Genomic DNA, 113634 nt, shown 5'->3' on the forward strand with positions numbered 1-113634 from the left:
CGGGCAAATCTGGTGCAGACCATGAGGAGGAGATGCACTGCAGTTTAGTGCAGCTGGTGGCCACACCAGAAACTGACTGTTACTTTTGATTTTGTCCCCCTATTATTCCACACAATGGACACATTATTCCATTTATGTTAGTCACACATCTGTGGAACTTGTTCAGTTTATGTCTCAATTGTTGAGTCTTGTTATACAAATATTTACACATGTTAAGTTTTCTGAAAATAAACACAGTGAGAGGACGTTGTGAAACCGTGTGTTTGATAACATTCCATTTATTCCATTCCAGCCATTACTATGGGCCCGTCCTCCCCAATTAAGGTGCCACCGGCCGCCTGCGATTCCGATGAGACCGTTGGTGCTCTGGGTCTCACTGAGACCTTGCTTCTGCACAGTGAGCTGGTGACAGTCGATGTGACGGAACTCAGACCAAAACAGGTCAAACAGGCCAAAGAAAAGGCCAAAGACGGACGGACGGACGGACGGACGGACGGACGGACGGACGGACGGACGGACGGACGGACGGACGGACGGACGGACGGACGGACGGACGGACGGACGGACGGACGGACGGACGGACGGACGGACGGACGACGGACGGACGGACGGACGGACGGACGGACGGACGGGACGGACGGACGGACGGACGGACGGACGGACGGACGGACGGACGGACAGACAGACAGACAGACAGACAGACAGACAGACAGACAGACAGACAGACAGACAGACAGACAGACAGACAGACAGACAGACAGACAGACAGACAGACAGACAGACAGACAGACAGACAGACAGACAGACAGACAGACAGACAGACAGACAGACAGACAGAGACAGAGAGAGACAGAGAGAAGGAGGATAGAAGAGAGAAGGCTGTCGCATGCCAAAGACAGAAAATAATGCTGAGTACAGTGGTTTGAACTAACCTTGAAAGTGCTGAATAAATCCACTCAGCCAAGACAGCAGAGATGTTGCAGACCTGGGAAAAGATACAGCTCTGTGGATCATAGGTGCCACATTAACTGGAAGACAAATTCAAAATGCACTTCTCTACAGATACTGAGAAAGCATTAGGAGCACACTGTACATTACACTGCAGTGGGAAAACTGAGGAAATAGAAGTTGCATCTGTTAGGGAAAATATTGCACCAGTTTAACTGGTCTGTGGTGGTGCCGATCCAAGATGCTGATTGAATAAGATAACTTAATTCACCAATTGTCCACAACGTCCAACCAAAATGTAACTTCGTTTTTGGGTGGAGTTTTCCTTAAAGTTTTGAACAAGGGTTAGGGGACGGGTTAACTAAAATGCATCAGTTGTCCCCTACTCAACTCAAACATGCAACTTTTGGATTGCTAGATGGTCATGGCTTACACACCCCACCCGACTGACCAACTAACCAAACTCCCTCCTTTTGTTTCTGTCTTAGTAGGTATCATATGTCTTGGAGGTGCTAAGAAAAACAAGTATGTTTCATATGGCTCTGAGGCCAGGCTGACTTACATGGCCTGATGGTGCTACCATGTGGTAGAATGGACTAACTACAGTGTAGTGCCTCTCTCACCCTCACCCTACAGATTCCTGTAACAGTGAAAGCAATACAATGAGACAACCTACCGAGAGAGAAAACATAGCAGCCACCACTGCTGTAGTCAAAAGATGAACAAAGATCCAAAAAAATCACTCTCTATTTCCCAGAAACTCAACTGAAACCAAACAAAAAGAGGTTTAGCTAAGGAGATGCCGCATCAAAGACCGTAGTATTTTATTAAAGAAAAAGAGTAGCATTTTATTCAACAATAGGTTTCAAATATGTACACTTAAGTGGAGCTTCATCAGTCAGAGCTGAATGTTCAAATGTTATGTAATTATTACATTACTGTTCTGTTGGCTGTACTATTGTACATTACGATCCCACCACTGTTGATGCTCTGGGTCTTGCTGAGGCCTTGGTTCAGCACCGTGAGCTGGTGATGGTCGATGTGACGGAACTCGGATGCAAAGAGGCCAAATAGGACAAAGAAGCACATGACCAGAGCCCACTCAGAAATGGACGCCATTGAGCGGTAGCCAGTATCAAAGAGTAGACCTATGGCCACTGAGGAGGAAAGGGGAGTCAAGGAGCACAACCAAACAGGTGACAATGTCTAAAATATAGCGGTTTGTAGGGAGGACATACAGTTTTATGATATTATTTTTAAGCGCAATGTTTTCACTGTAAATTCAGGTAAAGAAGCATGATTTAGGATTCTTTTTTTATCATTTACAATTAGCTGTGTTGACCCTGGATCCCCATTCAGCTGTGTTGATCTTGGATCCCCATTCAGCTGTGTTGACTCTGGATCCCCATTCAGCTGTGTTGACCCTGGATCCCCATTAAGCTGTGTTGACCCTGGATCCCCATTCAGCTGTGTTGATCTTGGATCCCCATTCAGCTGTGTTGATCTTGGATCCCCATTCAGCTGTGTTGACCCTGGATCCCCATTCAGCTGTGTTGATCTTGGATCCCCATTCAGCTGTGTTGACCCTGGATCCCCATTCAGCTGTGTTGACCCTGGATCCCCATTCAGCTGTGTTGATCTTGGATCCCCATTCAGCTGTGTTGATCTTGGATCCCCATTCAGCTGTGTTGATCTTGGATCCCCATTCAGCTGTGTTGACCCTGGATCCCCATTCAGCTGTGTTGACCCTGGATCCCCATTCAGCTGTGTTGACCCTGGATCCCCATTCAGCTGTGTTGACCCTGGATCCCCATTCAGCTGTGTTGATCTTGGATCCCCATTCAGCTGTGTTGATCTTGGATCCCCATTCAGCTGTGTTGATCTTGGATCCCCATTCAGCTGTGTTGACCCTGGATCCCCATTCAGCTGTGTTGACCCTGGATCCCCATTCAGCTGTGTTGATCTTGGATCGTCGAGCACTCCCCTTGTGCTCTCCCTCTCTCTGATTTATCTCAGCTGATAGATCTGATGTTAAAGGATACTGGTGATGACCAAGATGGTGCAGATGCTACAGAGGGCAGCTCTGAGAGGCCCCATCCAGCGACGGTCTTTAGAGGGCTGGACTTTATAGGTGAGCCACACCTGCAACCAGAAGTAGGCCAGGCCCACAAAGAAGGCCAGAAAAGCCCCGAACACATGGATGCCAAACAACACAGATTGCTGAAAGAGACAGATGGAGAGAGGAATGGTGGTGAGAGGGAAAGAGCCAGGCAGGATATTGTCAACCATATTTCAGGGTATATCAATTTGGCATCTTTTTAAGGGAACATGCTAGGATTGGGACGATATTGGGATTCGTATGACGATAATACTGTAGTTATAGTATCCTATTGTAATCGTAAGGCGATACCCGAAAGCTGCCGAGGATGGAGATGCCCAGAGATGAGATGAAGCCCAGTACGATACTGGCGATGTTCACCTTGCTGTTCTGACCATAGTCCCTGACCTGCTGAAACCGGATCACCACAACCCACAGGACTGACAGAGAGAGGGAGAGGGAGAGGAAGAGAGAGAGAGAGAGAGAGAGAGAGAGAGAAAAGAGAGAGATGGGGGTGTAGAGGAGGGTAGAGTGGGGAGGATAGAAGGGAGAATAAGGTTGAGGTTACATACGAAAGACAAGACAGAATAATAAAGTGGTATGAACCAACGTGTAAGTGCTGAATAAATGCACTTACTCAAGACAGCACAGATGTTGCAGACCTGGGAAAATATACAGCTCTGTGGATCATAGGTGCCACATTCACTGGAAGACAAATTCACATTTGAATTATTTACACATTTGGAAATGACTTGGTAATGAAATATTGACTTTTAAACAAATAGCCACCAGTGTGTCAGTGGTATTGTGGCATTGTGGGCTCAGTCACATTTCCCAGCATGTTTTGTTAGTGGTTATACCCGTTTAACTGGTCTGTGGTGGAGCCTCTATTGACATAGTCTAGATACACAGTGGAATTCAGGGTAAACCTTTTACTGTGTTGTAAAGACCAGCGTCACTCTTACCTGATGTAGGGGAATCTCGCTGTGATATTAACAGTCTCATTTGATACAGCGATACCGAACCTGGGAAGAACAAGAACTGTCGTTAGCATATCAATACTTCAGTGGTTTTCTGTTTGTTATTTGCACTGAGAGTACGTTTATTATCATCAACACAATCTCATTGTACCGTAGCATAAGACCACACTGTTATTATGTATAGACAAGTAGCTGGAGAGAGCAAACCAGTCTGTTAGATACTCACACCACCCATATTCCCACAGTGCCAAACACCGCCAAGCAGATTGGAAGGAGTGCCCAGAGCCACATTATTGTTTACTTACTTCCCCTGGGAAATATGAAACGAGACAACTGAGACAGCCAGATACACTTTAGCCTAATTTCAATAAAAAAAAGGGACAAAGGCCCTCAACTGAGGAACTCAGGAATCCATAAAAATATCTTACCCCAGGACATTTCACATGGTGACTATCCCAGAAAAAGATTTCTGCAATGATCTTTGAGGATCCCCTTCCTCGGAGCCTTCGACGGGAAACTGTCAGAGGCACCTATAACCTGGTAACGGAGACACCCAAGAATAGTCCAACAAAACTAAGGTTAATTATTGTATGTTGAAGTGAGCATAGGCTTGATGGTGCCACCATGTGGTAGAATTGACTTCCGCATCCCCCTCACACAGAAATTCCTGTAGCAGGGAAACCAATACCATGTGACAACCAGCAGAGGAACGAAACATAGCATCCACCACTGCTGCTGTCAAAACATTGAGGACATAGACATAGAAACAAAGAGATAGGCTCTAGGTGAATAGATGCTGTAGACGACTTACCCAGAAGCAAATCTTGACCTGTATTTTCTGCAATAACTCTCAGGGTTGACTGAGACATCATGTAGCATGCTGTCTTTCTAATGCAATGTGAAACAGTCAGTCTTCACCTTCAGCTCGATAGCCTGGTTAAACGGACTGACAAAACAAGAGCCTGAAGAAACTGCAGCATTCTCCTTGGCGGGCAGCCAATCTGTCTGTGCCGATGCAACGGCGGAGGACCGGGTGTGTTCAGGAGGGTGCAACGTTAAAAAACATTCAGCTATAAATGCGTTACGTAGAACAGCTATCCTTATATGTCACATAGAATTAGGTGTCATGCCACGTCTATAAATTATATTTCTATCTGCAACGTTCTTAATGCTTTTACCTCTCTGAATACTCCTCTGGTTGTTTGTGTGAGAGGGTAATTCTGAAGAAAATGAAGGGCAGCACAGCTGATGACAGCCACCACCTGCACACAGCACTCACCGAGAGCAAATCAGGAACGGGTGAGTTTCCCAAAGGTATTCTTTATGTTTTTGGGAAACTCACACCCAAGGCTGCGTGTCCTAAAGGCTTGGACACACAGTGCTATATGCCTATTTAATCAGAAACACTAATACCACTGAAAACAGATTTGGTACAATATCTATCAACAATATGGACCTTTGATGCAAAAAAAATATTGATTGTTTCAAATGTTTGTAAAGAAATTAATCTGCTGTTTTACACTGCAACATAAAAATAAAAAACGTTTTTTAAATGACGTGTGTTTGCACTGGGAGAACAAATGTCATGATATTATTTTTTATTTTTTTACATGACAGACACTGATGGAATGCTCGATATTCTCTGTACAGTAAGTTTAAAGTGACATTTTATTAAACATTAGTCAAATAAAATCACTTACAGTTCTGTAAACACTCATCAGACACTTATGTAAACCCTCATGACTTAAAAAAAAAAGCATCAGTTCCTGTATCACATCATATTGAAGTTGATTTCAATTTCCATGGCAATAATCAGTTCATTCATCTTCCTCTAGATAAATACTCTAGATATGTTTCCATGTCTTGATGTGCCATTGAAATAATATCTGTTGGTAGAAAAATAAAACCAAAGGGGAGAAAATCTTAGATCCGCTTGACTGAATAACAGTACAAGACAATTAGAATTGTGAAACATTTTTTTTATATAACTTTATGCATTTTTTCAATACTTTCATAACATAATTTTCAATAAGTAAATAAATAACAGTAATATAAAAGTTGTTTGTGCGTGTACAACAAAATGCTGGGTTGTTCGACCCAACTACTGGGTTGCAGCCATTGGGCCACTTAGTTGGGTTGTTTTCTTTTTTTAAAACTGCTGGGTTATTGATGCTGGGTTATTGAGATATGACCCAGAGGGTCAGCTCAGAAGACTGGAGTCATGGCTTTGTAGGGGCGTGGCTTTCAGATAGTTATTTTTGGCCACCCGTGAGAGTAAATGTAATTCTGGTTCATGTGTTCTGTTGTATTGTTATCACATGTTAAGGTTAAACACAGACACTTTTGTAGCTTTAATTATGCTTACACAAGTATGTGAGTTCCGCAAGAGCTTATGCTAAAATATGGGATATCTCAATGTTGGGATATGTATATAATAATGTTATAAATGTTATATTCAAATATGTAATGTGCAAAGAAATTGAAATTAGCAGTAGGGGGCGCTCTTTTAATTTCTGGATAAAAAACGTTCCCGTTTTAAACAAGATATTTTGTCACGAAAAGATGCTCGACTATGCATGTAATTGACGGCTTTGGAAAGAAAAAACTCTGACGTTTCCAAAACTGCAAAGATATTATCTGTGAGTGCCCCAGAACTAATGCTACAGGCGAAACCAAGATGAAATTTCATACAGGAAATGGTCCAGATTTTGAATACCCTGTGTTCCAATGTCTCCTTATATGGCTGTGAATGCGCCAGGAATGAGTCTGCACTTTCTGTCGTTTCCCCAAGGTGTCTGCAGCATTGTGACGTATTTGTAGGCATATCATTGGAAGATGTAATGACTTAATTTTCTGTTTTTTTCTTACCCAAACGTGATGAACAAAACTGGAGCGATTTGTCCTACACAAATAATATTTTTGGAAAAACTGAACATTTGCTATCTAACTGAGAGTCTCCTCATTGAAAACATCTGAAGTTCTTCAAAGGTAAATGATTTTATTTGAATGCTTTTCTTGTTTTTGTGAAAATGTTGCATGCTGAAAGCTAGGCTTAATGCTATGCTAGGCTATCAATACTCTTACACAAATGCTTGTTTAGCTTTGGTTCAAAAGCATATTTTGAAAATATGAGATGACAGTGTTGTTTAACAAAAGGCTAAGCTTGAGAGCTAATATATTTATTTAATTTCATTTGCGATTTTCATGAATAGTTAACGTTGCGTTATGCTAATGAGCTTGCGGCGATAATTACACTCCTGGATACAGGTTTTTTTCGTAGCCAAACGTGATGAACAAAACAGAGCGATTTGTCCTACACAAATAATATTTTTGGAAAAACTGAACATTTGCTATCTAACTGAGAGTCTCCTCATTGAAAACATCTGAAGTTCTTCAAAGGTAAATGATTTTATTTGAATGCTTTTCTTGTTTTTGTGAAAATGTTGCATGCTGAATGCTAGGCTTAATGCTATGCTAGGCTATCAATACTCTTACACAAATGCTTGTTTAGCTTTGGTTCAAAAGCATATTTTGAAAATCTGAGATGACAGTGTTGTTAACAAAAGGCTAAGCTTGAGAGCAAATATATTTATTTCATTTCATTTGCGATTTTCATGAATAGTTAACGTTGCGTTATGGTAATGAGCTTGAGGCTATAAATAGGATCCCGCATACGGGATTGCTCGTCGCAACATTAACATGATTAACAGGAATGACCTTTACTCTTACAGGTGGCCAAAAATCATTATTTGAAAGCCACGCCCTCAATAGGCCATGCCTCATGAAAATAACCTATGGATTACATTTTTTTTATAACAGCTGCTGGGTCAACCCAACTGATGGTAAAAAAACAACTAATGATGGTTCAATTAACCCATGTTTGGGTATTCACATAACCCAACTAGCAGGGTCAAAATAACCCAGCGTGTATGTGTGTGTGTTTGTTTTTAGATGCTAAGCAATGAACAGTGTATCAATGCATAGTCATTGTCACGGTCTCATTGGCTTTACTATGAAACATAATTCATTCTGACCACTCCGTTGGTGCTCTGTGTCTTCAGACCTTGTTTCTGCACGGTGAGCTGGTGGAAGTCGATGTGACGGAACTCCGACCCAAAGAGGCCAAAAAGGATAAAGAAGGACATGACCAAGGCCCACTCACAAACGGCCGCTCCAGATTTGTAGCTGGTATTATGAAGTATAGCCACTGGGGAGGGAAAAGCCAGGCAAGGAGCAACAACACAAGCAGATAACCTGTCAATGTCGAAACTATACAGTTTGTATACCGTCTCATTCCCAGCTAAGTATAGTGTACCACTGTACTGCCAGTCTGGTCAGGGAATATATACTACAGTCCATTGTTTATGTGTCATATTTTCACTGCTATTCAAGTTGCTATATTTTAGCATAAACACTGTTAAGCATGCATCAACAGTGAGTAATAGATGTGTTTTATCTTCCTACATGAAGAGACATTCTCTGAGAATGGCGAGCGCCCCCAGCGGTATGGTCTGTAAGGATACTGGTGATGACCAGGACGCTGCAGAAGGTAGCTCGAAGAGGTCCAACTCAGTGGCGGTCTTCAAAGGGGTGGGCTTTTATAGCAGAGCCACACCTGCAGCCAGAAGTAGGCCAGGCCCCCGAAGAAGGCCAAAAACGCTCCCAACAAGTGGATCCCTATCAGTACAGATTGCTGAAGGAGAGGGATGAAGAGGGGGAGGGAAGGGAGAGAAGATGGAACGAAGGAGATATAGCCAGCAAATGTCATGGTATAACAATATGTCAACTTGCTATGTGTACATGCGAGGGGCGGAGGGTATTTAAGCAATAAGGCCCGAGGAGGTGTGGTATATGGCCAATATACCACGGCTAAAGGCTGTTCTTAAGCACGACATAGCCTTTAGCCATGGTATATTGGCCATATACCACAAACCACCGAGGTGCCTTATTGCTATTATAAACGGGTTACCAACGCAATTAGAGCAGTAAAAATGTATGTTTTGTCGTACCTGTGGTACACGGTCTGATATACCATGGCTGTCAGCCAATTAGCATTCAGGGCTCGAACCACCCGGTTTATAATAGGACTTGTATCACAATAATACAAAGATATTATAATAGTATTGCGATAACTGCCCTTTATCACAATAGTTTACACTGAAGCAAGATTCCAAACGATACCTGGATGTTTCCGATGATGGAGATGCCCACACAGGAGATGAAGCCCAGTACGATACTGGCAATGTTCACCTTGCTGTTCTGACCATAGTCCCTGAAACCGGATCACCACAACCCACAGGGCTGACACACAGAGAGAGAAGGGGTTATTTTTGTTGTGTGTTGTGTTGTGTTGTGTGTGTGTATATATATATATATATATATATATATATATATATATATATATATATATATATATATTCACTTACCCAGGACAGCACAGACATTGCAGATCTGAGCAAAGATGCAGCTCTGAGGATTATAGGTGCCACATTCACTACGAAACAAAAATATTCACATTTGAATTCTCTACGATTATAAACAAATAATATCAGACGTAGGAACCTCAGAATGTGTATTCGTTGATTTCACAACACACACCTTATTGTTTCCCTCTCATACTTTAAGTAAAAAATATATCTTAGTTTTTGCTTCAAATTATCCTAAAGTATCTAAAAGAAAAATGAGTGTGTAACTCAATGAAGTTGCTTATAGGTGATTTGGACATGAAGCGCAAAGAAGCTAATATTGACTTGCAGACCGGTAAACACAACCAAAGCATGGATTTCTGTCATTTTTTAAATGTAACCTTTTTTATTAACTAGGCGAGTCAGTTAAGAACAAATTCTTAATTACCCCGGACGACGCTCGGCCAATTGTGCGCCGCCCAATGGGACTCCCAATCACGGCCGGATGTGATACAGCCTGGATTCGAACCAGGGACTGCAGTGACGCCTCTTGCACTGAGCTGCGCCACTTTGGAGTCATACCTTGTCCATAGACTGCTTACAGGGTAAGGAAACCAATGTCATTTTGTAATTTGGGTGAACTTTAATACACCATGCTAGCTATCGGCATGCCTCCCCGGGTCCTCTCCAAATAGTACCGCTGCACGTCCTGACCAGTTGCATCTGGGCCTGGGACTGTGTATGTCTGTGAGTGAGTGCATGTGTGCTAGTGTGTGGAGAATCAGAGCAGGGGGGTCAGTCCAGTTCAAGTGTTCAGCAGTCTCATGCTCCGATACCATCTTCCGTTCTGATACCAACGGGCTCAGAGACCGTTTCTATCCACAAGCCATCATACTGCTGAACACTTGAACTGACCACCTGCTCTGATTCTCCACACCTTAGCACACGTGCACTCACGCACACACCCACTCATACATTCATTATACACACACACACACACCCACACACATAAATTAATTCATTACACACACACATCACAACTGCTGCTACCAGACTCATATTATACTGCTCAATTTATACACGTGCACCCCTCTCCAATACACGTGTAAATATTGGACAATAAATTGTGCTTTCCTGTATTATACTTACACTGAGTGTACAAATCCTTAAGAACACCTGCTCTTTCCACGACATAAACTGACCAGGTGAAACCTATGAACCCTTATTGATGTCACCTGTTAAATCCCCTTCAATCAGTGTAGATGAAAGGGAGGAGACAGGTTAAAGATGGATTTGTAAGCCTTGAGACATGGATTGTGTATGTGTGCCAATGGGCAAGACAAAAAAATTGAAGTGCCTTTGAACGGGGTATGGTAGTAGTTACCAGGCTCACCAATTTGAGTGTGTAAAGAACTACAATGCTGCTGGGTTTCTCACGCTCAACAGTTTCCTGTGTATCAATAATGGTCCCCCAAATCACATCCAGCCAACTTGACATTGTAAAGTCCATGCCCTGACGAATTGAGGCTGTTCTGTGTATGCTAAAATGTTTGTTTTATTTTATGCCATTTGCGTTATGTTCGTATTCTTATATCTTATTTCTTATTGTTGTTGCATTGTCGAGAAGGAACCTACAAGCATGTTTTTAATTGGACGATGTATACCGTGCGACAAATACAATTTGAATAATGTTATAACTTTAATATTAAAGTGATATAGTGTTGATTCCTCAATGATTCACTTTTCATTTTGATCCATGCCATTGAGAATATTTATAGAGTACTGTGAGACATTGACTTGATTGCAAGACCAGTGTGACTCCTACCTGATGTAGGGGAATCTGTCTGTGATGATAACAGTCTCATTCGATACAGCGATACCAAACCTGGCCAGAACAAGTATTAGTATTTTAGTATTTTAATACCTCCCATTACAACATACAGTGCCTTCTACAAGTATTCAGACCCTTTTACTTTTTCCACATTTTGTTAAGTTACAGCCTTATTCTAAAATATATTAAATTGTTTGTTTCCATCATCAATCAACACACAATACCCCAGAATGACAAAGCAAAACTAGGATTTTAGATATTTTTGCTAATTTATCAAAAATAAAAAATACAAATTCATTTAAGTATTCAGACCCTTTACTCAGTACTTTTTTTGAAGCACCTTTGGCAACGATTACAGCCTCAAGTCTTCTTGGGTATGACACTACAAGCTTGTCCCAGACTTGTCCCAAAGCCATTCCTGTGTTGTCTTGGCTGTGTGCTTAGAGTTGTTGTCCTGTTGGAAGGTGAACCTTCGCCCCCAGTCTGAGGTCCTGAGCACTCTGGAGCAGGTTTTCATCAAGGATCTCTCTGTACTTTGCTCTGTTCATCTTTCGCTCGATCCTGACTAGTCTCCCAGTCCCTGCCGCTGAAAAACATCCAAACAGCATGATGCTGCCACCACCATGCTTTACAGTAGGGATGGTGCCAGGTTTCCTCCAGAAGTGACATTTGTCATTCAGGCCAATGAGTTCAATCTTGGTTTCATCAGACCAGAGAATCTTATTTCTCATAGTCTGAAAGTCTAGGTGCCTTTTGGCAAACTCCAAGTGGGCTGTCATGTGCCTTTTACTGAGGAGTGGCTTCCATCTGGCCACTCTACCATAAAGGCCTTTTTTGGCATTTTTTGAAAGTACATTTTTGAAAGGGGTTTGCTCTGCAAGACATTACGGTAACAGTCTGACCAACAATGTCCTGATTCACAACTATTTGCACTAGCTCCTCCCAGTAACATACTGTACAAGCTGTGGGCTTCCTCTGCACACCTCGCTCTCTCTCACACACACACACAACCACATTACCATAAATTATTGTACATCCACATAGTGAAACCAAAAATCTATCAGAAAGACTTGATATACTCTTCTTTCTCTCTAGACTGAAAGCTGTAACAGGGCATCTACTGTTGAGCATTAGATAAGTTAAATACAAAGTAATAAATGTGTAATAATGGTTCCACTGCACCAATATCATCAGCTTCCTATGATGACGCTCTTGGTAATAAAGATTGGTGGGACAAAGGACCTTTGACCCGATCCATTTGAAGTGGAAGCTGGGTCCTTTAGTCTCAATAGGTTTATGGTGCCTCAAATAGCTAACACGCTATTTAATTAAACACCATGTTGATGTTTTACTTGGTGAATAATACATTCATTTAGGAAAATGTAGTGTTGGAACAGTATGGAATTCAGGCCCTGAAATTTCAGATTTCACACAGTTGAAGTCAGAAGTTTACATACACTTAGGTTGGAGCCATGAACTCGTATTTCAACCATTCCACACATTTCTCATTAGGACATCTACTTTGTGCATGACACAAGTCATTTTTCCAACAATTGTTAGACAGATTATTTCACTGTATCACAATTCCAGTGGGTCAGAGGTTTACATACTAAGTTGACTGTGCCTTTAAACAGCTTGGAAAATTCCAGAAATAGAGGCTAATTGACATCATTTGTGTCAACTGGAGGTGTACCTGTGGATGTATTTCAAGGCCTACCTTCAAACTCAGTGCCTTTTTGCTTGACATCATGGGAAAATCAAAATAAATCAGCCAAGAAAACAATTGTAGACCTCCACAAGTCTGGTTCATCCTTGGGAGCAATTTCCAAATGCCTGAAGGTACCACATTCATCTGTACAAACAATAGTACGCAAGTATGAACACCATGGGACCATGCAGCCGTCATACGCTCAGGAAGGAGACACGTTCTGTCTCCTAGAGATGAATGTACTTTGGTGTGGAAAGTAATCCCAGAACAGCAGCAAAGGACCTTGCAAAGATGCTGGATGAAACAGTGTGACGGCCCTGAATTTTTCTGAACCGTCTCAGTGCAGCTCCTTCCAATAGGGCGCTTTCCCTTTAATTCCCAATTAAATAGCCAGCATCAGCTGCGCAAAAGTGGGTTTGTGAGAGAGACGTGACTGAGGATGTGTTCAACCCTCAGTTCCCGAAGCTTCTCTATTCTGTTGTTTTGTTGCCGTTAAACGTGTGTTTTGTTGCCTAATAGAATTTACCCAGGATCGGATCCACTCTTTGCGTCCCTGGACTACACCTCTCCGTTCTTCGTTGCATTTCTCCAAGGGAGATCTATTGGCGGATTGGACTGTCTGACTGACCGACTGACTACCACCTTTTTGTATAAGGTATTTCATTTGTTTTGATGTGATGTATACTGTGATTTATGTAGTTAGTTGTAGTTGAGGACTTATTAAGAGTTGATACGCTTTAAAGTTCTGTGGTAAACTTATTGTTCTATTGATGGTATGATTAATACTGGGTTTACGCTACACGGAATGAACGGACAAACATTGCGTGACAGAAGTCACTTGAGTTCCCTGAACTCTACCGAGCAGGACTCTTTTTAGGCCCGAGGTACAGGACATTTCTGGAGGAACCAGAACTCATTGTGTTATATTATTATATGTGTGTGTAATCATTGATGTTGTTAATACAACCCACGCAAAAGAGTATAGTTGTTTTTGAAGTTCTTTCCAATGTTTTAAGGGTTTATGAAAAGTTTATTTCCATCCTGACTTTTACATAAGTCCTTTGTATTGGTGTAGACTTGACGGACCAGATGGGACTCATTCCCACCCAAACTAAAAGGAGAAACCAATGTTTTCTCTGGTAGGCACAACCTACCTGGCACCCCTATAAATAATAACCTCAAGTCAAAACCGTTACAACAGGTACAAAAGTATCTATTTCCACAGTAAAACGAGCCCTATATCGACATAACCTGAAAGGCCGCTCAGCAAAGAAGCCACTGCTCCAAAACCCCCATAAAAAAGCCTAACTACAGTTTGCAACTGCACATGGGGACAAAGATCGTACTTTCTGGAGAATTGTCCTCTGGTCTGATGAAATAAAAATAGAACTGTTTGGCCATAATATCCATCGTTATGTTTGGAGGAAAAAAAACACCATCCCAACCGTGAAGCACGGGGGTGGCAGCATCATGTTGTGGGGGTACTTTGCTGCAGGAGGGACTTGTGCACTTCACAAAATAGATGGCATCATGAGGAGAATAATGTGGATATATTGGAGCAACATCTCCAGACATCAGTCAGGAAATTAAAGCTTGGTCGCAAATGGTCTTACAAATGGACAATGACCCAAAGCATACTTCCAAAATTGTGGCAAAAGGACAAGAAATTCAAGGTATTGGAGTGGCCATCACAAAGCCCCGACCTCAATCCAAAGGACATTTTGTGGGCATAACTGAAAAAGCTTGTGCGAGCAAGGAGGCCTACAAACCTGACTCAGTTACACCAGCTCTGTCAGGAGGAATGGGCCACAATTCACCCAATTTATTGTGGGAAGCTTGTGAAAGGCTACCTGAAGCGTTTTACCCAAGTTAAACAATTTAAAGGCAATGCTACCAAATACAAATTGAGTGTATGTACACTTCTGAGCTCCTGGGAATGTGATGAAAGAAATAAAAGCTGAAATAAATCATTCTCTCTGCTGTTATTCTGACATTTCACATTCTTAAAATAAAGTGGTGATCCTAACTGACCTAAGACAGGGAATTTTTACTAGGATTAAATGTCAGTAATTGTGAAAAACTGAGTTGAATGTATTTGGCTAAGGTGTAAACTTCCGACTTCAACTGTATGTATACGTTGTAACCCTGCTAGTTAAGCATTACATCATTACAAACTCACCGAATTTTGATTTCAGTCTTTTATTGTCTTACAATACAGCATGCAATTAGTCAGTCATGAGGTTTATTTTGATGTGTAAGAGTATGTGTTTTAGTGAAAAGGCCACACAAAATAATATAACAATTTCAGAATTGGTTAAAACTAAGTTAGTGTTAAATTAGTTGTTTTTTAGGTCAGTGTCCCCTGTTTTAGAGCTCCAGCTCAAATTTGACGTCAATCTCGGCCTTGTAAGGTTCCAGCAGAGGACGTACCTCCTCAGAGAGAAACCTCACCACCTGAGAGGGAGACAGAATGATGAGTTAGGATGCGTCAACTATAAGCGCATGGAGAAAATCTGTATACTCTACTAAATACCAAAGAGCACACTGGTGATGCTCAGATTGAATGGATATTTTGCCACCATGAAATCTGTACCAAGTGTGCTGGAGATTATTTTCTGTTTAACTAAAGGTTAAACTAAAGATTTTACAATACTCTTGAGGCCAAGTTGTGAAAAACAAAGATAACGGGTAGTGGGGTGTTCTGTATAGTACCTGTTGGGGGGCGCGGCCGATGAAGGTCTTGGGGTCCAGGATGTTGTCAAGATGGCCCAGGATAGGGGCGAAGTAGGGGTCAGCCTGGACCCTGGCCAAGAGGTCATTGTCCCCCCCCTCCTGTTTCACCACGTTTGCAGCCTGCTGGGACAACACACGGATCTTCTCATGGCAGTCCTGGAGCAAGAACACAGGCAAGAGAAACTGTTACTGTGTGATTACACAAACATATAAATTCGCAACATGCAACCATTTCAAAGGTTTTGACTGGGAATATAGATAAGCATCTGTTGGTTACGGATACCTTTAAAAAAAAAGGTTGACTCATACAGCAGACATGTCCTTCGCTAGAAGGGTGTGTACCTGTCTGTTGCCTCCAGCCTTCACCATAGCCATGATGATGTTCTCTGTAGCCATGAAGGGAAGCTCATGACGGATGTGTCTCTCTATCACCTGAGAGCGCGAGAGAGGATGAGAGAAAGCGAGGGGGAAAGATGAAAATGATGATGAGAAAGGGATAGATTACATTAGGAGTGGAACGGTTCACCAAACCCAGGGTTCGGTACGTATTGCGGTTTTGGGGTCACGGTTCAGTTTCAGTAGAGCAGGACATTTTTAAAAAGGCAACAGTTACTGTAGTTAATTTTAGTTTTGGCAAAATATGTCAAACTAACCCAGGAACAGATCATGAGCCATATAATGTCGGGCCCAATAAAAATGTTTTTGTTTTTCCAGGTTTCTGATTTCCCCGTTTTCCACTGTCAAAAACACACAAAAAACAATGCACCAAGACATTTTAGGTCTGGCAAAAAAACAAATACATTTCATTTTTGGGTGAAGATAACCTTTCATTTAGGTGCACAAAGTATTGAGATAAACTTTTGTTATTGACCAAATACTTATTTTCCACCATAATTTGCAAATAAATTCATTAAAAATCCTACAATGTGATTTTCTGGATTTTTCCCCCTCATTTTGTCTGTCATAGTTGAACTGTACCTATGATGAAAATTACAGGCCTCTCTCATCTTTTTAAAAGTGGGAGAACTTGCACAATTGGTGGCTGACTAAATACTTTTTTGCCCCACTGTATATTTTTTAAATGAAATATTAAATGAATATAAGTATTCAAACACTTTACTCAGTACTTTGTTGAAGCACCTTTGGCAGCGATTAAAGCCTCAAGCCTTCTTGGGTATGATGCAACAAGCTTGGCATACCTGTATTTGGGGAGTTTCTCCTATTCTTTTCTGTGGATCATCTCAAGCTCTGTCAGGTTGGATGGGGAGAGTCTCTCCAGAGATGATCGATCAGGTTTAAGTTCAGGCTCTGGCTGGGCTCCTCAAGGACATTCAGAGACTCCCAAAGCCACTCCTGTGTTTTCTTGGCTGTGTGCTTAGGGTCGTTGCCCTGTTGGAATGTGAATCTTCGCCCCAGTCTGAGCTCCGGAGCAGGCTTTCATCAAGGATCGCACTGTACTTTGCGCCGTTACTTTTGCTCGATCCTGACTAGTCTTCCAGTCTCTGCCGCTGAAAAACATCCCAACAGCATGATGCTGCCACCACCATGGTTCACCGTAGGGATGGTTCCAGGTTTCCTCCAAAAGTGACATTTGTCATTCTGGCCAAAGAGTTCAATCTTGGTTTCATCAGACCAGAGAATCGTATTTCTCACGGTCTGATAGTCTTTAGGTACCTTTTGGCAAACTCCAAGCGGGCTGTCATGTGCCTTTTAATGAGGAGTGGCTTCCGTCTGGCCACTGTACCATAAAGGCCTGATTGGTGGAGTGCTGCAGAGATGGTTGTCCTTTCCAAATCATGTCCAATCAATTGAATTTACCACAGATGGACCCCAATCAAGTTGTAGCAACATCAAGGATGATGAATGGAAATATGATGCACCAGAGTTCAATTACGAGTCTCATAGCAAAGGGTCTGAATACTTGTGTAAATAAGGTGTTTTATTTTGTAACATGTTTTCGCTTTGTCATTATGGAGTATTGTGTGTAGATTTTTATTTATTCTAAAATGGATTTAGGCTGTAACGTAACAAAATGTGGAAAAAGTCAAAGGGTCTGAATACTTTCCTTTGTAGTTAACATTTCATTGAGAAGGTTTTTGGGAAAGACTTTCCATCTACCAGAAGACAGCTGTCCTTAGCATCATCGTGTACAGCTATACACAGACAGGGGCATCCGCTCCATTGCCTCTTCAGAAAGTTGAAGGAATACACTAATGACTTGTGCATTTTCTTCATGTCTTATCTTGGGCAAATGAATGCTCTAATAAGTTCAATACATTTTTGCTTCTACGAGGAAGCCAAAATGTTCCCTAACTGGAGATGTAAACAATGGAGGATCATCCCATTCTGAGATAGATATATACACACACACACAGTTGAAGTCGGAAGTTTACATACACCTTAGCCAAATACATATAAAATCAGTTTCACAATTGCTGACATTTAATCCTAGTAAAAATTCCCTGTCTGAGGGCAGTTAGGATCACCACTTTATTGTAAGAATGTGAAGTCAGAAAAATAGTATAGAACTATTTACTTCAGCTTTTATTTCTTTCATCACATTCCCAGTGGGTCAGAAGTTTACATGTTACCAAATACCAATGAAGTGTATTGCCTTTAAACTGTTTAACTTGGGTCAAAGATTCCAGGTAGCCTTCCACAAGCATCCCACAATAAATTGGGTGAATTTTGGCCCATTCCTCCTGACAGAGCTGGTGTACCCAGGTTTGTAGGCCTCCTGGCTCACACACGCTTTTTCACTTCTGCCCACAAATTTTCTATAGGATTGAGGTCAGGGCTTTGTAATGGTCACTCCAATACCTTGACTTTCTTGTCCTTAAGCCATTTTGCCACAACTTTGGAAGTATGCTTGTGGTCATTGTCCATTTGGAAGACCCACAACATGATGCTGCCACCCCTGTGCTTCACGGTTGGGATGGTGTTCATTGGCTTTGCAAGCCTCCCCCTTTTTCCTCCAAACATAACGATGGTCATTTTCGCCAAAGAGTTCTATTTTTGTTTTTTTTCATCAGACCAGAGGACATTCCTCCAAAAAGTACAATCTTTGTCCCCATGTGCAGTTGCAAACCATAGTCTGGCTTTTTTATGGCGGTTATGGAGCAGTGGCTTCTTCCTTGCTGAGCGGCCTTTCAGGTTATGTCGATATAGGACTCGTTTTACTGTGGATATAGATACTTTTGTACCTGTTCCTCCAGCATCTTCACAAGGTCCTTTGCTGTTGTTCTGGGACTGATTTGCACTTTTTGCACCAAAGTACATTCATCTCTAGGAGACAGAACACATCTCCTTCCTGAGTGGTATGACAGCTGCCTGGTCCCATGGTATTTATACTTGCGTCATATTGTTTGTACAGATGAACGTGGTACCTTCAGGCATTTGGAAATGGTTCCAAAGGATGAACCAGACTGATTTTCCCATGATGTCAAGCAAAAGAGGCACAGAGTTTGATGGTAGGCCTTGAAATACAGCCACAGGTACACCTCCAATTGACTCATATGTCAGAAGCTTCTAAAGCCATGGCATTATTTTCTGGAATTTTCCAAGCTGTTTAAAGGCACAGTCAACTTAGTGCATGTAAACTTCTGACTTCAACTGTGTGTGTGTGTGTGTGTGTGCGTGCTATATTCACTCAAAGTGCTGACCAAACAGAGGTCCCCGTACCGAATGGTTCGGATACGAATGTGTACCGTTACACCCCTACATAACATCAAATCACATTTTATTGGTCACAAACACGGTTAGCAAATGTTAATGTAAGTGTAGCGAAAATCTTGTGCTTATAGTTCCGACAGTGCAGCAATATCTATCAGTTCCCCAATCTAATACACAATCTAAGTAAAAGCATGGAATAAGAATATACAAATATATGGATGAGCAATGACAGAGCGGCAGATAGTATAAAATACAGTATATACATATGAGATGAGTAATGCAATATATGTAAACATTATTAAAGTGGCATTATTAAAGTGACTAGTGATCAATTTATTAAAGTAGCCCATGTCTGTATGTAGGCAGCAGCCTCTGTGTTAGTGATGGCTGTTTAACAGTCTGATGACCTGCAAGAGAGTGTGAGTTAAATGTTGTTCCTCTGTGTGCAGATATGCAGTTGTGTACTCATGAAATGACAAGGTTTAAAACACTGGTGATAATACCTTGAGGACAATGGTAAAAAACATCCCGGTTTATTGGGTTTTTATCCTCAATTTCAGTCTGGAGAAGCTTACTACATCTAATTATCTAAAAAAAAACTAAATGACTCTACCTTGGGGTAGACCACCAGACCTTCAGTGATGTTCTGCAGGGTGCTGAGGATGATGTCAGCAGTAAGGAAAGACTCAGGGAGAGAGATTCTCCTGTTGGCACTGTCATCTAGTGTTCTTTCCAGCCACTGGACAGAGGCGGTCTGGAGGGGATCAGCAAGCAGCGCTATCAGGTGGCGGGCCAGACTACAGCAACGCTCACAACGCATTGGGTTCCTCTTGTAGGCCATGGCACTGGAGCCTGGTGGGGGAGAGGGGGAGAGACTTGTCAGTGGGACCCAGACAAGTAACAATGGGTTGGCATTTAGAAAACAACTTAAAATAGCTGTTTACTCTGAGTCATCAGGATGATTTACTGTTTGGTGCCTTAATCAAAGTGAAATCTAGGGCCGAAACTCAATTGTATATTATTATTGTATATTATCCTCACATCCTTCCTCCACAGCTCCTTGTCAAAGCACATTGGAGCAGAAGATCAGAGGTAAAGGATCTTCTGATCTTTTGCTCCAATCCGCTTTGAGAAAGATGCAAGGAGAGAGGAATCGAGTCACCCTAGTTATGGGATTAGATTCCCCTATACCTGGGTAGGAAGTTGATCAATTTCCTTCTTATAACTCACCGATCTGCTCCTTCTCAAAAGGCTCCTCTATCTCTTTAAGGTTGGCCAGCAGGCGGATGTCAGTGCAGATCTGAGGAGGAGAGTATAATTTATTACCTGTGGTTCATTCAACTACTGTTAAAGACCACCAGGAGGCATTGTTTCGCCGTATATAAGACTTGTGACTTAGGGCTGTAAGGATGACAAACTGATTTCCACTAAAGTAAAATCTCATCTCGACCTTGTGGATGGTGGCTCCCATGCTGGCCAGGTGAGAGAGGGAGTCAATGTCCACCTTACGACTGTACGTCTGTCCGGTCACCATGTAGGCCCTGGGAGGAAAAATGAACAGGATTAGAGAACATAAACCGAAAAATAAAAAAAGTTGAGGGATCTGTTTGTACTAGGCTCAAATTACAAAACTTGTGGTAGATAGGAAACTCAAGACTGTTGACAAAAGTATAAATTAAACTCACTTTTTGAAGCCTGCCATCTCTGTGACCATTCTGTCCAGATCCTCCACCTTATCATGGTCCCCCTGGAAGAGCTGCAGGAAGCTGGCCTGGGTGCCTGTAGTACCCTTCACCCCCCGGAAACGCAGGTCTTCGCGAGCACGCTGAAGGTTCCGCATGTCCATGGCCAGGTCCTGGAGCCACAGACATGCTCTCTTACCCACTGTGGTCAACTGGGCCGGCCTGGTAGAGAGCGAGAGAGAGGTGGAGGAGAAAAAAAAAACAGAAAGGTGAGAAGAAAAGTTCAAATAAAATGTGGGGGGGGGGAAGGAAAGATTCAAATAAAAACAGAAAGATGAAGACAGAAATAAGCCAGAGATTAAAGTGCACTGAATATATCGCTTTAATCCTAGAGGAATATAAGAATATTTTGAAGATACACAACTTAGAAGATGAGAGGACAGGAGAACTAAAAAGTAAATAGAGTACCAATGGTCAATAGGGAATTGTCAATGGAAATAATTGGTCTTTAGTTCAACAGCTGTTCAGAATCTTTGGAATGTCAGAGAGGTATGACGGCTGCGTGGTCCCATGGTGTTTACACTTGCATACTATTTTTTGTGCAGATGAACGTGGTACCTTCAGGCGTTTGGAGGTTGCTCCCAAGGATGAACCAGACTTGTGGAGGTCTACCATTTTTTTTCTGAGGCCTTAGAAGATTTATTTTGATTTTCCCATGATGTCAAGCAAGGAGGCACTGAGTTTGAAGGTAGGCCTTGAAATACATCCACGGGTACACCTCCAATTGACTCAAATGATTTCAAGTGGCCTATCAGAAGCTTCTAAAGCCATGACATAATTTTATGGAATTTTCCAAGCTGTTAAAAAGGCACAGTCAACTTAGCGCATGTAAACTTCTGACCCACTGGAATAGTGATAGTGAATTATAAGTGAAATAATCTGTCTGTAAACAACAGTTGGAAAAATGACTTGTGTCATGCACAACGTGATGTCCTAACCGACTTGCCAAAACTATAGTTTGTTAACAAGAAATTTGTGGATTGGTTGAAAAATGAGTTAATGACTCCAACCTAAGTGTATGTAAACTTCCGACTTCACCTGTATCCACAATGGCACATATAGTCCATGAGCCAGGGGGGAGATTGGTCGGGCTCACTTGGGCTGACGATGTCTCAGTGATTACCTTGAAAGTCTATAGTCACTAGAGTTAGAAATGTGTCAGTATGCAACAAGTTATATGCTCACATATACCCTTTAATTATTTATCACTGGAAAGCTTAGATTCACAGATACCAATCAGTCAAAACATTTTTGATTTTCAGGTCAACATAACCTTGACCTTTGACTTCTAGGGTACATATCATAATTACCTGTATAAATTGCTTTAAAAGGAAACCCTGATACATGTGTATCTTTGTTTGACAAGTGGTTCTGAAAGGGTACTCCCAACAGTTAATAGGATAACATTGTATAGAATGTTAATCAGCTCACATCCATGACTCTTCACTTGTACATATCCATTTTACATGTTTGAAGAGAAAACATTGCAGTTATTGATCGTGACATCTTCAGAAATAAGCAATTCAGACAGATTTTTAGGCACATTCTTACAGTTCTGTGAATGATCTTTATATCTGCACAGCTGGCTCATTTGGTTGTGTACTCTACATGACTATGAGCATGTTATGATATTATGGGGCACGCTACAGTTACATTCATACAGGTATGATCGTGTGAAGTTGATACAATAAGATCCTATCGAGTTGCTTGGCGGCCATATAGGAAAAAGGTTTCTGTGGAGTTAATACGCGAATCCTGTGATGGCCCTGTATCTACAAATATTTTTTAAAAGGCCTGTTCTAGCAGTGTGTGTGTGAAAGGTGGTGCCTCCATCAAAGTTTCAATCCAAAAACATATCTGCCCCACTACATGGAATTCTGTGGCTAAGCTTCCAACATTCTAATGTCAATAGCACAATATGGGCTATTTAAAAAAAAAAACAATAGTTGTAGCTGGTGCTTTCAAAAGATGGTTATATTATATATAAGTTTAAAAAAGTAACTTCAACTTCCTTTCAGAACCACTTGTCAAACAAAGATTAAAATGCATCAGGGTTTCCCTTTAAGTGATTTACACAGATATACCCTAGGGGTCAAAGGTCAAAGTTCTGTTGACCTGAACATTCCAAAAATATGTCTGATGGATAGCTGTGAAGCTAAGCTTTCCAATGATATAGGATTAAAGGCTATACGTGAACAATACATTGTTCAAACCTGACATTGTTTGTCATCGGGTAAAATCCCTATGGGGAAAATAAATGGGATGGAGGGATGAAATAAAGAGTGATAACACACAGAACGCTACCATTGCTGCACTGCTATCACACATTTTCCAACTCTAGAGACACAAACCTTGAAGAAAAATCACTGGGACATCGTCGGCCCAAGTGAGCCCGACAGCCCAACTTTGAGGGTCATGCTCATGGACTAATAAAGACGTTCGAACCTCCTGGGGTGTTCATACTTACTGGTAATGTGTGAAACCCAGGGTGGGGAGACCAGCGTATTTTTCAGCAAAGTTTGACAGTCTGTCGATCACTCTGGCCAACTATAGAGACAGAATACTGTTTTTAGTTTACGGAAGTGATGAGGATATATAGGATCATACTTGTTTGACGTTCGCAGACATTTTCAACAAAGTTGCACATAACTTTACACTATACTATCAGTATCTAGTGCTGCCCTGGCGGTAGTAGTATTAATCCTTCCTGGTCTAAAACAATTAATTTACCTTCGGCAGGAGAATGTCAAAACCGTCACGAAGCAGGATCAAATCCTGGGGGGAAAAAAAGCAGGTATATCAGTCAATATGAATAAAAATCTCAGTCGTATATATACACACCCATGAGAAACAAACATGACCACTAAGCACACTCATCCTAAAATAACGTGGTTGTCGGGCTTCTCTTACCGTGTTGTCTCCCACGTAACAGGAAGTGGCGCCCAGGTGGATGATGGGAGCAGCGGTGGGGCAGCAGTGGGCGAAAGTGTGGACGTGGGCCATGACATCGTGCCTCAGCTTGCTCTCCTCCTCCGCCGCCATGGCAAAGTCGATGTCCTCAGCGTGGCTTTCCATCTCGGTCACCTGGGCGTCGGTGACGAGCAGGCCAAGAGCCTGGAGAAGGGAGGATAAGAAGAGGAGAGAGAGTTAGAAGGAGCAGACAAAGATTCTGGAGGTCAGCGGGGGAGGGGGCAAGAGAAGCAGAGACAGTTAGAGATGGTACTCTAGGGGTGTAGGGAAAGCACTGCAGCCTGTCATTGTAGCTGATACACTGGATGCATATCCCAGAGTAAGCGCTAGCTACTTTATCAAGTGTTCCCTGGATTTTATTCAGCCGAAACATCGTTGCAACATTGCAGCTCGTAGTAGTTGCACATTGTAGGCTCCTATGTAATAAAAAGTAAGCCAAGTGGGTCAATGGGACGTGAGGTGGAACGGTTCAGAAAGTGGGTCAACATTTTCCAATCACTTTCAAACAGATAGCTAGATAGCTTGTTGTTTTGCTCCATATCTCACAGAGTACTTTGGAAAACTATTCAAGCACAATCACGGTAGGTCTATTTAAAACCATTGACAAATAGAATGTGGTGTTTGAGTAGAAGATCAGGAGGTTGGCCCTGTGTGTATGAGAATAGCGAGTGACATTACTGGGCAGCGTCTCAACTCCCTCCCCCCTCCCCTTAACCGTAAGTAACAATGTTTTTTACTTGGCTCTGGATAGGTAGGCAGTGCAGTTTCCACCATATTGTATACAATTTACATATCTGCAAACATAGAAGGGCCAAGGAGAAGGGAGTGAAGAGAGTAAAGAGGTTAACGCTCAGGGGGTGTCTTATTACCCTGACATTTTGGCCTGGCTATTTTAGACAACCCCACCCCAACAGAAAAACACTGTAGCCCAACTTGCTACTTGACATCTGACAAAACAAAGTTTTGTATGGGAACACTATGTACATTCCTTTTCATAAGGACACAAGTTTAAAGTAGCTACTAACGAGTGTGAGAAGAGAGATTTCCAACACCCCCATGGCCCTGTGCATGCGTGTGTGTCAGCTGAGCTGCTAAAAGGCTCCATAAGCAGAGATGACCAGTATTTAGGGAAAGGGGAATACCTAGTCAGTTGTCCAACTGAAATGTGTCTTCCATATTTAACTCAACCCCTCTGAATCAGAGGTGCAGGGGGGCTGCCTTAAATCAACATTCATGGCGCTCGGGGAACAGTGGGTTAACTGCCTTGCTCAGGGGCAGAACAACAGATTTTTACCTTGTCAGCTTGGGGATTCAATACTGGCCCAATGCTCTAACCACCAGGCTACCTGCCTAATTTATGTTATGTATTAAAAACACATGTTTTAATTACTTCAGAGTATTTTGAATTACACTGGGCTGAACTAAACTCCAAATGTACTTTATTTTCAAAAATAAAAATATTTTACTATAAAATGTTGTATAGTGGTTCTCATTTTGTGGCTCTCTTTTTCTTTACTTTTACTATTTTCTACACTGTAGAATAAGAGTGAAGACATCAAAACGATGCAATAACACATACAGAATTATATAGTAACCAAAAACACTTGACCAGGGCAGAAATTTTACAAACCGACTGGTTGGAAAGGTGGCATCCTATGAAGTTGAAAGTCCATGAAGTCTACAGTATGGGCCAGTCTACTGCTAATGTTTGTCTATGGAGATTGCCGCCCTGTGTGCTCGATTTTATACACCTGTCAGAAACGTGTGTGGCTGAAATAGCGAATCCACTAATCGGAAGGAGTATCCACATACTTTTGGCCATGTAGTGTTTATTTGCACACATATTTTGTCGTTTATTTTGATACAAAATATAACGATCAATGTATCTGTATTTTGTCATTTCTGGCTATCCCTGCCTATATCCTTACCTTTTTGTAGTCCATTTCCCCTCCACTAACAGAACAGATGAGCTGATAGTAACGTTAATTACACACACAGCGCGCCTGTAAATTAGAAGGGTTGTGGAAGTCATTTTTGTCTTTAAGCTAATCAACAACAAAAAAATTGCTCACATCCAGGCCGGGATTGAGAGTCCTATAGGGTGGAGCACAATTGGCCTCCGGGTTTGGCCGTCATGGTAAATAAGAATTTTTATTTAATTGACTTGCCAAGTAAAAAAAGGTTAGATTTAAAAAATTGCCTAGTGTTTTTCTCTTAAAGGTTTTTGCTTTGCAACACTTATTTAGGTTTCAAAGTCTGCACTTTTACTCATCATGTTGACTAGCTAGACATATATCCAGTTTCCAAATAGTTTAGCCCAACAGCAGTGGAATATTGGATTTTGCAGTGTGGTCACGAGGCTGAAAAATATATGGAACCCAGACATTAAGTTAGAGGCTAGATTCATTGAAGGGGATAACGTTAAATCTGAAGGACTACTACAGGGTTGATTGAAAGTTGGTAAAGTAAGTTACACTAGTCCAGTGTTAACCAATCCTGGTCCTCGAGTACCCCCAACAGTACACAACTATGCAATGACGATCACAAGACACTGCATCCTACTAGAAAAACTAGCTTGTTTAGCTGCTGCCTACTATGGTTCGCATCTTCTCTCTTGGAAAGGCAAACATTCTGAACCTGTTCATTTACTGTAAGGTCCCCATATTTAGAGCAGGGAACTTGAAGTCTCTCAAGGTCGCAACTTTTACAATAGACTTGCAAAATATATTTGCAAAACAATAACTAGCTAACGTTAGTTACTGAAATACAGACGAGGGCATGCATAACAGGTACATGTTCATCCCATGATGGCTAGCTAAGTTACTATAAAATACCTAACACCTTTTCCGCTTTGGCCAGGTAGATCCACAGTTTTCTCCACGTTGTGAATTTCTTCCTGTCACTGAAGTTGTAGGCCATTTCCTTGCTGGCATATCGAGACACCAGCGGCGAACGATACTTACTAAATTCGTCCATAACTAAAACTCGCTTATCACCAGCATGCGTGCAGTGCTACCAACTAATTTTCAGGCGAAATTGCTAGAGGCAGGTCAATTTGTTGCTAAAAGTTGCTCAATTACGTTGTGATGTCATTACGTAATAACGTAAAACTGTGTCATTACGTAGAATACGCAACAAAGTTACTGAAATTGACTGGCCATCTCTGAAAAAAATATGATTGACATTTGTTAGTAAATATTTCTTTGTTTATTATCATATATTTTTATTTGTAAAAGTAATATAAACACAACACATTTTATATGATCACATTTTTATTTTGAAACACAACACATTGAATTATTAAACAATTACATTTTATTTATTTATTTTTTAACTACTAAGCCTACACATTCTGAACAATTATAGTTTTAAGCAGTGTATTGGTAGTTAGTTAACATGCTACCTAACTGCTCAACAATTATAGGTACAGGCTAATAACAAGGTATATATGCTATCTTATTGAACAAGCAACTTAACTCAAATAAGGATGTATGCGCTAGGCGTCTCTCTCCAGCTCTCTCCAGGTTGTTGTGCTGCTTGGCTGGCTAGCTGCTCAATGGTTTCCTCCAGATATTGCCACTGTTTTCACACACACTGCAGTACACACTGCCACCATCAGCTGTGTGTCTCCGCCAGTTCCAGAAAGTCCACTCCTTGCATACGTACTGTAAATATGATGAATCATAGGTTGGCAAGGAAATCCTCTTCATCTTCATTGCCACGGAGCTGGAACCAGCAGTAGAGGATGGAGTGGCCTTAGAGCTGTATGCTGCTATGGTGCCAAACTGCTGCAGAACTTCACTTGGTAGTTTATGCTGGTAACAGGTATCACCAGCCAGCTTCAGTCCATACCGCACCAGGAGTATGGAGTTGACAGTGTGCTATTCTATACATTCTATTTCTTATAACTTTGACTTGACCACACTCATTTGGCTGAACAGCCGTTCAACCTCCGCGTTTGAGTGTGGCAAGGAGAGGGCAGCGAGTGCAGCTTTGCACAGTTCTTCAAATGAATTTGACCCGGAAGAGTCCGTGTAGTTATTGACTTCTCTCCAAAACTCGACTGTATTTTCAGTTGAGTCCCACCTAAACAGATGGAATTTCTCCATTGGGGAACCAATGTATCAATTGTTTGGGGCTGGTATCCCAGTAGCTCAGCTACTTTAATCATTTCAGTGGTGCCTTTATTGAGCTTTAGCGTTTCCTTAACACTGAACAAGGCCATGTTTCGCAAGGTTTCAAGGTTGTCTGGGAGCCTTGCTGGGAGCTCCTTGCTTAAAGCAACAATGTAGTTGATGCACTGTCTCCGAATGACCTTTTTGTCCTCTGGCGCAAGACTGAGTTGGTACACCGTGCTCTCGAAAAGGTACCGAAGGTATGGTGATGGACTGAGATGTCCATCAATGGCATCCTTCAGGACATCAATTTTTACCATAGGGTTGACTACTCTGCTGCAAATTGATGTTAAGAGGTGTACCAGATTGTCCAAAAGCTTGACAGGATCTGTTTGCTCTCCCTCAAATGACTTCACTGCAACTTGTACGTCAGACAGGATTGATTTCAAGAATGTCAGGTAGACATAGTTGGTCTTGTCCATGTACATGGCGTGTAGCACATCCACCATGTAGCAACGCTCTCTGGCCTTGGTTTCAGTTCTTCCCACTGGCTCAATATACGAGTTACCGCAGGCTCAATCGATAGCCAACGTGTGGCACACACTTTGGTGATCTGCAGGGGTTTCTGGCCACAATTAATGGTGGCATACACTGCTTTGTACTGCTTTGTACGCCTCGTGCCGTTTTGGGGTAATCAAAAACCAGTTTAAGATTGAGTATTCAACACTCCTAGGGATGGTTTCTTGGGATGCTTCACAGCCAATTGTAAAGACTGGCATACACAGCGAGTGAGTACCAAATTGGGCAATGCACATTCTTCCTTTAAAGGTTATACTTCTCAAGAAACTCAACTACCGCCTTTGCTATTGATCTGGCATCACCCCCAATTCAACCAGCCCGAGAAATATGGACACAACGGTTCTTTTTTTAGCACTGAAATACCGAATCACCACACCCAGGTTTTTCGAGACACTGACATCAGTGGACTCATCCAAAAGGAGACTGAACTTCTCATCCCCCACATCTGATGTTACCCTTCTGAGAAAATAAGGAGCCAGTACTCCGCTAATCATTCCTGTGCACTTGGTGCGGCGCATTTGGAAGTTTGTTGCTGCCGCAGAATCTGAAAAGGCAGCTTTGCAAGCCATACCTAAAGGGTTACATGCTAGCAGCAAACAATGCTCTGCAGTGGCCATTGCCATAGTAGCTTCTGCGCTTTTGCAGTTATCCACTTTTTTAACCAACTGTGGTAATGTAGCCTGAGTTGTGGGGTTGTACAGTTTTGATTTATTTATATGCTTTGCTGTAGCACAATGTTTTTTGATGTCATACACAGTATGCCTTACAATCATCCCCAATTGCTGGCATCAACCACCCTTTAAATTCAGGTACAGACTCACATTATTTTCTGTACTTGCCTACGGAGCTGTGAGGGGAACGGCACCTCAGTACCTCCAGGCTCTGATCAGGCCCTACACCCAAACAAGGGCACTGCGTTCATCCACCTCTGGCCTGCTCGCCTCCCTACCACTGAGGAAGTACAGTTCCCGCTCAGCCCAGTCAAAACTGTTCGCTGCTCTGGCCCCCCAATGGTGGAACAAACTCCCTCACGACGCCAGGACAGCGGAGTCAATCACCACCTTCCGGAGACACCTGAAACCCCACCACTTTAAGGAATACCTAGGATAGGATAAAGTAATCCTTCTCACCCCCCCCCCTTAAAAGATTTAGATGCACTATTGTAAAGTGGCTGGATGTCATAAGGTGAACGCACCAATTTGTAAGTCGCTCTGGATAAGAGCGTCTGCTAAATGACTTAAATGTAATGTAAATGTACTTCTGGCAATACCATTTTGATTGAGACATGTTGATTGATGTTGTAAGTTCTGTTCACGATCAAACATTTGTCACCAACTATATTCATTGGGTTTGTCTCATCAAACGCATACTACTGCTGCTGCAGTCAGCCAACAATGATTTGCAATTTGCTGAAATTGCTGCTGGCCTGCTGCTGCCTGTGCACGAGCTGAGCGCCTGCTGCTGACATCACTGTAAGGGTTGTCGTCGGGGGAAGAAGGAGAGGACCAAAGCACAGCGTGGTTGGTGTTCATCTTTTTAATAAGAAACTGAACACTTAAAAAATACAACGTGACAACCGAAACAGTTCTATCTGCTGCAGACACACAAAGACTGAAAATAACCACCCACAAAACACAAAGGAAAACAGGCTGCCTAAATATGGTTCCCGCCTGTCCGGCGCTGCCAGAGCTTCCGCCCCTCAGTCCAGAGGTGCCAGAGCCCCTCAGTCCAGAGGCGCCAGAGCCCCTCTGTCCAGTGCTGCCAGAGCCTCTCAGTCCAGAGGCGCCAGCACCGCCTGATCTGCCCGTCTGCCCAGCGCCATCTGAGCCACCCGCCAGTCAGGAGCCGCCAGAGCCGCCCGCCAGTCAGGAGCCACCAGAGCCGTCCGCCAGTCAGGAGCCGCCAGAGCTGCCCGCCAGTCAGGAGCCGTCAGAGCCGCCCGCCAGTCAGGAGCCGCCAGAGCCGCCCGCCAGCCAGAAGCCGCCAACCAGAGCCGCCCGCCAGCCAGGAGCCGCCAGAAACGTCAGCCAGCCAGGAGCTGCCAGAGCCATCAACTAGCCTGAGCTGCCTCTCAGTCCTGAGCTACCCCTCAGTCCTGAGCTACCCCTCAGTCCTGAGCTACCCCTCATTCCTGAGCTACCCCTCAGTCCTGAGTTACCCCTCAGTCCTGAGCTACCTATCAGTCCTGCACTACCCCTCAGTCCTGAGCTGCCCCTTAAGTCCAGAGGTGTCCCTCAGTCCGGTGGGCCTGTTTAGGGTTCCCAGGTCAGGGTCGGCGGCAAGGGTCACCGTTCCTAGGAGACCACAGAGGCGGACTAAGACTATGGTGGAGTGGGGTCCACGTCCAGCGCCAGAGCCGCCACCGCGGACAGATGCCCACCCAGACCCTCCCCTATAGGTTCAGGTTTTGCGGCCGGAGTCCGCACCTTGGGATGGGGGTACTGTCACGTTCTGACCCTAGTATTTGTGTTATTCGTTTGTTTGAATTGGTCATGACGTGAGTTGGGTGGGCATTCTATGTTTTGGGTTTCTAGATTGCTTTTCTGTGTTCGGCCTAGTATGGTTCTCAATCAGAGGCAGGTGTCGTTAGTTGTCTCTGATTGAGAATCATATTTAGGTAGCCTGGGTTTCACTGTTGTTTTTGTGGGTGATTGTTTCCATGTCTGTGTTCGGTTATTCACGTTACGTTTATTGTTTTTGCATGGAGCGTTCAGTTTATGTGTTTAAATAAACAACCATGGACACTTACCATGCCGCATATTGGTCCTCCGATCCTTCTCGCCTCTCCTCTTCAGACGAAGAGGAGGTAAACCATTACAGGAGGGGAGACTGGGAGGGCAGGCTGTCTTCCGGCGCCGGTACCCCTTGCAAGTCTTTGGATGTAATATCCTTAAGTCCCAAAAACTTTTCTGCCGCAACCACAATAAAGTCCAGTTTCATAGTCTTCTTTAAGACTTGAGCTGTACAGTTTATGACTGTGGCAATGAACGCCACAAAATCCATATTTTTAACACACAGGGTATCTTTTGCCTGGCAGCAAACATTTACTACAGGCTGCGGCGCATCCACTACCATATCTTCACTAGCATCACTTGTTTTCTCAAATATTTTAATCGCCTCCGCGTAGGACATTCGATTGGTTGCCATAACTTTTGCCACTTCAATCTCCCTCACCCTCACAGAGAACTCCAGGAACTCGGGGTCACAATCCCACCCCTACTGAAACCGCCGTCCTTCAGCACACCGTCCTTCAGTATACTCCATCCATCTGCATACACATGAAACATGGCCAAATCCTTTACAGTTCTTACACTGCAGTGGTTTGGGGATGAAAGCTCTCACAGCTTATCTTACATAATAACTCATCTTCACATGCATAGATAGGTGCTCTTCATAAAAAAAAAAACAACAGGACAGACTTTCTTATTTTTCTGTATTCACCTAGGAGGTCAGATGCCGGGCACTTCATTGCATGTGGAAATTCACATGTGAAATCATGTGTTTTTTTAACGTAAGGGGATGATCCATTTTATGAATTAACTTCATTGTGATATTTGTTTTGTTATAAAGTATGCTTTTTTTTTACCAAATTTACTTGCATCACTCTTGCTTTTTAAATAAACATGTATGTCCACCAGAAGGAAGATTATAAGATATTTTGGATTTTACATTGTAAAGTATTTTGGTATGACAATATACACTGAGTGTACAAAACATTAAGGACACCTGCTCTTTCCATGACATAGACTGACCAAGTCACTTGTGAAATCCACTTCAATCAGTGTATATGAAGGGGAGGAGACAGGTTAAAGAAGGATTTTTAATCCTTGAGACAATTGAGACATGAATTGTGTATGTGTGCCATTCAGAGGGTGAATGTGCAAGACAAACAATTTAAGTGCCTTTGAACCGATGGGTTCTATGTCGAGACTCATGAAATTGCCTTTGTAACCGATATGAAATGGCTAGCTAGTTAGCGGTGTGCGCTAGTAGTGTTTAAAATCGGTGATGTCACTTGCTCTGAGACCTTGAAGTAGTTTCCCTGCAAGAATCTGGGCTTTTGTGGAGCAATAGGGAACAATGCTTCAAGGCTGACCGTTGTCAATGTATACAGAGGGCCCCTGGTTAAAGCCCAGGTTGTGGTGAGGAGAGTGACTGAAGCAACACTGCTACACCTCCCAAGGAGGGACGAGATAATGACGAGATACCTAAGTTTCCACCCTAACAATAGGACTCGTTGTCCACAGAGCGGAAAGGCGGGCTGACAAGCTCCCGTCCATTCCTCTATTTGTATTGGTGGATACATCTCATTATTGTAATACTTTTTGGAATATTGGATGTTGACATCAACCGCCTGTATTCACTGGAGAGAGATGCGAGGCTACTAGCCTCATGTCATGAATGTGCATAGCCGATATATAGTGTTTTCTTTCAAAGTTGCCATGATGTCACATGTCCTACTTAATATCAGTACACTCGTAACAACCTAAGCATGATGAAACTTCTATTCGATTAAAATGACTACCCTCTCTGGCCTCACCTCCTCTACCCAGTATGGCCAGCAACTCCATTGTGTATATGGATAAATCATCCATTTCTCTTTTTGTCACTGCTACCTTAAACTCAGGAACACTGAGAGCTGCACCTGGCCTCCCTGTTTTAGGGTCTGTGGCATAAGAATCAGAATTAGTTAGGTAACATAAACTCAGCAAAAAAAGAAGTGTCCTCTCACTGTCAACTGCGTTCATTTTCAGCAAACTTAACAGGTATAAATATTTGTATGAACATAACAAGATTCAACAACTGAGACATAAACTGAACAAGTTCCACAGACATGTTATCAACAGAAAGGCAATAATGTGTCCCTGAACAAAGGGGGGGTCAAAAGTAACAGTCAGTATCTGGTGTGGCCACCAGCTGCATTAAGTACTGCAGTGCAACTCCTCCTCATGGACTGCACCAGATTTGCCATTACTTGCTGTGAGATGTTACCCCACACTTCCACCAAGGCACCTGCAAGTTCCCGGACATTTCTGGGGGGGAATGGCCCTAGCCCTCACTCTCTGATCCAACAGGTCCCAGACGTGCTCAAATGGATTGAGATCCGGGCTCTTCGCTGGCCATGGCAGAACACTGACATTCCTGTCTTGCAGGAAATCACGCACAGAACGAGCAATATTGCTGGTGGCAATGTCATGCTGGAGGGTCATGTCAGGATGAGCCTGCAGGAAGGGTACCACATGAGGGAGGTGGATGTCTTCCCTGTAACACACAGCATTGAGATTGCCCTTGAAGATTTACCAAATATGTCATGGTGCAGCTGCTGTCCAAAAATGTCACATGGAGAAGAACTGGTTTTTTTGCGACACTTCAGGGCGATGTATGGTATAAGATGAGACTCACCAGAGATACCTCAGTGGACTCACACATAAAGGATGATAAAGGCCTCTAGTGGCCAAAAGCCTGTTTTAGCATGGGCAGCACATAGAGAATGACAAAGAAAGCATCCCTATATCATTCTAATTATGGTATCTGTGAGCGCATGGGCAACGCCATTGAGGCAATCTCCATTTTGAAGTAGTCCGTTTTCTTCATCTACTACTTATATGAGTATGCAAACAAACTGAAAGGGTACATACTGCCACCTGTTTCATGTTGCTTGAACAGGTATGAAGCTATAGGGTTTCCTGCAGGATGTTTTCTCAATAATACTTGTACATTATTATCATTCATCAAAATCTCTATAGTATTCCTATAGTGAGCTTTATTTATTTTTTCTATATTTTTTGGTATTTCTTCAAGCTGCTTACCATTCATGTCTTATCATTCATGTTCTTTTTTCAGTGAAGAACATTTTTGTTCATTGTCATACTTGTTGGTTCAGCTTGTTTTCCCTTTTCTGCTTATTATTTTTTATTTGATTTAACTAGGCAAGTCAGTTAAGAATAAAATCTTATTTACATTGATGGCCTAGGACCAGTGGGTTAACTGCCTTGTTCAGGGGTAGAACGACAGAATTTGACCTTGTCAACTTGGGGATTTGATCTAGCAACCTTTTGGTTACTGGCCCAACGCTCTAACCACTAGGCTACTTGCCACCTCAAAGCACCTACTTTTAAAATCAATGTTATTTAAATATTTCCATTGCCCATGTCACAAATAAAATGGTAGGTCCAACATGTCTCAACTCCAATTGAATGTATTGAAGAGCAACTCCACACTTTACTTTACACTTCACTGTATGACTCATATTTTACTCATATAGTGTGGCTAATGGTAGGTAGCTGATGGTGTAGAATTATTCCATTTAGATTACTTAAAAAACAGGGATTTGATCTAGCAACCTTTTGGTTACTGGCCCAACGCTCTAACCACTAGGCTACTTGCCACCTCAAAGCACCTACTTTTAAAATCAATGTTATTTAAATATTTCCATTGCCCGTGTCACAAATAAAATGGTAGATCCAACATGTCTCAACTCCAATTGAATGTATTGAAGAGCAACTCCACACTTTACTTTACACTTCACTGTATGACTCATATTTTACTCATATAGTGTGGCTAATGGTAGGTAGCTGATGGTGTAGAATTATTCCATTTAGATTACTTAAAAAACAGGGATTTGATCTAGCAACCTTTTGGTTACTGGCCCAACGCTCTAACCACTAGGCTACTTGCCACCTCAAAGCACCTACTTTTAAAATCAATGTTATTTAAATATTTCCATTGCCCGTGTCACAAATAAAATGGTAGATCCAACATGTCTCAACTCCAATTGAATGTATTGAAGAGCAACTCCACACTTTACTTTACACTTCACTGTATGACTCATATTTTACTCATATAGTGTGGCTAATGGTAGGTAGCTGATGGTGGTAGAATTATTCCATTTAGATTACTTAAAAAACGGCCTTTGTGTGACTATTCAAGCAGTCTACATCAGAGTCAACATGTCAGAGCACATTCTTAAATAGGAAGTAGCAAACATATACATGGAGATATTGTTCATGAATAGCACCAAAATACAATCATGCTACAGCACCCTCAGCACCCCTACTTCCACAGCTATGCATAGAGGGGTCATAGTGTGTAGCTACAAACAAGACTTCCCGTGATGTAGCCCAAACCATTGGGGCGCTTACAGACATTTTCGCGAGAAGACCAATTTTTCGGATGTCTTCTGACTCCAGGTCTTTAGATCTGCCACCTCCAACCGCAGATGTGGAAGTCCGACATCGGCCAATGTGGTGGATTGAGACATAGCCCAAAAACATATCTGTAGCTTAGACAGATTGCTATGGGGATTTTTCTGTTAGGCTAATTCCATTGCCGGACATCGACTCTACATCTATTTACAAATCTCAGATAGGTAGGCCCTATACTATTTGCACAATTCAAAATATTACCATGTTATTGCATCCTTTATACCATGCCATAGATCTGAATCATGGAAATGTACCATGGATTTAGCTTTGAAGTATGATGGTACTGTCATGCACCTAAATAATATCAAGATATTGCATCATTTATACCATGGTATAGATGTGGATCATGGAAATACCATGGTTTTAACCTGCACTCTACCATGAGTCACATTCTACCATGGTAACGCCTAATTATGATAAAAGGTACAATCTTTATTAATTGTGCATTACCCTGGTACAATAGCAATATAATGCACTAAATAAATAAACCCACCAAGGTCAAAAGAGGTTGGTTGGTGGGTATTATGATGCATTTATATACCATTATGGACAAGTTTCTGATAAAGTCAGAGGCATTAGGCTACTATTGTTGTTCCTGGTTTCTCTAACGTCAAAGAAAAAGGGGAATAGTTGATGTGAAAAAGGGGTAATACTCTCTGTACCGTTTTTTGCTTATGTTTTGGTTCCCTGTGTTGCCAACCAGAAATGTGGGAGAATGTGAGATATAGCTATGGTACTCTTATCTTTGGCATTTTGTAATGATGATTTTTTTTTTTTTGTATTTATTGTTTTTTAAAGTCAAGGGGTGTTGTGTTTATTTCGGCCTGCAGAGGGAGCCCTCAGCTCAATCTAGTGGTTGCTTCATGTGCTCTCGCTCTACAGTGGCTCTCGCGCTAGGATGCCTAGATGCATTTTTACTCCTCGTAAAGCTGTTGCAAAGCTTATTTGCTGTGCTTTGTGTGGTTCCGTTTGTAAGACTGGCACAAGATGCTCACACGCTAAACTGAAATGATTCATAAGAGTCACGACTCTTTGGTTTGAATTATAAGTAGCCAAAATGTACAAAACCACACATTTCTGGTCTGCATTTCAAATATTGTATTTTCTTGTTAATACCGTATTTCAATATGTCATCATCTCTTTCCCTCATCCCTCATATTCTCCCTCTCTCACACATGTTCCTCCAATGTCTGTATTATAAATAGTGTTCAGCATTGGGGGAATAATTCCCACAGCTGTAACCAGGGCAAATTCTCTCCAACTCTGCTCCCCACTTTGTCTCTGTCTGCAGCAGTATGCCGTGCTCGGCGTGGGAGAAGCTCCCTTGTCTGCTTCCCCTCAATATGACCAGTCATTTCCCCGAAGCTGCATGGTGTTAACTTCCTGTCTACACAATATTCGCTCTTGAGAAGATAAATAAAAAAAGGGGGGGGGAATTAGTTCCAGGGAAGAGGGGGCAAGACAGAAAGACCTACAGAGAGAAAGGGAGAAAGAAAATGGTAGAATGAGGGGAAGAGAGAGAAGGAGTGACAAAGAGAGAAAGGGGAAACAGAGAGCGAGAGAGAGGGGGGGTAGGATAGAGTGAAATGTTCTGCGATTGAAGGAGAGTGAGCATGAGAGGGAGAGAGACTAGAAGACTAAACCTTTTTGACTGCCAGTATTTTGTGGACCGGTCAGGATACACCATTGAACAGATTACCGGTGTCCCCTGAAGGAGCAGGAGGCAAAAATCATGGAGGTGGAGGGGTGAGTAAGAAAACAAGAGGCTAGAGACAAAATGGCTACAGTCTCCACTGGTTCTGAATTTGGTACCGGTAGGTGAGTTTACTTCTGGAGCTCTGCTCCTCTATGTTTCGCTACAGATAATTATCTGCACTCTTCCATGGACAATCCCAACGGCAGCTACTGTCAGTTATAGCTCTCTCTTCTCTGGCCATCTGACAGCATAGACATTAAAACAGGACAATATATATCACTCATTACCTTCCTGCCTTGGAGAGCTCAAATGGAGAGTCCAAACATCTGCCAGTCGTTGTCGTCTCCGACAGTTGAACCCATCTGTCATCTCCCGGAGCGTAGGCTTCTGCTGCTGGGGGGACCAGGAGCTGGGAAGAGCACCACAGGGAATGCCATCCTAGGTGAGGAGATCTTCCAGACTGGGACAGAGACTATCCACAGCACCGTTGGCCACGGGGGGGTTTGCAGGAGGCGTATCACTGTGGTTGACACCCCAGGCTGGATTATACCCCATGACTCAGCGGATGATAACACAGGGGCCCCGCCAGAGCGGGCTAGCAAGGAGGGACCCTGTGTCGGTGCCACCCTCTGTCCCCCAGGGCCCCACGCGCTCCTGCTGGTGGTCCCCGTGTCACAGCCCTTCACAGAGGGCCACAGGAAGGCAGCAGAGAAGCAGCTGGGTCATCTAGGAGGAGGGGCCTGGAGGTCCACCATGGTGCTCTTCACTGGGGTCGACAAGCTACCGGAGGGGACGTTCGTAGAGGAGTTCATTGCAGCTGGGGAGCCCCTTCAGTGGCTGGTGGAGAGGTGTGGTAACAGATACCATGGCCTGGATAGTTACACACAGCAGAGTGGGGATGACAACATGGTGAACACACAAGTTCAGGAGCTGCTGGAGAAGGTAGAGGAGCAGGTTAAGGAAAACCATGGCTGGTATTTTGCAGTAAACGAACTGATTCTGCTAGAGGAGGAGCAGGCAAGGAAGGCGGTGGAAGAGAGGCGGGTGAGAGAGGAGCGGGAGGAAAGGGAGAGGCAGAGACTGCGGATGGTCGGAGGGCCTCCCAGAGGTGACCAGCTCTTATTGCTTCATTGTTAGAAGAGAGAGTTTTAAAAGGGTTCTTCGGCTGTCTCCACGGGAGAACCATTTGAAGAACCCCTTTAGATTCCATGTAGAACCCTCGGTGGAAAGGGTTCTACATGGAACCCCAAAAAGGTTCTACCTGGAACCTAAAAGGGTTCTTCAAAGGGTTTTTAACAACGGTTCATGTAATAACACCGGTTAACTTTGCTACAGGGTTCTCCAATGGGGACACCTGAAAAGCCTTTTTAGATATAACCTTCTTTTCTAAGAGTTTTGCATACTTGGCATAATAGTTCCTAAACGTTCACAAAGGTTTTAATAAATAGCATACACGTTATAAAGCTTTCTATCTCTCCCTGTCTCTTCCAGAACTGAGGGTCCTCTTGTTGGGATGGAAAGGAGTGGGAAAAAGTTCTGTAGGGAACACCATCCTGGGCCGGCGGGACTTTGAGTCTGGAACAGAGACGGAGCAGAGCCTTAGGAGGCAGGCTGAGGTGGCCGGACGCAGGGTCACTATCGTTGACACCCCTGGCTGGGACTGGTTCTCCGTCAGACGTACCCCGAAACACGTGAGACAGGAGTCGAAGCGAGGTGCCACCCTCCTCCGGCCTGGCCCCCACACCCTTCTCCTGGTGCTGCCAATCATCTCCACCCTCACTTCACGCAAGAGGCGGACCCTGGAGGCCCACCTGGAGGGCCTGTTTGGTGATAGGGCGTGTCTCCACACCATGGTGCTGTTCAGCTGCGGGGATTGGCTAGGCCGAACGCCCGTCGAGGAGCACATTCAGAAGGGAGGGCGGGAGCTCCACAGGTTGTTGGAATACTGTGGGAACTATTATCACGTGGTGGACAGCAAGATGCCGGGGAAGGACACAAGGAACATCTCAGATCTGCTGGACAAAATAGAGGAAATGATCAGAGAGAATGGTGATGAGGCCTTCTTGCCAATACAGAGTGAGTAGACAGTAGATGATACTGAACCCCTCTCTTCTTTCCCTGCTGTCATTAATTCACTTCTGGATGAAGTTCATATATGTTATTATGATTGTTTTTGTCAAGCATTATTTGTTATACAGTAAAGTTTTAAGGCCCCTTGACTTTTTTCACATTTTGATACGTTACAGCCTTATTCTGAAATGTATTAAATTGTTTTTGTTCCTTCTTTATTCTAAAATGGATTAAATAGGTTTTTTCCCTCATCAATCTACACACAATATACCATGACAAATCAAAAGCAGTTTTTTTTGTTTTTTTTTGCAAATGTATAAAAAAAAATGAAATATCAAATTTACAAAGGTATTCAGACCCTTTACCCAGTGCTTTGTTGAAGCACTTTTGGCAGAGATTACAGCCTCAAGACATCTTGGGTTTGACGCTACAAGCTTGGCATACCTGTATTTGGGGAGTTTCTACCATTCTTCTCTGCAGATGCTCTCAAGCTCTGTCGGGTTAGATGGGGAGCTTTCAGGTCTCTCCAGAGATGTTCGATTGGGTTCAAGTCCGGGCTCTGGCTGAGCCACTCAAGGAAACTCAGAGACTTGTCCCTGAGCCATTCCTGCGTTGTCTTGGCTGTGTGCTTAGGGTCAATGTCCTTTTGGAAGGTGAACCATCGGCCCAGTCTTAAGTCCTGAGAACTCTGGAGCAGGTTGTCATCAAGTATCTCTCTGTACTATTCTCCGTTCATCTTTCCCTTGATCCTGACTCGCCTCTTGGTCCCTGCTGCTGAAAAACATCCCCACAGCATGATGCTTCCACCATCATGCTTCACCGTAGGGATGTTGCCAGGTTTCTTCCAGACGTGACGCTTGGCATTCAGGTCAAAGTGTTCAATCTTGGTTTCATCAGACCAGAGAATATTGTTTCTCATGGACTGAGAGACTTTTAGGTGCCTTTTGGCAAACTCCAAGCAGGCTGTCATGTGCCTTGTACTGAGGAGTGGCTTCTGTCTGGTCACTCTACCATAAAGGCCTGATTGATGGAGTGCTGCAGAGATGGGAGAACCTTCCAGAAGGACAACCATCCCCAAAGAGGCACTCTGGAGCTCTGTCAGAGTGACTATCAGATTCTTGGTCCCCTCCCTGACCAAGGCCCTTCTCCCCTGATTGCTCAGTTTGGCTGGGTGGCCAGTTCTAGGAAGAGTCTTGGTGGTTCCAAACTTTTTCCATTTTAGAATGACGGAGGCCACTGTGTTCTTGGAGACCTTCAATGCTGCAGAAATGTTTCAATACCCAGATCTGTTCCTCGACAGAATCCTGTCTCGGAACATCAAAATCCTTCAGTTTAAACTAGGAATATCAGTTTTTGCATGGGATGTGTCTCAATCCACCGCTTACGCCTATGTCGGCCTTCCACATCTGCGGTGGAAGGTGGCCGAGCTACAGCTGTGTTTGTCGGACCATGAGACATCCCAAAAATCGTTCTTCTCACGAAAACGTCTGTGGCATCAAAAACGGTTTGGCCTAACTATTATGACCACTGTATGGAAGGGAGAAACTCACGAACCCGAGATGGTGTTTTCCGTTTTGCTCTACGACCCCCACAAGTGTCACAGGACTCTTCTGAAGGTAACCCAAACAAACAAAGGGAAGTAATGAAGGCAGCTTTGTGCCAACAAAGATAAAGGGGTAAATATATGTCCCCAAAAAATAACATATTTCCTGAGGTTTCTTACATATCCTAGAAATATGACAGACACTTCAAAACATTATTCCTTATGATTTGTTTTTTTGCCAGTCTTTTTTTTGCCATTAATGTGTTTCTTTGGGCTATAGTAGTAAAGGCCAAATTCAATATTTTACCAAATTATTTTAACCCCCCCTTTAGAGAATAAGTTTTGAGATAATTGTGTTCTTTTGTGTTTGACAGTGGATGAAGAAAGCCCTGAGTCATCTGAGAACAACAGCCCTGAAGAGGACTGTAGCAGAGGATGCCAGCTCCAGTAGTGACAAGGGAGAGAGTAGCCAGGAGCACATGCTTACACACTGTAAGGTGGACATGCTCTCACACTCCAAGCCAAAACATTCACATTTCAAAGTGGCCTGGTGTTTAATTACACTGGAAATTAAATGAAATAACACATACAATGCCTTCAGAAAGTATTCACACCCCTTGACTTTTTCAATGGAAAAAGTCAAGGGGTGTGAATACATTCTGAAGGGACTGAACATGTATTCAAAGTAGTTGGGTCATTCTTGAATTGCTGTGGCATTTGCGTCCCTCGCCTTTGCAACCATGAAAAACACTTTAAAAAGGACAAATAATTGCACATCATTCATGTGTTTGTTTGTATTGAACTGTTTATCAATGATACAACATAATGCAAGTCTTTTATACTGCAAAACTGTATGCAGTACTTAATGCAAGCACATTGTAGTGACATATTTTGGGCATTAAGAGATATCTATCTACCATTTTGAATGCTAGAAAGCAACAAAACATTGTATAGTTCAATGAAAACAAATAAAGTCTATTAAAAAGAAGGCAAATGTATATAATAAAAATATCTATTTACCCAAAAAATATATGGGGGATTGGAAATTATGCTTAGAATTACATTGGTAGAAGTGACAATCTCTCTGCAATATTAAAGCTGATCTCATGACTCATTCCAAAGATATACAAGGAAACAGTAAACATGTCGCCCCCCACGAATGATGCAGCCTTGAGCCAATTAATAACAACAATTCAAACAAGGGTGACACTTTATTTGAAGGTACACATATGAGCCACTCATTTCTAGCTTATAAGTATGTATACAAGTATCTTATAAGGCCTTTATTATGTGTTATTAGCCATTTATTAGGCCTTAATTAAGTTTATTTGTTATTCAAACATTATAATGCATGTAATAATAACCTCATTATTAGCTATAATAAAGTCATATTTATTGTTAATAAATATCAAGTAACACAAGAAACTATCTCAAGCTGGGACTAATAAAGGGCATAGCACCTCAATACTTGTTCCCTGTTCTGAAGTGTGACTATATTTTTACTTGCTGATTCCCCCCCGTTAATGACCTAATTGGACAGAAAGGGGCACACCTCCCTCATATATACCATACAGCCAACATTCAAGATACATTTTTATGTAATCAATTAGCAACTAAACGTCCATATATACTTCCATCCATGTTGGCTATTTGGCATATAATGTGGCATACTTACTATGACTGTGATATGGGGTTGCCTCACCTGATGTGGTTGCCTCTAATGAAATGTAAATGAAAGGCAATTATATTGTGAGCAAAATTATTCATCATGTCACTTTAGTCAATTATTTTTAAAGGGTTAAAGACGTAATATTTGACCTTCTATGGCCTCCATTTAAGAAAATCCTAGTTTACCTAAAATGTGTCATTAGTGTTACCATCATTAGTGTTACCATCATTAGTGTTATCATCATTGGTGTTACCGTCATTGGTGTTATTACTCCTACTGTGGCACAATTCTATCATAATGATAGAAAAGATTTAAAGTCATTAAGCTGCCCTTTTAGTTGATTTGAAATGGGAAGATGTACCCAAATACATTTAAATATTTAAAATCTAGAGAATTGACGTTTCCAAAATCCCCAAATGCCACTGCAATTCAAGAACGACCCAGTTGTCATTGTTTCCCTCAAGGTGTTACTATGGTAACTACGCATTATGAATATATTGTCTTATAAATGCATGTTGTGGTGAGCATCCTAAAGATAAACGGCACTCTTAAAATAATCACATCAACCTGATCATTGTATCAGGCTTTGGTTTGTGTCGTCAGAACAAACCAAACTAAATTGGAATGTAGTAATGGATGTTCTGTAACAGCACTGCCGTGTATTATTGAAATCTAACGTTAACTTTTTATTATAGGTTAAATATCGCAACTCTGACACTTATAAATGCTTTACTGACTGTTTTATCTAGTAGTGCATTGCAGTACACATATGAAAAAATACATGCATATGATGTTATGTGAATGTTCAATTGCACTGAAATTCGTGAAAACATGTACATTAAAGCATTTTGCACTGTATGTACTGTATATTGTTACGATATGGGGTGGTTGTTCAGTGTTAGCACATAGTACATGGGGTGGGCCACCCTGTTCCTGGAGTGCCTCAGGTACTGCAGGATTTTATCCCAACTGGGCACCACACAGAGATACTTAGTTAATTGATCAGTTTAGTGATTGCCTAAATTCAACACACCTGGTCCTCTAGGTCGGTTAAATAAAAAACAAGACCACGGTTGCTTAACCCTGACATAGTAGGTGGACAGCATACTACCACTACCATGCGCCATCCCCAACCGAGTCAGGTCCTGTGCTCTGCCAGGAAGCCTTGATAAGCACACAGGTGTGGGCAATTGAGATTATCGTCAATCAGAGAAAGGTGGCCACAAGCCTCTCGGCCTGGCAGTGTTTGTTTTGTGTTAGCTTTAGGTTTGGGTCATGCCCTCTTTGTACTCAGCCCATGTAGCTAGGCCTCGGACACCTAGACATAGCGTGTGCAACAATATCAGTAGGGTAGCTAGCTGGTATCATAACATCCCTTGTGTAGTGATGAGTAATGAGTGTAATGAGTGTGTAGTCTTAAAACATTTAGGGGCTGGTTTCCCGGACGCAGATTAAGCCTAGTACTTGGGACGACAAATATACCAGGACTAACAGAAAACCATTGTAACTTCAGTCCAGTCCTGCTCCAGCCAGCCCCCATCGTCCTCAGCGAAATGTTGTTTTCTGTGTGGGAGCAGCTCCCTAATATGGGTCATCTGAATAACAAGTCACTTTCCAGAGAACAGCTGCACTGTGTTGACTTCCCATCTGCATTGTGTACAATCTGTTCTCATTAAGGCTGAATATGACAAGAGATACAAGAGAGTTCCGGGAATGTGAAGGAAAGACCATTAGAGAGGGAGGAAGAAAGAGGAAGGGAGAGTGAGAGGGGAGGAGTCTGAGAGAGATGGGATAGAATGTGAGAGCCAAGAAGAAGACTGCCAGCATCTTGTGGAGCTCTCTCTCTGTTTACACAGTCTAACAGACAGACTATCCCCTGAAGAACTGGGGGGAGAAGGGAGGTGGGGAGTGAGAAAGAAAGAAAACAAGAGGCTAGAATGGCTACATTCTTCTCTGGCTCTGAATCTGGTACCCCGTAATTGAGTTTAGTTTCTGAATGTCAGGTATCCATCCGCACTCCTTCTTGCACAATCCCAACATCTGCTGTCAACTTTATAGAGGAAACTCCGACTGAATGGTGATGAGGCCGGAAACTAACTGTCCCTTTTGCCTGACTACCATCCTGCTGTGGAGAGCACAAATGAAGAGTCAAAACAGCCATCAGTGGTTGTTGTTGTCGTTTCCAACCCATCTGTCATCTCCTAGACCGTAGGCTCCGGTTGCTGGCGGGGCCGGAAGCTGAGAATAGAACTACAGGGAATGCCATCCTATAGGTGAGGAGGTCTTCCAGACTGGGACAGAGACTGTCCACAGCACCGTTGGCCACGGGGAGGTCTATGGAAGGCGGATCACCGTAGTTGACACCCCACCCTGGATTACACCCAGTGACTCAGCAGATAATGCTACCGGGGCCCACCAGAGCGGGCAAACTCCCCCCCACACACGTTTCTGCTGGGGGTCCCCATGTCACAGCCCTTCAGAGGGCCACGGGATGGCTACAGAGAAGCAGATGGGTCATCTAGGAGGAAGGGCCTGGAGGTGCTCTTCACTGGGGGTGGACAAGCTACCTGAAGGAACATTTGTGGATGAGTTCATCACAGCTGGGGAGCCCCTTCAGTGGCTGGTGGAGAGGTGTGGTAATAGATACCATGGCCTGGATAGTAACAAACAGCAGAGTGAGGATGACAATATGGTGAAGACACAGGTTCAGGAGCTTCTGGAGAAGGAAGAGGAGCTGGCAAGGAGGGCGGTTGAGGAGGGTGAGGGAGAAGGCGCAGAGGGTCCGGATGATCTTTGCGTTTTGCCGGGCTGGAAACGAGTGGAAAAAAGTTGTCGGGAACACCATCTTAGGTCAGAGGGCCTTTTTAGTCGGGGACAGAGATGGAGCAGAGCCTGAGGAGGCAGGCTGATGTGGTCGGACGCAAGGTCAACATAGTAGACACCCCCAACTGGGACTGGGTTTCTGTGAGGAGCACAATGAAGCAAGGGGCCGACTTCCTCCAGCCCAGCCGCCATATAACCACCACAGGTTCTAGGATAGGGCAGGGTCAGAGACCTGAACTGGGTACCGGTATGGAAAACACACTTGAGCTCCACAGTTTGGATCTGCTGGACAAAATAGAGAAAATTCAGACTGAATGTTGATGAGGCCTTCTTGCTCGTACACAGAGATGATGGTGAGTAGAGGATACTGAACTGCTCTCCTTTGTCTATGGCTCAGCACTATTGAACTGATAACATCATTGTTCTGATCCAATGTTTTTTGCCAGCATTTGTGGTTGAAATGTAGTTTTAAACACCCACTATACCTTACCCTTTCTGTCTTTGTGTTGATGTGGTCTCTATACCTCAACCTCCCCCACCACCACCCTAACATTTACATGAGGTCATCAGTATGGTCTGCCTGATAGAATTATTTTGTGTTTAACGGAGGACGACTGCACTGGCTTTGTGGACCAACACTGCTGCAATGCAACTGGCTGTAGTTGTTTCATTTGTAGATTGATTTTGTAATCATTTTACTAGACTTTTTTATTTTTAATAAATACATTGATGATAAAGTATGTTTTATTGTCACACACCAGATGGGTGAAGTGAAATGTGTTGTTTTACAGGGTCAGCCATCGTAGAACAGCACTGCTGGAGCATATGAGGGTTAAGTGCTTTGTGTGTTGTCAAATCCTACTGCAGCCGGAGAGAGAGACAGTTCTGACATGTGGAATTGTTTTAAGATGGTCACACTATGGATTATTTCGCTATTTAATTTAGAATTTTAAAAATATGTACTTTTTTGGGTTTATAAAATATAGAATTTGGCCTTTACTACTGTAGCCCAGAGAAACGCATTGAATAACACATTCATAAATGGCAAACAAATACAGTACAAAAAAGTAGCATCAGAAGCAATGTTTTGAAGTGTTTGTCCCAGTCAACTTTGGACACACCGACTCATTCAAGTGTTTCTTTAAAAAAAAACTGTTTCCTACATTGTAGAATAACAGTGGTGACATCAGAACTATGAAATAACACATATGTAGTAACCAAAAAAGTGTTAAACAAATCAAAATATATTTGAGATTCTTCATAGTAGCCACCATTTGCCTTGATGACAGCTTTGCACACTCTTGGTATTCTCTCAGCCAGCTTCATGAGGTAGTCACCTTGAATGGATTTCAATTAACAGGTGTTCATTGTTAATTTGTGGAATTTCTTTCCTTAATGAATTTGAGCGACTCAGTGTGGAGTAGATTACAGAAGATAGCCCTATTTGGTAAAAGACCAAGTCCATATTATGGCAAGAACAGCTCAAATAAGCAAAGAAAATGAAAGTCCATCATTACTTTAAGACATGGTCAGTCAATTCAGAAAATGTCAAGACCTTTTCAAGTTTCTTCAAGTGCAGTCACAAAAACCATCAGGCGCTATGATGAAACTGGCTCTCATGAGGACCGCCACAGGAAAGGAAGACCCAGAGTTACCGCTGCTGCAGAGGTTCCAACCGCCTTGTCTTTAGTGAGACAGAGTAGGTGAACGGATGATCTCTGCATGTGTGGTTTCCACCATGGAGGAGGAGGTGTGATGGTGTAGGGGTGCATGCTAGTGACACTGTAAGTGATTTATTTAGAATTCAAGGCACACTTAACCAGCATGGCTACCACAGCATTCTGCAGTGATACACCATATCATCATCTGGTTTGCACTTAGTGGGATTATCATTTGTTTTTCGACAGAACAATGACCCAACACACATCCAGGTTCTGTAAGGACTATTTGAGCAAGAAGCAGAGTGATGGAGTGCTGCATCAGATGACCTGGCCTCCCCAATACCCTGACCTCAACCCAACTGAGATGGCTTGGGATGAGTTCGACTGAAGATTGAAGGAAAAGCAGCCAACAAGTGCTCAGCATATGTGGGAACTCCTTCAAGACTGTTGGAAAAGCATTCCAGCTGGTTGAGAGAATGCTACGAGTGTGCAAAGTTGTCATTAAAGCAAAGGGGGGCTACTTTGAAGAATCTTGTGCAGCCTGCTTCCATTGATCATCCTTGAGATGTTTCTACAACTTGATTGGAGTCCATCTGTGGTAAATTCAATTGATTGGACATGATTTGGAAAGTCACACAGCTGTCTATATAAGTTGACAGTGCATGCAAAAACCAAGCCATGAGTTCAAAGGAACTGTCCGTAGATCTTTGCGACAGGATTGAGTCAAGGCAGAGATCTGGGGTAGGGTACCAAAACATTTCTGCAGCATTGAAGGTCCCCAAGAACACATTGGCCTCCATCATTCTTAAATGGAAGAAGTTTAGAACCACTGAGACTCTTCCTAGAGCAGGCAACCTGGCAAAACTGAGCAATCGGGGGAGAAGGGCCTTGGTCACTCTGACAGAGCTCTAAAGTTCCTGTGGAGATGGAAGAACCTTCCAGAAGGACAACCATCTCTGCAGCACTCCACCAATTAGGCCTTCATGGTAGAGTAGCCAGATGGAAGCCACTCCTCAGTAAAAAGCACATGACAGCCCACTTGGAATTTGCTAAAAGGCATCTAGATATCATCAGATCATGAGAAACAAGATTTACATTTTGGAGATGAATCTGTAGCTGGGGAGGCACCAGAGTGTGGAGGTGTTGATGATGATATTCATGGGGCCTGTAGCTGCTAGACCTCTGATGGGGACCGTCTCTGTGGATCCTGCTTTGTTTTTGAGGAGGACTTGGTCCTGGATGTCCAGTCAAACGAATAATTATCAAGTTATTAGGAATTAATCAAGGAAATAATTTACTTTTTGAAGCTTATCCCACTGAACTGTGATTAACAAAGTTTTTTTTGCAATACCATCCCGAGATAATTTGTAGGTCTATATGTCCAATGTAGGTCTATTGCATGTCTTCCCATATTTAAAAGATGTCTGTGAACATACAAAACTGCAACTGAGGAATCAACAGAACCCACAACTTGTGAAAGCCTACTGTCTCAGTCACGGGCCATGAACGGATAGGCCAGGTCACATGTCCATTATGGATCTCACATGATATTCCCAAGAAAGACTGAGACGCATGACACTCCTGGAGTCAGGATACTTCCTGCTTTGCAGAGGGGGTTATTATCCATTATTAAATTGTGCAACAAAATGGTTGGAATGAAAAGGTTGCTTTCAGACCAGTTGTAACATCAAGAGTTAGAAGTTGTGGTTAATTGTCCTATGGAACTGGTTGTGCTTCTCACTGCCCACAGCTTCTTTGGGGAGTTTGTGTTTTCAGACATACATTGTGCCTCAGCACTAAATGTTCGGTACAGGCCCAAATGGAATTTCCCCCAAGCTATCTGGACAAAAGGCCTAGAACAAAAACAGTTTCAGAACCCTAGTGCCAGTTTTAGGTTGAATACAGGGCAGTGTCACTGTGGTCAACCTCCATTATTTAAGCAGTGCTCAAGTCCGCACACAAACAGCACCATTCAGAGCAGGTCAGTGCTTTAAACTGTGTCCAACACAGGATGATCAGAAAATACAAATTAAAGAGTTGGAACTTGGATGTACCCTGGCTCCTGTAGTATCCCACAATGAACTATATTAACTTTATAGGTGATATGGTGCAATTTAGAACTCAGTCCTTGTTTTCTCTAGAAAGAAGCACCACATGCTTATTATGTCTCATGGGACTGTAGACCTTTCTGACACAGTTGGAGTGCACACAATAGTTGTTTAACCTGACCCTTATCTGGGTAAAGGGTTTTATGTTGGGCCAGACCACACTGATCATGTTCCTCCACGGAACAGGTTTTCACATGACAGGAGTGCACTGGAGCGGGTCAGATCTGGGCAATATTTAAACAACTTGCCTCCACACTTACAAACATTCACACCTGTATTAGCCAAATGACAAGGTAGGCCAAGGGCCCTATTTTTAAATGACAAAATTGGTCCCAATAATATACTTTATCATGAACACTGTATACTCCCATTCCCAGCTTGTTTGCTAAATGAATAGCACAAAACCAAACGGATTTGACTTTTTAATAGATAAAAAAAGGAATACAATTAGATATGATCCCGTCTACAGTAAAAGTACATTTGAATAAGAGGCTTCAAAGCCTATTTTAAGACATGCATCTACAACAATATAGACACGTCGATTGATAAACGATGACAGACTACAAAAGATCAGACTAATTACACAAGTCAATATTGTTTGTCTGGAAAATACTTAAAGGTTTTCATACAAGAGATAAGGGACTACATCAAACTCAAGCTACAAGAACAATAGTCTCAAACTCTTAAAGGAAGAGACAGGCAGGAAGGTCAATAGAACTTGGGTGTTGGGAGTCTCAATACAATACATGCATTTAAAAAGCATAGATTTTAGATAGTGGGATACTTGGTGGGTTACACAGTACAGTTAGAGGTCACGAGGCCCTTCTTGCTCTTCGCTTGGCGCACCTCCTCCATGAGGTCCTTGAGATACTGGATCTCATTGGCGATCGAGTCTGCTTTCTCCGCAAGCTTGTGGTTCCTTTGCTCGAGGTCGTCGCACTCCGCGCTCAAGGCCTCCTGCTCAGTCTTCTTTTTCTGGCGGTAGCGCGTGGCCGCCGTCTTGTTCTGCGCCATCTTCTTGAGCTTCTTCTCCTTCGGGGGTCCTCCAGAGGAGGACTTCATTTTCCCACTCGATGTGGTGGTGGATGGCTGGTCTGGATGTTGTGGCCTAGACTTGGGGGTTGTTGGGTACGGTTTGCTCTCGTTTTGGAACCTTGACTGAGTTGTGGCGATGGAGGGCCGGTTGAGCTGACCAGAGGAGCTGAAGCTGCTGTCACTGTCAGAGAGGATCTCTGGGATGGTGATAGTGGTTGTCACACCGACCTCCCGTTTAGGGGCCAGGAGGACGACGATGCGGGTCGGCGAGAGAGACAGCACAATGCTGGGGACCGGCTGGGGAACCTCCAGGTGAAGCGGCTTCTCGCTGACGCTCGCTGAGACATACACCTCACTGCCCAGCTCTAAGGTGAAGGTGGGAGATGGAGGAGGAGAGGGAGCTGGGGACTGGGGCTCCGATTTGATCTCCAGATCCTCCTGGGCATCAGGGACGCAGGGGGGAGGTGAATGAAACCCCTCCTGAGGGTCTTCCTGGGGCTGTGACATGGTCGGGGGGAGAAGTGGATCAGTGGTGGTGGGGAGGTCCGTGGGAGTGGGAGAGGGGGAGGGGAGTAAGTCCAGCTCCATGGGACACTCAAAGGAAGTGATGAGGTCTTCAGGGGAGCTGGGGGAACCGTCTGGGCTGCAGGAACCAATAAGGGAGTCCAAATCAAACTCACTCAGGTCTACCCTCTCGGCCATCCAGTCCATGCCAGAAAAGGCATCTTCTGTGGAGGACAAAGAGAGGGTTAATCAGCTGCTCAATAGCTAAAGTAATACACTGGAATTACAATTTGTGATAAGTCCTTACCTTTTCTATACGGCAAAAAACAGATGGGAATCAAATATAAATCGCTATGGATTTCTACACACTGTCGACCAGTATGAACATACGTGGGAAGGACTAAGGATGTTATGGTCCTCACCTTTCCAATCATCTGCACCAATGTGATGGGTGTGGCCTAGCTGGTCAGCAGATAGCCAAGGGAAGGACAGCAAGTCTGCCTCAGCCTTCTCTTCCTGGAGGAGCAGTGACGGCGGAGTGGGAGGGGGGGATAGTAGGAGAAGTGGAGAAGAGGAAGATGACGAGAGGGGTGAAGCCCCCCCCTCTATCGAGGCAACTTCATCTTGGTGGCGCAGCGACCCCATGGGGTCAGCCATGAGAGAGGAAGGCCCCCAGAGTAGGGCCTCCATATCGTCCAGGCCAAACTGTGAGCTCATCATGGTCATAGCTCTGTTGTTCAGTCACTAAGATCTGAGATGGTAGGTACGGCAGTAAGAGTTTGAGCGATTCTTTTATGCTGTCAACTACAGCAGTGCTGAGGGTTTCCACACGGGACCTGGGAAAGAGACAGGATTAGACATGGTGAGTTCATGTAATAATGTAAACAGTATCTCATAATGTAGGCAAATTAGCTTTTTCTCCTTTGTTGATTTTTATATTATGTCATGGTAGGCAGTGTTATGTTGTGTAATATTTGGAAGAACATTTTTGATTGATTAGGAAAAACATTAAGTCTGAGCTTATGTTTATATATGTAATGTGTTTTGTGCACAACACTGCCCCTACCATTTTACAACGCTGGCATTGAATACCCTCCCTGCCTTTGTCTTGTGACTCGCAAACGCGCCAAATGAGGTCAGTTTCCACAGCAACCATCGTCAGAATGGAAGTGTGTCTAGCGAATGAGATGGCGGCTTCCGCCTCCCTAACCAACAGCCACACTTGTGTTCACCCTCCCGCGTTAAACACGGATTATATCGCCATTTTGTTCAATAACAAAAAAAGATCAAGAACCATTTTGTTTGCCACGTTGGCATTCCTGGAAAATTCCATAAAATCGTACCACCTATTTTTTTAATTTTTTTTTTTTTACAATTGGTGACAATGTCTAACGCTGTAATTATGAAACTACTCACTGACCATTTTGCCCGAACGAAATACAATGTAACATTCTCTGATCTGACTCGTGACGTTGGTATCAAATGTCATTCCAAGGATTTGTCTGGCGAATGGCGACCTTACGGCAAGTTATACTATATGTATTTAGAAAATACTTCGCTAGACAACATAAGCAGGCGAATAGCTTCACAAATTGAGTTGAGCTCATTGACGTCATTGGGCTGTCAGATTCACGTTAGCTAGCAAATTGCTTACAAATAAAATCCTTAAATATATACTTACGTCATTTTGACAAATATGAAGTTGAAGCAGTGCACTGGGTTGATGCACTGTTGGATTTGCTGCTGCTAGGACCGCCGCAAGCCGTTAAACTGCCATTTCGCTCAAGAGAGCGGTGTCACTTGAATGTTGATATTGTTGGGCGCTGGTGGAAAATGGCGCATTTTGAGAGCAACTCCCAAAAGACCAATGATTTATATATACACACTAGAATACTAATAGGAGTCGCTGTGTTGAAGCCTCCGTGCCTCCCATCGTGGTACCCCGTCATTGTAAAACATATTTTGGAACTTATAGAAAAGCATTTATTAATGTCTACATTCATTTTTGTCGCGTTTATTCTATTACAGAGACCATAATGCATACTTTTAAATGATATTATGTGAGATAAATATACAAATAAAAAGTGAAAAAATACATAACATTTTCCCTAGTCACATTTTTAGAGGTTACTAATGTTACTGTCCTCAACTACAGCAAAGAATACTTCAATATATGTAATTTTGTCCTTGAAACATTTAATTGAAATAGAATTCCATTCAGTCTTATGGCGGACTGAGCCTACTGGTGAGTACCAATATGGCCGACCGTTGGCTTCAAAGCCTCTAAATGGCCACTACATAGCATAAGCTTTCCAGGGTTTATATACATCGTTGATGTAGACCTAGGATATCCTTCCACAGGCACTCGCTAGCTTCTATAACCACAGTCATAAACCCCACCTATTTCTACAAATGATCTTCTTAAAATGTGATATTAAACCTACCCTATCCACACTGCTAACCTTATGCCTAACCCCTCAATTTGAATTAAGACCAAAATCTATTTTTGTTTGCCCATTTTGACTTGGTGGCTGTGGAATCAGACTTTGTGGCTATAGAAGCTAGTGGGAACCATATCATTCCGCACATTGGGGGTTAACAGGGGCCAGTTTTATAAATCATCCTGTGATGTCTTATACTAATCACATTTATGTGAGCCAACAACTTTTCAATAAAGTTTATTGCATGTCCTTTTTAGTATTCAGATAATTCACAAATAGTATATAGATAAAATGTCCCATTGATATTCTCAGCACTACACACTGCATAATAAAACATTTCATAGTCATACTCTTACATTTTAAATACTTTATTTGAAACCACAAATCGCATGACAGTCGAGAGGATTAAAAATTTCAAAGTTCATGGATATATGGAGACTAATGGATACAGAAAGCACCTTCTCCATGCAACAAAGCTGCCCAAAACAGCCGACACCGAGCAGTACCGCTGCTTTGCCTTTGTCCTATGCAGGCCTGCAATCTGAAAGCCACTTACTGTCAGCCTATGTACATGGCTGAGACTCCCAAATATTAGCACTGCAAGTTTGCACTGATAACCAAGGCTGTTCACAGGGGCTGAAATTTCAGCAACTTGTCAGCAAAGGCTGGCTTCATGTAGGCTTCATTAGGGCAACCCACTTCAAAAATGAGTACCTCCCTATGCCCCCCCCCCCAAAAAAAAACAAAAACAATATCTTGCATGTGTCCAAAATATTGCCATACCTTTACTGCAATAACCGCGGCAGACACACACCTCAAAATCTACTGGCTGCTAGAAAGAAAGTCTGCCACACTTGGTGCAGTTCATTGAACTCCTCCTGTAGCTCTTGGGTCACACCACGGATCCTGGTGGCAAACTTAGTCTCGGAGCCCTTTTTCAGCCTCTGGCCATCCTTGTCAGTATAATACAGGTCCATGTCTCTGGCAAATCCTTGCAGGATCCTCTTAGACTTCATGCCCAACTGTTGGGACTTATTACACCCAGGATGCACTGCCTCCATCACCCTGGCTATCCGCAGGGCCTCAGGATCAGCATGCTGGAGCCTGTGGAAGTTATACCGCCTCAGCTCAGCCATCCCACTGTGGATGAAGCAAAGACACAACTCCACGTCTGCTATCTCAGCTGTGTACTTCTGTACCACCTCCTCCAGCCTCTTTCTGTCCACAGAGTTGATTTTGTTGTTGTCCATGGTCGCTTTGATGCCCATCCCAGTACCCGAAGCCACCATGCCCGCCCCAACTGCCGTCCCTATGAGGGAGGCACCCATGGTTATGGGGGCGAGGACAATGCCCACAACGGCCACCACCCCTCCCATTACGCCCGTGGTGCCCCCTGCGATGCTCATGGTTTTGGTTTTCTTCTGTACTTTGTCCAGCTTCTCGGCAAGGTCGTTGAGCTCTGTGATGTGGCCTCGCAGGGTATCGCTACGCTTCATTAGCAGGCAGTTGAACAGACGGAGGCCATTTTTCACATAGAGGCACCTCTGACTGAACTCCCTGGTGGGATGGATTTAAAAAAAAACAGATTTAATAAAATACGTGCTGATTAAATGGTATGCCTGCGTGTATTAGATGTAAGATCAAAGCTCTATCCTTGAAATGGTGTGTTAACCACATGTGTACAGTAAGAGTTTAGTCTGGTCTCACCTGGTTTCATCCTCTAGACTGAGGCCATGAAATGAAGGAGGCATGTTTTCCCAGCCTGAAAGAGAAACACATGCACAATTACAAACCAAATGTATTATCCCTCAGTAATATATGGTCATCTATTGAATCATAGACAGCTGAGAACAGTACAACAATTACAGAAGAACAGTTGCATGTTCTTTCATCCTTAAAAATGAATTAAATACAATGTAATGTATTGTAAAATAATACGAAATACAGTACCAGTCAAAAGTTAGGACACACCTACTCATTCCAGGTATTTTCTTTATTTGTAGTATTTTCTTCATTGTAAAATAATAGTGAAGACATCGAAACTATGAAATAACACATATGGAATACTGTAGTAACAAAAAAAAGTGTTAAACAAATCAAAATATATTTGAGATTTTAGATTCTTCAAAGAAGCCACCCTTTGCTTTGATGACAGCTTTTCACACTCTTGGTATTCTCTCAACCAGCTTCACCTGGAATGCTTTTCCAACAGTCTTTTCCTAGCCACTGTGCTTCTACATTTGCATTGCTTTCTGTTTTGGGTTTTAGGCTGTGTTTCTGTATAGCACTTTGACATCTGCTGATGTAAAAAGGGCTTTATAAATGAATTAGATTCATTGAAGGAGTTCCCATATATGCTGAGCACTTGTTGGCTGCTTTTCCTTCACTCTGCGGTCCAACTCATCCCAAACCATCTCAATTGGGTTGAGGTCAGGGTGATTGTGGAGGCCAGTTTATCTGATGCAGCACTCCATCACTCTCCTTCTTGCTCAAATTGCCCTTACAGCTGGAGGTATGTTGGGTCATTGCCCTGTCGAAAAACAAATGATAATCCCACTAAGTGCAAACCAGATGATGATATGGTGTATCACTGCAGAATGCTGTGGTAGCCATGCTGGTTAAGTGTGCCTTGAATTCTAAATAAATCACTTACAGTGTCACTAGCATGCACCCCTACACCATCACACCTCCTCCTCCATGGTGGAAACCACACATGCAGAGATCATCCGTTCACCTACTCTGTCTCACTAAAGACAAGGCGGTTGGAACCAAAAATCTCAAATTGGGACTTATCAGACAAAAGGACAGATTTCCACCGGTCTAATGGCCATTGGCTCGTGTTTCTTGGCCCAAGCAATTCTCTTCTTCATATTGACGTCCTTTAGTAGTGGTTTCATAGCAGAAATTTGACCATGAAGGCCTGATTCCCAGAGTCTCCTCTGATGTTGAGATGTGTCTGTTACTCGAACTCTGTGAAGCATTTATTTGGTCTGCAATTTCTGAGGCTGGTAACTCTAATGAACTTCTCCTCTGCAGCAGCGGTAACTCTGGGTCTTCCTTTCCTGTGGCGGTCCTCATGGGAGCCAGTTTCATCATAGCGTCTGATGGTTTTTGTGACTGCACTTGAAGAAACGTTTAAAGTTCTTGACATTTTCCCAATTGACTGACCTTCATGTCTTAAAGTAATGATGGACTTTCATTTTCTTTGCTTATTTGAGCTGTTCTTGCCATAATATGGACTTGGTCTTTTACCAAATAGGGCCATCTTCTGTATACCAAAATAGTACAAATAAAGAAAAGCCCTGGAATGAGTAGGTGTCTCCTAACTTTTGGCTGGTACTGTACATCTGTCGTAATAATGTTTAACTCACATCCAACTGTCTTCATCCACCTCATTAGATTTTCAAATTCCTGCTGAAAAACAAAAATAGGTACAAATAGGTTTTTAGGTCAAATTGAATTGATGGATAATCTAATAATGCAGGTGAACAGCAACAGAAATAGGGAAAACCTCATGTGAAGCCTGGCTCTGGCTTCGACACTGAGAATAGGACGTACTACATACATTGGTACAAAAGAAGGATAGAAAATCCCCCCCAATCATTACAATGCAAATCAATCATTTCAGACTTCACTCTGTACCTCTGCTTCCTTATTGAATTGATAGTTCTGATAACGTTGACCAGGTTGGAACTCCGGTGCTGCCTGTGTTTTGTCGACGCTGCCAGATGGGTTGAACTGAAATAATAGAGATACAAATGTATTTTTATTGAATACAATGTAGGTAGGATTATATCCACTTATTGTCAGGTACGATGTGGCACATGTGTATGTGTGTGTGTGTGTGTGTCTCTCACCTGGAATGGGTTCTCATCAGGCAGTACTTCTAGATAAGATAATTGGTCCTGAACCTCGCTGACCTCGCTGTAGACTGACTCTGAGTGGAAGATGGTGGTAGGTCGATACGACAGTGGTGGTTTATTTACAGGTGGTGGTGGGGGGGTGAACGAGGGTGGGGGCGGGAGTTGAGGACGAGGAGGCGGAGATCCTCCTTTTGCTTTGGTGGGCTATGGAATGAATTTAGTTTTGTTTCACAGACACAAGCAACTCTATTGCTGCAACTTCATCATAGTATCATATCCTTTCCTTACGGAAAAAAACACATGGTTTCACATGGGGAAGATCTCCTTTTTGTGAAAACCCAAATTAGTCATGATACACACCAAGTGATTTTCAACTTACTTCTTTTACACACATTGTGTATGTTGATTTATATTTTAGTCATTCAGCAGTCACTTTCATGCATCCATTTTTGTATTTTTCTGTAATTATTATTCAGTGTCCTCATCTGGGATTTGAACTCACAACCTCTTGGTTCACGGCATTATGATCTTTATGCTACTCCACCACATCTGTGTCAATAACTGATTTCACCTGCATTACTACATTTTGGATTTCAAAGTCAATCTCAGCTTTGTATAATACACTCAATATAAACTATTAGATTTAGCATAGTGATTCCGGAGTAACATTTAACACAATAATATGCCCCATGAAGATTAGACAACGGTAAAACCTCAAATTGTCGAGAGAAATAAATTAAATCAATGATGAGACAATAGTCAGATTCAGTAAAATAGCAGGTCAAATGGCACTCTTTTGCTAAGTGCAGAGACTTATTATAAGTCATCAATGTGAAGGGCAATGCTACAGACATTATGGTGCCGCAGAAAGATCAGCACACCTCAAATCCAGAGGTTGTGAGTTCAAATCCCAGGTGGGGTTATGTTTCAGCTCAACAGCGTTACCACTTACTAATAAAACCACCATATCATTACTTTATTATAATGGTTTGGGGCCATCTGGGACCATCTTGACATCCTGACGACTGATAAAACAAATGTCTTGAGAACATCTTACAAACATCCTATCATGGTCCTTACCCTTACGGAAAAACGACCTGAATTTCACATGATCAAGTGTTTAAGTTAATGTGACAGCAAGTAAAGCAACATGTAATAACGTGAAACTAAACACGTGACAACATGTGTAAATGTGGTCTCGGGAATTGTTCCAAAAACACGCTTGCAAATGATTTCACAGTTGAAATTTCACTTGTATATGATTTCACTTATGAAATGTCACAGGTGAAGTGTTCCAAAAACACATGTTTTCACATGTGAACAATAACAACAAATCAACAAGACACAAGTACATTTCATAACCACGAGGGGACTTTTTGAGTTTCAGGAAGGAAGGAACATAAAATGGAGATTTCACGCATTTCATTGTGAACACTTCTCTGTCACACAGGTACTGTATCTGTTTCACCTCAGATGAAAGCAATGACAGCATATCACAGTAAATACATGTTGTACTATATCCTTTGAACCGCACCACGTGCGCATGTGTTTGTGCTTCTGTCAGCACCAGTTGGAGACAAGGGGCATGTACTGCTCTCACCTGCAGCAGGGGTTGGAGTTGTGTGGTCGTTGTTTCGATCCCTGAGGGGGAACGGGACAGGGTGTGGGAGGGGGGCCCTCCTGGCCGTGGTGGGGGACGTGAAGGGTGAGGCGACCTCTTATTGTCTGTGTTTGAGGGCTATTGAACATGAAAAACCCCAAAGGCGATGTTAGTTGCGAATTGATATAAGGGCCTAAAAGTTACTTGAGTAATGCTAATAATGAGCGTTGCTTACCCTCGGACTCTGGGCTCTATTGACGCCATAGCCCCCATACAAGGACTGGGTTTCAGATTTGGGTCGAGCTGGGGGTCGAGCAGGGCGAGGGGATTGACTGTGCTTTCGTTCTATGGAATCCTATACCAATACATAGAAAGCAAAGATATCTCATTGACAGTTTTCTTCTTTGCAATAAATATGAAGTACTCTCTCTCACCTGAGGTTGTAATAGGTGCATTTCAGGTAGAGTCCTCTCATACTCTGAAGAGGAGCGGGACATCATGGGGGACCGAGGGGGTCTCACAGGCCTTGGGAGAGGAGGAGGGGAGGGCTTATTTTTGCCATACACATCTAAGGCCTGTGTTAAACCAAGAGAAGAGTAGTGGGTTGATTTTTTTATTCAACCTATCTTACTGTATACACTATATACTGGCTTATTCAGTGGTCCTCTTGGTTTACCTTCTCAGACATTCCAAGTTTAGATCGATCAACATTGTTATAGTCCCCGCTTGCAGTTGGAGAGGGGCTTAGAAGAGTGCCATGGGTCTTGGGAGGAACTGGAGGGCGGCGAACAGGACGGGGGCTCAAACGGGGGCTCTGATAGTCCGTTAGGGAGCCAGTCTGATTGGAGGTCTGTCAAAACAGTTCATAAATCACTTAGCAACAATAATTGGAACATTAACTGCAAAACACAGTGAGCCAGACTAGAAAGGGTAGAACGAGAGGGGGGGGGGGGGGGGGGGGGATAGGAAGAGGCCCCGGCCTCTGCACAGCAGTGCGTGCATCTCCTATGCTGGTTCTGACAGGAAAACGGATTAGAAGAACATAGATATAATGAAACACAAGAGAAGAGAGAGTGTTGTTGACTCAGCTGGGTATCCATCACATTGCCATAGCTGGGGAGAGCCCTGGGTTCTGTCTCTTGTCCAGGGGCTCTGAGTGGGACATACACCGGGGTAATGCCAGTCTTGATTTTGTACACAGATTGGCTTCTTTCTGTTAGACTTGGCTGAGATACAAATCACAAAGTCACAATTATGTGCAGTTAAACAGTATATAGACTGTTGTGTCATAGAGCATTGGGCCAGTAACTGAAAGGTTGCTGGTTTGAATACCTAAAGGTAAAACAAAAATGTAAAAAATCAGTCGTACTGCCCTTGAGCAATGCTCTTAGCTCTAATTGCTGCAGGGGCTTTGTACAATGGTGACCCTACTCTGCGCGGGTCTCAGAGGAAGTTGGGATATGCACCAAAAAAATGTAAAACATTTCCATTACATACTTTTGTGTAACAGGACAAATATAAGCACCCCCCAAAAGTGGCATCTGAGGCCTCCGGTCACTAGCCGTCACAAAGTTTGGCCGAAAGGGAGACTGGCTTCTTGACATTGCAGCCCCTGGTGTCTGGCTATTCCATAGGCTTCCATTGTCCCTATCATTCTATCATTCTACGCAATTTTTAAAAATGTAACACTGTCAAAGAAGCATTTGAAAAACTTTCCTTCTGGCATCATCCTTACCGTTGATGCGGTTTCCTCTTGGTTGTCTGAGTCGTCCTGTAAGGATGGTAGGTCATAGGACCCGGTGACCGTAGACGACTTCACCAAGAATGACTTCCTGGGGGGTATAGGAGGCTGGGGGCAGAATGATGGGAAACCACAACATCAAATCACTGCAAACTCTCGCTTGTCTTTTTCACATGACAAATCTTCAGTGAGAGCTTTGTTTTGAAATGTTGCACTTTCCCCCTGATATCAAGTCTACTGTGTGAGGAACATCCAAGACTCATAAATACAAGATACATCGAACTATGAGCAATGACAAATACTTTTAGCCATAGTGTTGGATTTAAGGCTTTAGTTTCACACTGAAAGTTGGCGCTGTTTTAATGATGACACAACAGCCAACCAATGTATAGGATATCCGACCATATCATTTTCACAACAAACCGTCCCTGGGAGTTCCTGTCGCTCAAAAGCACTTGACTGGCCATCACCACTGTCAGATTATCAGTAACATGACACTCAAAACAAATCTTGCTAAACATTTATGTTACTGACTGGTCTTTTAGATAGAAAGATTGATTGTTATCTATAACTAACTACTACTGTCTCTCTGACTGCATATTATGTTGAAAAGCCTGCTTTTAAAGTGCAAATGGTCAAATATGTCAAAGCCATCAAAATGCTTTGACATGTGCTAAGTTCAGATAATGAATATATCACTGGTTTGACCGGTTTCTTTCTTTCGCCTTTACCTGACTATCCTCTTCTTTTGTGTCTATGGAATTTCGATTATGCAACTCTGTACGTCATAGGTATTTTGGCACTGCAGGTTTTGGCTGTACATAAGGTTGGCATATTGTAGTGTCTTACGTCTTCATAATCTAAACCATTTTACATGATTTTACAATCCTTTTATTGTTTCATTAGACTTGAATTTCATATGATCCTCTAAAAGCCACTGCTATTTCTAAGGCCAGAGTAAACGGTCACTCTGGTTAGGTTTAGGTTATGGATTAGATGTATCCTTCATGACAATTTGTATGTTGCCCCATCAAAACAGAATGTTTTCCCCAAAGTCAATGTAGGACCTTACCGTTGTCATGCTTTCAGCCTCGTCTCACCTTCAGTCTTTCCCTCTCTTTGAGTCTCTCCCCTTACACTTCTCTCTCATGCATGTTCATGCTCTTACACCTGTTGTGGAATGGATGATAATGATGTCTGTGCCTCTCTCTTTGTCACCTATGCCTTTGTGATGTCAAATAGGTGTGCTCTCACTGCTGCTTGGGAACAGAAAATACATGGATCTCTTTGCACCACTGGTCTCAGATAGACTTTCCTTTGACACAAATGGCACCCTATTCTCTATTTGGTGCACTACTTTGGTCAAAAGTAGTGCAACCTTTGAGGGAATAGTGTGCCATTTGGGATGCACCCTGTTTCTCCTCAGATAACAATTTCCTCCTTCCTCTTTAGCCCTTCCCCTGTGAATTCCCCCTCTTATGACTCTGTGTCTTGGGCTCTGGTCAAAAGTACTGCACTATGTAGGGAATGGCATGCCATTTGCCCTTATATGACCTTACTCACTGTTACCCATGTGCACCTTTGTTAACTTCTTTGGGATAGGGGGCAGCATTTTCCCATTTGGATGAATAGCGTGCCCAGAGTAAACTGCCTCCTACTCAGTCCCATATGCTAATATATGCATATTATTATTATTATTGGATAGAAAACACTCTGAAGTTCCTAAAACTGTTAACTGTTTGAATGATGTCTGTGAGTATAACATAACTCATTTGGCAGGCAAAAACCTGAGAAAGAAATCCAAACAGGAAGTGGGAAATCTGAGGTTTGTCAAATTCACAGTGGGATATGGGTTATGTTGCACTTCCTAAGGCTTCCACTGGATGTAAACCGTCTTTAGAACATTGTTTCAGGCTTCTCCTGTGAAGGGGGGCCGGATGAGAGCTGTTTGACTAAGGGGTCTGCCAGCAGCCTCGTTCTCAGTCACGCGCATTTCACATGAGAGGTATCTCTTGTTCCATTGCTTTTCTACTATTGAACATTTATGATAAAAACATCCTAAAGATTGATTCTATACTTAGTTTGATAAGTTTCTTCGACTTGTAATATAACTTTTTGAACTTTTCGTCCGACTGGACCTGAACACGCTTTTGGATTTGTTTACCAAACGCCCTAACAAAATAAGCTATTTGGACATAAATGGACATAAATGATGGACATTATCGAACAAAAGAAACATTTATTGTGGAACTGCAATTCCTGGGAGTGCATTCTGATGAAGATCATCAAAGGTAAGTGAATATTTATAATGCTATTTATGACTAATGTTGACTGCTCAACATGGCGGATATTTCTTTTGGCTGGTTTGGGCTCTGAGCGATGTTCTCAGATTGTGCTTTTTCCGTATAGTTTTTTTAAAATCTGACACAGCGGTTGCATTAAGGAGAAGTGTATCTAAAGTTCCATGCATAACACTTGAATTTTCATCAACATTTATAATGAGTATTTCTGTGAATACATGTGGCTCTCTGCAATATCACTGCATGTTTTGAAACTACTGAACATAACATGCCAATGTAAAATAAGATTTTGGGATATAAATATGAACTTTACCGAACCAAACATACATGTATTGTGTAACATGAAGTCCTATAAGTGTCATCTGATGAAGATCATCAAAGGTTAGTGATTCATTTTATCTCTATTTGTGCTTTTTGTGACTCCTCTCTTTGGCTGGAAAAATGGCTGGGTTTTTCTGTGAGTTGGTGGTGACCTAACATAATCGTTTGTGGAGCTTTCGCTGTAAAGCATTTTTGAAATCAGACACTGTGGCTGGATTAATAATACTTTTATCTTTAAAATGGTGCCTAATACTTGTATGTTTGAGAAATTTGATTTATGAGATTTCTGTTGATTTGTATTTGGCGCCCTGCAATTTCCTTGGCTGTTGGCGAGGGGTTCCGCTAGCAGAACGGGGTTCCTCTGGGTTCCTCTGTTTTTAGCCAAACCTCTGTTTTTAGCCATCCTCCTAGAAACGCATCACAATGATCCGCAGAAAGTGTGCTTGACCTTGAAATTCAACCGTATCAGCAGGGCCTCACAAACAATGTGGCTGCAGACAATCCTTCTCTTTGAATGCACCCAATAGCCTGTGGCTGCCCTCTCTTTGTGTCTGAAACACATAACAGATAAACACAAAAAACAGATACCGCCAGGTTAAATAAACAGTATGAATATGAAGTTAGATTGATAAAGATGGAGAGTTCAGGTTCAGTTCGTTGTGTGCCAATAATGTGTTTGTTTAAAGTGCCCTTACCTGTCTGTGTCTTTTTTTTAACTCCATAACTTGATTGCCAAGATCATTTTAAGATGCCAGGCTTGAAAATCCGTTGTGACTCACTATCCAAACCAGACACAACTGGTTTCAAGTGGCCAAGAGACGTCTTCTTCGGTGAGGTTTAATGGGTGTTGGCATCCAATATATGTTGCATTACCGCCACCAACTAGACTGGGGTATATATCCATCATACTTTGTGGTACAAAATGTGAAAAAGGGACTAACCATACACTAATTTAAAACCCACTACCCCATTCCACTATCTAACCCTACGGCCTGGGAGAACAGAACACCACCACTCAACACACCCTGTAACTCTTCTCTTGTACACCCAAGCACTTCTCTGCTACTGCCACCACTACACTACACACTCCTCTGTCCCATGCCCTCCTGCACACTTCCCACATATTGGAATCTCCCTCCTACACACTACTGCAACATGACCATAAACATGGCACCTGAAACACTGCAGTGGGTTTGACACAAAAGCTCTAACAGGATAACTGATATATCCTATCATGACTTTGTCGGGTAAAGACTGACTCAAAACTCAAAAGGCCTGACAGTGACTCCTCTGTTTCACTACGCTCACCACCAAGTCTGCGTCACACCAGAGGGTGGGCGTCACACACACACAGGGAATCTTCAACTTCAATTGTTTCGCCTCTTCACTTAAAGCTACCCTATGGATCACTCTTTTCACTTGCGCTGTGTCCTAAAAGCAAAGCAAGAAACAGATCTTGACCCAAGTTAGGTGACACGGAGCGCCAGCTTCTTCTAGGCAGAAGAAACACAAACAAATATCACAAGTCCACTACGAGTTACCCTCACTGATTCAGCTGCACCCAACTCCTTACCCACCCATTCTGAAACCATAAATGGATCTGCCAAAAGGCAAGAATCCATAAAAAAAGAAAATGTGACTCCTATTGGACCAGATTCATCTTTATCATGTCCATCAATGCAAGGCTTGGACTCAGAGCTCTTCGCCACACTTTCCATCTGCATTAAATCACCCTCATTCATTTCCAGGACTAGGTTTGGGGTACTTCTTACTCTATACTTTCCACCAGTCTTCTTCAACACCCCATCTCTCTTTTTATCCGCATCTTCATCAAATTCAAACTCAACCTCGTCAACACCTTTTCCTCTTCCATTCCACACGTTTCCTCTTCTATTCCATACATTCTGCAGCCTTTTCCCAGTTTCTCAACACTGACTGACCTGACTCCGTTCTATCCTCTCAGACACCTGCAAGTAAGAACTTCCCAAGAGACATCATGTGATATCTTACTGCTATATAGTGAACAAACTGAAAATCAGACAGCGGATGTATTTGCATCAATGGATACAGTGCATTCGGAAAGTATTCAGACGCATTTACTTGTTGCACAGTTTGTTACGTTACAGCCTGATTCTAAAATATATATTTTTTAAATGTCTCATCAGTCTACACAGAATAGCCCATAATGACAAAGTGAAAACAGGTTTTTATACATTTTTGCAAATGTATTAAAAATTCAAAACAAAAATATTTTTTTTACATAAGTATTCAGACTCTTTGCTATGAGACTCGAAATTATTGAGCTCAGGTGCATCCTGTTGCCATTGATCATCCTTGAGATGTTTCTACAACTTGATTGGAGTCCACCTGTTGTAAATTCAATTGATTAGACATGATTTGGAAAGGCACACACCTGTCAATACAAGGTCCCACAGTTGGCAGTGCATGTCAGGGCAAAAACCAAGCCATGAGGTCTAAGGAATTGTCCGTAGATATCTTAGACAGGATTGTGTCAAGGCACAGATCTGGTGAAGTGTACCAACAAAAGTCTGCAGCATTGAAGGTCCCCAAGAGCACAGTGGCCTCCATCATTCTTAAATGGAAGAAGTTTGGAACCACCAAGACTCTACCTAGAGCTGGCCATCCGGCCAAACTGAGCAATCGGGGGAGAAAGGCCTTGGTCAGGGAGGGGACCAGGAACCCGATGGCCACTCTGACACAGCTCTAGAGTTCCTCTGTGGAGATGGGAGAACCTTTCAGAAGGACAACCATCTCTACAGCACTCCACCAATTAGGCCTTTATGGCAGAGTGGCCAGACGGAAGCCACTCCTCAGTAAAAGGCACATGACAGCCTGCTTGGAGTTTGCCAAAAGGCACATAAAAGACTCTCTGATCATGAGACACAAGATTTTCTGGTCTGACGAAACCAAGATTGAACTTTTTGGCCTGAATGCCAAGCGTCATGTCTGGAGGAAACCTGGCACCATTCCTATGGTGGTGGCAGCATCATGCTGTGGGGATGTTTTCCAGTGGCAGGGACTGGGAGACTAGTCAGGATCGAGGGAAAAATGAACGGAGCAAAGTACAGAGAGATCCGTGATGAAAATCTACTCCAGAGTGCTCAGGACCTCAGACTGGGGTGAAGGTTCACCTTCCAACAGGACAACGAACCAAAGCCCACAGGAGTGGCTTCGGGGCTAGTCTCTGAATGTCCTTGAGAGGCCCAGCCAGAGCCCGGATTTGAAACTGATCTAACATCTCTAGAGAGACCTGAAAATAGCTGTGCAGCGACTCTCCGCCTCCAACCTGACAGAGCTTGAGAGAATCTGCAGAGAAGAATGGGAGAAAATCCCCAAATACAGGTGTGCCAAGCTTGTAGACTCGAGGCTGTAATCGCTGCCAAAGGTGCTTCAAAAAAGTACTGAGTAAAGGGTCTGAATACTTATGTAAATGTCGTATTTCAGGTTTTTATTTGAAATAAATGTGGGAAATGTTCTAAAAGCCTTTTGCCAAATAGGGCTATCTTCTGTATTCCACCCCTACCTTGTCACAACACAACTGATTGACTCAAACGCACAAAGGAAAGAAATTCCACAACTTAACAAGGCACAACTGTTAATTGAAATGCCTTCCAGGTGAGTACCTCATGAAGCTGGTTGAGAGAATGCCAAGAGTGTGCAAAGCTGTCATCAAGGCAAAGGGTGGCTACTTTGCAGAATCTCAAACCTTTTATGACTAGGGGGCGATATTTAAATTTTTAGATGAAAAACGTTCCCGTTTTAAACAAGATATTTTGTCACGAAAAGATGCTCGACTATGCATATAATTGACAGCTTTGGGTAGAAAACACTCTGACGTTTCCAAAACTGCAAAGATATTGTCTGTGAGTGCAACAGAACTGATGTTACAGGCGAAACCCAGATAAAAATCCAATCAGGAAGTGCCACATTTTTTAAAACCGCCTCATGCCAATAACTCCTTATATGGCTGTGAATGAGCTACGAATGAGCTTACGTTTTCTACGTATTCCCCAAGGTGTCTACAGCATTGTGACGTCTTTTTACACATTTCTGTTGAAGAATAGCCGTAAGGGACCACATTTAGCAAGTGGTCACATGATGTCTCCAGCAGAAAATCTTGCATAAAATACTGAGGTATCCATTTTTCCAATCGCTTCTTATGAGAAACCAACTGCCTCCACGGATATATTATTGAATATATATGTTAAAAACACCTGAGGATTGATTCTAAACAGCGTTTGCCATGTTTCTGTCGATATCATGTAGCTAATTTGGAAAAAAGTTTGGCGTTGTAGTGTTAGCATTTTCCGGTCGATTTCTCAGCCAAGCATGATGAACAAACGGGAGCTATTTCACCTACAAAAAGAATCTTTTTGGAAAAAAGGAACATTTGCTATCTAACTGGGAGTCTCCTGAGTGAAAACATCCAAAGTTCTTCAAAGGTAAATTATTTAATTTGATTGCTTTTCTTATTTTCGTGAAAATGTTGCTTGGAGGGTAGTATACAATATAATGCCTCATTTAGAAAATGCCACCAGAGGGTGTCAGAGGTTGAAGTTAAAAGCAAAGCTGCTAAAAGTTCTGCTGAGATTACGTATTCTGTATGTTATTTATCTACACTACATAACCAAGAGTATGTGGAAACCTGCTCGTCGAACATCTCATTGTAAAATCATGGTCATTAATAAGGAGTTGGTCCCCCATTTGCTGCTATAACAGCCTCCACTCTTCTGGGAAGGCTTTCCACTAGATGTTGGAACATTGCTGCAGGGACTTGCTTCCATTCAGCCACAAGAGTATTAGTGAGGTCGGGCGCTGATGTTGAGCGATTTAAAACTGTCTTGCAGTCGGCGTTCCAATTCATCCCAAAGGTGTTCGATGGGGATGAGGTCAGGGCTCTGTACAGACCAGTCAAGTTCTTCCACACCGACCTCGACAAACCATTTCTGTATGGACCTCGCTTTGTGCTCGGGGTCATTGTCGTGCTGAAACAGTAAAGGGTCTTCCCCAAACTGTTGCCACAAAGTTGAAGCACAGAAACGTCTAGAATGTCATTGTATGCTGTAAATTTAGGATTTCCCTTCACTGGAAATAAGGAGCCTAGCCCGATCCATGAGAAACAGTCCCAGACCATTATTCCTCATCCACCAAACTTTACACTATGCATTTGGGCAGGTAGCATTCTCCTGGCATCCGCTAAACCCAGATTCGTCTGTTGGAATGCCAGACAGTGAAGCGTGATTCATCACTCCAGAAACCATGTTTCCACTGCTCCAGAGTCCAGTGGCAGCAAGCTTTACACCACTCCAACTCCTCTAGCAGGGCAGAAATTTGATGAACTGACTTATTGGAAAGGTGGCATCCTATGACTGTTTATTTATTTTTATTTTTATTTTATTTCACCTTTATTTAACCAGGTAAGCAAGTTGAGAACAAGTTCTCATTTACAATTGCGACCTGGCCAAGATAAAGCAAAGCAGTTCGACACATACAACGACACAGAGTTACACATGGAGTAACACAAACATACAGTCAATAATACAGTAAAAAAAACAAGTCTATATACAATGTGAGCAAATTAGGTGAGAAGGGAGGTAAAGGCAAAAAAGGCCATGGTGGCAAAGTAAATACAATATAGCAAGTAAAACACTGGAATGGTAGTTTTGCAATGGAAGAATGTGCAAAGTAGAAATAAAAATAATGGGGTGCAAAGGAGCAAAATAAATTAATTAATTAAATACAGTTGGGAAAGAGGTAGTTGTTTGGGCTAAATTATAGGTGGGCTATGTACAGGTGCAGTAATCTGTAAGATGCTCTGACAGTTGGTGCTTAAAGCTAGTGAGGGAGATAAGTGTTTCCAATTTAAGAGATTTTTGTAGTTCGTTCCAGTCATTGGCAGCAGAGAACTGGAAGGAGAGGCGGCCAAAGAAAGAATTGGTTTTGGGGGTGACTAGAGAGATATACCTGCTGGAGCGTGTGCTACAGGTGGGAGATGCTATGGTGACCAGCGAGCTGAGATAAGGGGGACTTTACCTAGCAGGGTCTTGTAGATGACATGGAGCCAGTGGGTTTGGCGACGAGTATGAAGCGAGGGCCAGCCAACGAGAGCGTACAGGTCGCAATGGTGGGTAGTATATGGGGCTTTGGTGACAAAACGGATTGCACTGTGATAGACTGCATCCAATTTGTTGAGTAGGGTATTGGAGGCTATTTTGTAAATGACATCGCCAAAGTCGAGGATTGGTAGGATGGTCAATTTTACACGGGTATGTTTGGCAGCATGAGTGAAGGATGCTTTGTTGCGAAATAGGAAGCCAATTCTAGATTTAACTTTGGATTGGAGATGTTTGATATGGGTCTGGAAGGAGAGTTTACAGTCTAACCAGACACCTAAGTATTTGTAGTTGTCCACGTATTCTAAGTCAGAGCCGTCCAGAGTAGTGATGTTGGACAGGCGGGTAGGTGCAGGTAGCAATCGGTTGAAGAGCATGCATTTAGTTTTACTTGTATTTAAGAGCAATTGGAGGCCACGGAAGGAGAGTTGTATGGCATTGAAGCTTGCCTGGAGGGTTGTTAACACAGTGTCCAAAGAAGGGCCGGAAGTATACAGAATGGTGTCGTCTGCGTAGAGGTGGATCAGAGACTCACCAGCAGCAAGAGCGACCTCATTGATGTATACAGAGAAGAGTCGGTCCAAGAATTGAACCCTGTGGCACCCCCATAGAGACTGCCAGAGGTCCGGACAGCAGACCCTCCGATTTGACACACTGAACTCTATCAGAGAAGTAGTTGGTGAACCAGGCGAGGCAATCATTTGAGAAACCAAGGCTGTCGAGTCTGCCGATGAGGATGTGGTGGTTGACAGAGTCGAAAGCCTTGGCCAGATCAATGAATACGGCTGCACAGTAATGTTTCTTATCGATGGCGGTTAAGATATCGTTTAGGACCTTGAGCGTGGCTGAGGTGCACCCATGACCAGCTCTGAAACCAGATTGCATAGCAGAGAAGGTATGGTGAGATTCGAAATGGTCGGTAATCTGTTTGTTGACTTGGCTTTCGAAGACCTTAGAAAGGCATGGTAGGATAGATATAGGTCTGTAGCAGTTTGGGTCAAGAGTGTCCCCCCTTTGAAGAGGGGATGACTGCAGCTGCTTTCCAATCTTTGGGAATCTCAGATGACACGAAAGAGAGGTTGAACAGGCTAGTAATAGGGGTGGCAACAATTTCGGCAGATAATTTTAGAAAGAAAGGGTCCAGATTGTCTAGCCCGGCTGATTTGTAGGGGTCCAGATTTTCAGCTCTTTCAGAACTTCAGCTGAATGGATTTGGGAGAAGGAGAAATGGGGAAGGCTTGGGCGAGTTGCTGTTGGGGGTGCAGTGCTGTTGACCGGGGTAGGAGTTGCCAGGTGGAAAGCATGGCCAGCCGTAGAAAAATGCTTATTGAAATTCTCAATTATGGTGGATTTATCAGTGGTGACAGTGTTTCCTATCTTCAGTGCAGTGGGCAGCTGGGAGGAGGTGTTCTTATTCTCCATGGACTTTACAGTGTCCCAGAACTTTTAGAGTTAGTGTTGCAGGAAGCAAATTTCTGCTTGAAAAAGCTAGCCTTGGCTTTTCTAACTGCCTGTGTATAACGGTTTCTAGCTTCCCTGAACAGCTGCATATCACGGGGCTGTTCGATGCTAATGCAGAACGCCATAGGATGTTTTTGTGTTGGTTAAGGGCAGTCAGGTCTGGGGAGAACCAAGGGCTATATCTGTTCCTGGTTCTAATTTTCTTGAATGGGGCATGTTTATTTAAGATTGTTAGGAAGGCATTTAAAAAAATATCCAGGCATCCTCTACTGACGGGATGAGATCAATATCCTTCCAGGACACCCCGGCCAGGTCGATTAGAAAGGCCTGCTCGCTGAAGTGTTTCAGGGAGCGTTTTACAGTGATGAGTGGAGGTCGTTTGACCGCTGACCCATTACGGATGCAGGCAATGAGGCAGTGATCGCTGAGATCTTGGTTGAAGACAGCAGAGGTGTATTTAGAGGGGAAGTTGGTTAGGATGATATCTATGAGGGTGCCCGTGTTTAAGGCTTTGGGGGGTACCTGGTAGGTTCATTGATAATTTGTGTGAGATTGAGGGCATCAAGTTTAGATTGTAGGATGGCTGGGGTGTTAAGCATGTTCCAGTTTAGGTCGCCTAGCAGCACGAGCTCTGAAGATAGATGGGGGGCAATCAGTTCACATATGGTGTCCAGAGCACAGCTAGGGGCAGAGGGTGGTCTATAGCAGGCGGCAACGGTGAGAGACTTGTTTTTAGAGAGGTGGATTTTTAAAAGTAGAAGTTCAAATTGTTTGGGTACAGACCTGGATAGTAGGACAGAACTCTGCAGGCTATCTTTGCAGTAGATTGCAACACCGCCCCCTTTGGCAGTTCTATCTTGTCTGAAAATGTTGTAGTTTGGAATTAAAATGTCTGAATTTTTGGTGGTCTTCCTAAGCCAGGATTCAGACACAGCTAGAACATCCGGGTTGGCAGAGTGTGCTAAAGCAGTGAAAAGAACAAACTTAGGGAGGAGGCTTCTAATGTTAACATGCATGAAACCAAGGCTATTACGGTTACAGAAGTCATCAAAAGAGAGCGTCTGGGGAATAGGAGTGGAGCCAGGCACTGCAGGGCCTGGATTCACCTCTACATCGCCAGAGGAACATAGGAGGAGAAGAATAAGGGTACGGCTAAAAGCAATAAGAATTGGTCGTCTAGAACGTCTGGAACAGAGAGTAAAAGGAGGTTTCTGGGGGCGATAAAATAGCATCAAGGTATAATGTACAGACAAAGGTATGGTAGGATGTGAATACAGTGGAGGTAAACCTAGGTATTGAGTGATGAAGAGAGAGATATTGTCTCTAGAAACATCATTGAAACCAGGAGATGTCATTGCATGTGTGGGTGGTGGAACTAATAAGTTGGATAAGGTATAGTGAGCAGGACTAGAGGCTCTACAGTGAAATAAGCCAATAAACACTAACCAGAACAGCAATGGACAAGACATATTGACATTAAGGAGAGGCATCCTTAGTCGAGTGATCAAAAGGGTCCAGGGAGTGGAGAGGTTGGTTTGGGGGTCACGGCGATTTAGACAGCTAGCCAGGACATCGGTAGCAAGCTAGCATAGGATGGAGGTCTGTTGTTAGCCACCTCTTGCGTTCCGTCAGTAGATTAGTGGAGTTCCGTGTTGTAGAGGGGATTAGTCCAAATCACACAACAACAAAAAAATAAAAACAATAGATATAGTTATAGAGGCTGTACTGTGCCACGTTGAAAGTCACTAAGCTCTTCAGTAAGGTCATTCCACTGCCAATATTTGTCTACGGAGACTGCATGGCTGTGTGCTCGATTTAATACACCCTAAATAGACAAATCCACTAATTTGAAGGGCTGTCCACATACTTTTGTATATAGTGTATTTATCAGAATTAGATTAATCAATCAATGTGCATGAAAAAACACACATTGAAACGAACAATTCTAAAAATCTACCTGCAATAAAGCATGCCTAGAAATATGATAATGATGGGGGTGTGGTTTTGAGTGCTAGAATGTTTTGCTACATATTTTATAGCAGAGTGTGAATTTAACTCCTGAATTAATAAACTTCTCATACATTTTATGCAGAGTGGAATTCCACTCTACCTTTAGTATTTAGTATGATACGCAAATGTTATACAAAGGGTATGTTACAAAGGGTTTTGTTTGAATATTAAAAATGTGTAGGAAATGTGTTTTAGGGGTTTCACAATCTCATAAAAAAAATTGTTTGGTGATTATTGTAATTGTTTTTAGAGCATGGAGCTTTGTTCCCCACAATGTCCCAAAACCAATTGGGGAATAAACTGTATAACGTAATAATATAGTAGCCACTACTGAGTGGGATAGATTATTTTGCATTTTCTGCATTATTTCACGCTGTTCATATTAAACAGTTTTAACTTATCTATGATATTCACTAATTGGATGGGTTATATTTAGTACAATGTTTTATTTCTTTATGTTTGTATGCTATAATTTGAAAAGCATCTTACCGTATTATTGTATATATTTTACATGTTAAGCGAATTACCCAAAATAACACTCATTACATTTCTTCCCCAAATGAGCGGCGTTGTGGCACCAACTGGTGGTCGTTTGGGGAACTTGTTTATGACAGTATCACTTCCTATGTGTCAAAAAGAAGAAGAAACAAAAAGAATAAAAACACGAACAAAATGATATACAAAATATAGTTACCACACCTTAATAATCTAATTGGACTCTATTCTATATAGGTCCACGGTCTTGACTAAATGACTCTATCATGGCATTTAGTCAGTCATATCTAGGGCGATCCTACTTAGTGGTGTGTTGCTTTGGGCACTATCCTAAGTTGAAGTACTACATGATAAGTCTACAGCTATAAGGCACTAGCTTCGGACAGTCTACAGGGATGATCTATGAACCTCTGGAGAGAAACTGGTGATTAATGTAGCTGTAGAGTCAAAAGGGCTTCAGGGTCTATTTTCAACTTTACCAAGACTGGTATTTTGCTCAGACCCTTAAGTGATCCTAGTATAAATCCTGATTAAGTGTTTTGTTGTGCATGTGTGTTTCTGCTTGCACAAGTACACATGCCAAGGGCAAGAAAACCAAGTATCCTGGTAGGCTGCAACCTGGGTAGAGTGAGTCTGATGTTATTATTTAATTTCCATGTCAATGACCATGTGTCAGTAAGAATCGGTGCCGACCTCAAGCCATATGCCAAGGGGACCTGTAGTGGTTTTACTACAAGTCAATGTGTCTTACACCATTGTAGTGGCGATCGGTATGAAGGAGTCTATTTCATAGCTATGTTATCCACGGAGGAGCTAACCTCACAACGGAAGTACTCTATAAGCACCGAGCCAGTCGTACGCGGTTTGATCATGGTTCATGACTTCTAATAACTTTCCTCCTGAATGGAAGGTTTTATTTATTAGCGGCATGTGTGTTAACCAACAGAAGACTGTTTTGGAAATTCTCTTCACCGTGTTGCAATCTGAGCGACTACTACCTCATCGGTCGCTGTTATCAAGGGCAATTCAAATTCCTAGGTCTCTAACCTTCTTCTGGACTGTGGCTGGACTGACTGTTGCTGACATTGGATACTGATACCAAAGGGGGCCAGCTACCCTACCAATTTATCCCAAAATGTTATCCTCTCGGAACACATGATTAGAGCATTTTACTAGTTGCATTGTAGTTGAGACTGAACATGGCAAGAAGTGATTATTGTTGCCATTTTTTGGGGGGAGGTGGAAAGTCCACTGGACTTCTTTTACGACCACTGTGGTAACTCAGATGTATTCTAAGGTTAACCTCGTTGAAGGGCTTGCCCGCTCCTCTCTGTTTTCGTGGGGAAGTTTACAACTTGTTTCCTGATCAGACGGCCTCATACAGTGTTGTATGTAGCCCCCCCCCCCCCAACGAGAAGTTTGTGTCCTTTGTACGAGTTGTCAGTAGCCGCGTAGTTAGTAGATTGGCTGTAACCTTTCAACCTGGTGCTTGTGCTTCAAAACGCTCAGTGGCTGTCGTGACCTGAAAGACAAGAGAAGTTCATCTTAGCCACAGCATCGCATGACTCCAAGGAGGAGGGAAGTGGCTCACTCACAGAGACTGCTGGTTCGTAATCATGAAAATAAGAGTCTATTAGGTTTGCTGTTTTGAATGTGACGAGATTTTGTCATATCTGCTCGAGTCACATTCTGCACCAAGAGGTGTCGAACGTCTTTTCCCCAAGGGGTCCTGTCGACAGATACGCCTTGTGGGTGACTGTGTTACTACAGCCAGCGTTAGGAGAAGACAGTGTGATGAATGGAGACGGCACAGTTACTTGTGACAATACTTGGTTGTTTTCCCAATCCATTAGTGGGATCAAACGATCCATCAAGTCTGCTCTGAGAAGCAGGTGTTCAGTGTCGAGGCTGGTAACATACACAGGGTGAACAAGCTATACGTCTTGGAAGTGTAGTTTCAGCATGAGTCCCATTGTGAGAGGCGAGGTAGTCTGAGTGAAACCTCAAGGTTTAGTGTCGCATCGTTCCATTTTTAACCAAACATTTGGCTGGGTTCAAAGCCCTTTCGAGATCATTGAACAATGTTTGAGAGATGAGCGATATTGCCGAGCCCGAATCAATTAGCACATCACAGCTTAAGCAGTCCTCCAGGACTGTTTCCAGGCAGCCACCCTCGGAGTTGCACTCCGTGGTCACATTCCCCACAAAGTGGATTGATTGTTGGCAACGGCGTGATGTGTCATTTGTGTTCATGGTGAAAACAGATTGACTCATCGGAGTTTGAGTGGAATTGGCTATTGCGATGTTGTTTACCTTGTGCATCACAATATTTGTATCTGAGTCTATAGTTTCTTGATCGAGTGGGCCCTGGATAGGGTTTTGAGTGAGAGCAGGGGTAATTTGATAGTTTACGTCCTCGCTAATGGTGTTAATTTCGTCAGACCTGTTCTCAGGCAATTCCATGACTAGTCATGGTGACTTATTTTTTTCCTCTTTCTCAAATTCTTGAAGCTTTTGTACTTCTCTTAACAGATATTCTAGAGAGTACAGGTCTACGTTTTTGATCATCATTGAACCCTTTGTTACCCTTGTGGCCTGACACTTTGTGTGGGAGGGTGGGTGCAGGAACGTAGCGTTCAGGTTGATTGTAGCGGTAGTCGTTTCGCTGTCGACGTTCTTTATAGTTATTTGGACCGCAGTGGTTATTGGTTTTGTGGTAGATACTGTTGTTGTGCAGTCATCTCTCAACACTCATATCCCTGATAAAGCACCTTCAAACTGGAGTTAGTGCTCCTGTTCAATATTGAAAACCGAGATGTCAGGGCTCTTCTGAGATTGGCAAACCAATGTGGACTGTAAGGCACAAGTAGTTAATGAAGTTGAGATACAAGATCGACAGAAAAATGTTGTTTGAATGGTAATAGCTCTTCCATTCCTATTTCAGTGAGTAGGCCAAAGTAAGCTGAACAAAGCCCATGATAGTATGCTTGTTGGGTGTTCAATCCGAGCTTGTTTGACAGTGTTAGTCAGCGAGCTGTCGTGTTTGCGAGTCGCAGAACCACTGAATTATATTTTCAAAGCCGTGGCAAGTGTCAGTCGTTTTGCACGTGTTGCTGTTGTAGACAGATTAACCTTGTCACATGTCTATTCGACGGTCGCTTCAACAGGTAAAGCCTGTCAGTACCCGTAGCGTTAGGGTAGCCATCCAAGGCGTCCTCTATGTCTGCTAAGAACATCTGTGTCGTTTGGCTTCCCTGGAACGGGGTCAAAGGTGCGGAAGTTTTTGCCGATTTTGTCAAGGCGTTCCATGTCAAGTGCGTGGAGAGGGTTGACTTCATCCTGTGGGGAAATTTTGGGCCGAAGGCCAAGAGGAGAAGCCCAGCTTTGGCTTTGTGTGGAGGCGCCATATTACTCTGTGCCGGATGGCCAAGAGGAAAAGACTGAGGGACACCTGAGAGAGGTAAGGTCTGAAACCTTCTGTCGTCTTCACTCGTTTGTGTACCGAGCTCCGGTTGCGAGCTTGGTTGCTTTGTTGGTTAGTCACGCTGTAGCGCATGACTGTTCTGGAGTTCCTCCAGGTGGTATCTAAGGGTGGTATTCTGCTGCAAAGGAGTTTTGTCATCCAACTTGGTTATTGTGTTCATTAACTGATCGCCTTTGGTCTGCAGATGTATCTAGTTTGGTGTGGATTTCATCCTATTTATTTTTTGGCTAAATTGAGTAGTTCCTGTAGAAGACGATTTTGTTCAAGAGTTTGTGCTCGTTCGTCATCAAACGTTTTTGCCATTTCTTTTAATTGTTCCGTTCTCAAGCGCAGTTCCTCGGCTAGCAGTATCCTTTTTTGGGGTCTCTACTGTGGTACTGGACCAATGTCAATCTCTGCTGGCGCCCATACTTCAGGGCTAAACTGGAGAGAACCATTACAAGGCCTGCGCCTGATGGTTTATTTTGGAGGATGTTTATCTAAATTTCTGCCGTTTTTTCGCTTATGGCATAGTTTGGGTTTGCATCGCTGCTTGAGGTCCTTATCTGAAAGATCAACCTGGTAAAAATGTTTGTTTGGAAATTTAACTTCCTTGTTAAATCAAATGAGACAAGGACACCCAATCAGTTAAGATTGGTTGGATATTATAAATTGTAACCAGTTGTTACAGATGTGAGAAAAAAGTGTAGATTCTATCACAAGAGGTAAAAACTGAAATCACATGGGATTACAGCAAAGGCGGTGCTTCCGTCACCCAAAGCGAGGGATTTCCACTGTAAACAAAGGAGAATGGCTTGTCTCTGTTTGTTATCTTAGCTTCTAATGCAGGGGTTCTTCAACTTTTTCAGCCTGGGACCCAAATTAGAAATGTTGTGTTTTCCTGGGACCCAAGCTTAGGAAAATGTGCAACTATATATAAATATCATTGCCCTTATGCCTTAAGCAAATGCAAAATAGACAAAAACAAATAACAATTAAATAAAATATTCAATTAAATAGCTATTCATGTTTATTTTCCCCCATTAAAAACACTCTTACATATCTGTCTAGGTTGGAACTGTTGCTGTTAAATACAATAAATAATTTTAATTCTGAACTGGAACAAACTGATTGAACACATCAGACAGATGTAGACCAGGTAATACACACACACAGTCCTAATGAGAGGTGTGTGGCTGGTTGAAGTTTTTAACGAGCTTATCTATTCTGGGCTCCGTTTTTGACAGTGCAACATTGAGGTCATACTCAGCAATGAGGTCGTTTCTGCACTTGTTCTTTAAGTATGTCAGAGTTGAGAACCCTGACTCGCATAGGTATGTGGTACCAAACTGGATCAGAACATCTACTGTTTCCCAGTCAGGCAGGAGGCCTCTTCCTGCTGTAGATGAGCAACCCAGAACTGTGTGAGTGTTTGCCTCAAAAAGCATCTTGCATCAATTAGTTTATTCCAGTTAAGAAAACAAATTATTAGTTGTATTTTAACAGCAACAGTTCCAACGTAGACTAGTTTTCAACAATAATTTCTACAGTAAGATGTACAGTAGGCATGATAATCTTTCATCTTCATCTGTACTGTTACTAAGGGTTGCACCATCAGTATGCTGCTACCAAATAAAACCTTCCATTCAGGAGGCTGTGTAACTTACAAGGCCACAGGACTGTTTGAAAGCGAAACTCACATCTACTACTATGAGAGTTAGTACTCCCTTATTTCTGCTTATCATCCATCGCCTGTTATAAAAGTACAACAATGCCTTGCTAGCTGACTTACTTTTCTACTGTCGAAGCACTGTTTCCTGAAGCATTCTGCCCTGTTCTGAAAAAAAAACTCCCTGGGTTTACCATCATGCTGTCTGTTTGGTCAGGACGTGTCGTTTGACTAATTTGTTGGTTTTGAGAGACTCATTACTAACGTTAAGCACTTCCCCGCACAAAACACATTGTGGACGCTCATCGTTATTTCTCAAAGTTTGTATGAAAGAGAAACTCATCCCTGTATTTGTGTTTCATGAGAATTCAGCTCAGACAGAACTTGTGGCTAGCATGAGTACATTTGATGATAGCGGTGAGTGATGGAGAGTGGGAATGACAGTGGCTGACAGGGCATCATCTGCTGCTGAACAACAGCGCGGCATCGTGTGTCGTGGAGTGATCTTCAAGAAAACTGCAGAAAAAACATCCGGTGAACCGCGAAGCACACAAGCATCTCCCTCTCCCACTCACGCAGCTGCCAAACTGAGCAGAGACCACTGTTAAGCAGAGAGCACACTGAACAGAGAGCACAGATGCACTTGGCCAAATTACTTGGCCTCATAAACTGAACAAGTTCCACAGACATGTGACTAATAGAAATGGAATAATGTGTCCCTGAACAAAAGGGGGTCAAAATCCAAGTAACAGTCAGTATCTGGTGTGGCCACCAGCTGCATTAAGTACTGTAGTGCATCTCCTCCTCATGGACTGCACCAGATTTGCCAGTTCTTGCTGTGAGATGTTACCCCACTCTTCCACCAAGGCACCCGCAAGTTCCCGGACATTTCTGGGGGGAATGGCTCTAGCCCTCACCTTCCGATCCAACAGGTCCCAGATGTGCTCAATGGGATTGAGATCCGGGCTCTTCGCTGGCCATAGCAGAACACTGACATTCCTGTCTTGCAGAACGAGCAGTATGGCTGGTGGCATTGTCATGTTGGAGGGTCATGTCAGGATGAGCCTGCAGGAAGGGTACCACATGAGGGAGGAGGATGTCTTCCCTGTCTTCCCTTGATAAATGTTTAATGTTTCTTAATGCCCAATTTGGATACCATAAAATATAAAATAAGTTGATACCTGATTTTCGTTTTGGTTTTCAGCTAGAAAAATTACAAAACTATTAATTTCCTCGTTTTGGCATTGCTGAGATGAAAGGAAATAGGAATTATCCATAAGCACAGGACCAAAGTACCTGTCTGACCTCATTCTACCCTCCTGCCCCACACACACCCTTCGCTCCTCCAGGTTCGTCTCCCTGCAGTAGGCTAAAAACTATGGGTGACGGTTTTCAGTTGCGCTACTCCACAGCTGTGGAACGCACTTCCAGACACTATTAGGGCTGCAGAATCTCTGTCCTCCTTTAAGGCACAGCTCAAGACCGTGCTGTTCAGAAAAGCTTTCAAGGACCTCTGCTAATTCTGTTCTCTGGATCTGGCGACACCTATAGCTTTGATTGTTGTTTGTGTTCTGTGTTTTGGATTTAAACAAATATATATATATATTCTTTACAAATTAAAAAATATATATTGTTATTATGTTAGTGGGAAAATGGACATCTTCAAAACCCAACCTTCAATTACCAGTTGTGACACACGGATGATCCAACCTCAGTTTTAGAGAGACTGATTTTATGACCAAAATTATCCTATTTACACTTTCTAGTACATGTTGACACTAGAATAACTTGTTACGACTCATATCGATGCCCATAAGGGTTTTTCAAAGAGATTCGTTGCTTTTTAAAGGCAGTCGCTCTTTAAGAGGGGTTCCTGCAGATGCAGTAACGCCCCGAATAGCGGGCCGCAATCAGATCATTCTCCATCTCTCGTGATCCTGCGACAGCGACTTGTCAATGTGCGCAGTAGGGTGTCTGATTTAAAATGACCCGTGCTATCCGCGATTCCCCACAATCGGTACCCAAGGTGGTGCACATTTTTTTTTTTTGCCCTAGAACTACACACCTGATTTAAATAATCACCAATATTTTATAATTTCAATCAACTGTGTAGTGTTAAAGAAAGAAAAAAGGTGCATTCTAGACGTCCAAATGATACCTGCTTGCAGTGACCAATTTAAAACGATGGACATTATTCAAGCCAGTTAAGACCGTCTAATGTAATGTGCTCTCTCCAATCAGGATTGGACCGAGTGAAGAAAAGCGAGTGTGTACGGAAACGACCGAAAGGCATACTGATATAACTGGGTTTAGTGCGTAGATTTGATAGTGCTCGGTCTTCTGTGGACGGACGGTTTGGCCAGCCAAGATTGTCTAAAGTGAAAGAAAAAACAACTGGATGACGAGTTATCAAAGACAGAATATGAAGTGTCTTAAAATATTGTCTATAACCGTCGCGCTGTTGATAGCGCACAGCGCTGCTATTATAAGGTAACATATTTTCGTCAGTTGCTTGGTTAACGCAAGTAATTATTCTTTCGCCATCCCGTGATGCGTATAGAATAGGCTATCTCTGGGGTAGTTTAATTTCCTGACGGTAGTCAATTATTATTGCCAATTTTACATGCATGTTTGTTTAGGCACATGTTGTTCGAATTTTGGTACACCCACAGAGCGTTTCCATAACGCTGGCATGTTCATGACATCTATCTCCTAAAGTTTGAATTGAAGTTAACATAGATTGTACATAATAACGAAGCAATTAAGTTGTAAAATAGAACCAAGCTGCTCGTAAATGTATGGGAACATCAGTATAAAACAGGAAGTACGTTAGAGCGCTCGAGTTCTGAATTATTTGTTAAACAAATTACGACCGAAACTAATGTATCTCTCTTCGTTATCATATCAATGATCCCTTAGAATTCCCCTCCACAAGACGCGCAGTATGCGCCGCCTAATGAACGACAATGGGATGAGTTTTGAACAACTCCAGGACATGGCCAAGACCGTTGGTGGTGCAGGAGCTGACACACCAACACCCTTACCAGCAACTACTCAGAGCCCGAAAGTGCCAGTTGAGAGACTCACTAACTTCATGGATGTAAGTGGATATTGTCACTAGGCCTCGTTTAACTCTAGCTTGTTCTAGGTTGACTGAAACAACAAGTAAAGCCAGGTTTCTCCAGGAGTTGGGTGTGCAGGCTTTTGTTCCAACCCTTACCCTTCATAACATGCCCAATCTGCTAATCATGGCCCAGATTGAAGGTTATGAGATGTGTGTGTGTAATTTATTTATTTGGTTTAATAAAGCTTGCACATTCAGTATCTCCCCAAGAGTTAGGAAAAGATAACTGTAGTATATAGACTTATGCCTATTTATCATATGAATGTGGTGTTTATGTCAAATCTCTCTACAGGCTCAGTACTATGGGGTGATCAGCATAGGCACACCACCCCAGGACTTTACTGTGCTGTTTGACACCGGCTCCTCCAACCTGTGGGTGCCCTCCATTCACTGCTCCTTCCTGGATGTTGCATGCTGTGAGTCAGTCTATTATTGCATTTGCTGCACTTCACCATAGCCACGGGAAGTAGGGGTGCAGGGAGTGCAAAAAAAAAAAAGATGCAACAATTTCTACGATTTTAGTTACAGTTCATATAAGGAAAGAAGTCAATTGAAATGAAATAATTTGGCTCAAATCTATGGATTTCACATCATTAGATATGGATAGATATGCATCTGTTGGTCACAGATACCTTAAAGGTAGGGGTGTTGATCAGAAAACCAGTCAGTATCTGGTATGACCACAATTTGCCTCGTGCAAACATCTCCTTCGCATCGAGTTGATCAGGTTATTGATTTTGGCACGTTGTCCCACTCTTCAATGAGTGTGCGAAGATGTTGGCGGGAACTGGAACACACTGTCATGCATGTCGATCCAGAACATCCCAAACATGCTCAAATGGGTGACATGTCTGAGTATGCAGGCCATGGAAGAACTGGGATATTTTCAACTTCCAGGAATTGTGAACAGATCCTTGTGACATGGGGCCGGGCATGATCATGCGGAAACATGAAGTGATGGCGGTGGATGAATGGCACGGCAATGGGCTTCAGGATCTCGTCACAGTATACTGTGCATTCAAACTGCCTTCGATAAAATGCAATTGTGTTCGCTGTCTGTAGCTTATGCCTGCCCAGACCATAACCTCACTGCCACCATGGGGCACTCTGTTCACAACGTTGACACCCGCAAACCACTCACCCACACAATGCCGAACACACTATCTGCCATCTGCCCGGTACAGTTGAAACTGGCATTCGTCTGTGAAGAGCACACTTCTCTAGCATGCCAGTGGCCATCGAAGGTGAACATTTGCCCACTGAAGTCGGTTACGACGCCGAACTGCAGTCAGGTCAAGACCCTTGTGAGGACGGCGAGCACACAACTCTTCCCAGAGACTGTTTCTGACAATTTGTGCACAAATTCTTTGTGAAAATTCCGTTTCATCAGTTGTCCGGGTGGCTGGTCTCAGACGGTCCCGCAGGAACTGGATGTGGAGGTCCTGGGCTGGAATGTTTACACGTGGTATGTGTTAAGCCGACTGGACGTACTGCCAAATTCTCTAAAAGGACGTTGGAGGCGGCTTATGGTAGAGAAATTAACATTCATTCCTGCAGTCAGTGTGCCAATTTGCACGCTCCCTCAACTTGACACAACTGCAGATTTTAGTGGCATTTATTGTCCCCAGCACACAAAGCTTCTTTATATGCCACACTTGTCAGGCGGATGGATTATCTTGGAGAAATGCTCACTAACAGGGATGTAAACAAATTTGTGCCCAAAATCAAACTTTTTGAGCGTATGGTATCTTTTTATTTCAGGTCATAAAACATGGGACCAACACTTTACATGTTGCATTTATATATTTGTTTAGTGTATATACAGTACAAGTCATCAGTTTGGACACCAACTCATTCCAGGATGTTTTATTTTGTATTATTTTCTACATTGTAGAAGACATCAACTATGAAATAACACATGGAATCATGTAGTAGCCAAAAAAGTGTTAAACATAAAAAAAAATATATTCTATTTGATGACAGCGTTGCACACTTGGCATTCTCTCAACCAGCTTAATGAGGTAGTCGCCTAAAATGCATTTCAATTAACAGGTGTGCCTTGTTAAAAGTACATTTGTGGAATTTCTTTCCTTCATGCATTTGAGTCAATCAGTTGTGTTGTGACAAGGTAGGGGTGGTATACAGAATATAGCCCTATTTGGTAAAAGATCAAGTCCATATTATGGCAAGAACAGCTAAAATAAGCAAAGAGAAATGACAGTCCATCATTACTTTAAGACATGAAGGTCGGTCAGTCCGTTTAAAAAAAATGTAGTCGCAAAAACCTTTGAGTGCTATGATGAAACTGGCTCTCATGAGGACTGGCACAGGAAAGGAAGACCCAGAGTGACCTCTGCTGCAGAGGATAAGTTCATTAGAGTTAACTGCACCTCAGATTGCAGCCCAAATAAATGCTAGGGTTGTGGGTTCGATTCCCACGGGGGACCAATATGAAAATGTAGCCATTCACTGTAAGTTCCTCTGCATAAGAGCATCTACTAACGTAAAAGGAATGAATAGATCATTTCAGTTTCCACAGAAACAAGTTGCATTTGCAAACTATTTCAAGAAACTGGAAAACCTATATCAAATGTGGAGAATTATCAGACTTGACAAATGCTAGTAAACACTGAAATACAATTATTTTGTTTTACAGTAGTGCACTGGGTCTTCACTTCCTGTATTAGCGGACAATATAGGTATTCGGTGCAGGCATTGTTTTGCACCCCCCCCTGTCGGCGTAGCACCCCCTGCCCCAAATTACTTCCCGTGGAGATGCACTTCACTCATAACATATGGTTATACTATCTGCTGAGTCTCCTATGGATGTCGATTTTTAAGGCCGCATAGGGACATGAGGGACATGTTTGTTTTGTATGAAAATGAGTGCCATTTATCCAACCTGAGACAGTTGTCAACTTTATGCACACCTCTGCTTAGGGCTCCACCATCGTTATAACTCCAAGAAGTCGAGCACGTACGTTCAGAATGGCACCAAATTCTCCATCCAGTATGGCAGAGGCAGCTTGTCTGGGTTCATCAGTGGGGACACTGTCTCTGTAAGTGGACTGTTTGTGTGTGTGCACACGTTGTTCATTTGCATTCCTCTCATTTAAGTGGACAAATCCACAGAATTTTACCATTGTCCATTTTAAGTGATGGAATGTGGAGCATAGTCTGCATACCATTTCTTACTGTGTATTGTCTGTAAACCTCACGGTTTGTGTTCATGAACAGTCTGCTTTGTACATCAGTTCCTGTTCTTCACTCCATCCCTATCTCAGTTGGCTGGCATGCAGGTCACTGGTCAACAGTTTGGTGAGGCCGTGAAGCAACCTGGCATCACGTTTGCAGTGGCCCGCTTTGACGGGGTGCTGGGCATGGGCTACCCTACCATATCTGTCGACAAGATAACCCCTGTGTTTGACACCGCCATGGCTGCCAAGCTGTTGCCTCAGAACATATTTTCCTTCTATATTAGCAGGTTGGTTTTAGGGATTGTTTTTCTCCTTTTTAATACATTCCTACTGAGGGCTGTAGGTTAATGTGTGGTTTGACTTGTGATTTTGTTTTTAAACCATTTCTTAAAAGCTGTGTTCACCGTTGGAGGTCAACTGAAAGGAGTTTATTTTTATTTGAACTGGGATATTTTTAGCTCCTGTTATCCTGAAATTCTTTAACCACACTTGCTCGGAAATAAGTGAAATAGTTCACCTAATTTCAGTTTGTGACAACAAGCACGTTATAGTGTAGAGAATCATTGTACCATCTACACCACTGAAATATATTTTCCATTTTACCAAAAATATTGTATTTGCTGTTTGAAGCTGTTGTACAAAACTGAAAGTAAAACAGCAAAAACAAAACTTAAGAATGGGAAGCATAGAAGTAGAACATATTCTGCTTAGACTTGCATTCAATGAGTGACAGATCTATAACACACATTTCTATGTGAATTTGGTTGGGTCACCCAAAAAGTTACATATTGCAGCTTTAAAATGTATTTATTTTTGTGGGTAAAGTCTATGAACTTAAATCACAGGTTAATTCATTTTCATAACTTGTACAACCTTATTCTTGTTGTCACTAGCTTCAATGGGGTTAAGGCAATACATTTACATATCTGATAGTAGATTGAACTGAACTTGTAACCCCTTTTGATATCCTGTTCCTCAGGGAGCCATTTGCTGCTGTAGGAGGAGAGCTGATGCTGGGAGGCACAGACCCACTGTACTACACTGGAGACCTGCACTATGTCAATGTCACACGCAAGGCCTATTGGCAGATTGAGATGAGCAGGTAAGCAATTTGGTTCTCATCTACACAGAGGCTCTTTTATAATATCTATACCAGAGGAGAACAACTGCCCCCTCATTGAAGCCATGAAGTTCAAAGAAAGTAGGATCCCCCATTTATAGTCAATGGAAAAATAACTTTCTCCGTGTAAATAAAGACAATTGTACCAATAATTGCTTCTATTACACCAGATGCATGTCCTTGAACCAATTTATTAAGAAATCGCACACCGATGTTATAAGGATAATTTAGTCTCGAGTGATCACAGCTAATTGGTGCTCTGCAGTGTGGAAGTGGGAAACCAGCTGACGTTGTGCAAGGCCGGTTGCCAGGCGATTGTTGATACGGGAACGTCCCTCATCACCGGGCCTGCGGAGGAGGTCCGGGCGCTGCAAAAAGCCATCGGAGCCTTGCCTCTACTGATGGGAGAGGTAGGTACAGGAGTCTGTAGACTAAATGTCTACCTGTTGTAGCATATAAGTACATTCTTTTAGTTATCCTGAATGGCCAACAAAAGATTTAAATCATGCAATCCTGCATCCTGCGTCATGCATGTATTGTAGTGACAGAAGTTACGTTTTGATTTGTGAAGTACACACAGGTATTTTTAACTTACTTTCACTCTATTTTGTTCTTCCTCTCAGTATTGGATTGACTGCAAGAAGGTTTCCTCTCTCCCCGTCATCACATTCAACCTGGGAGGGAAGATGTTTAACTTGACTGGAGACGACTATATCATAATGGTAAATTGCACCTCATGACCAGTGTTCAATGTGGCCTGCCTGCCTGCCAGTAGAACGTCTGTGAAATTTGACAACTTCAGTCATCACTTAAACGGTTAATCACAGTTCGCATGCATATAGGCATTTTAATACACCTCAAAATGTATTATTTAATTCTGTGGACATACCTGCTGTTGAGAATCATTCAACGGTTCTCCCCTATGTGCTGCAGGGGTCCCAGATGGGTCAGAAAATCTGTCTGTCAGGCTTCATGGCCATGAACATCCCCCCTCCGGCTGGACCGTTGTGGATCCTGGGAGATGTGTTCATTGGACGCTACTACAGCGTGTTTGATAGAGATGCAGACCGCGTGGGGTTCGCCCCTGCCAAGTAGAGGGGAGAAACCACAAACAACCCTGAGCCACTTGTGGAGATCTGAAAGGATTTGATGGGTATAAGCAATATAGTGGTCCTACCAAACCAAGGTGCAGCTAGTACCTATCAAATCCCCACAGATCATGCTGAATTATAGGAGGAAAAGCACACCACAAATGAACAAAACTCCCAAAAAGAAACTTGTCTTTGCCTATTTTGCTTCTTTTTGGGGGGAGAGGGGGCTGGCTACTTTTTTTTTAAGACTAAGTGTCACCATGTGAGTTTGGTGAATGATTAATAAATATTGCAGATCAAAACTGATGAGCTGCTGTATGCAGTTCAGCTTGGTGTTTTGTATGAAAACAAAGGAGATACAACAGTACCACTATCTGACAATGCAACCACTTGTTTTTGGAAAGCAGAAGACTGAATTCGTATCATTGTAGATTAAACTCGGTTTTTGTTAAATCAACCAGAATGTTTATGTTCAGGGAATTTGACCAGGGTACAGAAGTTATATCAAACTTTTTTTGTAAAACAATGTCTTGTACACTTGAACTCTTTTTGTATGTTGACCCCAAGACCATGACGCTTCCGTTATAGCCTAAATAAAATGGTCATGCACTACAGCATCTGATGATCCTAAAATTTATCAAAAAGATGTGACACTGAAAAGTATATTAAATAAAAATCTAGTCATTCTTGTCCAGGTTGAACTGGCATTTTGTTCCTTTTCAAAAGCTTATGGTAGTAGTTGTATGCTTCAGCAGACATCCTTTAAGAGTACGTGCCCTCAAAGGAGCTATACAAGTGTGTTCAGTACAGGGAAGGAAATTGACCTAACCAAACTTCTCAACCCCACCCGTTTCATGTTTAACTCCTACAGATTTAGGAATTGAACTTAATGATTTTATGCACTGGGTGACTGGGCTAGTAGACTAGATTGACTAGCCAGTTTTAAAATCTATGCCATGTGATCTTTGACTAGACAAGATATTACAACTGACTAGTTGACCACTTTTTCTACTAGCTAGGACTGAAAAGTACTAGCCTCCGTCTAGTTTAATTTTCATCTCTTCCGGCTGCCAGCTACCTGTTGCTGTTGTATCCTACCCAAATATGATTTTCCCTGCAAGCCTCGTGTTTTGAAATGACCAATATTTATTTACACAAAAACAACCAAACATCTGCCGCAACATTTATTTTTCGGCGTATACAAAGTGCTGTGTACCATTCAGTTCCATAGCTAAAATTAAATCAAACCGTCAACAAAAAAACTAAACAGACATTACATGCAAGCATATCGTCGCTAGGCTGAAATCCACAAGGTAGATGTTTGTGGTTCATAACAGTTGTAGCAAACTTTGTGGCAAAATGACCCCAACAGCACAGACGTGTTTGTAGTTTAAGTCAGGTCTACAGAGAGCACACAAACATCCTTTATAATTAGCCCCATCACGGATTGAGACGTTAATATCAGTACTCCCAGAATTAAGCACTTCAGAACACTACGTGTTGTGGTGGTAGCATTGCAAGCATACTCTGCTTTTTTGATTACAAACATATAATCCTAAACTATCTCCATAACATGTCGAAGATTTTCTTGAAAAATGCTCTACTGTACCACGCACACCTTCCACTCCTACCAGGATAAACACTACATATGTGAGACAATGGTGTTCATTGGGAAGATATATATTTTTCAATCACAGATGAGCAAATTGCTGATTTATTTTATATTTAACTAGGCGAGTCAGTAAAGAAAACCAATCTTATTTACAGTGACAACCTACGCTGCGCCAATTGTGCACTGCCCTATGGGACTCCCAATCACAGTTGGTTGTGAAACAGCCTGGAATTGAACCAGGGTGTCTGTCGTGGTGCCTTGCACCACTCGGGAGCCCACTCTCGAAGAAGGCTTGTGATTGGACATCTGGGCATGGGATGGTTATAGCTGCTACCTGACCTGGTTTAAATCCCCGTCTGTCTGCTGGACATCAACACCAGATTAACCCTGGCTGTCTTTCAATGTGGGTTGATCTTATATGTCAATGGGATTGACCAGCCCCCTTAAATGCACACAGTGAGCACCAAAATGAATACCTACCCGTGTCTAAGTGTAAAGTTAATGGAACTACCATAAATAAAGGAAATGTCTCTAAACTGAACATACCTTTGCTCCAATATCCACAAACATACCACAGAAGACAATATGCACCCGTAGTCTTTTTTTCACATTATGTAAAAATGAAAAGCTGAAATGTGTCAACAAGCCTAAATAATTTCATGAGTAAAATGTTTTGTTTTTTTACAAGTCACATAAGTTGCATGGACTCACTGTGCACAATAATAGTGTTTAACATGCTTTTTGAACTACCTCTTCTCTGTAATCCACACACACTTCTCTGTAAGGTTCCTCAGTCGAACAGGGAATTTCAAATACAGATTCAACCAAAGACCAGGGAGTTTTTCCAATGACTCGCAAAGAAAGGCACCTATTGGTAGATGGGTACATTTAAAAAAAGAAAAAGAAAAGCAGACATTGAAAATCCCTTTGAGCATGGTGAAGTTATTATTTACACCATTGATACACCATCCAAAGTGTATTTAAAACAGTTAAGAGGCTGCGATAGGAGAAAACTGAGGATGGATCAACAACACTGTAACCTTACTGACAGAAGGAAAAGAAAGCTTGTACAGAATACAAACATTCCAAAACATGCATCCTGTTTGCAATAATGCACCAAAGCAAAACCGCAAAAAATTTGGCAAAGAATTCAACTTTATGTCCTGAATACACAGCGTAATATTTGGGGCAAATTCAACAACCCATTGCCAAGTACCACTCTTCATATCTTCAAGCATAGTGGTGGCTGCATCATGTTATGGGTCTGCTTGTCATCGGCAAGAACTAGGGAGTTTTTTTTAGGATAAAAAAGAAACAGAATAGAGCTAAGCACAGGCAAAATCCTAGAGGAAATCCTGGTTCAGCCTGCTTTCCATAAGACGGTCAAATTCAGCTTTCAGCAGAACAATAACCTAAAAAAACAAGGCGAAATGTATACTGGTGGTGCTTACCAAGACAACATTGAATGTTCCTGAGTGGCCTAGACACAGTCGACTTAAAACTGTCTTGGAAAATCTATGGCAAGACTTGAAAATGGCTGTCTAGCAATGATTAACAACCAACTTGACAGAGTTTGAAGAATTTAAAAAAATGTGCAGATAATGTGCAATCCTGGTTTGCAAAGCTCTTAGAGACTTAACTAGAAAGACAAACGCTGTAATCGCTGCCAAAAGTGATTAACATATATTGACTAAGGGGTGTGAAGACTTATGTCAATGACATATTTGCACTACTGTTCCACTGGAGGTCATAAGGTGAATGCACCAATTTGTAAGTCGCTCTGGATAAGAGCGTCTGCTAAATGACTTAAATGTAAAATGTAAATGTAATATTTCTGTCATATGTCAGCTTGGCGGCAGGTAGCCTAGTGGTTAGAGCGGTGAGCCAGTAACCGAAAGATTGCTTTATCAAATCTCCAAGCTGACAAGGTAAAAATCTGTCATTCTGCCCCTGAACAAGGAAGTTAGCCCACTGCTCCCCGGTAGGCTGTCATTGTAAATAAGAACTTGTCCTTAACTGACTTGCCTAGTTAAATAAAATATATTTTCTTAAACATGTCTTCACTTTGGGGTATTATCTGTAGATGGGTGAGAAAAATATATTTCATCGATTCTAAATTGAGGCTGTAACACAAAATGTGGAAGAAGTCAATGAGTATGAATGTTTTCTGAAGACAATATATCATGACTGAGCAACAGTTACCTTATACCAGTAGGGGCCGCTGAAGCAAGACCAAACCTGAAAGACAAACTGACAAATACTGTATTTGCAACTGGAAACATATTTTTTCCACAGCAACTGACAGAGGTGCTCTGTCTTTGATAAATTTGCTCTCAGCTTAACATCCAAACTATCGCAAAATGTCATTTGAAAAAAAGCACACCAACCATTTTGTGTTATGAGTGGGAGGAAGTCATGCCAGATTTGTTTCATACAAATGTATGCAACAACCAGTTAACCAACAAAGACCTATGAATGAACATATAGGTGAAGTATTTTATCTTAACGTCACAAGACATATTTGACGTCATAAACAGACAGTACAGAGGTGTATAACAATAACCCAACGTATGATTAACTTTCTACATTGGTGTTCTTATTCATGCAAACGGCACACATTCCTAACATAAAAGTATATATTCTTATTTCTCAACGTTCTTTCATTCAACAACTTTGTGGGAGGAGTCCTAGAAAACACAAATCATCCGCAACTTAAATACCATGAAGATAGGAACCTATATGATTTATACATTAGGCTTTATAGTGGGCGTTTCCACCACTGGAGGCTGCTGATGGGAGGATGCCTCATAATAACATCTGGAATGGAGTATGTTGGCTGGAATGCAGTTAATGGATTCAAACACATGAACGTGTTTGACACCACTCCATTCCGGCCATTATTAGGAGGCGTCCTCCCCTCAGCAGCCTCCACCTTTGCAAAGTTTGCTACAATTTCAGAACTATATCTTGAACCAAATTCAAAAACTCACTTCAAGAAATCTAGAAAAATATTATTATTTTTTTACTCAAGAATGTCAAGATTTCAGTCGTACCACAATAATTTATTTGCTTTTGCGGCGGCTCACATGGTAAACATTACATTCTATCCATTTACACAGTTAGAGCGGTAGAGTAGGCTAAGTGTAGCCTGGTCCCATACTGTATGCACTGTAAGCAACTCTTCTAACCTTCCCATGCCAAACACGACACCGAGAAGAGTTGGCTACAGCACAAACTGTACGATACCAGGCTACAGTACTATAAGTACCCTGCAGTAGAAGAACAACCCCCTGTCATGTTTCACTGGTCTTATTTCCTAGTGGACCACAATAGTGCTTAAGACCATTTACCTTGTTAGGGGCGACAGTATTGACGCTGTCACCAAACTATCCATCCATCTGAACTGGCATCTCATGGCAGAGTGTAAGAAGCACCCTGTCTCCAAGTCTCAGCTTAATAGTAAGCTAGAAATGTCGAGAACAATAATGCTTGAGCCGATTATGGAGGCTTGTTCTGAGAGATCTTTTTCATGCCTCTGTTCAGACATGATATTAACTAGCATTAAACTAATGTTACCCATCATAATATGTGTTTGAAAGACCTGCAATCTGAGGATGGAGCCACCAAAATAGCTTTCAAATAAACCCCAATTTCCATTCCCACAAATTATAATGAATATATATATACCCCCCCCCCCTCGACACGATTCAATCCAAACTGGCTACATAATATTAGCCAATGAAATCCCCAATTCAACAAACAGAGTCCTAACCCAAGGGGTATACTACAAAACAGTTTCAACTTTGATAAACAAACAGAAATAACTTATTTTTGGGGTTCATTAAGCTAAACTTGTGTTTTTGGTTAAGTCAATTAGACCAAGCCCATTTGAAGTTATTTCAGGATATCTAGGCAAGTTAGTTGGCAAACTCCTTGATCATGCTTTTAAAGTATACCCCTCTGAACAGTACTACTTAGAAACGGCTTACGTGCAGCATAGGGACCATATGAAGAGACTGGTTTCATCATCTGAGGTTTAACTGGTATTTGTCATATACCAGTTACTTGTCAACTGGTATGATGTCATAAGGTGAAAGCACCAATTTGTAAGTCGCTCTGGATAAGAGCGTCTGCTAAATGACTTAAATGTAAAAAATGTAAATTTGGATGATCCTGTATTCATTGTTAAACCCCCATACTAAAGTGGTTGATTTTGCATTTCTACTTTATCAAACACAATTACACAAATAAAAAGTACAAGAGAAACATATTGATCGATGAAACCGGGACTCCAGAGACGCGATGTTGAATCAATCACACAGCGACATGGTCACAGGGGACATGGTCCATATCTGAAGCGCATATGAATTACATATCCTATCCTCTTCTGCAGTATGGAATCTTAGAATTTTATACCATCTGTCCTAAACCCTCGAACCCATGACCAGACTTAGTCAGACTGAGGAGTCCTTAGGAGTGCCTCTGGGTCAGAGAGGGAACAGTAGAGGGTGTATCCTAGCTCATCCACCTCCACTGGCGTCAGCTCACAGAACAGGTTGACTTTGGGGACAAGGGCGCAGGGGAGCCTCCCAGCCTCTAGGTGTCCCACTAGAGAGCGGAGCAACTGCAGGAAGCGGTCAGCCAGCGCCTCCTGGGTCCAGTCGCCCTCCTTCTCGCTCAATAGCAGTATGGTGTTGGTCAGCTGACTGGCCGACAGGCGCGCTAGGGCCGGGTTTAGCTTGCACACGGCTTTAGTCACCTTGAGGCAGGCACAGCGGCAGCCCCCGTCCTCTTGGTCCAGAGCCCGCAGGCGCGCAGTCTCCGCCACGCGGAAGCTCTGCCGCCACAGGTTTTCATGGCGCTCCGCAGCCAGCCTGTGTGGCTTGGCGATGAGCGAGGCGCCGTCGTCCATCACCAGCAGAGGCAGGAAGTCCACGAAAAGAAGGCGGTCTGTCTCGTACTGGACCTCCAGGGTGAGCGTCTCCGAGGGAACCACCGGCCGGATCACGTAGTCCAGAACACTGCCGATGGCCGGCCAGTTGATGGAGCCCGCCACCAGCTTCTCGAACACCTCCAGGACAGACTTGGGGGAGAGGTAGCCACCTACCATGCAGCGGTCCCAGTAGCTGCTGCCTCGGGGGAAGTATTCCAGGTTCTCCCTGCGAATCAGCCAGAAGCCCGGAACGTTCATGATGGTGTCCTCCCCGGGGACTGACGACCACAGGTTCTTCTCCAAGGTCAGAGGGACCATGAGCTGAGCGTGATCCGCTGTCACCACCTGAGAAAGAGTGGGAGAGAGTCAGAGAGCACATGGTGTTACTCTTGTAAAACCATTAACATTTCAAACCCAGAGACAGGCACCGAGGTAAAAAGCATTGTTTGTGGTCACAACACTCCTAAGCCAATGGCTTGTGAAGTGATATCTTTACCCTTTCCCCCAGAAGGATCAAGTTTACTACTTCTACCCTCTTATTACCTGCAGGTCGTCGTAGAGGCTGCCGCTGAGGTACATCTCTCGGAGAGGCATGTCGGGCAGCTTGGCGTGCAGGAAGATCCTCAGCTCTGCGCAGATGTCCAGGGCAGCCCGGCGGGCTGTGGCCTGCTCCTCAGCGGGGATGGCCACACGCTCCTGGTAGTACTCCCACAGTTTCTCCTGCAAGGAGAGGCGCATCCTGGCCCGGAAGAGGTCGGTCTCCCCTGCAGCGCTACGTCCCCGCCCCGCCGCCCTCCGCATGCAGTCTGAGTTGGATACAGCCACGACAGGCAGAGGTTAGGAATGTGCAGGTATGGGTTATCGCATATAACCCATGTGGGCTGGGCATTCTGATGATACAAGACACTTTAATAATGAAGTAAATCAAATATGTTGAAAGGGCATGGGAGGTAAATAAGAACAAAAGTAAGGCTATTGGGTGACGACAGGAAATCCAACCCAACTAATGGGAACACGTACCACGAGAGGGGCTGCTTTACAGACTATCCTCTCCTACAGAGAGTAACCTACTACTAAAGCCAGAAGTACACCACACAATTTTTTTGTTTGTTGTTGAGATCAGACATGTTTCGTTTTTGTTTTTCACGAGACAGCGTGGTATGGAGAATCCTCACGACCAAGTGAAGAACCTTGTAGTGTGTGACCCCCAGCCTCCCGGTTTGTGCCACATCGTTTAGCTTGAGCACTAATACACGTTGGGAAGACAAAGAAACGACACGAAAGACGGTCGTTAAATGAGAGAGCCTCAGCAAAGTTACAATTTTGAAAGTTGTGTAGTGTACACCCGGCATAAGAGAACCACCCAAAATACCACAGACTGAGGTATTTTTAACTTTATAACACATATCTAATGGAGCTCAATAGAAACTAGCCGTTTGAGTCTATTTAGTGGGGTTTCTACTAACAAAACTATAGGGTCGTTCCATTCAATTTCAATAGCTTTGACCGCACCCCTTGTGATTTGAACAAAACTTTCCATACATGTATGCCCATGGTAGAAGTGGTCGGAAAATAACTTGCCAAAACATTCAGGAGATAGAGGTGGCCAAATTGTGATCTATGACGCATACCATGAGACAGACACTGAATGTCTCGCTCTCTTGAAAAGATCAAATGGCTCAGTTTGATATCATTTAATGGCTTACTAACAGGATTGTCAAACTATTTGGTCATTCCTTTAAAACAACAAAAAGAATGGTTTATGTTGAGACCGCCATCAGTTGAGACACAGCAAGCACTTAAATAGAGACTAGGTGTAACTAAAATGGGAATAACATTGACATTTCAATTGGTTGGAGGTCCACACAGAAAATGGGAATATCAGTTGTTTTAAATTACAAATGTCAATCTTCCATACGAATCCTATTAAAATCATAAATATAGATCAAATCAAATGTTGTTTGTCACGTGCGGACGAATACAACAGGTGTACACCAGACCTTACAGTGAAATGCTTACTTACAAGCCTTTAAACCAACAATGCTTTAAGAAGTTAAGAAAAAAACGTGTTATGTAAAACATGTAAAATAAAAGTAACAAATATATACAGGGGGTACCGGTAGAGTCAATGTGCGGGGGCACAGGTTAGTCGAGGTAATATGTACATGTAAGTAGAGTTAAGGTGACTATGCATAGATAATAAATAGAGTAGCAGCAGTGTAAGATGGGTCTGGGTAGCCCTTTGATTAGCTGTTCAGGAGTCTTATGGCTTGGTGATAGAAGCTGTTAAGAAGCCTTCTGGACCTAGACTTGGCGCTCCTAGTCTATGACTAGGGTGGCTGGAGTCTGACCGTTTTTAGGGCCTTCCTCTGACACCGCCTTGTATAGATGTCCTGGATGGCAGGAAGCTTGGCCCCAGTGATGTACTGGGCCGTACACACTACCCTCTGTAGTGCCTTGTAGAGGCCGCGCAGTTGCCAAACCAGGCAGTGCTGCAACCAGTCAGAATACTCGATGGTGCAGCTGTAGAACATTTTGAGGATCTGAGGACCCAAAACCTAATCTTTTCAGTCTCCCGAGGGGGAATAGGTTTTGTCGTGCCCTCTTCATGACTATCTTAGTATGTTTAGACCATGATAGTTTGCTGGTGATGTGGACAAGACATTTCCATTTAAAATGACATTTGATGGTGGGTAGACCGGCAGCCATCTTCATGGTAGTAATTGGAATGTAAGATGTCAATTCAATTACTTTCAATGGTGTAACAGCTAAATTGCAGTTGTCTGAAGGGATAGGTCCATTCTATGAATTACTTCTATGATTAAAATGACACCCACCTGGTTTTCAAGAGTATACTGTGTCTCAACCGATGGCAGGCACAACATACACCTCAGATGATATATATTAGGGTCTAAGCGTCAACATAGATTTAGTTTAATTTTTGCCAGAGTTTACATGTTTTTAGATAATTGAAATTAAACATTACAAGTATTTGTCCTACAATTTATAATAGTTTGGCAACCCTGGTTTCAAGCTTTTAAACTATATCAAACTTAACCGTTCATCTTTTCAAGTGATGAATACATGGACGTTTCGTGGTATGCGGGGATATGCAAAATGGGTCTACTTTGAGCCCCTCCATCTCCTGATTGTGTTGGCATTCAGGTCCAAAAAGTAGTTCTGATCACTTAAACCATGGGCAAATATGTATGGAAAGTTTTGTTTAAATCAAAAGATGTGCGGTCAAAATCTGGTTGATATCAAATGGAACGACCCTATAGCTTCCTACAACAAGCACAGAGTCAGTAGCATCACCCACAATACAGGAAGTACAGCCATCCTGACATCAGCCATCCTGTCATCAATAGACACAGCCAAGGATTAGAAAACACTGCACAGAGATGAGGTCAAACCATCTGAAACACACTACTACCCCACTGTGACCCCCTGCTACATCAATCCCAAGTGTTACTGTTCAGACCTCGCTCTGAACAGAATTAGGCAATGCGTGTGAGTGTGAGCAAGTGAGAGTGTAACAGGCGTCCCTATAGCTTCCACGCTCACCAGTCCTTACCGGTACTTGATCTCGCATCCTCTGCCCTGCCAACACACGTAATCGTCCTGCTTGACAACTAACTAACCAGTCGCACCACCGAAAAAGTACCAATTTGGCAGTGCCATTGGCAACGTTTCACGCTGTAGGGTGAGCTAACGGCACGATTGTAACTCTGCTAAATGAGCAATGTTGATAGTTGTAATGCGAAACATTGTGTGTGACACCCTAAATATATTAGTGTACCATACCTGGTTCAAAGGAGTTGGAGGAGGTGGGTAGAGTCTGCAGTGACCTGCTCACTGTTGACCTCATGTCATGGTTAAGTACCCGTGGTGACGAGCCCATCCAGCTTGGTTCTTCCCAACTCCTTTTCCCTGATGGTTCCATCTTAGTAGGGCTGGTCGGAGCACTTATGGCACGGTCATACATCTGAAAGGAGATGGAATTGAAAAGCATATTTGTCCAGTAGAGTATTTCATGAAATGGACAGGTCTTCCACTCGTGGTTAAAAACAGTAAAATTACTGATGTAGAGATCAGATGCCAAACAGTGAGAGGTGATCACATTTAGCCTACAACTGAACTGGCACAACGGACAAAGAATGTACATAATAACATTTACAAGAATAGAATTGCAATGATCTAACTGAAAGAATGTCCCACTTACTCTTTTGACTGCTAGTGTTGCAATGCCAAGCATGGCAGCTCCTCCGACCCCAAGCACAAGCTTGGCATTAGAGAGCAAAAAGTCAACGGCCGTGCCCATGCCGTTGTCATCCTTCTTCCCTTTACGGTCACCGTTCACTCCCGCCATTCCGTCTTTGTGAATGTAGCGTTAGAAAGGGAAAATGATGAGAGAAGAACAAAGTACTGATTCAGACGTAAAGAGTCCTGCGTTCTATTACCATAACTCAAGGACCGTTTATTATTCATATATGTATTATTCATTTATGAGAGCAAAAGGATAGTTGGTCAGTTAAATAGCTGAATAGTTTACCTGTTAATGGTCTGCCACAAGCACGCCTTGCTCAAGGTGGTGTTGGATGGTTGAGCCTCACCTACATCAGCCCCCCAAGTCTACTGTTGAGGAAGAACTGGCCCCTCTTCAGTGCGGCCTCCTTGTCACTCGGCACGGTCAGAGCCTGGCAGCGGCGGAACTCGCCGGCCACGGCGCGCCGGTAGTAGTTGCGGTCTGTGTACTGAAGGTGGCACCCTGCACGGAGCAGTGCTCGGTACAGCTCCAGCACCGCACTACGAGACCAGCCGCCCATTAGGGATGCACATGGAGATGGGAGGACTCCTGTGAGGAGAGATAGGACATGTATTTATTTCAATAGAATAGGTAATCATTACGCTAAGGGTAGTATTAGCGTAGATTTTCAAACACTGGCACCTAGGCATCTGCCACTGGTGAAGTGGAAGGACAACATGGATCAAGTTAGGCTATACTAATCCTGAACAGTAACTAAACTACTTGATACGATTGGGCATATTTAGCTCGATGACCTTTGTGGATGACGAGATAAGAGATGAGACTGGTCATTTGTTGCAGATGTAATTTGTGTAACGTCCCAACAGGAATCTGTTCCAAAAATAACAAGGTTGCCAACAAACAACGCATACAAAGTTGTACAGCGGCAGAATATGATACCGGGTAGGGCGTGGGCAATTTAGTTACGTTTTTCACTCACGTTTATAAAATTTTTAAAAAAAGTCTATCCTCGCTCTGGTAGCCTATGAACAAACATTAAGAATAAGCTACGTGGTGAGTTGATGCCTATTCGGCAGCTAGTTAGCTTGGTGAATTGATCATGCTACTTTGTATGCGTTGTTTGTTGGCATCCTTGTACTTTACGAAGTTTCTGGAACAGGTTCATGTTAGAACCTTCCACAAATGACACCCACCCAGCAGCAAGTCAAGTTAATTTGCGAACTATCTAACATTAGCTATGGTATTCCGGTCTAGTCTGCATGCAGCCTAGCCGTGTCAGACCAGAGCAACACATAAGATACACCAAAGATACTGAAATAGCTAAACTAACCACTTTCATCTGACATTAGCACTCGTCCAGCAGAACACCCCTTAGCAATTTAGCTACCAAACGTTAACTGGTTTCCCGTGTAGACTATACGATAAGTGAGCTAACAATTAGCTATACTAGAATGGCAAAACTTGTACCAATCGTATTGTTCCCTTTGATTGGCTAATAGTATTTTTTTTTTTAAATCACTTAATTCTAGCCTAGCTAGTGAGCTAACGTTAATTTGCTTTTTACAGTAACGTTAGCCTCCGAACGATACTGACCTTGCACATTGAGGAGCTGGTACTCACAATCAATTGAATACAAATATACGATATTGACAGAACAACATTTTACATCGTCAAGGGAGAACGCTGAACTTACGTTTGAGAAACGATTTCAAAGGTTTCTCCTTATAAGTACAACAGACACAGTCCCCCCTCGCTTCGGGGTCAGAATGACAAACCGGAAGCTATTGGCTACTTATTTTTGCACTGGAATTACTACATCCGGTTTGAACCATTTTTATGGTTGAGAAATGTGACATTACAGCACTCAGTCTTATTTAGCCTACAAACCTATACACCTTTCTATGATGGAATACATTTTTATAAAGAAGTCTAATAAGGAAACATATGTGAATAAGATCATAAACCAATGTAATACGACTATATAAGTAGAGTAGAGTAGGTTAAAGGAGAGTAGAGTATTACTTTATTAATCCGAATTTGTGAAATTGTTTTATCACCTATAGCATCATCACTGATTACCAGGACAAGACAAGGATAAATGAAACACATATAATAAAACAAGCTCATATTAATATGTACTATATTGGTAAAGTTTGTGAGCAGCTAAGATTCGACACAATCCCTTGCGTGATCTTGGGTTAATAGAAAGTGAAGCTCATTTTGTGTTTTATTGCCCTCTGTATGATGACCTGAGACATGTTCTGTTTGGTAAAATTGTTGGTGCTCACTCATGAAGTGTTTGATTACAGGATGAACACAGGTTGAAGTTCTTTTTCACAATGTGAGTTTTTGTTTTTCATTGCACAAATAATTTTCCTGGGTTGGAGAAGTGTATTGTTTGTGTAGAGAGACAAGGTGAAAATTGTAATAGCTAAGTGTTAAATGCATTTAATTTGTTTAATGTAACATTTTTGTTTTGTGCACACCTACTTGACATCGTGTCTTATAAGCCCATACGGGCTGGGCACCATGTTGCTGGTGGTTTCAAGTTTAATTTGTCACATGCACAAGTAAACTGAAATGCTTAACTTGCAAGCCCTACCCAACAGTTCAATATAAAATAATATAACTAATAACAAAATATAAAACGTAGTTTTGATTGTTATCATAAATATCTACATTGTTAGGTAATTGAAGAAACAGTTACTTAGGAATTACACTTAACTAAAGCAAAATGGTTTCTGAAATTGGGGAACCAAATGCCATTAAGTGGTGAAATCTCACAACTAGCTTCCTAAGTAGCTTGCATACAATCACAAAATGTTTGTCTCCATTAGGAATGTCTGAGTATTTTGTCTGCTAAATTACCTTTAGTGAAAATAAGAAGTCCCATTAATCTGCGTTGTCATTAATCCTATGCAAAGGCTTACAATTAATTAAATTATTTCAAAAAATAATAATCTTAAACAAACAGAAACATAGCCAATGCCCCACGTTTCGGCTAGATACCTTTTCATAAACACAACTCCAAATAGAAAGACTGACAAAAGGAGTAATGTTGAATACTATATGTCTAAAGGAAAAAAAAATGTTAAAGTGCCAACGAATCGTATCTGATTCATAAGAAAAATGTACAGCACAATTCTGTCTATCTAAGGCTGGTGAGGCCTACTTTGGTTAGGGAGTCTCGGGCAGCTGAGGTTAGAGGTCAGGGGGCTTCGGGCATCTCAGGTCAGAGGGGTTTCGGGTAGTTGTGGTCAGTGAGTTTCAGGAGCAGCACCAGTTTTGATGAAAGTGAAACTTCATATGTTAAGAACAGTTCCCACTAAGGGGGAAAGAAAAATAAGTAATGGGTTTTACTATGTACACAATAAGAAAAAAACATGCATCAGAGTATAAATATAGGTGTGAAACCTCAGGAGTCTCATCACACATCTTTGACACCTTGACTGGAGGTAAAGTATGGACATTTTTTGGCAATTTTGCTAATTTACTGAAATAGGAATGTTTAATTAACCAGGCAAGTCATTTAAGAACAAATTCTTAATTACAATGACTGCCTACCCCGGCCAATCCCTAACGACGCTGGGCCAATTGTGCGCCACCCTCTGGGACTCCCAATCACGGCCGGTTGTGATAAAGCCTGGAATCGAAACGGGGTCTGTAATGACGCCTCTAGCACTGAGATGCAGTACCTTTAACCGCTGCGCCACTCGGGAGCCCTAGGGATAAGATAATACAAATATTCCCTGAGCTATTCCAATATTTCACAATTGGATACGATTGGTCATAATCAAGAATACCAAGGAAATACTTGTATAGTTACGTCACATGATTGAATGTATGGTGGTCTGTATTAGTAAATAAACCACAGAAATCTCACATTACATTTAGCCCTATGGCCATAATGATGTTGTTTGTGAGTCAGATAATGTTAGTCTACCTAACAGAACTTCACAGGTAACCGAGTTACTGGCAGCAGTGATATCTGTAAAAGTGTTTTTGAATATGGTCTAAATTGTGTTAAATCGTTAAGACTATTGTAAATTGGGACGGCATAAGACATTGCGAGAGACAGCCATTACTAATTCAGCCTCATGCCTCTTATTCTACTGTTGCTACAAATCTAATTATAGAGACCAGGAGGCATGTACCAGGAGACATTTTCAAAACCAGTTAAAGTGCATTTAATGTTCAGTCACAAGGGTTAAATGGTCATGTGGAAAACGGTCTGCCAATGACTGTTTGGGTGAAATAGAGCATCAAACTAATGGTGCACCTGAAAAACCTTTAAAAAGAGTACCAACATTTCTTGAACATTGACCATTCCATTAGGGAGAGTATTTGCAGTGAGAGTCTGCCTCAGATTCACCCAGCATCTATTGAGACAGGAAATGTAATTGCTTAATTGGAATCACTAGGTACATATTATTGCCAACCCTTGTTTGTGTAGTACAACAAAACTTGCTGTTCAGTGACTATCGCTGCATCTTACGGAGCGTGCATATCTTGGGAGTGTTTTCGGTATTGAGGTAAACTAGTTTCTACTTTTATAAATGACATTTTATGAGCTTATACGCGTACCAACAATGGCTGTAGGAATAACACAACTTTATCTACTTATGTGTAGCCTAATTACAGAGTGTAATGTCCAGAGCAACGTATCTGTGAGTGCTTGTGTTGTTGATCATAGTGGTATTTTATGTACCTAAAATTTTCAATTTGTTTTCACCCACGAAGCTGAGCCAGATGTGTATATTGGTCTTTCTTGAAAATCATTGCAATTGATCTTAGCAACTTTGATGACAAGAAGTTGCCTCAGGCAGGGGGAAAATGTTTTTAATATAATAGCTGTGTTGTTATTTTACATGTATTTTAGGCATGCAAAATAGTTGGTTAATAGCATTGGTTGTCCGTGATGTTGTCAAAATCACATTTGAGGAATTTACACATTGTAACCCTTACACATCCTATATTTTGGTTGTGATGCCCTGAGATTGTGAACAGATCTCTTGAAGAGAGCTGCTATCACATTCAAAAGTTAATGGCAAAAATGGAATTTCCATAATACAAGAGAGAAAATTCAAAATAACTACTTTTTCTAAAGTGATTTTGACATCTTATAAGCTGGTTTAGTTTGCTAATAACTGGTTTTAATGAAGCTCCATTTTGACAAAAGTGACAACTGTGTTAGTTTATTTTTATGGTAAATATTACAATGTGGTACTTAAATTCTACAGTTGAATGTATTTCTGAACTTATATATTACCTATGTGGTTTATAGAGGTGGTATTACATACAATTGATAGGTTTTAACTTAATTTAGTTAGAATAATTATTAACTACCTGGTAATCACAAGGTCATAGGCGTAGCTGAACTTGAATCTGGTCTTAGAAGAATGAAAAACAGGCAAGAGAGACGGACTAGGCTTATCAGCACAAATCGAATTACCCCAACAGGGTCATGCAGAATGAGACATATTCCCATGACAACTGGCAATACAAACACCATGCTAATTCTTATCATTAAGGGATGAGGGTAATGTAGAGCAGCCACTCTCACACACTGTGTGATAAAGGAGAAGTCACAATGTATCTCAAATAGAATACATTGACCTTACAGGAGGTATTGTATTACAGATGATCTGGCATACTAACTAAGGGTACTGTCCATTCACATCAGCCAAATGAATCCATAAAGAGTCCTCTGTGTGTCTCATGAGCTCTTCTCCTAGATAATATGATTAGCCTAATTGAATGACTGCCTTTGTAATCATACAGGTTACAGTATGTATTACAGTAACTATGGTTGAAAGAGAATATCAGGGCAAATGACCTGAGTGTCTTTACCTTAACTCAATTGATTGTGCGTCCTCGCTCTCTCATTGCATTAGGTTCCCCCTATCGACAGGACAGGATGGCACTTCTCGATTACCCTATTCCAGAGCTAGATGTCACCTTACAAGAGGCAGGCCGTGTGCTCCAGCTCACCCTGAGCCCCGAGCTCTACCCTCAATTCAAAAATACCCTTAGCCAACAGAGGGAGGTCCTGCAGGAGGCCCAAAAGTGCTTGGCGGCTGCCGCCTCTGGCCGAGAGAACTGGGTGACAGAGCAATTCAAGAGCCGGCTGCTTTCATGTACCGACCCCCTGCCCACCTCGACAGCCATCCCCGCTGTCTTGCCCCCCTCCAGAGCCAGGAAGGAGTGTGCCCAACTGGAGAGGGCTGCTGCTCTGCTCTGGGCTGTGGCCAAGATGTATAGTGAGCCTTCGCTGGTAGAGGGTGAGGGGCAAACTGAGCGCACACAGCAATCAGAGGTGTTTGCTGCCAGCCGCATTCCTGGGAAGACCCAAGATGAGATTAAAGTAAGCTTTGGGAGTACTCCGTGTTTTTTTGTGTTTTCATACACCATCTCTGATGGTACTGATAACAATTCATCATACTCCCTTATCTTATTGTCATATAATGTGATTATCTCCTACTTCTTAACATGCTATTTGTATTACAGGTATACCAAGACTGCCTCCATGCCATCGTAATCTGTGCTAGAGGGGTATTTTCAGTCAACATACTGCAGCATCCCAGTCCAGGCGGGCCTATGTCCCCTCTACCGTTCCCTGACATCTACAGCCAAGTGGTTCATGTGATGAGCCAACATAGAGCTGCCAAGAACAACAAGCCCTCTGCCATCTGCGGCCTCTCAGCCCTGCAGCGGCAAGCCTGGAGTGCTGTGAGGGAGGAGATCCTGAGAGCAGGTGGGGCAGCGGCCGCCTCACTGGGGTTGATGGAGAGTGCTGTGGTGGCTCTCTCCCTGGAAGACTGCAATGCACCAGCTGATCTGGCAGACACCCTTAATGCTGTCAGACTGGGAGGAGGAGATGGGCCCTGTCTGAGATACTATGACAAGGTACAGTATGGGATGTTTGTGGTAATGTAATTGTGGATGACAACTACTATAATACTGTACAGTGATGCCGTAGTGAATCAACTGGATTCATCAGGTTACCGGATGAGGATATGGACTTGATTTTTGGTGCTGACAAAAATATACTCTAGACAATGGAGTGAAATCAATTTTTCAATATTGAATCAAATTGTAAGTGGATCTTTACTGCACATCAGACATACGTAATTGCACCAAACAAAATTCAGTTTATTAACTCACTGACACAAGACTTGAAAACATAGGTTCCTCTTCCTCTTTTTCTACAGGTGGTGAACCTGGTGGTATTCAAAGACAGCACAGCAGGGATGGTGTTTGAGCACAGTGCACTGGATGGAATGGTGGCTGGGTTAGTGGCTGAGACTGTGTGGTATCTCTCTGAGTCGCTTACTGTAGACCTAGTCCAGGCCAACACAGGAAGCAATGGGTCAGCCTGTCTTAACAAGGCTGATTCCTCCTCCCCAAGCCCCCTAGCATTCCCACTACAGGGTATAACTAAAACAGACCCCAAAGTCCTCCCCTAAAGCAATTCATCCCATCATCACATTTGAGGTTCTCTCTTACCCAGATGTCTTTGCTACCCTCCGGGGTCACAGGGGCCTGTACGATGCCTGGATCAACTTTTCCTTGCAGCTCTCCCTGAGGCAGACTCTTGGGGAATCTGCTGCCAGCCACATTCTTGTAACCCCTACCCATATGCGTCACTACAAGCATGGCCGTTGCGATCCGACATACTCCCTCACCATGCAATCCTACCAGCTCATCGGTGCTTTGGAATCCTGCATCGGACCAGACAACAACCCTCGATACACGAACGAACTGCTCCGTCTGTTCCATGTGGCTTTCCTGGAGCACAAAAACCTGATTAAAGCCACTAAAAGTGGACATGGTGTGGGCCCTCACCTAGCAGCCCTACGCTGGTCCATGTCTCCAGACAACCCTCTCAAGAAGTTTCTTGACCCCTTTGGGTGCCCCTCTGTTTACCTTACTGGCAAGGATTTGATGGAGGGAGTGGAGCTTGCTGTAGGGAATGTGTATGCTAAAGACCAACTTGCTGTAACCTACCTGGGGAGGAGAGACCGGGTCCGTATAGTGCTCAATGGTAAAGGCACCTTTTCCACCGTGTTGGAGAAGCTTCAAGATAGCCTGAAAGTAAATCTGAAGCTGGTGATGCTTCTCGCTGTCAGATATTCCATCGCCGGACAAATGGGAGCCATGGAGTGTCTGCTGCAAGAAGAACAAGCAGGAAGAAGGAATGGATCCTCCCAAGGGGAAATTCACAAATGTTTCAGTCCAGCAGGCCAAAAACAAGGCACGACAATGTCTAAGTCAACACTTCCCTCTAACTCTGCCTCCAGCATGAGTCCAGACTTCACTCTGGTGATCCATGGTGGAGCTGGGGAGGAGATGATGCTGAATACAAAGGTGGTAGGCGTCATTGAATTTGCACTCCAGACAGCTCTGACCCTCGGATCACAAGTGCTACAACAGGGAGGCAGTAGTCTTGACGCAGTGCAGCGGAGTGTGCAAGCTCTTGAAGACTGCTTTCTGTTCAATGCCGGGAAGGGATCTGTTTTCAACAAAGATGGGAAAAATGAGATGGAGGCGACCATAGTAGATGGAAATGGGATGAACTCTGGATCGGTGGCTTGTGTGCAGAGTGTGAAGAACCCTGTGAAAGCAGCAAGACAGGTCATGGAGAAGAGCGTACACTCACTCTTAGTAGGGGAAGGTGCAGAAGAGTTTTTGCAAGGCTTAGAAGAGAGTGAGAAGCCTATGAGGGCGGAGTACTTCCAAACTGATGTCCGTCGCAGAGAGCTGACAGCAAAACTCAGTACTGGCAACGCCTCCAAGAACAACCATCCACAGAAAGTGGGAGCTGTTGCTTTGGATCGATGGTGTAGGTTAGCTGCTGCAACGTCCACAGGTGGGTTGGTGGGAAAATGGAAGGGTCAAGTTGGAGACACAGCAGTAGTGGGAGCAGGTATATTTGCTGATGACAAGCTTGCAGTAACCTGCTCTGGTGATGGAGATGTGTTTCTAAGACACACAGTTGCACAAAAAGTGGCCAGTCTCTACCATCATAAAGGCTACAGCCTTAGGGCGGCATGTCAAGAAGTCATGTCTGAGAACTTGAAGGGCAGCTGTGCTGGAATCATTGCTGTAGACGCAAAAGGGGATGCTGTTGCTGAAACCAATGTTGGGGTGTTGTTTGTAGCTTCCATGGTTGGTGGCATTGCACGTGTCGAAGTCCTGAGACCCATGAAGAGTTATTTCAATGTAATCTGGGAGACTGATGAACTAGTTGCTCACCTACACTCCAACCCTTGGACACCAGGTGCCACCATCCTTACCCAAAAGACTCTGAGTGGGCCAAGCAGCATCTTTCAGCTGGTTGAACCAGATTTCTTAGCACTGTTGCAAGGCGCACGGGCTGTTTCAAACCTGCTATGCGAACGACTGGGGGTACAGCGTTGCGCCCTAGTATTTAACCCACATCCCGAGCAGCCGGCCCATATCCGAGTGCTTCCACTTCATGGTTTGGAATCCAACTGGCGCTCCCTACCTACTGGGGAGGAGGACTTTCAGCCCTATGACCCAGGTTACTGCACCTCAAAGAGTGGCCCGCGCTGGGAAGATGCAGATCTGGACCAGGTTCAGGCCAAGATTCGGAACAAGCTGCCAACGCCTAACGCACCATCGTGCTATGACTTCTTAGGAGATCCTTCCCACAATGGACTGTTCTGCCGTATTGTGCGTGGGGAGGAGCAACAGTGGCGGGTGTGGGAAGACAGTGATCATGTGGCTTTCCTCACTCCCTACCCTAATACACCTGGACTCACAGTTCTAGTGCCACGTAAACCACTGTCCAGCAACATTTTCCGTCTGGAAGAGACTGATTACACATCACTGATCCTGGCCACTCGTAAGGTAGCTGGACTGCTGGAGGAAGGAATGCATGCTCGAGGTGTTGCACTCATCTTTGAGGGCTTTGAGATTGATTATGCCCATGTCAAGCTGATCCCTCTGGTTCCTCCACGTTGTGACAAGCCTGCTGAGGTGTTCCCAGAGTACTTCCAAAGCTACCCCGGCTACGTCTCATCTGTCGATGGCCCTCCCTCCAGCCCTGAAACTCTAAAGGAAATCCACACCAAAATCACACTTTGCAGGCCTCCTCGTTCCTGGGAGGATCCACAGAGCCACTCCATGTTAGCCATCAAGAGCCAGTGGTACCGCAATCTCTTTCAAATTCAAAATACCCTCTTCCACAACACAGTGGAGTACTTCAACAACACCTGTCAGTACGCGTACGCCCTGACTCCTCTCACCACTGACACAATCTCCTCTCCGATGGGCCTGGGATCAGACTCCGAGCCCGTTTACGTCAACTTGCTGGGGCAGGATGTGTACTTGGCTGACTCCATGCAATTTGTGCTGGAGTATTTCTTGCGATTCCAAGAGAACTTGCCAGGGACATACTACGTATCGCCAAGTTTCCGGGGAGAAGATCCAGATGCCACTCATCTTAACCAGTTCTACCATGTTGAGTGTGAGCTCCTGGGCGACATGGATACTGCCATGCACATAGCTGAGGGATATGTGGCTCATCTCACCAATGCAATGCTGAAGAAACACTCCAACATCATACTGAACTCCGCTGGGACCCTTTCACATGTCAAGGACTTACTGGAGAAGTTGGAGGGAGGAACCCCTCTCCCAAGAGTCACTCTGGACAAGGCCATCCCTATGATGCCCTCGCCAGACTGCTTGGAGTGGGTACAGGACGGCCAGCCCCAGTTTGGCAGGAAGGTAACCCGCAAAGGAGAACAGGTTTTGATTGAGAAGTATGGAGGCGCTGTTTGGCTGACAGAGATGGACCACCTGGGAGGTCCTTTCTACCAAGCATATGTGGAGGGCTCGGGCAGACGCAAGGCAAAAGCATCGGACCTCCTCTTGGGATTGGGGGAGACTCTGGGTCTTGGGGAGCGTCACTCCAGCCCCGAGATGGTGCAAGAAGCCCTGAGACATCATGCAGTCCCAGAGGAATCCTACAAGTGGTACATCAACATGCGGCAGGTCATTCCTCTACTCACCAGTGGGTGGGGCATGGGCACCGAACGCTATTTGTGTTGGCTGCTTCAGCATAATGACATCAGAGACATACATATTATACCTCGCATGAAGGCCAGGAAATACATGCCTTGAAATATCCTTAACCCATTAGTTACCCAAAGACGGATGAAAAAGTTGCCTAACTGTCAGCTCTTTCATTGAACGTCCTAAGGGATTCAAGGTGTATTTTTTATTTAGACTATTTTCTACATTGCAGAATAATAGTGAAGACATTACAACTATGAAATAACACATATAGAATCATGTAGTAACCAAAAAATGTTTAAAAAAATCTAAATATATTTTATATTTGAGATTCTTCAAAGTAGCCACCCTTTGCCTTGATGACAGCTTTGCACACTTTTGGCATTCTCTCAACAAGCTTCATGAGGTAGTCACCTGGAATGCATTTCAATTAACAGGTGTGCCTTGTTAAAAGTACATTTGTGGAATTTATTTTCTTCTTAATAATTGTGTTGTGACAAGATAATTGTAGACAAGCCAATTGTACCCCCCCCCCCCAAAAGCAAGATTTTGTTACATGTAGAACCATCAGTCTGTCTGTAATTCTTGAAAGTATCTGTCTGTAAATCCTTCTATGTAAAACTTTTAATCATTCTCTATCCTTGATACAAAATATTTGGTTACATGAGGAATAACTTGGTACAATTCACACAATAGTTCTTAACATTTCACACAAAATAATTACTGTTCACAGGCATCTTAACTGTCTAAACAAGTGAGAGAACATATTTGCTAACATAACACATTGGTCAAGGTGAACACTTCTCTGGCCTATTTAAGAAAATGGATGTTTTGCATATGATTATAAAAACACTTGAGAATACCATACTTGTGTGAATCTTCAAATACTATTGTGGTTTGTTTCATATGTATGATTATTTTAATTGTTTCCTTTATTACCAAGGCATTAATAAACGCTGTCTTCATCAGCCATCAAACCATATAAATCTCTTGTACTTTGTGGTATTATTACCATTCAAATTAAATTGTTGCTGTGTCATATTGTTGCCTTATTCTTACTTCTAGAATGCTTTGAGTAGGGCCTAAATAGAAAAACAGTAGCAGGAATGGTTTGTAAGAAGCGGAACTCCCAAAACAATAATCTCCTAAATCTCTTCCATCACCAAGAGTCTCTCTGATGGAAAATATTTTTGCCTGAAAATGCACAAGATCACAAATCGAAGCAACAACTTCACAACAACACAACACTTCGTGACACCCGAGAAACACAGAGAGAGTAGTCTTGCACTTTTGAAAGACTGCGCAGATTTGTGGACTTTATGAACCTAAACACTGAGATAACATTTAAGTTCATTGATAATCAAAGGGTCAGTCGAGGTAAACTCCTCAGAAATCAGCAAATCACTAAATTCCTCAAGTTGCCAAATAAGCAGAAGTTTATCAAATAGCCTAGAATTGAACAAATAGAGGCAGGCCAGGGATCAGGTTTGTCATTTCTTTCAATTGCCCAGACGATGAGCTACGCACAAGTCAAGCATTGAGCATGTAATCAGACCCCCGTGACAAAGCACACATTCCCACAGCTGAGGCCATCTCCCACAGGGCAGGCAGCACAACATCGCCTCTCTGCAGAGTTTGACCCAGGCAGGATTCAGATGGGCACACGGAAACACACAGAGAGAACTGGGTACGGTGTTATCCATCTCTCACAAGGTCACATCGGATGCTGGCATGATCCTTCTCCATGGCACATATCCATTGCACATTCCAGGTCTAACTACATATTGTACAGTTGAACCATAGTTGTAATGTGGTATAAATAAGAGCAAACTGATTTATACAAACACCCTTTTGGAGTTTGATGACTTGTTTCTGTACACCCCACTGATAGATGTACACTACTTCTATGACCAAAGTTCCAAAGACTGGACCTAAATGTGTGTATAAACGCTCAAACAAGAGATTTTGCAACGATTTCTATGCCGAAGATGTGAATAATATTTGTTGGTCTGATGTGTGTAATGAGGAACACATTCATGAAACGGCTTCTTCCAGTTACTGATAGGCATGCGCCCATCAAGAAATGGACTGTTAGAGCTGCCAAATCCCCATGGATAGATGACAAATTGAAAAACTGTATGGGTGAGAGGGATGAGGCAAAGGGAATAGCAAATAAGTCTGACAAGGCAGCAGACTGGCAAACATACAGTCAATTGAGAAATACCATAACTAAACAAAAAAGAATAAGAAACTATACTTTGGAAGAAGGATAAATGATTTGAAGAATGATAGTAAAAAGCTCTGGAGTACTTCAAATTAAATTCTAGGCATAAAAGCAAACTTGGCTCCATTCTTCATTGAGGCAGATGGCTTGTTCATAACAAAACCCTTTGATATTGCCAACCACTTAAATAACTTGTTATTGTTCACAAGATTAGCAACCTTTTGTATGACATCCAAAAAACAAATGCTTAAAGGAAGGGTACAAAAAAAATATCTGCAGCATTGAAGGTCCCCAAGAACACAGTAGCCTCCATCATTCTTAAATTGAAGAAGTTTGGAACTACCAAGACTCTTCCTAGAGCTGGCCGCACGGCCAAACTGAGCAATCGAGGGAGAAGGGCCTTTGTCAGAGAGATGACCAAGAACCCAATGGTTACTCTGATAGAACAGAGTTCCTCTGTGAAGATGGGAGAACCTGGCACCATCTCTACGGTGAAGCATGGTGGTGACAGCATCATGCTGTGGGGATGTTTTTCAGCGGCAGGGAATGGGAGACTAGTCAGGATCGAGGGAAAGATGAATGGAGTAAAATACAGAGAGATCCTTGATGAAAACCTGCTCCAGAGTGCTCAGGACCTAAGACTGGGGCGATGGTTCACCTTCCAACAGGAAAACAACCCTAAGCACACAGCCAAGACAATGCAAGAGTGGCTTCGGGATGAGTCTCTGAATGTCCTTGAGAGGCCCAGCCAGAGCCCGGACTTGAACGAACATCTCTTGAAAGACATGATAATTGCTGTGCAGCAACGCTCCCCATCCAACCTGACAGAGCTTGAGAGGATCTGCAGAGAAGAATGGGAGAAACTCCCCAAATATAGGTGTGACAGGCTTGTACCGTCATACCCAAGAAGACTCGAGGCTGTAATCTCTGCCAAAGGTGCTTCAACAAAGTACTGAGCAAAGGGTCTGAATACTTACTCTGTATGTAAATGTGATATTTAAAAAAAAATTGTGCTAAAATATATATATTTTTTGCTTTGTCATTAATGGATTATTGGGTGTAGATTAATGATTAAAAAAAATCAATTTCAGAATAAGGCTGTGACGTAACAAAATGTGGAAAAAGCCAACCGATCTGAATACTTTCAGAACGCACTGTAGGTAAATTGCAGTTGGTCCTGAACAATGCAGCACATATCACACTTAGATGTATACGGAGGGAAAATGTCAATAACATGATTTCAGTCTCTCCTGGCTCAAAGTTGAGGAGATATTCATTGCATCACTTTTAGTCTTTGTGCAAGGTATTGATGTGTTGAAGGTACCGAACTGTCTGTTCAAGCAGTTGGCACACAGTTCTAGTAGTCATCGGTACAACACAAAACATGCAACCAGAGGTCTCCTCAAAGTCCCCAGGTCCAGAACAGAGGCTGAGAAACACCATATTAAATAGAGACATGACGACACGGAACTCTTTGCCACCCTAGGTAACTCAAGCTAACAATAACTCAAGACTCCCTCTACAGGTGATTTGTTGGACATGCAGGGGCGGAAGTGAAGTTGCCTGCATAAAATGGGTCAGAAATAACACTAAACATGCAATATTGCATTATGTTATTAAGAAATTTGCAGATTTTGATAAATACCTGGAAATCATGACCCCTGTCTCATAATTGTGTGGAAAAAGTGGAACAACAGACTTGAAATCAAAATGGTACACGTTTACAGTTCCACAAATGACCTACAGAATGAAGGACCAGTGAAAGCGAATTAAGGTTCATACTGGAATCACGTGCATGCATCAAATTGCGTAATAGTTCAGAGAAGGGTTGCCATGATCTTAGTTTTCCTGATTTAGGCGACTTTGATCATGTATTCGGCTCTAGTTTTTGGCCGCCATGGCAATTCATTAAAAAAATATATATTTCACTGTGACCTGCTGCTGACTATCAGGCAGTGAGGCAGCCTATTTCTGAGTGACAGAGAGAGTGACGGGGAAAGAGCAGCAAGAGTGCATTTCGTGACAAGTTTTAACCAAGTTGTATGTAGGCTATATAGATTATTATTATGGGGACACCCATTTCCAAACTATTTTCCATAAAACATATTAACGCGCTAAAACTGACGCGCATCAACAAATAACGATGACAAAGCACAGGAAAACTACTTTAGGTGCTCTAGAGCACATTAGATAAATTCGCTCGGAGGTGGTTTAAACTGCATTCTAATGTAGATTTTGTTTACAGAAAACCATATCAAGCGAAGGACAAAAAATGCTCAGCTCTTGGGTCTCGAGCTCTAAGTGGACATTTGAAATGGAAGTTATGGAACGGGGAAAAGTCCACAGCGAAACTGACAATGACACACTTGCATCTATTGGTCATCAATTAGCGAATTAATTGACATGCCTATGTAGACTACTGTAGCCTGCTAT

The 113634-nt window shown here is 42.8% G+C and overlaps 9 protein-coding genes and 2 pseudogenes across 13 annotated transcripts; 5 read left to right on the forward strand and 6 right to left on the reverse strand.

The window, feature by feature from the left end:
• Positions 1–1748: 1748 nt before the first annotated feature.
• LOC115109844 (modulator of macroautophagy TMEM150B-like) lies at positions 1749–4608 on the reverse strand. Its single transcript, XM_029635088.2, has 7 exons — positions 4455–4608; positions 4253–4336; positions 4012–4071; positions 3684–3751; positions 3359–3486; positions 2991–3168; positions 1749–2105 (listed from the first exon to the last, which is right to left on the reverse strand). Exons 2-7 carry the CDS (start codon positions 4315–4317, stop codon positions 1879–1881), a joined length of 726 nt encoding a protein of 241 aa, XP_029490948.1. The 5' UTR covers positions 4318–4336; positions 4455–4608; the 3' UTR covers positions 1749–1878.
• A 3428-nt stretch (positions 4609–8036) lies between these two features.
• On the reverse strand, positions 8037–12041 carry LOC115110857 (modulator of macroautophagy TMEM150B-like; annotated as a pseudogene).
• A 3112-nt stretch (positions 12042–15153) lies between these two features.
• Positions 15154–37994, reverse strand: LOC115110114 (adenylosuccinate lyase-like). 2 transcript variants are annotated; one of them, XM_029635486.2, is made up of 11 exons: positions 37970–37994; positions 24028–24231; positions 23848–23892; positions 23585–23664; positions 21061–21279; positions 20826–20916; positions 20606–20675; positions 19989–20227; positions 16046–16135; positions 15683–15859; positions 15154–15424 (listed from the first exon to the last, which is right to left on the reverse strand). In XM_029635486.2, the coding sequence occupies exons 2-11, from the start codon at positions 24190–24192 to the stop codon at positions 15338–15340; spliced, it is 1263 nt and encodes a 420-aa protein (XP_029491346.2). In that variant the 5' UTR covers positions 24193–24231; positions 37970–37994; the 3' UTR covers positions 15154–15337. The 2 variants fall into 2 exon arrangements, with proteins under 2 accessions (XP_029491346.2, XP_029491345.2); XM_029635485.2 differs by lacking the exon at positions 37970–37994 and adding an exon at positions 26929–27169.
• On the forward strand, positions 37392–43822 carry si:dkey-110g7.8 (GTPase IMAP family member 8). Its single transcript, XM_029635484.2, has 3 exons — positions 37392–38790; positions 39174–39758; positions 41670–43822. The coding sequence occupies exons 1-3, from the start codon at positions 37992–37994 to the stop codon at positions 41744–41746; spliced, it is 1461 nt and encodes a 486-aa protein (XP_029491344.1). The 5' UTR covers positions 37392–37991; the 3' UTR covers positions 41747–43822.
• A 54-nt stretch (positions 43823–43876) lies between these two features.
• On the forward strand, positions 43877–46524 carry LOC135564977 (uncharacterized; annotated as a pseudogene).
• Positions 46525–49965: 3441 nt separating this feature from the next.
• LOC115110115 (cyclic AMP-dependent transcription factor ATF-4-like) lies at positions 49966–52938 on the reverse strand. 2 transcript variants are annotated; one of them, XM_029635489.2, is made up of 3 exons: positions 52777–52938; positions 51518–51931; positions 49966–51316 (listed from the first exon to the last, which is right to left on the reverse strand). In XM_029635489.2, the coding sequence occupies exons 2-3, from the start codon at positions 51819–51821 to the stop codon at positions 50349–50351; spliced, it is 1272 nt and encodes a 423-aa protein (XP_029491349.2). In that variant the 5' UTR covers positions 51822–51931; positions 52777–52938; the 3' UTR covers positions 49966–50348. The 2 variants fall into 2 exon arrangements, with proteins under 2 accessions (XP_029491349.2, XP_029491347.2); XM_029635487.2 differs by having other exon boundaries at positions 49966–51319; positions 52777–52937.
• Positions 52939–53763: 825 nt separating this feature from the next.
• LOC115110116 (uncharacterized) lies at positions 53764–62050 on the reverse strand. Of its 3 annotated transcripts, none has more exons than XM_029635492.2 (11): positions 61813–62050; positions 60735–60848; positions 59676–59849; positions 59434–59574; positions 59235–59354; positions 59000–59137; positions 57394–57603; positions 57179–57274; positions 56908–56947; positions 55244–55298; positions 53764–55093 (listed from the first exon to the last, which is right to left on the reverse strand). In XM_029635492.2, the coding sequence occupies exons 1-11, from the start codon at positions 61819–61821 to the stop codon at positions 54352–54354; spliced, it is 1839 nt and encodes a 612-aa protein (XP_029491352.2). In that variant the 5' UTR covers positions 61822–62050; the 3' UTR covers positions 53764–54351. The 3 variants fall into 3 exon arrangements, with proteins under 3 accessions (XP_029491352.2, XP_029491351.2, XP_029491353.2); XM_029635491.2 differs by having other exon boundaries at positions 56908–56950; XM_029635493.2 differs by lacking the exons at positions 60735–60848; positions 61813–62050 and having other exon boundaries at positions 56908–56950; positions 59434–59524; positions 59676–59795.
• An 18663-nt stretch (positions 62051–80713) lies between these two features.
• Positions 80714–87815, forward strand: LOC115110117 (cathepsin D-like). Its single transcript, XM_029635494.2, has 9 exons — positions 80714–81083; positions 81513–81693; positions 82010–82133; positions 84658–84776; positions 85002–85201; positions 85894–86016; positions 86300–86444; positions 86658–86756; positions 86968–87815. Exons 1-9 carry the CDS (start codon positions 80992–80994, stop codon positions 87127–87129), a joined length of 1245 nt encoding a protein of 414 aa, XP_029491354.2. The 5' UTR covers positions 80714–80991; the 3' UTR covers positions 87130–87815.
• A 3963-nt stretch (positions 87816–91778) lies between these two features.
• Positions 91779–98314, reverse strand: LOC115110118 (mitochondrial dynamics protein MID51). Its single transcript, XM_029635495.2, has 5 exons — positions 98223–98314; positions 97893–98044; positions 97475–97655; positions 94214–94476; positions 91779–94015 (listed from the first exon to the last, which is right to left on the reverse strand). Exons 2-5 carry the CDS (start codon positions 98037–98039, stop codon positions 93188–93190), a joined length of 1419 nt encoding a protein of 472 aa, XP_029491355.1. The 5' UTR covers positions 98040–98044; positions 98223–98314; the 3' UTR covers positions 91779–93187.
• Positions 98315–102252: 3938 nt separating this feature from the next.
• LOC115110119 (choline O-acetyltransferase-like) lies at positions 102253–105403 on the forward strand. The gene is made up of 4 exons (XM_029635497.2): positions 102253–102469; positions 103832–104301; positions 104445–104843; positions 105149–105403. The coding sequence occupies exons 2-4, from the start codon at positions 103855–103857 to the stop codon at positions 105401–105403; spliced, it is 1101 nt and encodes a 366-aa protein (XP_029491357.2). The 5' UTR covers positions 102253–102469; positions 103832–103854.
• On the forward strand, positions 105401–109462 carry LOC135564643 (uncharacterized). Its single transcript, XM_065010026.1, has one exon. The coding sequence runs from the start codon at positions 105576–105578 to the stop codon at positions 109083–109085; it is 3510 nt and encodes a 1169-aa protein (XP_064866098.1). The 5' UTR covers positions 105401–105575; the 3' UTR covers positions 109086–109462.
• The last annotated feature ends 4172 nt before the right edge of the window (positions 109463–113634 follow it).

Source organism: Oncorhynchus nerka, linkage group LG26 (genome assembly GCF_034236695.1).
Source record: "Oncorhynchus nerka isolate Pitt River linkage group LG26, Oner_Uvic_2.0, whole genome shotgun sequence".
Lineage (NCBI taxonomy): Eukaryota > Metazoa > Chordata > Actinopteri > Salmoniformes > Salmonidae > Oncorhynchus > Oncorhynchus nerka.

Excerpts from the sequence above, each read along its gene's own strand:
- LOC115109844 (XM_029635088.2), bottom strand. The coding sequence starts at position 4,317 with ATGTGGCTCTGGGCACTCCTTCCAATCTGCTTGGCGGTGTTTGGCACT. Across the intron at positions 3,169-3,358 it reads CCATCCTCGGCAGCTTTCGG|CAATCTGTGTTGTTTGGCAT; the intron begins GTATCGCCTTAC and ends TGTCTCTTTCAG. Across the intron at positions 2,106-2,990 it reads CACCATCTTGGTCATCACCA|TGGCCATAGGTCTACTCTTT; the intron begins GTATCCTTTAAC and ends TTTCCTCCTCAG.
- LOC115110114 (XM_029635485.2), bottom strand. The coding sequence starts at position 27,063 with ATGGACGAATTTAGTAAGTATCGTTCGCCGCTGGTGTCTCGATATGCC. Across the intron at positions 15,860-16,045 it reads AGGCTGGAGGCAACAGACAG|GACTGCCATGAGAAGATCCG; the intron begins GTACACACCCTT and ends TTCTTGCTCCAG. Across the intron at positions 15,425-15,682 it reads TCGGCCGCGCCCCCCAACAG|GTGGTGAGGTTTCTCTCTGA; the intron begins GTACTATACAGA and ends TCTCCCTCTCAG.
- si:dkey-110g7.8 (XM_029635484.2), top strand. The coding sequence starts at position 37,992 with ATGGAGAGTCCAAACATCTGCCAGTCGTTGTCGTCTCCGACAGTTGAA. Across the intron at positions 38,791-39,173 it reads GGTCGGAGGGCCTCCCAGAG|AACTGAGGGTCCTCTTGTTG; the intron begins GTGACCAGCTCT and ends TGTCTCTTCCAG. Across the intron at positions 39,759-41,669 it reads GGCCTTCTTGCCAATACAGA|TGGATGAAGAAAGCCCTGAG; the intron begins GTGAGTAGACAG and ends TGTGTTTGACAG.
- LOC115110115 (XM_029635487.2), bottom strand. The coding sequence starts at position 51,821 with ATGACCATGATGAGCTCACAGTTTGGCCTGGACGATATGGAGGCCCTA. Across the intron at positions 51,320-51,517 it reads TGGTGCAGATGATTGGAAAG|AAGATGCCTTTTCTGGCATG; the intron begins GTGAGGACCATA and ends TGTCCTCCACAG.
- LOC115110116 (XM_029635491.2), bottom strand. Across the intron at positions 59,355-59,433 it reads TGCACCTATTACAACCTCAG|GATTCCATAGAACGAAAGCA; the intron begins GTGAGAGAGAGT and ends GTATTGGTATAG. Across the intron at positions 55,094-55,243 it reads AGTCTAGAGGATGAAACCAG|GGAGTTCAGTCAGAGGTGCC; the intron begins GTGAGACCAGAC and ends CCATCCCACCAG.
- LOC115110117 (XM_029635494.2), top strand. The coding sequence starts at position 80,992 with ATGACGAGTTATCAAAGACAGAATATGAAGTGTCTTAAAATATTGTCT. Across the intron at positions 86,017-86,299 it reads TGGCAGATTGAGATGAGCAG|TGTGGAAGTGGGAAACCAGC; the intron begins GTAAGCAATTTG and ends GGTGCTCTGCAG. Across the intron at positions 86,757-86,967 it reads GAGACGACTATATCATAATG|GGGTCCCAGATGGGTCAGAA; the intron begins GTAAATTGCACC and ends TATGTGCTGCAG.
- LOC115110118 (XM_029635495.2), bottom strand. The coding sequence starts at position 98,039 with ATGGCGGGAGTGAACGGTGACCGTAAAGGGAAGAAGGATGACAACGGC. Across the intron at positions 94,477-97,474 it reads CTCCAACTCCTTTGAACCAG|ACTGCATGCGGAGGGCGGCG; the intron begins GTATGGTACACT and ends TATCCAACTCAG. Across the intron at positions 94,016-94,213 it reads GCCTCTACGACGACCTGCAG|GTGGTGACAGCGGATCACGC; the intron begins GTAATAAGAGGG and ends ACTCTTTCTCAG.
- LOC115110119 (XM_029635497.2), top strand. The coding sequence starts at position 103,855 with ATGGCACTTCTCGATTACCCTATTCCAGAGCTAGATGTCACCTTACAA. Across the intron at positions 104,302-104,444 it reads AGACCCAAGATGAGATTAAA|GTATACCAAGACTGCCTCCA; the intron begins GTAAGCTTTGGG and ends TTTGTATTACAG. Across the intron at positions 104,844-105,148 it reads GTCTGAGATACTATGACAAG|GTGGTGAACCTGGTGGTATT; the intron begins GTACAGTATGGG and ends CTTTTTCTACAG.
- LOC135564643 (XM_065010026.1), top strand. The coding sequence starts at position 105,576 with ATGCGTCACTACAAGCATGGCCGTTGCGATCCGACATACTCCCTCACC.